Raw genomic sequence first — 124922 nt, 5'->3', positions numbered from 1 at the left:
GAGCAGGCAGCTCCCTCGAAAATGTGATCTCATCTCATCAAAGGCACTTCAGCTCTCCCAGTAGTCCTGAGCGAGGACATAGTACGTCTCGATCTGATAATGATGTTTATGGAAATAATATCAGTGATGATTATCATTGGACACACAGAGCAGCGAGATGGAGACATCAATCATGTAATGATGACCCATAAATTGATTCCTTATCAGCGCGTGCAAATGGATGCTAGAAGAGATTCAGTGCATTGGCTTATTAGACAACTCACAGAAAACTCATATTTATTTTTCCCCTCTGGGAAGCTCTCCCACTACCCAACACTGTTTTGTTTCATAAGTTATTTTTTCATAAAGTGTTTGGAGTGCAGAGGAGAGGCGAGCTGCAAAGCTCACCCGTAGCTTTTAATAACACGATGGCCACCATCCAGCTTCAGACGAGTGCTGGGATTGGCTGATCCCTTCACACCCTGGCACCTGGAGCAGCCAGAAGTGTGTGTGTGTATGTATATGTGTGTGGGTGAGGGAGAGAGGGAGAGGGCAAGAGAGGCTGTTATTGGTGGCTGCACTATTGGAGGCGTGACATGTCGAGAATCAAAGGCCCTCACCTGCAACCAAGTGAGAAGAAAAATCATTAAAATGGTTTCAGGCCAAAAGCCTTTGCATAAAATCCAGAAACTTTTAGTTTAACAAAAACATTTTCTCCTGGTGTTAAATTCAAAGTTCAAAGTACATTCAAGGAAATTCTTGGCTTGGGTTTTTGGTATTTGCAGCAGGTGTGTGAGGAAATATGTGAGGAGGAAAAAAACCTTGCCGTTTAAAATGTGCAGAATTCATATGAGACACACAAAGCTGCATTGATGCTCACCCCTCGCCATGGTGACCCACGTATTTGCCTGTGATTAGCAGCCCCTGCTGAAAACGGCTGTGCAAATATGATATGTACATTTGCATGTTTGTTGTCATTCATTTGACCATTAATCCATAATCCAAATTAAACTGGTGGTAAACAGCATTGTGTGGATGTGTGTTTGATTGTTCAGCTGTGGTTTGTAGGATCATCCAGTAGGTTGATTCGCACAAAAAGGTGCTCTGATGAAGCTGCATCGATAAGGGTGAATTCAAGAAATTTTGCTGTTTCTTGGCACATAGAAATGAACTATTCCGATCTCTAGATGAAGTTGGTGCTGTCTGTGGGGCTCTTGCACTGGCTTATCCAGTGCGGATGTGACCTTTCTGAGTCATTGAAAATGCAGAGTAGCAACACACAAACTAACCTGCAGAGGAATTAGCCGCTGCTCCTTTCGTCTCCTGCAAACCCAACAGCTTGAACACGCCTGGGCGCTGCCTCACAAAGGCGCGCTACAGAGGAGGCCTATTAATCTTCCCAAAGCCTCAAAAAGGAGAGGAGCCAGCATGGGCCCCTGAGTCTGGTGCCTGGGGTCCGCAGACAGGGGCCCTTGGCAGGCTCTGCGGGGTCACTCTTGGCCCCCGATCAAATAGGTGGGGGCGGGACAAGGGCACAGGACGGCATACCTGTGCCCTTTAGCAGATGCCAGGCTGAGGCGTGCTCCGGGGAGAGGTGAGAGGATCAGTCCTGGTGCTGCTGGCCTTCACCAACATCAATCAGGATGGAGCTGCTGTTTCTCCATCATTAAAGAGGAGATAGATGGAAGGTAATCTGAAAGCAGCGCAGCTTTTCTCTCTGGTGTTCAAGGCCTGATGTGGTACTCGAGTCAATAAGCACTCGAGTGAATACGCAACACCTGTGGCGCCACTTTTGCCTTGACGGCTGTCTTTGTTGTTCAAATTATCATGTACAGACATATTTTCTCTACCAGTTTGATCTCTTGATAAATGAAGTGACAGTACCTGACAGCACTACACATACACTGTTGGTGTTTGCTTATGTTACTAAATGAGTAAATACTGAATAAACACGACCCAATACAAGAATGCATTACATTTCAGACACAAAATGCGTTAAAATCACGTGCTGGGAACTTGACACTATGCCAGTGCAACGTCTGTGACAAATATTGCAGTTTTGTTGTGAAACAGTTGCAGTTTAGTTGGCGTTTAAGGAAAGAAAAACACTTGATTAAGTTTAGGAAAAGATAGAGTATGGACAGGAGAGACATTTACCTTTTGCGGCACAAAGGTTCGACAGAACTTATCCAAACAAACACATCAATAAGCCACACTGCCACAGCATGTTCCTTTATTATAATGAACACGAGCACTGTAGTTTATTTTTTGATCCAACACACAGCAGTCTGCTGCAGTAAACACTCACAAGAACACCACATGTGTATCAATCTGCAGCTGAAAATAGTCCCTCTCCTAACTGAGTCAAGTTTGCTAAAAACTACAATGCCCAGCTGTTTTAGGAGATTACTGAGCCTTTTTAAAAATAAAATACAGTATACATTTATGAGCCTTTAAAAAAACATAATACATATTTTGTAGGAATCAGTAGGTCAGAGTAAGGGACCAAAGAAATATTTAGAATTTCAGGTCTTTTCATGGGTTTTGTTGAAGTAAGAATAGTGTAGAAAAATACCAACCTTATTCTTAAGTTATATAAGATTTTACAGCCTTTTATGAAATCCTTAATTCATAATATTATCACTAACAGGAGCAGGTGGATTTTGACTATCACTAGACTGTATAAATACAATGAGTTTGTCCAACAGCAGTCAACAATAAATGACACTGTCTGTTTCCAACACCGACACACAACATAATGTCCTCAACATGTCCAATCTCTAGCAGAGGAACATTTTTATGCTCTGCGAAAAGTACAGCAACGCCATCTGGACGCTACTCATACGGAATGCACAGAACCTCAAAATTATTGGAGGCTCCAGGAAAGCAGAGGCTTAATTCTAATACTGCTTAATCATTTATTTCATTTATGCAATGATATTAATACGTATGCATTCTTCAAAATGTCTACTTAAAAAAATGCAATTCATCACATAATAGGCTTTTTGTTTAATAATGAGCAACATAATACTTATGTGATTATTTCCTTAGCACTGACAGGCTTTCTTATGAGCTGTCTTCGAGTAACACCAGTTTCCTACCAGTCCCAAGGGTGCGGTTTTGAATCCAACACTGACCTTTAACCTTTCTGTAGGAGGCGACGGGAAACCAGAGTTTCACCTCGCAGATCAAAAAAGACTCATAGTTAATATTATCTACATCCGTTAACCATTTCAAAGCAAAGTGTGTGAAACGGAGTCACTGTTTGAAAATATAGGCAAGGTGCTGCCCTCCTTGAGAGGGATCTCCAAACTCTCTGCATAAATCAGAATTAAAAGACAAGAGAAGACTGCAACATGGTGCTCTCAAGTCATTTATCAACAAAAAAAAACCTTTACATAAAGGATGTGAACAGTTTCGTTCATTCGGGGGCCAGATTTCGAGTTTTGCTTCTATATTTCTTGTCAATTAAGTTTTTCAGGTGTTGTATTTAAAGTTTGTTTCCTGACATTGTTATTCAAAATCCAAAACAATAACCATGTTTCCTCAACTGTTAATGCTCAAACAGGAAACATTCCATTTGACTCGATTACCTTCACACCGTTCAGAAAGCAAAAACCATAAAATTATCCTGTTATCTTGTTAAAGCTTCAGCATCCTTCTGCTGGCTCCATCGCCTCTTAAACAAACAGACCTTGCTTGGGCTTTTCAGTGTGTGTAAGGACTTGTCAGAATAGATGTACCCTGCTGTGGCTGCTGCTCTTTTCACCCCACAGCCTGCGAGGACCGAACAGAGCTCTACTGTGCCTCGGCGGACATTGAAATTCCCCCGACGTTTGTACAGTGAATTCCATTTCCTTGCCTTTTGATTCATACTTTTTTTTCTCCCTCCTCTTCTCCTTTTTTTGCTGTGAAGTACCTTTTTGTCCCCTGTTTGAACTTTGGTGAAGAATTACTCTGCAAATGGAGGTTGGGGTCAGACAAAATGGGTGAAGTGAATGACTTGAAAAGGGGGAAAACTATGAAGAATAATGGTATGCAATGACTAAGGAAAGGCATTAAATCAAGTCTCTACAAACGAGGGCTACTCTTGTCAAGGTTGCTACGGGGAGTGGGCTGTTTATGTAAGTGCAAATGGGAATTCACACTTCTTAAAGTGGTTTGAAAAATTATTTGAATGTGCAACAATGAATGATAAGTCTTGAAATTTGTTTTTAATTGACATTTAATGGAATCTCAGAAACCATAGTTTGCTAAAACACTATTTTTTCTTATTGCACTCTTGCATTAGCTTTAATCACTGCTTGCAAGACTGTTGGTCGACACATAATCATCTAATTAGTGGCTAAAAAGGAAGTGAAGGTCAATATGCAGCACTAGACCGGACACTACTTTCCTGCACCCTACAGTCCAGCCGCTCAATGTCTCTATAGCCAATCGAAGGTGTCCACATTGACCAGTGGGGTCAGCTCAGAACAGCTTGTTCTCGTCGCAGTGAGCCTCATCTATACTGTATGCGGGGTGTGGATTAGGGGATGAAAGAATGCCACTGACTGTGAAATTGCCTGATTTTTATCGGGGATGTTGGGGAGCAGCTGTGCACAATCCTCTGCCCTAATCCTGGGGTCGGAGAGAGGACCGAGCAAAGGAGGGGAGGTGTGTACGTGTGTTTGTGCCTCCCTGTGTGTGTTGCGCGCATGCCAAAGTGTATAATGGACTAGTTCTGAATGGTTGTGTTTATGCATGCTCCTTCAGTGGACTAGTTATCCCTGATAAGTTATCCCAGTGTTTGTACTCTCATGAGTGTTTATGCAGCAGTGTGGAACCGGCGGCGGTGCCGGGATGCAGGGAGGATTCAGCAGATGAGTGAGGCGACAGCTTGGCTTTTCATGTTTCAATTGGTAGAGGCCATCGCCAGTTAAGAACTGTGTCATAACAATATTATTGATGCGTTGACTGTATAATCCTGTCTCTCCACTGTCTGACCAAGCCTGCTGCTGGAATAGAGAGCAAGAGGAAATCCAACTGGGAAGTTTTGGGAAAGATTTGTTACCACATTTTCAATTCATGCTGCATGCCTATAATAGTGAATACATTAAACTATCTTCCATTCACTACTCAACCTTAAGGGGAACCTTAAAGCTGCACTTGTCCATCTTTTTCATTAACGGTGGGTCACATGACTATGTATAATGTGAAAGGGGTTGTTATAGTGACAATTATTACCCAACTCTGCAGTTACGCTCAGATCTATGGAACATTTTAGCGTCTTTCAGCCAAGTGTTTTGGTTTTAGCGGCCTTGAACTCAATTTAACGTTGTTGACAGACATTGCAGCCAGCAATTTTCATCAAAAAAAGCTCAATAAACACACTTTAGACTAACTGTCCTGCACCAAACAGCAGACAGACGGTTAGTAACCAGCTAGTGAACATAGTTGAGTATTTAGCAAGGGACAGATTATCAAACAATAGGTCACTGGATGCAGATATGTAAAAGGCCCCCGTACCTCTACTACATAGGAGCAAGACACACACACACATCGTTGTGTAGCCTCTTTTTGTGTCATTGTTTTGCATTTCTTTGTAATCCTAATGCATCTTTTTGTGGTTTTGTGTCTCTTTTTTGTTCGTTTTGTGTCTCTTTTTGGACGTTTGGCCCCTTTTTATAGTTATTTAGAATCTCTGCAATTCCTTGGCATCTCTCTGTGGTAATTTTGAATCTCTACCTGGTCACTTTCCTGTTAGTTTGAGTGTCATTTTACAGGTGAGGGCCAGGGGTCCTTTCTCTTGCACTTGGGGCCCCTCGGCCCGTGCCCAGTCGGCCCGTTCAATAATTCCTTCATACATTCAGCTGCTAGAAAGCCAAATATTATAATGCATATGAATATTGCTGGTAAAAAGAAACACTCAAAAATAAAATAAAGATGCTTATATAGCATTGTGATCTCTGCATATGTAAATGGCCAACTCCTCACTAACATGTTTAGGTTATAGAAGGTGATATAATGTGTCAATATTTTGTATATGGTTTGTTCTGCTGCCTCCTAGTGGCCAAAAAGTCAATAAACACTGCTTCAAAGAATGTGTTTGAAGCAAGGTTAGATTCAATAGCTGATTTATTCAACATTAAATTGAGTCATCCACACAGATTCATATACTGCAGACAGTAGAAAGTATTAAACGTGTTTTACTTAAGATAAAGTTGCAATATCGCATATACTTTTAAAAGTAAAATCCAGCATTCAAATAAAATAAAATAAAATAAACCTTTTTCATAACCTATTTCCATGACACTATGATTTATTAGTTGTAAAATGCTATAACGTATCGATGTGGACTCACAAAATAAGAAATAAAACAGATTGCTATAATCTAAAAGTGTACTTTAACATTGTATTTGAGTTAATGCACTTTTTTTTTACCTGTCACTGCTGAATAGAGGCATTAAAAACTAATTTGCAGGATACAAGCAGTCAGTTTGGTCAACCAAATAATATCATAATTAGAGTTTGGATGTGAATATGCAGTAGAGGTTTTTGGAAAACAGTGAATCTTTGATCCCTTGTCTTTGATGTAGCGCTGCCCACATACTGAAGCATGTTCGGTGTGGGCGACACATGCCACTGAAGCTCTCTATCTACTTGTCTCTCCGCGACTAGGGAATCGTTCCTTGTGGCAGCGCTGAGATGTTTGTATACACGATGATTCTGGGCCTATCTCGGTGGCCATGCCCGATGCACGGACTGAAATATACTCAGCAGGTGACAGGCAAACATATGCCTCAAATGCCATGGGGTCCTGAAGCCGGATCATCTCCAAAGGCTAACTGGCAGGTCTAAGTAGGGACGGCATTAATACATATTATTCACAAAGAGCATGATTGAACAGAAAAATGTGCCCGGCGTGTACCCAGCTGCTTTGTTGGCACACAGCTCAGCCTCTGCCTGGGTTTCAAGACTGAGCTTGGATTTAGCCATGCATTCACTGAATTCCCCATGCAGCTCTTATTCATTCATTCAGGCACAGGCTGGGCTGTACCAACAAACTGGTATCTGTGTGTGTGTGTGTGTGTGTGTGTATGTTTATGTGTGTGAGACACACTATTTGTGCCAATTCCTGAATAGTTTTGTAAATCACAGCAAATTCACATTTTTGACAAGTATACCCGGGAAATGTTTATTATTCAGAAATCCAATGGATGTGATTTGAAAGGCCTCTTTAAGCCTTATTTAATAGGTTATTGTAAAGCTGTTTGTCACACACAGATGGCTGAACCGTGGAAGCTGAACAGAACTAGTTTCCCAAGAAAATTAAGCCTTTGACCTTTAATTTTACACTTTTTCACTTGTTGTGACAGCACCCCTCTGTGGACATTTCTATTCATCCCAGTGAGCTGAATTATATTATTTTTACAGTTTTCACTTTATTTCAATAGTTTGTAATTTGTAGATTCATTTTGACACTTCTTGACTAATGCAGTACAAGATTAAACACACGTTCCCTGTTTGCAACACAGACACAGTTGGAAGCACTGCATTCATGTTCTCACCTGCTGTATATGAGTATTTTTACATTCCATTTAAATTCTCTGACATGTATGGATACTTTCTTTTTTTTTACCATAGCTTCCAGCCATCAGGAGGTCAGCAGGTGCTTCTGGGCTTGCCAGATGTCTTTGGTTGCTTCCAGCGCTGCAGCTTCACACGGTGAGTGTGATGGATATATTTAGAGATACAGCACCCTCTAGAGGCAAAGATATAAAGGGCCAATGCTTGCTGGGATATTGATTTAACTCCCCCCTTTATTAAACATGCAATTTTCACCTTTTTAGATACATTTTCAATCAAAATTTTTATTTTGTGATAGTAGCATGAACACATTTTTTAAATAATAATTTACTAAGGAAACTCTTAGCATGGAAAACTTTAATATGAAAAAAATAAGATAAAATGATACTGAAGATGTACATCCACAAGTAAAATTACGCGTACATTTTGATTGCGATACCTCTTTACTTAAACCAGAACTTACTTCATTAAAAAGAGCAGTAAAAGCTAAATAAGCAACTGGAAATACATTTTTAAAATCGGTCATTCCACTTCTTATAATTTTGGTTTACAAAATATTGTGAATAACACAATTAAAATCATGGGCATAGGTTTTATTTCAACATTGGGGATAGTTATTGTGCATCAAACACTTAATTTCTTGCATTCTGAAAAATTTTAATGCACCAATTTCTGCATCAATTTGTGCTGTAAATGTCTGTAATTTTGTCACAATAAAAGTCCTCTGCTACTGTGCAGATCCATCCTGCCGAAATCTACACCCATCATTAACATAACAGATTATGTATTAATACAGAATAAACCTCATATAATTGGTGGAAGAATAGAGTTTCCATTGTGAGATGGAGCCTGTAAATATGAAAAATTGATTAAATTAAGTACATCTACAAAAAATAAATACATTTCAGTATAAATTATTTAAAGAAAACTTGTGAATTGTTTTCAATCTTACCTTCATCGTTTGTTACCTTTTGAGAAGAAACTTAACTGCAAAACATTTCAGAGAGATATTGTTACTGGTTTGTTTGGCCTGTTTGATTGTTTACTGTAACTCTGTCTCTGTATGTCTGTTTCAACTTGATAGTAATATACAGTATCATGTAAACTTCACATTAATACATTCATGTCAACTTCTGCCAAGCTTTACTTTGGCAAGTAACTCACATGCTGTCCTTTGAGTGGCTTGCTGTAAAAATCCACTGCTTGGCTTCCTCTTCGACTTTCACTCACTGTAACACCTGGAGGGAAATCATCCAATATGCACAGCCGAACAGAGAATTGTTCAGTAAAAGAAAATAAAAGACTCCTGTTTAGTGCAAGTGAAACTCACTCGATCAAAACGTAACACAGGGGATTTGATTAAATAACACTTCCCCGAGGATTAATTCCCCACCACTGCAACTGGGACTGAAGAAACTACAAAGGCATGCAAACACAGGTTTTCTCTAAGTGCACAGAGATAAGTTTTTAAAGACTCACTTGGCGTGTGATGAACGATGTTGATTTTATCTGGGGGGCAGAGAAGAGTTTCTAAGCCATTTACAGTATGCAGTTTAATACAGTTGTTAGTAAGGTGGCTACTTGTTCCAACTTTAACTGCACTGCACGTTATTTATTTTCATGTTGGAGTTCCAGGAAAGCTGAGCTCTGTGGAGCGTCGCTGTGATGACAGCAAAGTTTAACCCTCATATCCAGGATGGAGGAATATTTACCATAGACACTGTCATCATCCACTCTGTTGTTGACAATAGTGGCTCTCAGCTGACTCGACTTCGCCTGCACAGACAAAGATCACTTCTTTGATATAAGACCGATGCACACAAAACATTTATCCACAAATAATTAGATTTCTGTAAAGTACCTGTTTTGTGTTTCAAGCAGAGACAGGAAATAGATTGAAGTTTTGATAATATAGTAAAAACCTCCTGAGGGTCTGGATCGTAAGTTATCAGAGAAAACACATGCAGGCGTTGTCAGAGACAGGACTAACGGCCTGTCTCTGACACACCAAACAGCACTGGAAAAACATTGAATTGTAATGTGAAACTGCTTTTTTGGCATTTTTACTGGTTTAAATCACCCAGTCTGTTTGTTTTGGAGAGGAGTAGACATCTATCAATAATCCGGCTCCCAGCATAAACTTAAGTTATCAGACAGAGAAGGTGAGCACTCATTAGCAGGCGATGGGCTCGCAGCCATTCTGCGATGAACCAAACAGCGGCAGAGAAACACTGATCTGTAATATGAAGAGACCTCTTTGGATATTTTGCCTCCTGTTAAAAACCTCCTGAACAATAAACACTGAAGGAATCCTAACCAGAAGTTTATGCTTGGCACATGACAGAAACTTCAGCAGGTTGTAATGCTTGATCCTCAATACTAAATGACACGAAATCAAACGAATTCTACTGCTCCTTTAAGGATTTTAATGTAAGTGTTTTATTTCTAAACATGTCCAACTGGTAGGAGGCCCGAGGGCAGCACCAGAACACACTGGAGGGATTATATATAGCCTGCTGCCCCTTTGACCCTGCCTCGGGTAAGCGGATGAATATGGATGTGTGGATTTTTATTTGTAATGATGAGGGTTAGTATAAACATAAACATAACATAAACAAACATATAAGACTTCTTCTACACAAGGATTCACAACCTCAGTCATGATACGTTTGATAAGCCTTGTGCCGCTGAAAATTTTGACTTGTTATGGGAGAAAAACCCAGGTGGTACTAAAAACGCGTAGAAGTCAGTCATCATTCATTCGCTTTCATTATTTTTTCTGCAATTTGGCATATTTATCAGTTTGAAAAACAACTGTAGTTCCCTCCCCATCCAGCAGATGTCCTCACTTCCTTCCCTCCATCCCTGAACCACCTTATTGTCACATGACTGCACACCTGTCCCTCATTCCCCTAATTAGCTACTTGATACATGCACTGTCCTGCCTTCACTTTGGGCTTGTCTTTAGACCAGTGGCCAAGAAAACCATTAAATCTTATCTCCTCTTTCCCTGTCTCGAATTTCACACCCAGTTTTATCTACAAAGCATGTTCAAAAATACATATGTCAATTTCAGTGTTAATGTATTTTTCTTCCAACACCCTTTTTCAAAATCTTAAAGACATTTCTCCCTGCCTTTTCTCACTTGTCCAATTGCTTTTACTGTAAAACAGAAGTTTGAAACAGTACCACCCACACCTGCAATCACATTTTTCCTTCTTGTATTGTGAAAATAATGTGTGCAAGACAAACAGTGGCCCTTTTAATAATAGCCATTTTCTTTACAAGATGGTTTCTTGTGCAGTCCTGCTCTACTGTAAGTGTATTGTTCTGCAGCTTGGCATAGCCTGAGCAACAGATGGTTCTAGTTTTATTAGGGTTTGCTCCTGCATGCTTGTTGAAGTCCAGTATGAGTACGATCACAGTGTGCGATAGTCCTACCTGCTGGACGGGATCCATGCCCTTCTGATCCCGCTGCAAGTCGCTGAAGCGCTCCAGGGCTCCGTCCACAGTGAGTGAACCGGCCTTCACCCTCTGCTGGAGCTCGATGAGCTGCTGAAGCCCGTTTATCTGGTTTGGCACAAAGGTGTCATAGGTGGAAGAGATGCTGTCTTCTCGCCCGCGTGCTGCAACGAACAACAACTCAATAAAAATATCTGTAAGAAAATATAAGAAAATCTGACCAAATATGTGGAAAAAACAAATGAATCAGCACATGTATGTGGACGTTATTTCAAACGTAACATCATAAATCAGACTGTTCATTTCTGTGACAGGAGTAAGGCAAGACAGGATTTAAAGCCACTCCAGATGGCATTCATAGAGGGGATTGGTTGGTAATTTGATTTTGCTCAGCACATCTGCAATGTCAGTGAGTCATGTGGATGGTAAGTAATTTTCTGGGTGACTGTGATGATCTATGGACCTGTCACTCAGTGTCACCAACAGTACAGCAAAACAGAAAAATGGCTTTGTATCTCTGTGGGTGCTCAATAGCAGCAGCAGCTCTTTCACACTTTGATTTTCTTCTCATCATCTTGGCACCCAAATGTGTTGAAATGTGTTACCTTCTCTTTTTATTGCTTTTTTTTTTCCCCATGGTGATCACTACCGTTTCAATTCATTTAACAAAGCACCACAAATTATCTAATGAATATCAACATTAACTGACACCACCCAACAGTTAATCAGTCATAAGAGAAAAGTCAGCAAAAAATTATTGGCACAGTAAAAATCCTGCTGTTGGTAAAAAGATCTCAAAGTCATAATACAAATTCTGTCCAGGAAGAGGAAATAAAGGCACATTTTTGGAGACAGTGCAAGCAGAAATAAATGGCATATACCTACTCTAACTGAAGGGGCCAGACTGTACCTCACATTATGTTATTTTTGTCCAAAATTGATGGCCGCAACAGTCTTTGTGAATGAATAATGAAGCCAGACCCCCCAACTTGAGCAGAGAGTGATGATTAATGCTTTGCTGTAATTTTACACAGATGGAAACACTCAAGTCCAAGAACATAGGGCGATTCTAGTTGTAAAGACAAACACCATATTGTCCAAAACATTCTCACTACCAACTTGTCAAATAATGATTCTTGGTCAGTAGCCCTCAAAATATGATGCACTAGGTGCCTGTCCTGTGTCAGTTTTGGATGTTATAGCCATTGTCTCTTTTCAAGGTAAATGTTTTTGCAGGAAATGTTAAGTTTCTGCTTGTCAAATTCATACAGTTCAGTTTCAGCAGCAAAAGTACATGTTTAAAAAAAACAATCATCATCATTTGGCTTAAAATAAGTTTGTTACTGACATAATATAATGTCACATGACCATCATGCATGGATGTTTACATAGCAGGGGAGTTTTGACAAAAGAAAAATGTAGGGTCTCTTTATTGCCTTCGTTGCAGAGTAGCTGGAGAGTGACAGGAAAGGGTGAAGAAAGAGAAGAGATTACACACAGCAAAAGGTCACAGGCTGAAATCTAACCCAGGGCGCTGCTGAGGATTCATCCGACATGGGACTCACGCACTACCAGGTGAGCTAATCTTCCAGATTGCATTTTTTTTTTCAAGATAATTTTTTGGCTTTTTGCCTTCAATTGACAGGACAGTTACAGCGTGAAAGAGACTAAAAGTCAAGCTGTGTCGGCCTCTGCTGCTTTGACACTGATCATTTATGTAATCTGAATCTTGATTAAACAGATGGAGTGACGTGTTAAGTTTGCAATAAATTGAGTCCCACTTCACGTGACACTGACCTTGTTTATTGGTAGTCGATATGAATGAATACAGATCAGCCTCACTGTGTGTTGTCTTCTTCTTCTGGAACACTGTAAACACAGAACAGCTTATGATAATATATATTTTAACATTTACTTAGTCAGCTTTATCTTAAATTTCTACTTTTTTTCTTTCAAGCTTTTTTAGAGTGACCACGCTCTCAATGAAAACATCAAGCCAGAGTTGATGCTACAGATTTCTACTCAAGGTAAGTGCTCCTGCATTTTCACAATTCTTCCACAAGATGGTGCCATCAACCTAAATTTATAAACATCATATTGACTATAGAAAGCTAAACATGCATAGCCAACAGGAAAAAAAACCCATCATATTCATGTTCCAGAAAACTATAATTGAATCTAAATATCTGTGAAATAGAAGGTATCCTGGTTTGTTTCTCTGGAGCTTCAACCCGTGTTTCTCTCAGAGAAAGACATTTACATGCTGAGCTCTGGATTGAATTAAACGGCATGAATGATGCTTTTGGTTTGGTAGTGAGCACTCAGAATGAAAGGCTACACTGTTTAGCTGTCAGAGGCGGTGGAGCTGCGGCTGTGTGACCAACGCTGGATTGAAATTCAGCATCCACACCCTGCAAGATAATCCCACCTCTGACTACTTCCTCCATGACAGCGTCTCTCTTTTCCACTTCATGTTCAAACACAGCGTGCTCATAACACAAGCCCGGCTTTATGACTTAATTCAGAATGAAATTGTCAGTGGAGAGGGGTAGATCCACATGACTGCAGCTTTGCTTTTCGACATTACTCTCTATGTAGTTTACATAGTAATTCTATTCACATTTCAGCATTTCAGTCTCATTGAGCTCGTGATGCCGCCGCTAACAAAAGAAAAACTCCTCATTATTTCCACTTGTGCAGTGGACTCCAATAGCTGGCTTCTCGCCTAATCCTCCACCAAGCCTCATCTCTCCTCTCACATCTCTCACTGCAGCAGTGGGAGTGAGGAGCAAAATGTGATCCTTGTGTGGTTTTGAAGCTCCACTGTCTCAATAGATGGAAACCTCAAAATCCCTCTCCTTTCTCTCGTGCGCTCTGGGGACAAGGACGATGGAAAACATGTGTAATGACTTATTCTGGCTGACTTGGCCTTGGTCTGGCCAAGATTGGTTGCAGATGGCAGCCCGGTAGTTCCCTCTCTGTTACTGAGGGGATGGTTGGGATGCAGAGAGTTCAGTGGTGCACTCAATTTTTTCTTTGCTTTGTGGGTCCCATCGGGCGGAGAGTTAGCTTACTGGATACGAGGGAGCTCAATAAAAAGCTGCATAATGGAGATAGAGCGCCTGTTGCACACTCAAAATCATTTCTGTGTATTTTGAAGTGTTGGTTAGAGGGTTTAATATTATCTGTGGGAATAACAATTAATAGCGGGTGCATTTGTGCATGTTTGCATTTGCAAGTTGAAAAAGAAAGCCGTTTTTAATGATTTATAAGCCTTAATAATACCAGTCACTTTTAGATGTTTCATCTTCATGAAATATTCATGCTGCTGAAAATGAACAGTTAGGGACTGTGGGCTCTGGATGCAGGCAAATGGGGCTTTCTCCTTCCTCGCTTTTGTTTGTTTTCGCAGCGGAGGGAGCGACCCTGTTCTTGTAGTTTGTGGGATCAAAACAAACTGCATCGCACTCTATTCAGTTGTACTCCTCCGACAATGCCGAGGCACATTCCAGGCACTTCCTCCCTCCCACATGATCTCTCAAACTCCCCTTTGCATACTGTGCATAACTCTGTTGTTTTTGCTCCAAATCAGCTCAATCATGTCTGTGATTTGGAAAAAAAGGATGCAACAAATGAGACATTTTAAGTTACCTTGCGTAATGTAGGGGGTTCTGGACTCCTTCACATGGGTACTCTCAGGCCGGGGTGTGGGTGCTGGTGGGCGATTGGCAATAACTGCGTTTGTTGACTTCAGGATGGTGTCATATTCGTCACTCACCCCCAGTGGTGCGTAGATGTCCTCATCCTCCCTCTTTTCATCCTCTCCTCGTTGCTCTTTCAGCACATTTTTGGCGGAAGCAGTCCCTAATGCACAAAGTGTTTACTGCACTATTGCTTGCACTTGAGTGTCATCATGAGGTTACTGCGATCTAACAGCAATCGGAAGCAACGCTACACACGCTGTGCTCATCAGCTAGGGGAAAATATTCAGTGGTCGGAAATGAACAGCAACTCAGCATAATGATGTGCTGGGGTGGGGGATAGAAAAAAAAACTCTAAACAAAACAAAACAATTCCATTACAGGCGTCCTTTTGTCCTCCTTCCACCTCCCATCGGTCGTTCACTCACCTGCAGTGCACATCATTTCGTACACACTGGCATCACCATTGTCTTTGTCTGAGTTGAACATATTCTGCAACAAGAGAGCATGAAGAGAAGGTGTTTTATGCCTCATGCAAATCAGAAAGAAGTGGCTCAATAAGGGTAATTTAGAATTCAAGGAAAGAAATGTCTAATCTGTTATGTTTAAACCTTTGCTATGAAAAAGTGGATTTTTTTTCTCAAAGTTTGATGCAATGAAGGCTAATTTTTGTAAGAATCTATCCTTGGCCGGCTAACTGCATCCTTCCTGTCAGCTCATTTTCTCACCTGTCTCCTCCATCCAAGGCACAAAAATGAAACCTAAAAAGGGAAGATGAAGCTCTGTCACACTATAGGCTCCAATCTGCCTCCATTCTGTGCTTTAATATTCAGTGTTTTTCATGTCTAATGTGACAAATGTCCACATTATTGATTGCGGTTTCTCGCCGCATGTTTTAGGACTTCACTTGTGAAAAAGCAATTTCAGGGCTGTAGCGGGAGGTGTGCTGCTGTAACCGTGCCTGCTGCTGGCTAACAGAAAGCAGTTTTCCCTCCTGACGGCAACGCTGCTGCAGAGTCGGCCTATTTGCTAATAGCACGTTGAGGGACAGACAGGGGTATGATCAGGGTAATTATGAAATCAGACAATCTTCCCCTTTCAGTCTAAACATATCATTTAGTGAGCAATTCAAGACCCTTGGCTTGATGTTTAGACTGCATCCGCAATTAGATGGAGATACGGATATTAATTTACCGCCATATTTCAACTTCTGATAGAGATGGGAAGAACTGAGGAGTCACATCATTAATTCTGAGATAACTTGCAGTGAAAAGCTGCTTTCTTAGAGTGTTTATTTTGACATAAAAACACAAAAGGAAGAAGCAAATTAAGCTGTTTGTTGACAAGATTTTTCTTTTCAGATTTGACCTAACCACTATACATTTTAAATCAAAGAAATTGTATTCACCATGCACTAAAAGAGCTGCTGAGCTGCATTGTATATTGTTCTTCTTATGGCAACAGAAGACTCTTTCATAATACATATTATCATGCATGTCTGACATATTTTGAAATAAATAACAAATAATCCCAGTCAGTTATATAAATCTTTGCAGAACATATGAGCTACAGCTCACTTTGATCAAGATATCCTCAGTGTAACCCGCCATGCTCTGTGTGCAGTTTCCAAGCAACACAGCCACTCATGACTCAATTACAATATTACACTGTTCCTAGTACTGCAAATTACTTATTGGTTGCCATGAATGCATTACTCAACAGTGGTGGTTCATAACAGGCCCAACAGGTAGAAAGGACGGGTTAATTACCACCGCAGCGTGAACATTGAATTATAATAGTTGGATGCTGTGCTTAAGCACAGTGTGGTATTTTCAGAGGTAATTTCTGGACATGGGAGGGGGAATTTATTTACTAACCGCCAATGCTAAATCATTTTTACAGATGTCTGAAACTGCAGGAGCCCCGGGCATTCCAGACACATTCAGTTTCACGGCTGCAAGCCAAGCAGCAGCGCTTCAGACAAAAAACAGCAGGCATGATTTTGTTAGAGGGAGAGCAAATCTCAAGTGAATCTGGGAGAAGATAAGGAGTGTAAATCTGTTTGCAGCGGCTGAAATGGTCAATTCACGGGCAGGGCTGTTCCTACGCTCTCATCACCAGCACGCTGGCTGTCTTTTGACATAGTGCTTTCAGGATAAGAGTGTTCAATGCATGGCAGATTGCAGAGTGTAAACACTGAACCTATCACTTAAGTGCTGTGCAGACGAAATTTGTCCATCCAATTTCTGTGCCATAGAAGTGGTCAGCTCAGGGGGCAAAGAAACACTTCTGTAAAACTAGAATTACTCTGTAAAGTCTCATCTTTATAGTTTTCTTTTAAACCAAATATGAAGGCTATCACAGTAATAAAATTACATTGATTTGCACTGGAATTTTTTCTACTTTGAATATAAATTAGATGCCAGAGTGCATAGAAAAAGCATGTGATTAGCTTGCTTATTTAAAGAAAACAAAGGTGCCAGTAGTGGATTTCCAGTGCCAGTATGCTGACAATTGTAATGCTAACATGCTGATGTTTAGCAGATATAATGGCACCAATGCAGACTAAACATTTTGCATGTTAGCATGCTCACATCTGCTAATTTATGTATTTATTTTTTTAAATGACAAAGGCACAGACGCTTCCCGTCACCTCAGTGATGACATATTTTACTGTATAAGCAAAAATGTTGCTCAGCTGGCATCATGGGTGGATCATGAGATAATGGGCCCCTGGGCACAGACATGCAGAAGGCCCCACCACCTCTCCTATATAAGAGAGGTGGTGTTATGCATCTCCTTGTGCTTTTGTGTCTGCTTTTATGTCTCTTTGAGGTCAGTTTGTATCATTTTTGATCAGTTTGTGTCTCTTTGTGGTTGTTATGCATGTTTCTTTTTATTTTTTTTTCATTTTGTGGATCTTTGCAGTCCTTTTGCATCTCTTTGTTATAATTTTGAGTCTACTTGGTGGTTACATGTTAATTTGAGTGACATTTTGCCGGTAACAGCCAGGGGGGACTTATAGTAATAATGATAATAATAAGACTTGAAACTTTAGTAATCTCCATGGATGGTACTAGATGAGAAATGTTGGGATCACTGAAGTCAGTCATTTTTTAGTGAACATGAATACAACATTTTAATTGCAATCCATCCAATAGTTGCTGAGATATTTCAGTCTGAAACTGAAACGTGTTTGGATAAATGTAGCACTTTTCATCACTCTTTGCAAAACAAACGCATATGTGTCCTTTTCAGCATGAGGATGACCGTATCATTCAAATGATAAACAAATCACCGGACTTCGCCGGTAATGATTTGTACAGTTGTACTGAGCAAACATAACATGCAAAATACGGTCACTGGAATCAACAAATCCCTGATTAGAGTGTCACCTAATTTGTCTCTCCTGCATTTGGATAGCACTGCACTGTACACAAACACAGCATGCAGCTTATAAATAGCTCTTTGTAGTCATTGGAGGACCATACAGTTGCGAGCTAATTTGTATTTATTGAGCCCGGCTCTACATCTGAGAGCACACAGTGGAATCTTGGTTTGGGAGAGCAGAGTCCATCTTAATGCCAAGTGACACTCGGCCAAATTTGTGACCCGGCATTAAAATATTAAACAAAGACAATGTGTGTTTGTGTTAGTAATTACTATGAGCAGGCACAATATTGCCATCTGAGGACATAAACATCTTAGCGGAGCATTTTCTATATTTGTATTCTCGTTATACTCTCCCTGAATAATTCAGCTTTCCCCTCTGGAGCAGTTCACAGCTAATTAACAAAGAAGTGTGGTGCCAGGGCAGACTAGTGGATCTGACGCAGGCCCTGTGAGTGATTCAGCCTGTGTATGAAGCAGGGGACTGATCCATCTAGGATTTATTGACAGAGCGCTGCTACACTGACGCCCAAATCACTGATGCATCATAGGTTGATTAATTGGAGGTAGGGGAAACACTGCAGATGAGTTAATGAAACTGCTGTGCAAAAAAAAAAAAAAATAAAGAGCAAGCACAAAACCCCACCCCACACTTCCTCTCTTATACTTCCTCTAGTGCACCACACGAGCATAGTACACATTTCAGCTGTTAAGATGAATTTTAATTACCCTCCAAGAAAACTACAAATGTCAGTTGCTTGAATCTGCCTGTTATGTTACATCTACAGGCCTGTCCCTGTGGGGGGACCTCTGTTTGACTCTACCGCTCCCCTGTCAGCTCAGCCGACTCGCTGCAGACTCACAGCAAGCACTTCGACTCACTAGAGCAATCTGATCAAACCTTGCTCCATCTGCAGTCACTCTCAATTAGCAGTGTTGCTAGGGGGATAAATACATTTGCAACAGCTGTTGGAGTGTCTAAATTTCCCTCGAGGGGGAATTCTCCATAGGTCGATCTGAGCCATCAGAGAAAGTTAAAAGTTGTCAGTATTATAAGGGGAAAGTGGGGAGATAAGAGCAGAGATTTTCATATGAATGAATGAGCATTGTGCTGCTGTCTATTGCAAATTGGCACATTGGGGATTCGACTGCCGATACAAGCTTTAAAAGATTACCCCAATACAATGGAGGTGACTGGAATTTTGTTTGTGCTCAGAGCATTGAAAGATTACATTACAAAAATCTGACAGCAATTTTTTTTCTTAGAATCATTATCCAGTGTAAAGTAAGTAATACTTGAGTGCAATTTCTAGGTACTTGTACCTGAATATTTGAAGTGAATTACAGTTCAGAGGTACTTTTAAGCCCACAATCTTTTCATGATATATATAATTACCAGTTACATTGCAGAATCAAATTTTACGTACAAAACATATGATTAACTTTTAAATATGACTCAGTTCTATCAATGAAGAGATTAACTCCACATTTCAAGAGTGGAAACAGGGAGTCAGCTAGCCTTGCTTTGTCCAAAGATGATAAAATCTACCAGCAGCACTTTTAAAGCTTACTAAATAACATGTTATATTTTGTTTGTTTTATATGTACAGAAACCAGCGTTTAAAAACAAAAATTCGACGTGTTAAGTGCCGAATCAGTAATTTCATGGAGTTTCTCCTGATTGAATGACAACCTCACAGTGATGACGAAATGCTATGAAGTGAAGAAATAGTCTGGCACGTAACCTCCCGTAAGATGTTATTTTTATCATCTCCGACAACGTGTTGACAGCTGGTATTGTTTTCAATCTGTGAATCACTGCGTATATGTCATCATAGCAAGATGTGGCCCTGGAGATACCTACTGTAGCAGCAACTACCATAGAAGCCATTTTGACTATTTTGGCAGGTGTTTTTATGTATGTCTGTGGACAGTCTTTTTTTTAACTGTGCAAGATGCAGTCATGAAACTTTACTTGTGTGTAGTTGAGATCAAAATGAAGGCAGAACTTGAAGATGGGTGTGGGCCAGAAAACTGGGGGTAGAAAGTAGTGCCACTCTACACCCCTGGCCCACAGATGTTGTATGTGGCAGATCACTGAATAGCAGCTAGTGTAATCCTTTCTCAAGATGGTCTCTGTTTACACTCTGTTTTCATACAAATTAAACAAGACATAAGACAAGCTGCAGTCACGAAACTTTACAGATGTGTAGACAAGACAAAAGAAAGGGCAAATGTGAAGATGGGTTTAGTCTGAGCAAGGGGGCCTGAAGTAAAGGGGCATGTAGGGAAGGGGCCATTGCCCCCCATTTTTTTTTTAAAGTCATGGATTGCTGTATTGCAGCTGGAGGGATCCCGTTAGAAAATGATCTTGAGTAACACTTTGTTTAAACGAGATGTACTTTTTATTTTAAGAGTGAGCTTTAGAGGCTTGTTAGTAGGTGAATTTTTATTATGAGCTGCAACAAAGTTGCCACAGTTGGTATTGTTTTTACCTCATCAGTCTGTATTTGTATGTCATAATGTTCGGCACTTATTGTAACGGCAACTACCACAGAAGCCATTGTGAATATTTTAGGTGTTTGTACATCTGCCTGCTTGCCTTTTTATCCATGGACAGATTTCGTAAAAACAATGGCGTCGCAACCATGCAAGATACAAATGAGATACATGACGAAACTCCACAGGTGTGTAGTTGAGATTACAGTGTGAGTGTGGTTTGCACAAGGGCACTTGAAGCAGGGCTGCAGGAAAGGGAACGGTCCTTTGCTCCTCTGACTTATACCCCTGTCCCACATTTCATTTTAAGTTGCAGATCGCTGTATCGCTGCTGGAGTGATCCCATGGCAAGGTGGTCTCTAGTATTTCTCTATATATCTTTAGAATTTTTTTCACTTTAGACTAAACCAGGTTAGCTGCATTAGCTCCCAGAATATTCAAATACATACAGGCAGGATCTGAGGGACTGTAACCAATGTTTTTTTTCCATAAAAAAGGATCCTGCTTGAGGGGAAATGTTCATTTGCTTCTCTTGCACTGTGTGCATCTGTAATATTCAGTTAAGTATTTGCAGGACACATCAGAAATGGTGTGGTGTTTTCAGCCTGCCTTCTTGGCTTCACCACTGGGTGCATCATGTGTTTCTTTTAATGATAATGTCCTCACTGCCTAATGAAATTTGCATTGGAAAAAACATCATGTTCCCAGTGTCCTCCAGATTTATCAAATAAAGAGATGTGCATGCATGCAAGGGATCTATTAAATTTGGATTGCAGGAAAATGTGCTGCTCTTGTGTTTCTGTGTACGCAGTAAAATGAGAGGTTGAGTAATAAGAGGCTCTTTATATTAAGATGGGCAAAATGGCAGCCATTATGCAAGAAAATCTCGACATTAGTGGCTGCATTAATTGTCTGAATGTATGCAGACGACCTATGTTCTGAGCCACTGTGCATGCATGAACAAACACAGCCTCTCTAGTCTTTGTGGGGGTGTACATATTCAGGATGAGAGGAGAGGGGGTTCACCATTAATCCGCTAACTGTGCCGTGAGCTGGATGCAAAGACACTAGTTAGGAGGGAGTGAGGTTGGCCCTGACATACAGGTCACTCTTCCCGCTCTCCACCTTTCCATCCTCTCCATTCTGTTCATTATTGATAAAGCATCACTCTCTCATTCTCCTAACGCTTTATTGGTGTTAGTAAGAGCGTTCCTGAGTGCTGCACTGCATCCGCTGGCTGTCAGAAGGTGCATAGCGTTATTTTCCTCGGCTGTCAGCAGGTAACTGAAAACTATGGAATTCCATTGAGTAGAAATTGCATCCAGCCAGCTCTGGATAGACAAATAATGTCATCGGGAGGCTTTAATGAGCTCACAAATCAGTGGACATGAGACGCTGTCATCAGATATCGGTATTTTGAGAAATGTCTTCATTGTATGGAGGGTCAATAAAGCTAATATGATATTTTATAGCATGTTGCAAGGACGAATAACGACTGGAGCAAAATGAACATTACCAACAGATGAAAAAAACACTCTTTGAGAACTGCAAATATGGAAGTAGTTACCAGTGCTTCCTTCAATAAGACATGAAGCTCAGTATGGCTGTGACTCTTGGCAATCTCAGCAGGAGTCTGTCCGTGGCGATTGGCCGTGCGCAGTGCTCGTTCAGTACCTGGACATTGCAAGAGCAGGCTGGAGAGGTTCTTGAGTCCATACTGGGCAGCAAAGTGGAGGAGTGATGGGGCATCTGCATGGTGGAGCTCTGATGTGGATTTTTGATTAGGCAGAGGGAAATAATTTTTTAAAATCGACAGCAGTAACAACTCCAGATAGGCCTAAATATGAGCAGTTGCACACACACTATCCCCCCAGCAAAGATTTCCTCACTTATATTACTTCCTTTACAGGTGATGAATTGAAGTTGGCCTGATGTGAGCAATCAAACACAATAAGGAGTTGAAGAAAGACAGCTCGGAGGCACTTATTGACCTGTTTGTCATGGAAACATTTCCCTGTGCCCTTTATAGCAGAGTTAAGGATCAATCTCAGGAGCTGATGAAGCCATCAATCTGCCACATAATGAGCCAAGAAATAATGGAGGGCTTTCTTTTCATAGTGGATACTGTGCATCATGCAACAGGAATGCATTCCACCTGTGAGACTTATGTTGAGTCCACATTGTTGCATAAACATGTGCTCAGGGGCATGGGCGGATTGCAAGACAAATGGGCCCCAGGGCACAAGATGTACAAAAGTCCCCCACAAACTCTGGTACATGGGAGCAAAACACAGACTTTAGGGTGGTTTTGCCTCTTTTTTTGTTCGTTTTGCATCTCTTTGTAGTTGTTATGCATCTTTTTTGTGGTTTTGTGTCTCTTGGTGTACATTTGGTATCACTTTGAGGTCATAGTTATTTTAAGACTGCAGTTCCTCTGCATCTCTTTGTGTGCCTTCTGAGTCTTTTGTGGTATTTTGAATCTCCTCCTGGTCAATACATGCTAATTTTGAGTGATATTTTGCTGATGAAGGCCAAGGGGGGCTTTTGGGCCCCTAGGCCTGTGCCTGTTTGGCTTGTTCAGTAGTCCATCCATGCTCAGAGGGAAAGGAGTGAATCATGGATATTCTGCTGCACTTACATAAATGCTGCTGATGTCTTGTATGGCATCATTTCAATTAATTATCACTTTTTACAACATGGGTCACAGCGCGCTTTCCGAGCAGCAGTAGAATCTGTGTATTTTTTAAGGGGAAGCAGACAAAGAAGGGTTGGACCACAGAGTGCAAGCTGACCGAGCGACAGCTGTGGGATCAGTGCCAGTGTTGTGCCAAAGACAGTTTCTCCCCACCTGAACCTGAACGAAACCCTTAGCCCTAACCCTAACCACCAAGGGGGATACTACGCATTAACAGGAGGAAAAACACTATTTAACAGGAAACACATTTAAATACAACACGGAACAGCAAGGCCACAGGTTGGCCCACATTCCTTACCTTTAGCGTAGCAGCTGAATGCTCACTCAGTAATATATGTACAGGCAGCTAAGAACTGGAAGCCCAAGATGAGTGTTTGCCCTAAGTAACAGTATCAAGAGCCCAGAGTTGTGTTTGCTGTCACACATATAACATTGGTATATTATGTGTAGATCTGCAGTAACTGTGTGGAAAAGTGTTTTCCACACAATATGAAAGTATGTAACCACTGTGTTTGGGGATATCCAGTCATACTGAAATTAAAAATTTACCAGAACTCCTGTCAAAAACATGTAATTTGTGATGAAATATACTGGTGGCAAATCATTTGAGATCTTTTCATATGTATCCCTTAAATTTTCATTTAAATTTAGAGACTGTTGGACCACATTGTTTTTTTTTCATTTTGATTACTCAGCAGATTTAAAAAAAATTTTAAGGTTATTTTTTGGCATTTTAGCCTTCATCAGACAGGACAGATCAGTAGCGTGAAAGGGGGAGAGAGAGTGGGGAGGACATGCAGCAAAGGGCCCCGAGCGGGAGCTGAAGCCGAGGCTGCCGCGGCAAGGACACCGCCCCTATCCATGTGGCGCCTGCTTCATCCACTCAGCCACCGACACCCCACTCAGCAGATTTTTAATGAAAAGTTGTGAGTAAGCTATCCCAAAAATACTGTACCTCTTTCAGGTGTGTTTTCACACTGCAGTCCCCAAAATCCTCCGGTGGGCATACGCTCCAACAACATGGAGGACAACTTCTGATCTAGCTTCTCCACAGAAGGCTCCTGTAGAGCCTGAAATTCAAAGAGAACACAGTTCACAAGCACGTTTTGAAAAAAATGTGAAGGCAAGGCAGGTCAGCACAAGCTAAATTAAAGTTGAATTTGATGTGGAATCAAAGACATATAAGAACAGTGGATTTTACAGTGAATACAGTCTGCAGAGGAATAATAAAGAAACAATTTTACTATAACCACAGGCATCAGAGTCTCCGTCGTGCCAGTCCAGACTTTTACTTTGAAATTCTCTTGGCAAATTCCTCTTTTGGCATTGCTTAAGTTTGCCTCTTCAGCAAAAGAGACCTAATCAAATTAAGTGTTCATGGCAGAAAGAAGGCTGAAACCTGCCGTGTCTTCATTTCCAGAGAGGAGACGGTAAACAGTGGCGCACATAAACATCACAAGAAATATGCTGATTCTAATGGCTTCAAGTGGATCGATTATAAGCAGGATTTTGGAGTGGCGATTGACTAATTTCTAGTTACATAAAGATGAGTCACTAAGAAACATAACACATTCAAGTGCCTCCGACGAATTGCCTTTATTGAGGAGGAATGAAAACGGCTTTCAAATGTGTTTCCTACATTACTAAATCAATGATTGATGGAGTTATTTGAATATATTTGCAAGTGTTAGACGTTTAAAGTTTGATGTGTGCTCACTGCTTGCTCTACAGATTAATACTATGATGTTACATTTACATTATTTTTACCAAAAGTAACATTAGATAAGGAAGTTTAGAGACTTTATTACAGTGTTGCTTCTCCATATAGACTACATGTTCATACACAAAATAAAATAAAATCCCTACTACGATCTACCTAATAGAGTGGCCTTTAGTTTAGTATTGTAGTAGTAGTATAGTCTAGCATTTCCATAAAGTTGTGGGGCTGACAACAAATAGTTTAAAAGAAGAATGATGGAAACCAAAGGAGCAAAGACCCAAAACAAAAGGAAAGGAGCAAAATATCCTAACTTTTTGACCATTGTATGGCTAAAGCTCAAAAACCACTAATCCTGCATTTCCATGAATTTAAAGTATTCAATTGTTTGAACCTTGCTTCTTGGTACAAACCCCTCTTGTAGCTTGCTGCTGTTAGTGTGTTAGTTTTAGTTTGTTTGTGTGGATAGGACATCTAGATAAATGCCACCATTTAAAAATATCCAAGCCAAAATAACCCTGATGACATAATCAAGGGTAGTTTTTCAGACAGCTCCTTTAGAACCACAGTAGATATTTTACAAACTGTGAAATTTCCCAGTTGATTATAAAACTCAGACAAGGTACAACAATTTAAGTAAAAAAGGCCATTAATGTCTTTACCTCACACATGAAATCCACAGGGTGCGCTGCCTGCGCTAAAAGGCCGGTTATTTCCTCCATGTTGCTGTAATACTGCATCTGTGCCTTGCTCAGTGGCACTCCATTGTGATATATGGTCACTCTTACGTTCCCTGCTGGAAAATCTGCAATATAAAACATACAAAAACTGAACACAGGCAGGGTTAAAGAAAACTTTTTAGATCATACATTCAGTATTTTATTATTTCATTCACCTGGAGCATTGACACATAGAATGCGCTCATTCCAGCAGACAGGCTTCACTCTCAGCGTCTGAGTCTCACCAGTGAACTCAACCTCGGAGTCGCTGCCGACCGACTCATTTTTTAAAAGAATGAACAATTCCATAGACGTCTGCCAAAGAGACAGTGCAGTTAACTGTAGTGCAGTCAATTTTAGGGATGCTTTATGAAAAAAAAAAAAAAATACTGACTGAGTTTCTCACCCTGCATGGAACTCTGGAAGGAACAACCACAATCGATCTGACGCTTTGGGCTCCGGTTGACTGCGTTTGTTCCACCTTTTGCTCTGATGCTGATACTTTTTGTGTCAAGGTGTTGACATTTGCTGCTGAGGCTAAGGCACCTACAAAAGATGGGACATTGAATCTCTTACTGAGTTATGCAGCAGTTATGTCTTGCAAAATGGGTTTCAGTTACCGTAAGCTTTCCAGGTGCATTTTTAGGTATACTGCTGCGTTAACTTTGCTAGCATGGCTTTAATGCCGAAAATGGCAATGGAAAACTGCAGTGTCCGCCATGAGCTGTGGCCATTTATTTTCGGGCGAAGTGCACCCAAAATAAAAGTTGGGGATGGTTTGACTTTGAAAGCAACAAATTGTGGCCAGAGCATACCCGCAGCCAATCAGTAGTAGTGTCCTGTGATTCCTGTGACATATTGACCTATATTGCAAAGAATTTCGTCCTGTCTGAAGCACATGAACATGCCTCCAAGTTGTGGAAAAATGGAATTTGTTGTGAGCCGTGCTTTCCCACTGCTTGGTGTATTTTTGGCATAAGGATGAAAATGTTGGTCAGTTGGTCCCCCACTAAAATGGTTCTTATTCTCTTCTTCTCTGAAAAAAGTTCTCATTTATTGTTTTGACTAAAATGTCTCAACAGCGGCTATAAAATTGCTATAAAATGTGGTGCACACATTCAGATTCCTCTCATCACTTGGCAATTCCTTAACTATTCATCTAGCATCATTGTTAGGTTAAAATTTCAATGGTTTCTGATTAAATAGCTGCAAAACTAATGCTATTCCCAACAGCCTCTACTTTACTTACTGTGATTAGGGACAATTAGCAAATGTTAGCATGCTAACAAAATAAAGTAGGTGTTGATTTAGCTTTTCTCGCAGTTATGAGAGAAACCAGTCTTGCAGTGCGCTTTCCTCACCTGTTTACACTGAACCTCATCAGACGCCCACATGTCTGTTGCATGTGGTAACAAACAAACAGCCGCATCCTGTATGAATAGCGGAGGTACTTCAGGGTTAAAATATAACTGTCCGTGGGATCCGAGCCTGAAGCACTTCACTGTATCAGTGCAATGAAGTGATACAAAGTGCACTTGAATTTGCATGGCTCACGGAGAGCAGTCAGTGGTGGCCAAAGAGGAAAGACTGGACTATTTGCATGAGATGTACCTCCTGCACGCACACACACCTGTTTAAATAAGAGCCCCCCTCCTCCGCTTTATGATCTTATACAAATAGCGCAATTAGGAAAAACAGGGAAGGGAGGCAGGGGGCAAATTGGCAGGACAGACAAGGATATGCTGGAGATATACACAGTTTTTTCGCCAAAGAAGTCTCTGCAGCTGGTGCTCAAAAAATATTGGATGTCAATCTTCGGCAAACACAATTCGCTGGAAAAAAAGTCAGTAAACAGGTTTCCAAGCTGCTGCTCAGGCACTCTCACAAATAATGAGCATTCTTTTCCCCTCGCATTCATGGCAGGGAAACGGCAAAGCCATGTGAAATGTTTCCTCAAGGAAGGGCTACAGAAGAGGGTGATTGTGCTCTGGGTTTGCAAGACTGGGATGCACACTGACTAAACTGCAGTCTGTTGTGCTGTCATGCATTAGAGTATATCAGAATTCATGAATAAACGTCATTATAATGAAATTTATTAGAGTTTCAGTGGATATTTAACATATAGGATTAAAATCAGGTTTGAAACTGAGTGTTTTCCGATTGGAATAACACCTCACAGATTTAAATATATTAATTATAAGCAAAAAATATCAGATATTAGAGTTGTGGGGAAACTGGGATTTCATATCTCACTGGTTTCATTAATAAGGTCAGGGACCTTCAGGGGTCTGTAAGGGCATCCTTGGAGGTCCCGGGCAAATTATACAAATAATTGAATTTCACAATTAATTATTTCTGCAGAAGCTGGTAGAAGTGGAATAATGTGAAAGAGCATTTATCAGTTTTACCCACTTTTCTGTAGGATTAGGGTTAGGCAGCCAATACCAAATCCTATCGAAGGCCGAAATCGTCTCACATGGGATTCGAGACAAAATGTTGTTAACAGGTGGCTTGTCATATTTGGGGATCCACAAAAAAAAAGAAAAAAAGAAGAACTTTTACGGAGCCAAAGCCCTACCTTTTTTCACAATATCCATCACCGTGGACAGATACTCCTGAGCATCTTGTTCACTGGAGACCTGCAGGCATTCATCACCGTTCAGGGGCACCAGCTTCAGCAGAGGGCTCAGACTCTCCACCCCACACAGCAGCACCACCACTTGAGCCGCAGGACGCAACATACGGGCCAGGAAGAAGCGCCGCTTCTGGCACAGACCCTCCAGCATGCCCTTAGAAAGAATCAGAAACTTGCAGGTATACCGGGCCAGCCTGAGGAGGTCGTCCTGCGGGCTGGACACCGCAGCGATGTCATAGCAGCAGATTCCAGCCTCTGAGATTGGACCAGTGAAGACTGAATGCAGATAGGTGGCCCATTGCTCTGCCTCTGTCTCATAGATGATCAACAGCACCTCAGCTACAAGAAAAGGACAAAATGTGGAAAAAAGTCACCATAAATTTCGTTTTTTTTCAGTATCCAACATCTGTAAATCATCATATTCCCTTACCTTAACTATGCATTTAGGCTGATTAACATATATATTCATGCAAAAGACTCAGACTTTTCTGCAACTAACTCATATAGTGGAAAATAATCTGTGTTGTCACTCCCAGTGCAACATAAAAATCCACTGCAATGAAATGGCTTAACTATCACCACAAATCTTGCTGCTAATGTTGCTTTTACATTGACATTGACATATACAAAAACAACCAAAACTTAGACATTTTACTTTTATATCAATATTGTTCCAAGATGTATTGTGCCAATATTAATCAAGATGTTGCTCTGAGCATTGCAAACAATCATAAATAAGCAAGACTCGTATATTAGAGCAATTAATCATTTTCATAACACCAGTAAAAATGTTATGAATGAATGAATAAATAATGCAAAAGGCACAGCTTACCTGTCTGGCTCATGGCGACAGTGCTGTCTGTCTGCAGGTCTTTACTTCTCAGTGACATGGAAAACAGCACGGCTATTGTCAGGAGGAGCTCAGATAAGAGGGAGTTTCCTGCTACGCCAAAATGAACAAAAAAATAGGACCAGTTTTTAAAGTGAATATAAAGTCTGGTCTCAATTTTATTGCGGTGGAAAATTCCCAAAATTGATACTGTTGTTTGGACCACACAAGCTTGTTATCTGAATTTAGTTTTGCTGTCGACATTTAACAGTTACACAAAATGGGTAGTTATAAATGTGTAATCATAAAAAATTACGTTTATTAACTGAAGAGGATGGCACAGTAAGATGAGACAGGTTGCTTTGTATGATCATTTTCAGTGTGAAAAAAAAAAACAGTTTGATGTAGAGTTTCTGATTAATTACAGTTTTTCTTTCTAACTTTATTTATTTTTACGAAATAAAAACGACTAAAGCCACAGTGGGAGTGGGCTAAATTGAAACTGTAATAGAAACAACAAAAAAAAAACCCACACATAAAATTAGAGCTTTCTATTGTATGGCAGGCCATTAAAAAGACAGAGGAGGAAGTCTGTATGTGAGCAGAACAGCAAATAATAAACACAAAGGTCGCTGTCAGGCAGACAACAGGTGATCACAGAGAGAAAAAAACTTGAGTCGCAGACTTGACCAGAGTTTAATTAAGTCTGCAGATCCATGGGTGCAGAACAGAGCAGTAGAACCTGAGGCGTGTTAAACTAATGATCTGGTGTGAATGTCTCCACTACAGGCAGAGATAAAAGGGCCGTGGGATGTTCTGGCCTATAAGCGCACACACATATACACACATATACACAGAGTCTCTCATTGAAAGAAATGTTAAACTTAGGGCTTCATTAACCGCTTCCACCTGCCAAATAACTGACTCATACCACATCAGCGTTGCACTAATAGCAATTTGCCACCATTTATTTCCTTTGAGCAGCAGTAGGGTAAGTGAAATGCACAATTATTGCTAAAATGAGCAGGTGAAAGCTTAGGTCTCCTTCAGGCAAATCACCGCTACCTGATGACTCACCAATGACAGATCATTCTGTTCCCATGCATGCAGATCCACACACTTCCACGCACTCACATCTCCTTTGTGCCTATTCTCAACAAACCACAAAGATGGGACGTTGACTCCTCTTCTGGATTTCAGTGAGTCCTCTGTAGCAGAGAGCAAAGCTATCAAAGCCAGTTACTTTTCCATAACCAGTGGCATGGAGACATATAAAATGACAGGGTGACCGTGACCTCAATAAGATAGTTTATCACAAGTGTAAACAAACAAGACTGAAGTGGCAAATCTTGTCCTGAGGGTGGCACTAGAGGAAAAGTATTTAACAATCAAAAACAGAAAAATCCCTGAAACTATCAGGATTCATCCTCAGGAAACAATGAAAGTACAGGGCAAATTCAGTGGAAATGTGGCCTTTGGTTGAGATTAAGATATATTTCTACTGTTAAAAAAATTATATGGATGATTATTTTTTGATTGTTCTTGATATACAGGAGCAGATTTTAGCTAGTCAAAAAAAATGATGAAACTGTAGTCATGATGATAAAAAGTGTGCTTTCTATCTCATGATTGTTTTTTTATTTCAAAATTGGCTTACGTACATCGTTACTCATTCCAAGAATGACCGTGACCATTGCTCTATGCTGTACAACGAATACAAATTAAAGAAAAATTTAAGCACAAAAATGTTTTTACTTACCAACTCATAATGTAAGATTTATTATCTCAGAATTTTGACTTTTCACTTGTGTGAAAATAGTGTTTTTAATAGTGTTTTTATATCACTATTTCATTATTTTGAATTTTCATCTAATAATCTTCTACTTAGCCTGTTATCTAGAAATACAGAATTTTCATAATTTGTGACTTAGCTACTATCTCATAATTTTGACTATATCTTATAAACTTTGTAAGTCAAGACTTTTTTTGCTGTTTGTTGGTTTTACAACTCACCAATGAACTGCACTTGAATATGAAGGACTGACACTGGCAAATTTACAGAAATGGTATTTCTTAATGTATTTGTATATATAAAGAAAGAAAGAATTTAAACTAAGACTTACTATGCACATTTTTAGCTTTTGTTTTATTTTTTGCTTTTCTTTTTTTCTGGTGGATATAGGCTTTCATAGTCAGGATGTATATAATGTGTATCTATATACATTTTCAATAGATATATATATATATATTTGTTAGCTAAACTTACTGTTTTATCTGTTGTAAATTGGTAAGAAAATTGATATTTTTCATGTCTGTCCATTCAAGTACTTATACATTTTTATAAGTTTTTCATACCACTTATTCTTTCTAGGCCAGATTGACACAGAAACAGCCCTTTGATTAAAGTGAATGTACTGGCATAGCGGCCTGCTGCTCTCCACCAATAGGAAGAGGCAGTGTGAGATGGGGGCGGGTCCTGTGGGTTCAGCACGTTTGACTGCACACTGCGCTCAGACAACTTGATATAGAGTAACAGTAAATCAGACAGAGCAGCTCCTACAGCACCAGCAGTGAAATTGTAACCCTGTTGCAAGTATTTTTGGCCGCTGATAGGACCGAGTGAGATCACTGCGGTCTCTTTTCTCGGATAGACTCAAGAGTTGTTCGGCAGGAGCAACGCAGGGACCGTTTTCAGTCTCATTTCTTCTATATCTAAATATTATATCACACTGGAAATGTCCGAAAACAAGCCGAATGATGAACCGAAGTTATCTACGACGGACAGGGTGGTGAAATGTAAGTGTAATTTTTCGTGCCACGCTTTGAAACGAGACGCTACCACAGCTCTGCCTCTGACCAGCAGAAGCAGACTTGGGAAGAATTCACGGTCGTAGCAGCAGCAGCAAATGTAGACGAAAATTGTTTGCTGGCTATGGAGGAAGAAGGGTGTTAGCCGAGCTATGACAGCAGCAGTAAACTAGGAAGTGAGGGTAACTCCAGTTAGTAGACTAGAGCAAAATTTTTTCTAGAAATGTGTCACATTCTGTCTGTGAGGCGTCATATATCCTGTCTGTACTTGCACTGTTTTCATTAGCAACGCCAGCAGTGTGCCAGATGCATGATCATTTGCTTCATATACACAGCTTTACAGTATGCATGCAGATATTGCACAACCATTGCATTCAACCCAAGGGCATTTTTTTCTAATTTTGCATGCATCACCAAGCATAGTTTTTTCAAGGCTCCTTTTTATCACCATTGCATAATACTGCTTGATGTCGCCTGTGTTTTGTAATCTCTCATGTGTAGGGTGTTCATCGTGTGCTTTAGTGTGCATGCCATATGGGGTGGTTCTTCCTGCCTTCTGTGTTTACAGGTTTGACATTCCACCTTTGCAGTCTGGCATAAGAATGCAATAAAGATCATAATCAAGTCGACCTACCTCTTGAACACAGAGTGGGAGCAGTGTAGCCTGCCTAGTTTCATGTATGTTGACTTAACGGCAGCACTCTGCATGAGTTGCAGTATTAAAGCCGATTTCGGTCAGAATATGAGCACTTTATGTCATTCTCAGTCATTATGTTGGGTGCCTTTTCTCAGAAGTATGATGACAGAGTGTCCTTATTTGTGCTGGGCTGGTTGTGAGCCAGCACTAGTTGCAGCCATTCTCCTCTCTAGCTCACTACATCACAACAGGCATTTGCAGCGATCACAGTGTGCACAAGCACAGGAGGGAATCACTGAGTAATTTTATTCAGGCTTAGTTGTAAAGGGTTCAAGTAGTTGAAATGATTAGATCATCGGTGACCATTAAACATGAAGATTTTGATGAGAAAGGAGCACAGCTACAGTGTTCATAACACCATGACTGGAATCATTGAGTATATTAAAGGCTATCCTGGCTCACTATCGCAAATATAGTTCTACTTCATTGCTTTTTCTCAGGCTTAGCTTGTGTCATTTGAAATGTGAAAAAACGTTCAACAAAATGACAATTGCAACGGTAGCAAATACAGAGCCAACCTCTTGTGTTATGGCTGCGTTTTGCTCAGAAAAAAATGGGGTTCAGTGTTAAAAGAGAGTCGCAGCATGTCTTGGGTGCTTTTTGTGATGAATATTTCAAGAGATCATCCCCCTACAGTCTCCACCAACTTGAAGGGTAATGAAAAATAGATATGACAAGTATGGGTTTTGAAGAGATTTAACATTATCACTGGGAGACTTGGCCCGTCGTGTCATACAGATCTACTTTTCCCTTTGTCACGCTGTGGAGATGCCATACACAACCCTGTATTTGCAGTTCTCTGCTTATATGGTCTTAAATAGGTTAAAATTTATTGATTAGTCATTGGATAGGCTGTCAGGGAATCTGAGAGGCCCATTTCAAGGGCTCACTCTTGGATGTCGAGATCAGCAAAGTAATTTAAGTCATTATTCATTCAAGTTTGCAGAAGTCAGTGTTTTGGTAATGCATCAGTATTATGACAACACAGACGCAGGCTGTGTACAAAGCACCTCTCCAAAATAACTGCAGGCTATAGGTGTGGAGTAATTTGTTTTCAGCTGCTGAGTTTGCCCCGCTACAAGGTGTCAGTCCAACTTATCATAAGTGCTTTGCATCCACCTGTTTTCAAAATGCATTATCATAATGCTCCTGAAAGCCACTGCTGCATAGTAATTACTCATAAGAGTTTAATCGACTGAGGCAGGAGAAGTTGCGTAATTTTCAGCATATTTTCATCCCAAGCAAAAAGAAATTGAAATATATGTGCAATTTTAAGCATGTAATCATTTCACCTACTGAGCTCCATTGATTGTATGGTAGTCAGTTGTTTTTTTATATTTTTGTTGTATAGAATTCCAGCTCATTGGTCGAGGGTTTTAGCTGCATTAATTTTTTAAAGGCTTACCTCTTAATCATTATGTTGTGACTCAAATGATAATCCTGATTATTTAGTCAGATATTGTAGTCATGATTATTTTATAACAATTATCATCCAAATAACGACTAATGCTCATTATAAGTAGATTGATTTGCAGATTGAGCTTTGGTCCTTAAAATGTCAGAAAATAGTTTAAAAAAAAAATGCTTAAAAAAATTTCTACAACCCAAATTTACATAGTCATATTCCTTATTTTTTTCTGGCCGACAGTTCAAAACCCAAAGATATATAGTTTAACAACATAGAAGATTAGAAAAAAACCCAACTGTAAATGCTCACATTAGACAAGCTGAAACCAGTGATTTTTTAAAATTTTAGCTTAAAAAAACAGCTTTTTTTCCAGCTCAAATTATCTGTTATTATGCATTATTTACTGAAATTGCATTTAAAACTAACATCAGTCTGCTGCTGCTACAGTCTTTTATGTAATTATTGCCAATTAACTATTTCTACTATTTAATGATGCAAACTCTTGCTCTACAATTGTTTACTGACTGATAGTTTGCTCCAGAGCTCCCCGCAGTTAGAAATAAAATAACTGAACAGTTAGAAATAAAACAACTAAACAGTTAGTAATAAGGTCGTTACAGTGCAATCATGACAACCACCATACTCAGCAGAACAAGCTCAGTAATGGTGTTTTTCCGTCACCAGCTAAGAAGCAGGGCCTCTGAGCCCCCGATGGTGGGTCCCTCTCTATGAGTGGGGATGGATAACATCTGACATTTGACTTTTGAGGAGGGGCCCCCATGCTCAGACATGCGTGGGTTGGAGAGATGGTGGTGGTGACAGCGGCGCAATGCCAGCCACTGATCCCAGCTGGATAGCCGAGTCATTTATAGAACAGAACATTAAGTAATGCCACATACTTGATCCTTGCCTTACATGTGATCACCTGCACACTGCTTCATGTTCATAATTCGACATGTGTGCTGTCATAGTGCTTCTTTCTTATCAGGTGCAAACACAGTGTAATACAGAGGTCTAAAATAACCATTTATCAGGAATTTCCTTCAGGGTGATGTCCTTCTGAGTAATATTTCTTAGTTATCATACATAAACGTCGTCATTAGCTTTATTTGCAAGGCGATGAGATTACTATGGGAAAGTTAAGCGATTTATATCAACTGCTGTGGCTGTTTGTAATTTTATTCCAGTGTGCTCTGTCTATAATTTGTAAAGTTAAAATTTCTACAGAATTAGTCTGCCATATTTTGGTGAACTCAGAAGTCCTTTGATGTTACTAACTACATCCTTAGTTTGTTTTTGCTGCATAATTTCTTATTTTGCTAGACTGTCAATTTTAATAGAGTGAATAAAGATGTATGTGTGCTGCTCTGTGGGAAGGAAACAAAGTACAGAAGATGACAAAGTGTCTGTATGCATTTGGCTTTCCAGTATTCCTGGGTGGTTGCAGTGTAATTTGACTGGCTGCCCCAAAATATAAGCATTTATTGTGAGGAGACAAAGATACTGATCATTGCAACACATTGTTTTCACTCTATTAGTTTGTTTTCCTCTGATGGATTGAATCGATCTCCTCTGTGAGAGTTGTCTAAGAATTTGATTCATTCATGGTGGATGCTTGGCATTTCTTGACTTACTCTCTAGACAGTGTGAATGAAAAAGGGACTCATTGAGTGCAGCCTCTTATGGTTAGTGTGATTATGGCATTATGGTTAATATGGTTAATTCCAAATTTGAACATTTCCAATTATGAATTCATCTTTAGGAACAAAGTTGATTTATTTTACCAGAAAATAATGCTAGAGCTGAAATAACAGAAATGTATCCACAACTATTTTATTTCATTATCGTCCACAAATTTTCAAGCACAAATGTCAAAAATTTTCCCTAGTTTCGGCTTCTAAATTGCATTGATTTCATGCATTTCTTTGTCTCGTGGTTTAGATTGTGAGTTTAGGTAAAAGAAGCAATTTAAAAATGGCCTGTTTAGCATTAGGAAATAGTGATTGGCATTATTTGACATTTTATAAACAGAAGGACTTATTACTCAGTGTTTTGTTTTTTGTTTTTTTCCAGATGTTTTTTGGGGCTTTTCATTGCCTTTATTACAGTGTAGGTAGAGAGTGACAGGAAAGGGGGAGAGACAATGGGGATGACATGCAGAAAAAGGCTGGAATTGAATCCCTGGGCTGCTGCAAAGGACTCAGCCTACCTGCTGAGCTAGAGGCTGACCCACTCATTAATTAATTAAAACAAGCACAAATTTGCAACAGCTGTGACCATGTACACGCATGCTTCTATACCCCTTTTTGCCAGTTTGCACGCACAAAATCTTGGGCAAGTCTGTGAATCTATTTGGAACTTATACACTTTTCGTGATAGGAAGATATAAAGGTAACAGTAACAGTAGATGGCATTGCCATGCAAAGTGAAAATATTTTAACTTACATAAAGTAAATAACACAATTTTTCCCCTTTAGATTGTTATCGTATACTTAAACTTTTCATATCATGCATATTGGACAACTTGTAAGCCGATACCAATAAATCTATGATGGGCCAATATTGGCCGATAAAATTGGCTGATGAATATATCGGTCTGGCCCTATTCCTGAACAATTGATGATAAAAATAATCATGAGTTGAAGCCCTCCAATATATTAATACTGCAAATAAAAAAAACCATGCTAGCACACCAGGCATAGAGATAAAAGCATGAAAACAAATATGCTGGCAGCCACCTCTTTGTTAATGAGGTAAAATGGTTAATCAGAGCTTGTGATTAGTCAAACAGTTGACCTGTGAACAGAGAGTGCTTGATCTGCTGCCCCAGAGCAGGCGTCTAAGTAGCAAAACATCAATATCATATCTAATCAAATTTAATTGTTTGCAGATGGAGAAATCATTAACACAATTATCATTAATTGTGCATCATAGTTTGCTTTCAGCTGCTCAATCGATTTTCAGTGTTTTCTTTCCAGGCTTCAGCCTTGTCATAAACAAAGGGCCCACGCGATTTAGGTTGGGTGTGTGAGACAGTTGCTCTCTGGTTGTTTTAAACTTTTCTGAGCGAGTAAAAGTTGGTTATAGTAAGTCAGTTTTGGAGCGCCCAGTAGCTCAGCTGGCGCCTCCTGTACAGGGGCCGAATCCTTACTGCAGTGGCGTTGGGTTCAATTCTGGCCTTGGCCCTTTGCTGCGTGTCATCCCCTCTCTCTCCCCCTTTCACACGTCTACTGTCTTGTCCATTAAAGGCTAAAAGCCCCCAAAATAATATTTAAAAAATAAAAAAAGAGTAAGTCAGTCTTCAGGGATGCCCCCTCCCTGCTTGCTGTCATGTCTCCTTGGCATGTGAAGAAGCCTGGGTGCTGGTGGCTGGCGGGCCGGCCACCTCCTCCTCAGCATCTTTTGACAGCAGTCCACTCACACAGCTCGACCTGGAAATGTCGCCCACAGCAGAGACTGTAAGTGACAAGTCGATCTCCAAACAAGCGATCAAAGCCTGTCAAGTATCTGCTTGCTTAGTCTGCTGTGATGCAAAAGATTATTTTTGCGGTTTTCGATAACAATACATTACATCATGGTGTAGTAGGGAAAAACTGAACTACCGCTATTGGGATGTGATGCTCAGATACACAGTCTGTGGTATTCTGAACCTGCGTAAGTGCACCTTTACTGCTCATTAGATTAAAGAGGAATTAGGCTCTGTTGTGGATTTAGGGCACAGCAAAGCGGCGGATTTGGGCAGATTAAGCTCCATATAGAGGGATAAAGGCGGCTCTGCTCAGAGGTTGTAATCTGACTCCATGCATTAGCTGCTGCTCTTGCTAATTCATGTGAACAAATGGATGTTGGGTCTTGATAAAGCAATAGGGGGAGAAAAACTGTTTACCTACCTTGGCACTTTTAGATTGTTGCTAAGCCTATGAGTACAGTTCAGGGATTTGCAAGCCTTTAAACTCACTGTTGGTACATTTGAACCAGTACATTTTTTTCTGCAGCAATTTTGTGACTTATATGTCAGGAGTTTTACTGCAGCTCTGCACTACTGTGGCTCATCATAGGTTATCTTTACATATGGCACATTTTTCTCTTCAACCACCATGGTACCATTTTGCAGAGCACCAAACATAAAAATTCCCCTCTCGATTGCCTGCACCCACAGTGACATTCATGGGCCATAGATCATAATGTTGCAAAATCCAAATACGTCAAAATTGTATTTGGTAAAAAAAAAGCCTCGGTATAAATAAACCGACAGCATTTCCCATTACATGGCTGGTAGACACCAACATGGTGCTTTTGTCAGCTACAGTAGCTAACAAAAGCAGTTTGGAACAGGGACAGGAGTCGTGTGTCATTAGATCCCTCTCTGGGGCTGGGCACAGCACAAATCAATCAATACAGTGTCTACAACACAGTAACTACATGTTGGGCACCCAGTGTGGGGGAGGAGAGACTAACCCAGTGAACTGGGAGCAACTGGGTTGCTGGGTTTTAAAGGCCAGTAGAGTAGTAAATCTGCCTTCACCTGCAAAGAATTGGATTTTGAGGGTGTAGAGTGTAAAAATTCATGTACACATGCACATTAACTACAACATGGGTCACTTTTAGTTAATTTAGGCAGTGGATTTTCTTCAGAATTCAGATATAGAAAACCATCTGTCACAGGACTGTTGCCAAATGCTGTTTTGCAAAAAAAACTGAGAGCAAATGCTTTGTCAAGGGCTGTGAATCATTGGCTTAACAGAGACTCAATTCAATTAACAACTCAGCTGATGATGATTTGGTTCAGGAGCAATTTGTTTTGTTTACAGGATTTAATTTTGTAAATTGCAGTCTGATTTGGCGACATAGCTAAAATCAGCAACAGGCGCACAGTTAAACATTTAGAGCTGTGGTTGTTGTTTTGCAAGGTGAATTATAAAGATAAATCAGACATACATTTGAAGCAGGAGGAAAAAAAAGGTGTTTCAATTAGTTGGCAATTTTTTAACAGTTTACAGAGCACTGAGAATTTGAGCTGAGTTTTCCCTTTAAACTGTGTCAAGCGGAAAAACTCCTTTTAAAAATCTAAAATCTAAAGCCTTTATTTCTTTTGTACTGTGAAATAAACAAATTAATTAATTTGGCACGTTTTGGAAAAAAAGATTTATGAAATTAGTCCACTCTGTGTCCACTTGCATTTTCATCTCAACAGCACTAATAATGTTGTAATAGTAACACGAGTAGTGGTTGTGACAGGGCCGATTTCAACTTATTAGTGCTAGTTAGGAGAGGGATTGTGTATGGGGGTGAGCAGGTTGGTGAGTGAAAGCAAGCACTTGTGGCTGGAGGCTGTGGATGAGCAAGTGGATATGAAGCATGGACTGTATACAAAGTGATGAACATGGCTACTGTGACGTCACCCATTTGTTTGTTTACTCCCGTTTTGAGGCACTGAGTTTGCCATTTTGGCCAGTGCAATTGTGTTGTTATTTTTTAATTAGAAGTGACCATATTTGGAAGAGAGGATTAAATGCCATCTTGAGTCTGATAGTTATTATTATACATCTACAGGATTGACTGGATCTTGGAGTCAGCCTCAAGTGGCCATTTGTGGAACTGCAGGTTTTGGCACTTCAGTGTTGCCTTCATTTTTCATCCCTGGAGGTTGCTGCTTTGGTTGATGGCGGATTTTAGACAGATTACCACTGCTGCAAACTCAGAGGTTTGCCAGTAGAAATACTGTGTCACCTTTACAGATAAAGTTGCATAATTATTTAGTATTCTGAGAGCACTTTATTACTTTTGTAAAATTTACAGATTAAGTTTAATTCATTTTAAGAGACAGGAAAGTGAAGGATCTCTAACTTCAGGGATCTCTTGGTTGCTCTGTTGATCTGCAGTACTTGTAAGTGAAATACAGTGATTATTAATGATTAGATGTGATGATGTGATAACACCCAGGAAGAAGAGACATTGAATGTATCCTTGCTTAAAGTCACATTGATTCATCCTTTTTTTCTTTCAGCAGATTGATGCAGTTAAGGCTGCATAATTTAAAATCAATGCATCAGAGTAATGAAGGAATCATTACAGCTTGTAGCTTTATCATAAGAAAAGAACTGCAGTTTACATTTTAAATTGCCTGAACATTTATTTAACCCTAGCCCACAGGTATGCACGCACTTAGCCACCTCAAACCTCATGCTAAATGAGAAACCATTTTAGCAACACTGAATAATGCTCTGTGCCTCAGAATAAAACAGTAATGTTTTTATCGAAGACAAGCCTCTCCAGTTTAAACATGCACAATATTTTGGCCTCAGTTTTCCTGCCGTAACCGTCTCTGTTTTAGAGGAGTAGTTTCCTTGTGGTAAAAAACATACCTGTATGCTAAATCGGAGACTTGTCTTCGTGGACTGGGACAAGCCCCTGCATGCTGTTGTGTGACAGGTGCAAACATAGACACACACTCCTGTGTTGTGCCAGGCGGTGGTTTGTATTTAAATATGGGTAAAATGAGTAAAGCCATCTGCGGGCAGCCTGTAAATGGTAGATTAGTAAGCAGAGAAAAGTCACCGCAGCGGGAGGGATGTTGTAACTCTTGTGTCGGCTCATCGACTCAGTGCATGTATAGGGGGAGGGGGGCTGACATGGGAAGGGTGTGCAATATCTCATGGTAACTGTCTAGTCGAGATTGCCTCTTCTCTGCTATCATGTAGGCATTGGTACTTGTTGACACCCACACACACACACATCGAAGCTGATGCAAATGCGACCTGTTCCTATGAAGAACTGATGAATATGCAGATTTCTTTCATTTTCAGGATGGAGAGGGAATGTGTGTGAGGGAATAAACCACAGGCAATATACAACCTGTACACTTTATCTGACATTAAAGCTGGACAGGTAAAGTCAAACCTTAGCTATGAGGGAGTTTGTTATGATGACCTTACTGTGCCTTTTCATTACCACAACCCGAGCACAGACAAGAATGCTGGATTCCAGAAAACACATTTGCTGTGAGAACCATTGCAGCGAATCTTGGGAATGACAGCCAGTTAGACCTAATTTTCTCATTTCAGCCAACACTGTCCAATCATTACCATGGATTTTTTTGTTTTTTCATGGAGTGTTTGAACAGAACAGATTTCTCACAGTTTTCTTCAGGTAGTAGTGCTTTATTTTGGCAAAAGATTTGGTTTGGCCGATCGCTGAAGCATAGGCACAGAGAACATCAGCCAACATGGCATCAGCGCTGTGAATTCAGACAATTTGCCCAGTGGTTTCTGGCCAGTAATGGGCTCTAGGCTTTCAAATGCAGTTTGACATTTTTCAGGACATTTTCAGCACTGGTGCCTTTTTACTATAAACCAGGAGACCTTTTGAAAGGAAGTATGTGTGGGACGTATAGTGAATGTCATGTGTGCCAGCTTGTAGGTTGTTTGCTGCACTATGAAAGAATGCAGCGGAGGGTTAACCCCCCCTTCCCCACTCTTTTATAGGGAGTGATCCAGGGATGATGTTTTTCTTTAGGCTGAAGTGGAAGTTAGCATCGCCCTGGTTCCCTTGTCAAAAAGTGTATTGGATTTTTCCATTGGATTTTGGACTATTGCAAAAAAATAAGCTCTGTGGGAAACAACTGTTTATAATACCTTATTGGCTTGGGTGGTATCAATGTATTATGGGGCACCAGGGTATTGAAAAATACAGACGGCATGATTTTCAACATTATCAAAAACACATTGTATGTTGTAACTTGTTGTGTGTAGTACACCGCACGCACCACCAGAGGTCCATCTCCAGTCTCTACTGGTGGAACACGCAGCTAGTGGTGGTGGTGGGGATAACCTTACAAGATTGTAAAAAACAAGCAGAGACAGTACTCATGGAAAACAGATTATTTTTACCTCCAAGGGTTTATTCAGACCAAACTGAGGTAACAGCATTGCACACAACTATTTTCCTTTACCATATAGCCCAATAAAATTTCAGTATGTTATGAAAGTATTAAAAATTAGATACCCCCCAAGTCTAATACCTACATGTTTTCTTCAGTAAGAGAATCTTCACATATGAATTTTATCAATTTTTGAGGCATAAATGCAGTTGCCAGAGGAAGCTAACATTAGGCTACAAACACACTGCAACTTGGTCACATGACGTACCATTCCTACCATAGTGAGTCTGTAAAGCTGTGTTTAGTGAGATGACGTTGTGTAGTCTCATTTAGCCACTTGTAAGCAACCACCTTTTTTTTAAGACATATAAAAGATTCAAAATTCTCGAGTGGAATACTTACTGGAGTATTTTATGTTGTAGAACAAAACGTGAAAGTCTCTTAAGCTTGTTTTAACAACAGACCTTATGTTATACATCTAACTAATTTGCAGGTTTTAGGATGAAAGGGGGACCGTGTTATATAGGCATTTCCTTTTAATTATCAGACCAATCAATACTTTAAATCAAGTGTTATGGATATACTAAATTTAATTCTCAAGTAACAATGGACGCCAGAAAAAGAGACACCTTTTTTGGCTGTCTTTCAGTTTCTGCTTTGACCTGAAGACTATTCTCAGGTTCTGCATGGAGCCTTTTAACATTAAGGATTTTTTTTTATTTCTCAGCTCCATTAAGCAAATGAACAAAAATTAGCTCAATTGAGGAAAGCCCTAATTACAGATGGGTAAATAAGGGCAATATATGCTAAGTTTTTTTTTCCTCTTTTCATTCACTGTTGATCCTGCTGCATTAAAAAAAAAGGACAACCCTTGGGGTACTTTTCATTTCTTTCAGGTGTTGTTAGCTAAAGTACCCAGTGTGTGGACGAGGGAGAAACTCCAGCTATACAAATACAGCTGGAGGTGAGTCGAGGCCTCAAGGTTTATTTACACTCATTCACACGCGTTAATTATAGACCACCTGGCTGAAAATTAACCCTCTTATTCCACGTGGTGGTGAAGTTGGTGTCTGCTTGTCTTAGCTGAGGACAACACATCTTTCATTGTATGTCAGCTGGTTTTATAATTGACCTGACAGGATGTTGTTTCATGAGATTGGCGATGTGTAACTAGACAAGACAGCACTCCCTGATGTTGCCTTCTCGTCTTTATATTTATTTATTTTCAGAATTTTCAAAACTTGTGACCTCATTTAGAAATTTGTACTTGCCGGTTTATGATCTATGAATTATCTTTTGTTTGTTTATTGCTGTTTTTTTGGACCGTGGCTTTTGGATCTCTAAAAATGTGTCATGAGACAACCAGGCAAACAGGGGTTAAGCTGATGATGGCAGGCCTCTCAGTCTCTCCCACCCACATGGAGAGAAGAGGGAGGAGGACCACTGCCTAGCCCACTCACTCAAAACACACTCTGCAGAGGCTGACCACAGTCAGAGTCGTGACTAATGTGTGTGTGTTGGTGTGGAGGTAGGGGGATGGACCTACTATAGAGGTGGCATGTATTTGTTACTGTCTCCTTGCTGTTAAATCGGGGCCCCCAGGGTCAGCTTGAAAAGGACCACAAGGTGACACCTTTTTGCCCTTAGCAAATTTCTCTTGGGATAGTCTGCAAGTTAAATTTATCTTGTTAGATTTAATTTACATCAGAGTTTGTCCACAGTCACAGACTATCACAACCCCATTGTAATAACTCGGCCTCCCCAGTTGCCAGGCCAAGGCGACCGCGATGATAGTGCAAACTGATATCCCATCAGTCTGAGCTCACAGTGTGCCTCTGTTAGCCAGATTGTGGAGAGGTTAGTGTGCCCCTGGGCTCTGATTGATTTTGTGCCCGTCCAAACCACACTGGGGAGCCATACATTACAATGACCAATCATTTGAGCTTTAATGCTGCCCCGCTCCCCATCGGACCATTAGGAGGAAAGTGAGGGCTCGTGGACTCCTATTGTATCTTTTTGCTGTCAAGCGTGCCTGCTGCTTATGAGCGCTTGTGTTCTGCTTTATTGATTGCATGCAGAGAGATCCTGTTTCTCAGTAGACTGTGGTAGCTGTCATTGTTGTGCATGTTCATACATGCATGTTTTCATACGATGACTCTAAAGAATGTCAAAGTAGTCGGAGCCTCCCATTCCACTGATTCGATTTTTGTTTGTGTGAAACTTACTGAATCATGGGAGACATGTTGTTTCAACAAGCTAATCTCCACTCCGTGTTAACTCCTTAAGTCTAAGATGTGGGCCCATTGTTGGTAATTAATGCAGTTGTCACACCCGAGTCCTACACACACGTACTGACACACACACACGCTCGCTAGCTGTCATATTTTTTGGCAGCTTGTTTGTTGCTTTGCAATATCATGCAAGCCTTTAATAGTGGCCCAGCCCCCACAAAAAAACTGGCAAGGTTGAGGAGTGACACATACTGGTGCTCAGTTACTGCTGTGAACACAAGTACGGAGTATGTCCATGACACACAGTCTCAAGAAGACTAAAAAGTACCATGTCTCTGACAGCTTTTCTACCGAGGCCCGACAGCTACTTACAGTCTTTTTTTTCCGTCCTGTAAAAATGTGAGACATACCCTACAAGACAGATTATTTTCCTTTTTCACAGGCTCAAGTTTTTTCTGTCTCTCTGTCATGTATTCCTGCCACCTTCCGACAACATGTTTCTTGTCTTTTCCCTCTGTTTAGTTTTAGCTGCAGCTCTGCCATCCTCGCTTTGACTACAATGCTTCCTCTAGGCCGTCGTCTGCCATTCATTCAGCATTTTCTTTTCATTCCCTTTTTGCACACTCGCTTGCTCATGCTGCTGCTCAGCTGTGCCAGACCCATGTTGGAAGACCCAAACACCCATAATGCTTCAGGCCCCGTCTCCCTGTATAGAACGTAATCCGATCCCCCTGGAGGAATGTGGCAAGCCTTGGGGAAGGCCAAATCGAGGTACAAATCTGCCGGTCAGCCGGCAGATAGTATATCTCCAAGTGATTTTAAGCAAGCGCTTCGGCAGCAATTGGCACGAGTCAAATCAGTTTAGCATTCCCCCTCCACCAGTCCAAATTCATGTTGTTGTTTTTTCAAACACTTCACGATAGTAACGTTGGCAGACAGTAAACTGCGTCAAACATTTGTTAGTACTGCTTGTTTTGTAGACTGCAGTAAAGAGGGCAGGGACTTCAGCCTAACAGATGGTGTATATAGTACAGAGAAATGCACTTCCACAGTATAAGGCTGCAATGCTGCATGGGATGTCTTTAGAAAGCGTATTTGCTTTTGATGAAAATAAATATAGTGTGTGCTTAAGAATCTGTCAGGATACATGGCAGCATATGCTTTGGTGTCCCTGTTTGCATTTAGTGAAGGAAATGGTTATAAATACTTGTAAGTTTAGATGAAATACAGTTCAATTCAGTTTAACTCATCCCGCTTTTTTAGTCATGTCAATAACTGTAATATAATGGTTATAAATAAGAAGCACCTACTGAGGCTCAGGATAGCTCTGCAGAGGAACATCACAAGTTGGAATGTCTTTGACAGTTTACAGAAGTAAAGACAGATGTAAATGTAAAAAGAGTATATATGTACAGCGAGGGCAATGCCTTTGACCACAGCAGAGGAGAGTCTGGGAGTAGAGACTCCCTTCAGGCAGTCAAGCTGTCAGATGTCCCTTTCTGAGTCCTGAACGTACGCACTGACCCGATGCTCAAGGACACATGACCCCTGTAGCAGGCCTGTTTGGCCCAAAGGGACCAGGGTTATGACCTAGGCAGTCCACTACTGTTTGACCCACGCTACCCAGCACTGCCTCGAGTTTTACAGAGGCCCCGACCCTTACTTACACCTCTTATCTTTGACTGGATGCTGACTGCAGAGATGGCTTTCTAATGTGATGCTTTAACTGCCTTTAATCTCACGGCTGCTAGTAAAGCCTGCACAGATGGTGCCTTCAGCATAATACTCCGCTAGTGAATTTTTTTGAAAATGCTTTCTCTGCAGTATGGAGGTCAGGCTGGCAGCAGAGAAGGATGATTTACTTTACAGTCACTTTTAGCCCAGAAGGGTTGCATAATAGCAGCTACTTCAGGAGCTCCGTCACTGCTTCTCCTGATATATAGCGCTCCTCCGGGGGGGTTGGGAATGGCTAGACAAGGAGTGTGTGTGTAGTTGGAGTTATATCCCTTGCTGACTCAGAATTCCTTTGGTCTTTAGTGAAGTAATTCCTTTGTTGCCCTCCCTCCTTCTATCCCGGCCTGTGTTTTGTTTTGTTTTTTTGCTTTTCTTTCTTGGCAGTCAGGTGCCCCTGCTGGCAGGAGAACCCACCACACCCGCGCAGTCATGGCCTAGTTACAGAGATGGGCTTGAGAGGTGGGCGTAGGCAAGGGGGAAAAGGAAGCGATGGTAAAGGAAGGGGACTCTTAGGGGCCTTGTTGTCTTGGCAAGAGGTGGGAGGAGGTGACTGGCTGCGCCATCCCATTGCCTCACCACCTGTCCCTCAGAAAAACCACAGTCAGTCTGCCAGAAATGAGAACTCAACCATGGATCGCTTGGACACAAACACTTGATGCCAGAAATATGCTTTTAACAATATTAGATGTGTTCTATTGTACTTAAACCCTTTAGTATGTTTTCAAATTAGACATTTTGGCTTTATTCGTGTATGAGATTTTTGTTTGCCATGCCTGACCCTCCCTTGTATTTTTGACGCAGCATAGAGGAATGCCATTTCACATATGCGATGGGGCTATTCTAGTATGGTTGGGAGTGTTTGACCCAGTTCACAGATCAGTGCGATAGTAGCAGTGAGGTATTCACTTTCATGTAAAGCAGGTAACCTCCCCAACTGAGAGGAGTAAGGGAGAGAGGGGTTAATTAATGATGAGGAATGTTATCTACAGTTCAGGCACTGTTTTATTTGGGTCAGCCTCAAGTCTTGTATGCTCCGTTTACCGAGTGTGGGTGCAAATATAGACTGGCCTCATCCCCTCTGTATGCGTCTAGTAATTGCATTCTGGAAATGCCAACATCTCGGCTGCCAACGAGCCCTCCTTGGGAGGTGCGATCACGCCTGTTGAGGCATATTATCTCAGAGGCAAGCTGTGAATGAGTACAGAAAACACTGAAGTCAGTTGGAGTTTCTGCAACGTAACAACATTTCTTTATTGAATTGCATACCATATTGTATTGTGTTAGATCATTTAGTATTGAATTAGATTGTGTCAGGAGTCGTTTTGTTCTCATCTGTGTACATTTCTAATCTATGAGTTGAGATGTTACCTTAAAACATGTGTAGGGTTTCCCACATTCATTTATTTGTGGGAGCCTGCCACCATTAAAGCATGTGCTGCCACATATTAATTTCATATTTTTAGAGCTGGACTGTTTGTTAGGAGCGCTATTGAAAATAAAAAAAAATCCTTCAGTAGGGCTGCCCCTTTAAAGTTGGATTATTGAAACATCAGTCAGACATAATACATCCATGCTCAGTCAACTGAGATTGCTTCCAGTTAGGCAGTCATTTTTTGTCTGTGTAGTGTACTACTGGGGATTTTCTGGTTTACAGTTCCCCATTGTTGTTATATATTTAGACCTGTTGTTAACGGTGTTAGCCTGTTTACTATATTAAGTGAATGCTGCTGTCACACTGAACGTCCTGTGGAGTCTGTTCGAACTTTAAAACTTTGTATGGAAAACAAAATGAATCATCAAATATTTGTATTCACCAGCCAAATTTAATTAGACTGACATAATTCTGAGTCCGGTACAGCCTTATCTTTGGGTTATTCATGCACCACCCTCTCGGAGCGCAGAGCGTACTCTGGGCACAGACAGAGCAGCAGAACGCCAGACCCAGGAAAAGTGAAAATGAACCATTCATCGCGTTGGGTCTAAAAGTTTGCTTTCACTCCTCCTCGCATCCATCAATCTGATCCGATCTTACCAGGTCAACACGTCAGTTATCAGCCACATGAGTCAGAGTCCAAAAACATCAACAACAAGTTAGATTAAAAAAAGGAAGTTTGTGACAGCTACCACTACACACAGATTCTAATTCTGTGGGAAACTTTGGTGGGTCAGAATTTTACATCCCCCAGATAGTCATAAAGTTAAAAGAATCAAATGTCATCGCCATCCTATATGATTTTTTTAGAGTTCAGTTTTGTAGTCCATGAACAAGACATAATAAGCCTTGAAACTTGCAGTAAATGTTTTCTGCCAGCTGAAATGTCTTTTTAGTGTTATCTGCAGAGGCTTGACCTGTAGATTGAAATATTTAAAAGGGGCTGGAAACGAAAGAGCCACAATATGGCTCTTGACAGTTGACTGTAGAAGGCATCAAAATAGATAAAAACATTCAGTAGCAACACGAAAAAGCCCCCCAGGTGCAAAATGTAGAACTAATTCACTTACAGAGCCGACAGTTTTATGACCAACCAACATTTTAAAGAACTTCTGCAAAAGTTGCTGCAAAGCTGTCCAGTTTAATTGCGGTAGCATACTGCAATATATTTTTTACTCCTCTGTCATAGTATGATTATAGTATTGAGTTTCACATGTTTGACTTAGTAGTGCAGCTTTTGAAGTCAGCATTTGGTTTTGTGACAACTGCAACCCCAGCTGAACTGCACACAGCCCATCTGTACAGTGTCCAGCCACCCGTCTGCGTGTCACTACACACTCAAAGAACAAGCCACCAACAAGAACGCTTTGTAAAGTGGCTGCCCGCGCTCTGGTGGCGCTCTCCAGGGTTAGTGGGGACATATGTTCTCGATAGACCTGTGTCGTCAGTCCTTCCCAATACAAGCGCCAGTTGACAGCATGATGGAGAGGGGTGGAGGGCTCATACAAAGGTGGTTCTGTGCATGTGCAGGGCCAGGTTTTTGTCCAGACCGGAATCCAAATACGCCCTCCGATCCCTCCTTAGCTGCCTGACCTTTACTGTTTACAATGTCAAGGAAAGGTTGAAATTGTAGCCTTGAAGCCGTGCGGAAAGATGCCTTGTGACAAAGACCAGATACATCATAGCTCAGAGCTTATGGACAGCCTGACATACTTTTATTTGATTTATGAATCAAAGAGTTGTGATAAGTCGTCTCTGTTTGCTTTTTGTTTTTTTTGCTTCTTTTATCAATGACAGAGTAAATTCTTGATCCCACTTTGTGCTGTTCAACAGAACAAAGACTAAAGCCAACAGCCAATTTTTAATTTTTTTTTTATTAATACCGGCAGAAATCAGCATGTTGGCCGATTCTGACATTTCATTTTAAAGCCAATATCTGCTGATACCGATAACATGCTGATATTATCATGCATCCCTAGTTTGGTTTTGTGTAAAAGTACCAAGGTGGCATAAAGAAAGGACTTCGTAGTGGCCATATAGTGCCATCTCTGTGTAAAAACAGCTAGTGTTACCTCGGGGCCTGGATAAATCATACTAAATATGAAGATCACAGATTCACTGTTCCAAATAGTTAAATAGATTTTCCTCTGATTGTCTGCAGTATGCCATTAAGGGTGTGCAACTGCAAGAATAGATGACTTTGGTCACCCTTAAAATGCTCAATGGCAACTCAGTATAGTCTTAGAGCTGCGTGTTTTGTCACGGCCCAAAAGTGACAAGTGAAGCAATTAGCATGTTGCCTTGCTGCTGTGTTTGTCATTATAGCAGTCTTTTAGGCATCATACATAACACCAGGGAATATGCAGATAAGTGTGGCTATGAAAATGTTTTGTGCCACAGGTCCCATTTGTGGGAGTAGCTTGCATACAGCCGAGCATGCACCCATAGCACCCCGTCTTCCAGATCCTTTCAGCCTCCTCCATTGTTCCGTCTCTGCTATGCTCCAAAGCTGATTACAGCGCCTTCTCTAATGAAAGCTAATCCTGTGTCACGGCATTGTGGAGGAGGAGGAGGGGGGCAGGCCTCAGCACGGCAAAGCTAGCAGGGAATGTCTTCTTCAGGGGCTGTCAGAGTGGCTTTCAGAGGAAATGCCAGAGAGTGTTAAAGTCTGCGCAAACCTGGAAATCTGCAAAGTGTTTTACATTAAGATTGAGCTTTTTTTTGTGCTGGTCTGTCGGCCCTGAACACCTTACTCACAGCACTGCCTAAGCTCATTATGGCCTGCAATAATTCACTTAAACTATGTTCAGTCCAGCCATTCATCAAAGTTTCGTAGTAGCTGGAACTGACATGTCTAAATTACTTCAGTGATGGTACCTAGAATGTGCTTTTCTGTTACACTTTAGGTCTCTCTGACCTGTGTCGCACCTTTACCTTTGCTGAAATTGACCATCTTTCCTTCTAACGCTTTCTATGTACCTAATTACACAGAAATATGGTATAAATATAATGGCTGTAACATCAGAGTAAGCGTCACACTTGTCAGGAAAGCCTGCACAGAAAGTTACACCAATCACACTTCCTAGCTGTAGATCCCTTGCACTTTTGTTTCCATGATGTAAAGTGAATTCCCATCATTTTTTCATTCATTTGAAATAGCCATACTCTTCAAATGTCTTTGGTGAATTAGTGTAGAGCTTGTTTTAAAGTTTTGATGTACAGTATGTGGAAGCTTGTGTAGAAATTGTGGTTGTAAAGACTTTATAAAGGTAAAAACTGCATGACAGAATTAAAAGCTGGATGCGCCAAGAAGGTTTTAGAGATGCACCAATCCACCTTATTACCTCCCAAGCCAATATCTACATTTAAAGATGAATGTTGAATACATATTGAATAAATATTTATGTATGAAAAATATATGAATATGCAGAAATGGGCCGCAGTGACTTTTAAGTGAATAAAGCTTGTTTGTTAGAGAGTGTTCAGCTCTTTAGCTAGTCCTAGGGCTGTCTGATTCCTCTTGATGAAACTTTGTTTTAAAAAACAATAAAAAGGTGATTTGTTCATGTATGGCTAATATGCAGAAAGAGTCACAGACAGAAAATGGCTATATGAAAAAATTTCAAATATTCTAATAGTTTTTCTACATTTAGAGGAAGTAGAAATTCTAGCTCTTTCATTGTGTCAGTATTTAATTTAACTTTCTAGACAGTGGACTGACTTAACTGTCTGTCGTAGGGGCATGGCTCATAATTTGCTGTAGACTATAAATTGTGTGAGAATGGTAAATCTGCAGGGACATCCCATCAGTGGACTGGGAGCCAGGGAGTGGATCGTTTTTGAGAGATTGACAGGTGCACCTTCCCTGGCACAGTTATTTTTTCTGCAATATATCTTGACTCCTGATGCATTTTTATTTCGTTGACTCTCCCTGACTCATGCACTTCCCCCACTCCAGCTCCAAATCACTGTAGTCATTTGCCAGCCGTGATCCAGGTCCCTACTGGCCTCTCACTGTGTCATTGATCGGCTGTTACATTGATGGCTCGCCACACGCCCCACCAACCCAGACAGAAAGTGCAGGGACATCCCTTAGAAAATGCCCATCCACCCCCTCTACAACATCCGCCGCCTACTCCTGTCCATCCATCCTTACATACATTTATCCATCCCTTCATTCACCCACGCCAGCCCTCCCACACATCAGCCCTAACCTCACTAATTAATCAGGGACTTAGTCAGAGTGCCGTCTGAGCAGCGGTGCATTTTGATCACCTGATGCTGCTAACACTTTCTACATCTCTCATCTAAAATCTGTTGAGCCAGCAGCAGGATTAACGTTTGCTTGTCACTCACTCTCACTCTGCTGTCGCCCGGGTCTCCAAAACTCTGCTACGGGCTATTTCCTGTCAGAGCTTGATGGTCTATGATAACCCTGACAGCCATGGCAGAATGGATGCAGGTCTTGGGTGTATTGTTGGCTTGTTTAGTAAACGACCTGTCTATCTTAATAATGAGGATCCCTCAATAACTGTCATTGATGGCAACCTCTGTGGAGCCTGCCACACATGTTTTTGAAGTGAACAGCTGAAATATCACACTCTTTTCATATGTGTTCTGCTAACTTATATTTTTTTAGCAGTGGAATATGTACGATAAGGCTTCTGCAGCCTTGGATCACGTCGGTGCAGAATCTGACATGCTGCCGGCGACTCATTTTTAAGCCAATATTTTGATGGATGAAAGATTAAGACTGAGACTCTACAGTGCTGTTTCCCTGGCAACCCCTTTTACTCACTTGTATCTAATATCTCTCCTGTTTGTTGATGCGATGTAAAAGCTTATACTGCTGCAGCAGATGATGACGGTCAGCAACTCTTAAAAGTGCAGTAATAGTCCACTGGCAGCATTTAGTGAAAGTTTCGTTTATTACAGCGACAATTAGTTATGACTTTGACCACAAGCTGTTGACCGAAGTAGTAAAAATATGCATTAGTGATATTAGATATATGATTTTAAAGCTTGCAAAAAGCATGTGCAAGTAAAATGTTTCTTATTTACGAAATAGTGAGTAATGCAGGTTAAAAAGATGTTAAATATAATCAGAATAGCTTTGTTTTTGCAATCACAGTAGATATTGGGTTAAATTTTGATCATTTGCGCACATACACAGTCTAACTGGCTTCAAATTGAGAATTTGTGAACATGAATTCACAGAGCAGACATTTTTTGTTATTCTGTTATTTTTAGGCGACAATGATAACAGTGTAGTGCCCAAACCTGAAATATACCTTATATATGTATATACACATTTATGGGGTGTAAATCACAAATTTCATCATGATACAATGTTGTAAAGATTCTTTGGACAACGATACGATATTTGCTGATAACGTCTACCACAATACGAATTTCACTGGATTCAGCTCAGGCACCTGTGATTGTGATGACACAATAGAGACGTATATGCCTGGCTCTTGGCCACTAGCACTGTCTGAATGTATAGGAAAGAGGTGTGTTTGGTTGGAAAGTTCCACCATTTCAAAATAATGGTCTAATTATGGAAATTTTAAAATAAAGGCAGATCTTAAAAATGACCATATTTATCACTGTTTTTACTTTGCATCAGTGATGTTGGCTTGTTGATCATTGAATCCAGATCTATAAATTGGAATTAAACTCTCCAACCCAGTTGGGCCATATAATTTGTAATGTTTAATTTTCAGTGCATTACACAGGGGCATTTGTGCTCCATGTCATTAAAGCTGACCAGCATAAGTACAAGGAGTGCTGAAACCCCATCCAATGTAGCTCCACAATTTTAGAGGCAGTGTGCTATTAATTTTAAGAAATTAATTGAGTAATGTGAAGGCTCAATTTTGTAATTTTAGGGCATGAATTATTAAATACAGGCAGCAAATTAAGTAGTGCAAGGGTACAAATTATTAATTCGAGGGAACGATTGATAATTTGTGCGTACAAATGATTAAATATGTTATCCTTATAATACCTGCTGGGCTCTGTAGCAATACTTATCTTCGTGGCATGATATCTTTGATAAAGCCCCCCTGAGTCTTTGTTGACAGTTCTGCTCAGTCCCTTTTTGCATTTTTATTTCCTCTGATGCAGCCAGGGTGTCTTTTTCCCTCTGTCTTCTTCTTTTCTTTCTTTCTGTCTGAATGTCTTTGGGAAAATAAGTGCCATTGGCTCTGTTCTCCTTCCTGCCTCAACCACAGAGGTAACCACTCCATTCCCATACTGCGCAGATATATTCGGCTGACTCAAAAGCAATGAGCTTCAAAGCTGAGCTCTGCTAAGCGTTTTCTTTCAGGGACAGACTCTATCCCTGCTAATGCATGGTAAAGAGGTTCACGCCAATTCATAAGTGACCTTTTCACCGTTAGACCTAAAGCCTGCCGGCCTTTTAAATCTCTGGTGTGTACTCAGTGACCAGATGGAAGGCTTATATGCTCTATAGGTTGACTTACATTTTAAAACTTCTTCATATAACATGATGTCTTTGCTGTACTGACTCACATTGCAAATACTAGGCGTTTGAATTCAGCCATGCTGTTGCATTACTCATTGATGGAATTCAGCCTGTTAACTCTTGCTTTTCAGGCGGCGACATTAATGCTTGCCCGGGGAAAGTAATCTTTGTGTTTGGGCAAGTGGAATGTCTCATGTGTTGTCCGATTGGGCAAGAGAAAAATAAATGTGATGTCTAATGTAACTCCATCCTAAAAGAAACTGCGCACTTTCCCTCCTAAGAGAAGGTATTCTAGCTGAGCTGTATGCTCGGGTCCGTCTCACCACCAAGGGTTGAAGGACTGTTGAGGGAAAGTCGGACACACTGGACACTACAGAGGTTTACTCTGGGATTGCTATATGTGTTGTATATGACATAACGTTACTAACTTTCAAATTCTCTGTAATGCTGCACGCAAGACGCTTGTAATTGTATCACTTTCAGAAGCTCTAAAATTCAGCCTTGAACTGCTCAATCTTTTTAGTATTATTAGGGTTTCCCAAACATACATTTATTTGTGGCAGCTCACCATGATTAAAACACCGCTCATCAATATTTTTACTGTTCGGTTATTCATTGCATCCCTCTCTTAAAGCACAGACCGTACTGTGGGCACAGATGGAGCAGCAGAACGCCTGACGCAGTGAAACTGTTGATTTCAGTGGGTTTCAGAGTTTTTATTTTCTCCCGTCTGCAGCAGCTGCTTCTCTCATTCATCAGTCTGATCTGGTCAGCTGTGATTGGATTGACTGATCAATTATCCACCTTACAACTCAAACTCCACAAACTGCTGCTGAGTAAAAAGATCTTATGATGAATTCAACCTGTGCTGTGTTCACAGACCCGCAAAACATACAAAATTAGGGCTGGGACGCAAAAGGGACACACACATGTGACACAACTAAAAGGAACGTTTTCTGTTCCTCCAACAACCCAAAACCACATTTTCAATTTTGGACAGTAAGTTTGGCTATCAGGCAAGTAAAACTTCTCAGCCAGTTGCCTTAGGGGCAGTTTAGAATATTTTTTTTAAAGGGCAACCTGAATCACCAAATTTCTCCTTCCATCTTCATGTGCAATTCTTTTACCATCTATTCAGGAACATCACCATACACTAAACAAATACTGGTAAAATATACAAGTAGCTAGAAGCTTTGCTTCACTCATAAGCCAAAAAAACAATAGTAATCTGTTGAGTATCTGGTAAAATCAGGACATTCACCTGTCACTTGGCAGGATGACAAAAAAAAGTCAGTTTTGCATCTTTTCTGAAACATACTAAATGTGGAAAATGATGTATTCTGTGCAGACGCAGAGCAGTTTTGTTTATAGTAGAATATTATTAAAAGAAAGAGGGTTTTTTTTATTTCTGTTTTATGATTTCTTTGCTCATGAATCATCTCCTAATTAGGATGGCAGCCTCTTAAATATAGATTTAATCCCTTAGATATTGTAATACACCATTTCGAGTGTTGACTGTGGGCGTCATTCTGCAGCTGGAATTTATATTGTGTTAATTGTATGTAAGGAGCGGCTTATTTCTATGAACTTATGAATTATTGATTGACAGGCTTTCTAGATAGGCTGGTGAGGGAGGTGGAGTTGTTGAAATACTAAGGCGCCAATTTCAGACCTGACATATAGACATCATGCTGATGTATCCGGTGTGTGAGGTAGACCATATTGCAAATAATTTATCACCTCATGACTAGAATGCGTTATATGGTTCAGCTGCTGCAGTTCTTTGTTGTCAGCAAAGATGGCCATATCTTTTGCATTATGCATGTCAGGTAATCAGCTTCCAAATGGACTGTGTGGTGGTGTAATAATGAAGCAGTGAAACTGCTGCCAGATGACATTTGAAGTTGAGATGCTTTCTGGTGTACAGTATGTCCTTTGTTTCCTACTGCCTACAGAAGCTCATGCATTCTGTTCATCCTGGACTCCTAAACATATCCCGCTCTAACTGAATGTCGTTGCATAATTAAATTAACAAACCCTGGCTATCAGTGGAGAGTGACTTGCACACTCTCGGTGCCCTATTCAGCACTTGGCAGCCATCCTCTGTGCATACACTGCACACAGTGGATGCTTCATCACTTAAAGGCTTCCAACTGGAAAAAAAGTCCAAGTGTGATAGAATTTTTTCATTTTTGCACTGTCAATAGCAGATTCATTGCATCATATAGTGCGGCTCTATTATACTGTTATTCTGAAGCATTATCCCACATTTGTCAGAGTGCCAGTGGGTGTTTTTATTCTTTTTGTGTGTTGCCTATTGGAAACAAATACTGCTGCATGCCACTTCACTTTGGTTGTGCTGTCTTACCCATAGATGGATTACTGAACGGGTCTACAGAGCACAGGCTCAGGGACCCCTATTCTTGCAGAATGTTCCCGAAAAGTATATAAATAATCAAAAGGGACACAAAATGACCACAAAGAGACACAAAACAACAACAAAAAAGATGCAAAATGACCCTAAAGAGACACAAAATGTCTTCAAAGAGATACAATGTGACTGAAAAGAGACATAAAACAACCACAAAGAGACAAAGAACGACTAAACAGAGACACAGAATGACCACAAATGACATGGCTGTTTGGTTTCTCATTGCTTTGTGTCTCTCTCAGACTGGGTGTCTTGCTTGTGTGCAGTAGCATTTACAAAGAGATGCAAAATGACCACAAAGAGATAAAAAAATCTACAAGATACAAAACAACCTGAAAAAGTCACAAAAAACAAAAAGACCACAGAGATGCAAAACAACCACAAAAACACACAAAACAACCACAAAGAGATACAAAATGACCATAAAGATATGCAACACAATCACAGAGAGACATAAAACAACCACAAAGAGACGCAAAACATTGACAAAGAGACACAAAATATTGACAGAGGTGCAAAATGTCCACAAAAAGATGCAAAGCAACCACAAAGGGACACGTTACCACAAAGACATGGAAATTTCTTTAAAGAGGTGCACAGAATGACTACAAATGACACGGTTGCGTGGTTTGTCGTTGCTTTGTGTCTCCGTCAGACTTTGTGTCTTGCTTCCGTGCAGGAGTTGTGGGGGGGCTATTACATGTCTGTTTCTGTGTTTCTGGGCCCAACATAATCTGTCTTACCTGGCTCAGGTATTTACGTACCATATGATCAGATAGTGAGTCTCCACTCGATTCATTACACAGAGATCTTGCTGCTGCCAGCCTCTTACCTTGCCTGAGGATAAAGAGTACTGCACCGTCATTTAATAAGGCAAAAGGATCAAATGGGGAATAGTGGCTGCTGTTTTGTGCAAGTAAGGAAGTAAAATGATAGATCAGTATCACCCTTTGGATCAGACACTATGCTGCCTTTGCATAATAACATCTGACCATGCAGTCAAATTACTTCTGGTATTCTATGCTTATATGAAGTGACCTTTGTTGCACTGGCACATAGTTCCAGAGTCTTTGTTCTGCCTCAGATCCCTGTCGGTCATGCTGAGATTTCCACTGGTCATGCTGAGTCTTTGGGGAGCAAAATTGCTGGTGTGGTAGCTTGTCTGGCGGAAGGGGGCGGAGGGTTTGACGTGGGCAGTGACAACCCAAGTCTCGCCCACGCTCCGCGAGGACTCCCGCTGCATCGTATGCCGTCAGCATTTTCTTGGGGGTCAATTCAACATCTGACAGAAAGATGCTGTGCATCGCAGGATTTAGGTTTCTGGCCCTGGAATTGTAAGAATTTCTCTTAAGTTGTTGCTTTTCTCGCCAAGCAGTCTGCTGTATCTGTACAGTTTTAAAGGAATTTGTTTTATCAATGCCCACTCATTGGCCACAATCCCAACACAACTTGGGCCGTGCTGACTTAATACTTATTAGCTTGCTCTTCACGACCATGCTCTTCTCGTCCTCTAAATTCCAAAAATCTCTGCTGGATATCAGTGAATGTGTTGGGGTTTTTTTGGGGTTTTTTTTATAATGTAAGGTGTAGCATACGGAAATTTTAGACATCTGACAAGTCCAAGACAAAGGATGATATACAGGAATTGTAGACATCTGGGCTGCCAGTTCAGGCAATCACAGTTGCACTCTGTGTTCTTCACTAAATGAAGCCAGGGGCTGCTCGGTGAGCTCTGCAACAGTCTGTCTCACTTTCTCCAATTAGGCTGATCTATCCAGCACCATATAACTGTGCACCTCCCGCTGTCTCATTCCTCAGAGAGATCGCATTAGCTCTGAACTACACCAACCTGAACATTTGAAGCTGCCCGTTTCCCCACTGCTTCTCAGCAGTTGCAGATGCACTGTGCCTGTGTGATTCTGATTTCTCAAGATTCACACCTGAATGTCTGCTATACTCTGGGATAATTATCCTAGTCACGCATGTTGCATGAACAAAGGTTGCTGTTGGGGGTGATGATCTAAAGCTTTGTGAGTTCAAAATCTAAGACTTGGCGCTAATCTACTCAAAAAGGAAATGCTAAAATGTTGCTATAAACCTTGCTGACCAAACCAAGATTGTATACTTTTATTAGATAAACTTTAATGTTTATTTAGCATGCAGACATTCAGAGGTTTAGTGGTCTACTACTCCTTAAAGCTAATGGATGGCTTTAATTTATGTGTTGGAAATTACAGTGCTAATCTGAGAGAAATTATCACGTAAACCTAAATCAGACTGCAGATTTATTTATTTTTTCATCCTCTCGGACCCTCTCTCTCTCTCTCTCTCTCTCCCTCTCTCACTCTCTCTCTCTCTCTCTCCCTCTCCCTCTCTCTCTCTCTCTCTCTCTCTCTCTCTCTCTCTCTCTCCCTCTCTCACTCTCTCTCTCTCTCTTTTGTTATTTCTCTCCCATGCAAGATTTGAGACTGCAGTGCAATTTGCTGTTACATAAGAGAAGGGAACAGAGAAATGGTAAAATTAATGAAGGCAAAAGCGACCAGCTAATGGAGACCATTTTTGAGTCATACTTAGGTTTCAGGCAAATAGCCTCGGGTCAGTCTATGCTCCCACTGCTCTAAAGCTCTGTATGAAAAGATAGACGCGACAATTGCTGTGTGGGAACGTTCTGATGTTGATGTTAGGGAGGAAAATGGTTGAGATTTTGCCATTTTTGTTCTCTTTTGACCATAAGCAGCTCGTGTTTGAATTGTTAATTACTGCAGTGGCTGAAAAGGTGTGTTTTTAATGCAGTATTTCACATTGTCATTTATTTTCTTGTTCAAATAACTGAACTCAGCCAAAGTGTTTTGCTTTTTCTTCCTTGACTTTAGTTTTTAAGGGTGCTTTTTCCTCAGCTCAGGACTTTTAATTTTTGTCATGGGGGTGACGCATTTTTCTTCAGAGCGTAGAACCTACCATTACAATGTGTCATGTAATGTTTTGGCAGAGGTGGGTGTTAGACCTTTTTAATAAGAGGGCTGTTAAAAATTCCACAGGGGGAAAGTTCAGTGTTTCCATTGTCATGACTGGAGGAAATGGTAGGATGATGTGCTGAAAGGATGCCAGTGCGCCAACAACCACAGCGTTCTCTTAGGTTACTTCTATTCAAGAATAATGTTATTTTTAAGTGTCTGAATTTTAGGATGTGTTATGTTTTGTCACTTAGGGCTGTCGCTGTTAGAATTTCTTCTGGTTTAGGGTGACTCAACAGCATTACATGCTGTATTACCGCCATTTGTTATTTTTTGCAAATTTCTTAATTAACCCTGATTTTAGTACAACACAGATGAGCTTCACTTTTAGTAGGTGTTTTTATGCATTTTAATGGACAAAAATGACAGTTTTTAAACAAAGATAAATATTTGTTCAGTATTAAATGAAGAACAAAGAAAGGTGATTAGGCACAATAAGGGGCTCATCGTTTTGGTTGCATCTGGTTGATACGGAATATCTGTGGAAGTAAGTGTCAGCACAAGGTAGAGCACTTGCTCTGAATGAAGGGAAGCCTGAAGAACGAAAGGTCTTTGTGGGTTCAGTATTGACTTCTCCGTTGTTCAGCGATATTGTGGTTGGCCCAGTTTGTCCCGTCCCTACTCTACAGTGATGGCTGGGCAACAGATTCAACAGTTATGAGCGGTCACAGTGTTTTACCCAAAGTTGAAAGTTTTCTACACTCCCCATGACCAGGAAAAAACAGCAAACGCAGAGTGTAATTTGCCGCCTTTCCATAATATAAAGAAAAACGTGATCATTGCAGTTGTGGTAGTTTCCTGCAATTCCCTGTGGTTTGCTTTTCGATAATTGCAGACATCATGACTGCCCTGCTTCGACGGGAGCAGCTACTCCACCAAACTTCGACAAAATTGTTACAAACTCAACTCACAGGTTGACATTGTGTTTACAGAATATTCAGTATAGCTATGGAGATATTTGAACAGTTTGAATGGAGTGATTGTTTTTCATTCCTTTGTGTATCTCTGGATATATTTCCAAATCTATTACGAGTATGTCAAGAGTTATCGTATTCCTGCAGTTTGCTATATTTTGTCACAACTTAAGTTCATTACCGTAGAATTAGTTGTTTATATGAAACAGGAAGAAGTTTCAGCTGTGCAACACTAGTGCTAGGTGTCACTAAGTCTTACACACTGGACCTTTAAGGTGTATGGCATTTATTCAACCAAGGCCAATGCTCTATCTTGCAATGCTAGGGAAAAATAAAAGAATATATATTTTTACAGAGAAAGTTGAAAATAACTTAGTTTAGTCTCTTAAAGTTCAGATTCAAGAGCAGCATGTGGTTGTGGTAGACTGCCTTGGAAGTTCACCTGTCATTGCAGTAATGCTTAATTGGCTAACATGTGGGCTAAGGAAAATACTTTAAGCACTGTACCCTCTGCTCTTATCTGACAGTTAGACACATGGAGCTTAATATGACAGCCAACTAAAATCAAAACCCATAATATTCAGCCATTCATAGTGTTCTCAATCGTCCGAGTGACATTGGTGACATAATAATGTTGCAAATTCTTGACCCAGATTGTCACGTCATTCAGGTCAGGTGGAACGGTTTCATAATAGTTCACACAAATGTTCACACTGTATGGCTGCAGCATCTCATGGGCCAGTTTGATGTAGTCGCTCAAGTCAAAAGCCCCAAGGCCCTGGCCTCGGGCTAGAGTTGCACAGCAGGTGCTCAGGGGAGGCCAACCTGGGGCCTTGGGTAATTCTATCTCCGTATTTCTGAATGCCCCAGTTAACGCCTGGAGACATTGGTACTGATATTGTTATAAGAGATTGTTTTAGGCACATTGAGTATTTATTTGGCTTGAACATAGTTTGTGTTAGGAGCCTATTTTGATCATTTTGGTGTTAAGTGTGCAGATGGCGGTTGCAGGAAAGAGGGAAAATGGCTCACCAGCATTATAATGTTGACTTTCAGATATCAGAAATAGGTTTCCACTTCATTTGTTGGCTTTAGGCAGTGTTAGAACTTTATCTAAGTGGATTGAGCAAGTTAAAACAAGTGTAAAGAAGTCCTCATCGGTCACATAGACCTTTAATACTGACACTGTCAAAGACTGGAAACATTCAGGGTACAAATCTTTAAGTCCAATAAATCTGCAATTTCAACATACACCTGCTATTAAGCTTTAAATACTGCAGTCCAGATCCCAAATATCGTCTGTCACTAAGCACAGTGTGACACAGATAAAATGCAGGTCTGATTACCACTGATGTCACCTTTGGGAAGGATGGATGTTAAGTGAAACACTCACATGCACATAGCCACCAACTTAACAGTATTTGCCACTGGCTTAGTGCATTAGTCACACCCGTGTGCTATGTGCAAAGTCTGCAAGTGGACGTTTATTAAGCCCATGTCTTATTTTTTAGCAGCTGAATTGGAAAGTCCACAGGATATGGTCTTTATAGTGTCCTTTTTGTACCTTTGCTGTCAGTAAGTAATATGCTCATCAGGGGGTGTAAAAGGAAATATTAACACAGTGGGCTTTTGTTTCGGTGGAGGCAACAAAAAGTTCCTGTCCGCTGTTGAAATGGCATTGACATAAAGGCCATTATGAAGAACTGCATTGTGGGGTTTCTGTTCTTTTGTTACAAGACCATGATTTCCATTTAACTACTGTCTAAAGACACATTGTGCGATTTGCATAGAAAATGTGCACCGTCTCCTTTTTTCTGCTGTGATTAGATTGGAGAGTTCAGTTTTAAATGAAAATGCATGCAAACAGGACTCAGGCCTTTGAATGCATCTGTTGTATCCAGAATTGCCAGACAGCACACTGAACTGTTGTGAAAAGCTATCCCTTTATAAGCCACTAATTAAACTGACAGTAACAGAGATTTGTTGTGGTTTCAGTAGTCTAATTTTCACGATGCCTTCAAGACCCTCAGAAATAAGCATAATTTTACTCTTTTAAATAATTGTGACTGACAAATAACTAAATGCACATCAGACTGGAGGTCCTCTAATCATACACATAAACAGAGCATGTTTGAATATAGAAATGGTTACATATTCAACACTGCAAGATAATGCTCATATAAAAAGGCTTTTTACATTAATAAAAAAACATTTTTGTTCTGTGCTTCATTTTCAAAGTGTAATCTCTTTTGCTATGAATATTGCCAAGCAAACTAGAAATTGTGTGGGTCTGTTATAAATATTGAAAACTGAATGACTCACAGATCATAGCTGCAATCTGGTAAATTGTCTCAGAGGGTGGGCTAGAAGCATGGGAGTGAACACCAACTCCCTCTCCTGAGGGGAGTAGATTCCCTGGAAGGTACAAAGTACCTGCTAATCAAACAGCTTAAATGCCTTTTGCTCAGTGATGTGGAATTAACTGCGTATCCTTGTAAGCCTTTTGTCAATGACAAGTATATTAAAGCACTGTAAATATGTTATGAAAGCAGTCATAATGATGCTTTTCTTTTTTTTTTTTCTTTTTTTTTTTTTTAACCCTCGCAGCTGTCCCGTTCCCCCCCAGTCACCGGCTGACGGCTAAAGAGGTGTTTGACAGCGATGGGAAGCCCAAAGTGGACGTGCTGAAAGCTCACCTAACTAAGGAAGGCCGCGTGGAGGAATCGGTGGCTCTGAGGCTCATAGGAGAGGGCGCAGCAATCTTGCGTGCAGAGAAGAACCTGCTTGACATCGAGGCCCCTGTGACAGGTTAGCAGTCGCCTTTCACACATTGTGTTTGTCAGCAGAGTAGAGGTTAATGGGTAAGTTTGGTATTTCTTTATTCTGGGCTCTATTTTCCCATGTTTTTGTTTCTAGGTGACAAATGGGGATTGCATTGAATGGGGGTGGCATTTTTTAAAATTGTTCCAGCTTAAGTGAGACATTAGCAAAACAGACTGCAATATAACCACTTGGATCATGTTTGAACTGTGTGAAAGCACTATGGAGAGGACCCCTATAGAGTAAGACCTTCTTGTAAAAGAGTAAGATCCTTTTTGTTTAGCTAGGAACAACCCCAAAATCGCTATCGCCAAACCCACCAGACTCCATATAAATAATCAGTAATTTCATTATTGTAAAACACACTTCATTTAAAGTCAACAGAAACCTAATAAAAGACGTCTTGATTCGTCTTCCCACTGTTCCAACAATCACCAACTGGGGTTTGTTTTAAATAAGCCCTTAATTCACTCAGTTAGAGGTAAAATTATGCAGGCTTTATACATGAAATTAAATTACTGTCTACTATAATAGAGTCTGGTGGGTTTAGTGATGCCATTTTCAGGCTGTTTCTGGTTACACAAAAAGGTTCTTACTCCTCACTGAGAAGGTCTTTCTCTGTAGGGCTACCTTCCATAAGGAGTCAGACACTTAAAATAACAATCTGAGCCTGTCAGTGGCAAAAACAAGCACTTGTAGTGGGCGAAAGTGCAAACATACACCTAGTGGTTACATTGCAGCCTGTTTTTCATATGGCCAGCTGCAGCCCCTTTTCATTAAATACTTGACAACTTTTCAATGGTCAGTTGTTGCCCCCATTAGTCCCTTTGACATAAAAATGTGGGTAAAAGGATCCAGGTTGAAAAACCCTAAACTTACCCTTTAAACAATAAATTGGTTGACATAATTAATCAGTAACTATTTTAGCAATTATGTCTTTAACTCTGGCAGCACAAAATGTCATTTGGTTGTGTTTTTTTTGCATCATAACAATGTCTTCTTGCAAGCTAAACACATAACAAAAGACTGCAATATTTTACTTCGAATACATTAACAGCATACTTTGTTTGTAGGCGCTGACAGGGGGCCATGCAAACATGAATGTGTTTTGGTTTTGTACTGCTTTAATAGATGGAGAAATTTGAAGATGTCATCCTGTGCTTAGGAAATTTTGACAGAATATTTAAGTAAGCGATAATTAAAATATTTGGTAGTTTGGCAGTTAGAGCCTTCCACCAACAAATAAGTATTTCTCCAAGAGGGGACGCTGGAATGTGAGGCCGTTGTGCACTTTAAAAACTGTAAAATTTGTTGTATGTGCTTTGGTTATTGCAATTCTGATACTATAAATTATACTAAAATTATGATCATCCTGATTATTTTGCTGGATTTCTATCATTTTTAAGCATTATTACAGTTTTTACATATTGTTCCTTTGTACTGTTTTTGTTCCAAGGTCTTCTGGCTGACTTACTAACCAAAATCAAAACTTCAGGACTGTTTAACAGCTTTAAAAGAAAACCGTTTGTGCTTGTTTTAAATCAATTACCTTAACAAATGAGTGACAATGATTCATAGACAAAAATGGTGCTTGCATGCACACATGGCAGGAAAAGCAAATTATTCTCCTATTCCCGGCTACCTAGCCAATTTCTTTCATGTTTGTCACTGTTGTTATAGAGTCAGCCATTATTAGGACTGCCACGGTGGGCACTGACAGTACTTGAGTCCAAATCACAATCCGAATCTCACTATATGTTAACCCTAAAATAACCAATGCAGCCCTAACTTACAGACAACTTGCAGAAACGTGTGTGTTAGATTTGAAACACACTCTCTTGGCTCTTTTGAAGAGAGGACTGCAGGCTTACATTCATATCAAAACTTAATTTTCTTAATTAAGTGAGTCATTGTGCCTCCAGGCCACACGTGGGCCACGCAGCTGGCCATAGCAGTGTGTTTTATTTTAGGAAACACACAAGTTTAGTTCATCCAAGTTGCCAAAGCTAAAAAGCTTTTTTGACACGCTCATTTGGCTGCTTCATATATTAAAACACAGTTGTAACACAGAAAAGTTCAACAGACTGATATTCAGCTTACTATAAAAAAAACACCTGCTACCCTTGGAAAAAAGTAATTTCTAATGCCTAATTTCTCTCTTTTTTCAGATAGATTAACTATAAAGGTAGCATGAAGCGCTGAGCATTTTTGTGACTACTAATTTTTCACAAGATTTATTAATTTATTTCTACAGTTGAGCAATTATTCAGACTGAAAAGCGCCCTGCAGCTGAAGTTCAGCTCATTCATGCCTGCCTCAGTGAAGAAAGACACTCGCTGATGCATATGCACAGATCCAGAGCATCAATTGTTGTCTTTCTTCCTGGTCAAGTGCCCCGTTCCTCCATTAGACTTTCTGATGAGGCTTCTTTGATGTTGTTGTAATCAGAGGCATGGACCTCCTCAAAGGATCTATGGCAACCCATCATTTCCTAGTACAAGATCATTCTTAAAACAAAATGCAGTGGAGAGAGGCCTGTGCTCATATTTGGAAAGTGTCGCACTTACTTAAATTCATGAATGCATGGCTGTTTTTAAACAAAAGTGTTGGTCTCATAGGTTTACTGAGGCCATTTAAATAATAGAATATCTTGTCTGGTTGCTCAAGAGAGTGGGGGAAAAAAAAGATGCAAACAGGCTAGACAATCACAAGCCTCATTTAGTGCCTCTGTCTTTGTGTTGTCAGGAACGTATGCAAAATTTTTGATTATTTAGCTGTGTATAACTTACTTTCATTAAGGATTTTTATGACAAAGTACCACTGTGGATTCAGTCTAGAGGGGTGAAAGGAAAAATCTGTATTCTCAGCTCTGTATGCCAGTGTATGCAGTCGAATTCAATTTTAACTCAGACTGAACATCAACCAAATTGTATTGATCTACCATTTTAAAGTAAACACCATTAAATAAGTTCATTTCCACAATGAAACAGTAGGCTACTTATATAACTGAAACACATATGCACAAGAAGGAAAAGCTGTGATCTTTCTTACTATGCTGAAGGGGAAAAAAGTCTCTTAAAATGCTAGTGTTATTCACTAAAAATATGGCATTATTGGTTTGAAAAAATAGCAGTGGGTATGAGTTCATCAGATATGTTAAGTATAGTATTATTTTCTGCTTTAACCCTTTGAAACCTGTATTGACATCACTTTTCTTGTGCTGTGTTCAGATGAAGTATTCTAAATTGGTGTGATTTTTTGATTTTCCTTGGAAAACATAGGGAAAAAAGGCAATGAGCAACCTTGCAAGAACTGTCCCGCAAATTGCAAGAAATTAATAGATTCACAAAATTATTTATAAAAAAGCAAGGGTGAAATTTCCAGAAAACTTAAATTCTAATTAATTTCTTATAAAAAATGATAATTTGTTTGTTTTGTGTTGTTTAGGTAATTTCCTGTTGATGTTTTGTAAACTTTCCCCTTTCTTATTGTTTTTTGTTTTTTGGTTGGTTTGTTTTTTGTATGTATGTAATGTTCAGGTAATTTCTTTTTTAATTTCTTAGTATTACTTTTAACTAATTTCTTGCCAGTTTTGCCCAGGTTTCAAAGGTTTAACTTGAATACAGTCTGGTTTCTTCTGTGTAAATAAGCTCTAACGCTGACCTTTCGGTGTGGTCAGATAGTCATTTCAAATCTGAGAAGCTCTGTCACAAGCTAACATATCTTAATTTTAGATTTCAGAGCGGTTTAGATTCGACCAATAAACATCCTTCCTTTGTTGTGCTACATAGAAACAGCGAGCAGCTCCTGTTCAGTGTGCAGGCCCAGAATCCTGAGGAGCTCTGCGTGTGCGTGTGTGTGTGCGCGCGCGTATGCTTGTATGCATGCACGAGCACTGCAATGAAGCATTTCTTTCCCTCCCACTCAACACCCCTGTCTCAACCCTTCTCCCACTCAGTAGTCCTTTTCAACAAGGATTTCTCTGTTGCGCGTGCTCGTGATCCTGCTGTGTTTCCCTCTCGTGCATGCTCTGAAACTCACACACCATTCTCTGTAAACATTTCTTTGTTTCTCTGTGTACTCCTCTTTCCTCTGTCTGCCATGTTTTTATTCCTCTGTGTCATGCTCAGGGACTGGCTCTTTCTCTCTCTCTGTACCCCCCCACCCCCAAATAAGCAGTTTACAACTCCAACATGACACACGTTTGGCAAATTAGTAAGTAAATATTTATCATAGATGTAAAGCACCCTGATATGTCATCTATCTTACTCTTTCTGCTTCTTGCATTCACACAGTCACTTCCTGGTTGGACCAGATGGCAGGTGGGGTTTTTCGTGGAGGGAGGGATGCGTGTGACGAACAGAGCTGGCTTAGGCCACTGTGTACAAGCTGCTCCCATGGCCTTCGTACACCCGTCAATAGAGCTCCTACAGCCACATCACCAGGCAACAGGGAGCTTTTACGCTGTTCATACACCTGTTTGCAGTGTGGGTGCTCAACCCTGATGGAGATTGGTTTCTAACATGTTTGAAAGAGATGTTAAAGTGATCAGTATAATCTGAAATGCTTCCAAGGTTCTGTCTTTATTAGCCTTAGCTGTATGCATTTTGTTGAATGTTTCTCATGAAAACGATTTATTCTTTGTGAGGAAATGTTCAGACCTTGGATGTGGAATATCCTGTAAAAAGGTTTCACTAAGACCTTGATTAGGATGGCAGTGTGAAGTGTGCTTTTTCTGTGCAGCATTGCAAGGTCACTAAACCTTTCCAATATGTTGTTACACAAGTCATTCAACAAAAAATACACTTATCATGTGAATTTTAGAGCGAGGGAGAGTTGGCAAGCCCCCTCCATAATAGCTGCATATATTTACTAGATGGCCTCTTTCACGTCCTAGTAGGTTGCCAGGTTTCTGCATACTGCATTAGAAATAGCCCCGCCGTGTTTCAAAATCAAAATGTTACATCTCAATATCTTAAAAATGTAAATATATTACCAAAAATATATATTAACAATAAAAAATCAAGCCTCTAAAGTCATCTGTCTCAAGTCTAAGTCAAGTCGCAAGTCATGAATACAAGTCTAGACTATACAAAAAAATCGGCTGTGGCAATATTAGCTAGGTGCAGATTTAGTGGTGTTAATCATTTGGTATCAGCCTCACAAATTCAGCATTGTTTGGGCTACAATGTATATTTTCACCACAATTTACACCAGTGGTTCCAAACCTGATAGTCAGGACCCTCTTAAGGTCTTGCAAGATAATTCCAAGGAGATTGCAAAATGATAGGTGAGAAGAAAAATGTTTCTGCTGCACAAAATAATGTGTATTTTCTATTTCTTTTCTTCATTTTTTGTTTAAGTTAAATACTGAAAAATGTATACTCTTCATGCCTCTGACAATGGAACTGCTCCAAGCTCATAAACACATATTATACACAAGCAATGACAAACACCATAAAAGGTCACAATTTTGTGAAGGGTTGGGTAACACAGTAATTTAAAGTTGGTTGAGCTCTTTAAAGTCCACCACTCAAGCAGAACATTTATTGTTGCTGCTGTACTGGTGATAGCAGCTTGTTAAGCATCACATGCAATCTGATGTTCATAACAGATTGCAAGCTCCACCAACGCCTTTGCATAAATGCATGCTCTGCAAGATGTAAGCTCTCAGAGAGTGCCATCAGAAAACCTGGGGGTATATTGTTATCATGCAGTCTCAATCAAAACATGATCTGGCACAGTCTGCCTCACCGTGGATTTCTCTGGCTCAATGAGCCCGGCCTTTGGAGTGGCCTGTGTAGGTTCTGAAGCCAGGTTGTGTAATGTCCACCACCCACTCAATAGCTGCTGCCCGCTGATATGCTGCTACTCAGGGAGATCACTTTAGCGCGCAAGCTGGAGATGGCCAGAACCAATTGTTTCTCACTCCAGATAATGTACTCCCACCTGCTCTTCTTATGTGGGTTCTGGTTCTCACCTCGTTTTTGTGTGTTGTGTGACAAGAGGGAGGGAGGCAAAGCATGTCTGTAGGTGTACTGGAGCAGAGCGATGGATGGATTGTGTGTTTGCTGTGATAAAGCAGCTCCCCGAGCTGGAGGAGTGAGCCATTGTATCGCTTCTGTTTGTTTTTCATCGACCAGCATCGTCCGCGCTCGCACAGATGAGATGACTACAATTTACAGTGACCATCACGTTGGGTCTTTTTGACCAATGATTAAACTCTCACCACAGCCGTGTATCCCTGCTGTTTTCTTTGCTGGCAAGTGACAGCTTTTCAAAAGGTCAGCTGGAGGTCCAGCCCTCCCACACACAGCGTGTTTGACGTGTGCTTCAGGTGAAATTGCAGTGTCTGACTCCTTCGCCGGACTCCCTCCTGCAGAGCTGGCTTCTAAAAACATTTTAAAAAATGGTTAATTTCCCTGTGAACACTGTGAGCATTACACTTTCGTAATAATTGCTCTCTTGGTGGTCATCCCTTCAGACAGTATTGTTCTCTGGGGCACAGGGTAATGTGTTTTTTAGACAATTGCTTTACAGAGGAGATGGTTGCCTCTTGCATCCATCTGTATGTGTCTGCAGAATGGATACATTGCAGTGTTACCCCTGGTGATACTCGTAGAGGTTCTTTATCAGGTCAGCAGCAGCTTAGATTTGTTTGTTGTTGTTTTTTCTCAGTGCTATAAGCTGCCATTGTTGATCGGATTTGATGATTCGTTTCCATAGCAATCACACACCTTCTGGATAAAGCAGGATGAATCACTTGGACTGCCTTGTCATCTTGTCCCTTTTATCAAATATAGTCACATGTTATGGCATCTTGACTAGGGCTGCAACTAACGGTTATATACACAGTCTATTTATTTGTTGATAATTTTCTTGAATAATTAATTAGCGTTTAATCTCAAAATGTCTTATTTTGTGCACAACCCAAAGATATTGTGTTTACAGTCATAAGAAACAAGAAAATATTCACTTTTAAGAAGCTGAAAACAGAAAACTTTGACCTTTTTTCTTAGGATATTACTCAAATTAAACTGATCAATTATCAAATTAGTTGATGATTGATTTAGTATTCACAGCTTGGGGTCCAAGGGTATGAGATTTCATGGTACGATAACTGTCTCAGCAGATATCGCATTTTCACAGGATCATGATATTACAGAATTGTTATTATTATTAGTTACTATGACCCGTAAAGAAATGACAAGCAAAACTTTTACATTTGGTTGAACTATAATTGAAACATTAAGCCATTTTTTTATGGAATGATGTGTAAAATGTCTCCTGTTTTAAAATAACTTAAATAAAGATGATGTACTATTTTTAACACTGTTGAAAAGCAAACTTACACAGTATGATTACAGTCAGTTTTTTTATCACGGTATACCTTTAAGCTGGTATACCACCATGACTTTATGGACTGATCGGTTAATCATTGCAGCTCCAAACTTGACATTGAGTAGTACATTACCCTTAACGTGAAGCCTTAAAGGGGAACTACGTCCTTTTTCAAAATTCATACATCATACTTATGATCTAAGACTGTCCAAAAGTATCAGCAAACATGAGCAACTCTCCCAAAATCTCCCAAATCCAAAAGTTAGAGTGCTCAAACTTAAATATGTGATACTTAAATATGTATCGGGTGTAGTATGGAGCTGCTCTACAATAGACTAAAGCTTATTGGGGTATGAAAAAAGAAATCAATGGAGCAACTCCATACTTTATATCCTTTGACATCATAAGTTTGAGACTTACTTATCTGCTCTGGGAATGACAGAGGAATTCTTAACTTAGGGGATGTTCCCCTTTAATGGTGGCCAAGACGCCAAAAAATAGGGATGTTACAGAAAATATCAAAGAGTTGCCTTTTAATGTTTTTCTTTTTTTAATTTCTTTTCGGAATAGAGAAAATCACTTTCTTGCTCTAATTGCTGTTTGTTTTTATAGTTCTTTAAGGTTTTAATGGGCTTTAAGGATCCATGCAGGTCTTTAATTTCCTTCATCAAGTGTCAGACAAATACAGTGTTTACCCCAATTAAAACTTAATAGAACTTACATGTACTTTTTACCTCATCGCCCAAGTAAATCAGGTATTCAAAACACAAATTAAATAAATGCATGCAAATTATTAGGTTCGTCATTCGATTTTTTCCAACAACTCCTGTCAATTTACCTGTCATTAACCAAAAAATGGCATCATCAACGTCAAAAGATGAAGCATAACCATGCACTTATTGGACGGCTTTACTGTAGAACATAAATTAAAAGAAAAACAATCAGTGCTCTGAAAACAAGGCCAAACCTTTTCTTTATCACCGAAAAAGACAAATGTCTCAGTTAAGTAGGGAAAAAAAACAAGGGGCTATGTTGATCTTCTGACTTTAACTGATTTTTATCATTTACTTCTAATACATGAATTTATGAAGTATTTTTTTTCTAGTGCATACAGTTAATGAGTTAAAAATAAAATTAATAAAGTTTGTTTAAGTATTGTTTGAGTCACCTTTGTTCAAATAAATCAGTTTTTTGGGATGCTTACAGCCAATCTAAAATTAACCAGTGCTACATGTTTGTACTGTAGTATTGTTGGCTTGAGGGAGTAAGGACATCTTTGGAAATTGGACACAAATAAAAGGCTCTTTTTTTGAAGTTGGTCCCCACTGTGAATTTAAACAGTTGCGCTGTGGGTTTAATAAAAGACAAATGGTAGAGCGAAGGTTTACGATACAGTCAAGGAGAGCTGATTCTCGGAGCTGTCTCACGAGGCTCGTAACTTGAGATAATTGCTCTCCAACGTTGTCCTCCAGCTCCAGCTAATTGGGTATCTCTCTGAAAGACTTTTTTTCACAGGCTCTTATTGTAATTCCTCCTGCTAGATACAGTTAATAAAGCGACAAACAGCCTTGCGAAAAAGAAAGTCTGTGTCCTTTTTCATATAAGATTACAATCTATTCACCCTGTTGTTAATTACTCAATTAGCCAATTCCTTGAAGAATAGATGAGTTGCAGCACTTTGGCATCAAACATGGACACCACGCTTATCACTGCTGCCGCCAAGATAGCGTTGGCCTTTAAATTACTGATTGTTGTCTTTGGATTGTTTGTTTATCACAACTCTCAGGTGTAGAAAGTGCAGAATGGTTTAATGAAGTGGAAAGACTTTAAGACAACCAAGTCTGTAAGTGTTAATTAACTGTGTTGATCATACCAGCTGTATAGATTTATTTTTGTAATTTATATGTCTTTGCATTTGTTGCCCACAGTGCCTGTGGATTTGACGTCAGCCTTATTAGTTTAGACACCACTTTAACACTGAAATCAAATAAGAAGTGCAGCAACAAGAAAATACAATTTGGGGGGGGGGTTCTGGGGTAAGCTAGATTCTCCTAAGGGAAAGACCGCTACAGTAAGGTTGAATGCGAGGAATTTACAAACATCTGCTCTCATTTCATAGGAAAAATATCTGCAGATATAATACCTAGGATTTTTAGTGTGTGTGTGTGTGTGTGTGTGTGTGTGTGTGTGTGTGTGTGTGTGTGTGTGTGTGTGTGTGTGTGTGTGTGTGTGTGTGTGGCTGTGTACTGAAGACTGTGTTCTGAAACAAAGACACCCTCTATAAACCTCATTAACGCTACCACATATTTATGGTGATATAACTGGATCTATTCTTCGGCTGGCAGCTTGCAGACCAGCTGTGTGGTTAAATATTTTTCAGGATCTACAGTTGAGCTTTCAGGTACTTTCTCGTGTTTCCCAAACAAAGGGTCTTGCCAAATGAGAGAAGGGGGGGTAGATGCATTTGCTTTTTTATATCAATAATATGATCAATATTTCCTGATCTGTAGGAGGTGATCTGAATGGATAATTAATAGATGTCGTAACAATGCAGGCATTTGGCCATCCGCCTCATAACTGTGTTGAAGTTTTTGGCATCCGACCGGGACCATTTTTTTTTTTATCCGACCAGTGTTTGCTATAAAACCGCGTAGTTGAATAAATATTATTATAATAATGTTATTATGTTATACATTATTATTATATTAATATAATGTCAATTTTATTGTATGCTTTTTGAATATTTTGTGGTTAAAATCAAATTTTATTCATGTTGAGAAATCCCAGAATGGACTCGTCCAGAAGTGGACACACCAGTTAGGAACCACCACAAATGTGAAGAATCGAACAACCTTCTACAAATCTACAAATTGACCATAGACCCTTAAAACAGAAGACCTCACATGCACCTTGTCAGTCAAAGGCAGCTAAGCAGCAAATCTAAGCTGGCCTCTGCTCCCCTTGTTTCCCCAGAGAGTAATTTAGTATAAGGTCACACAGGGTGATAGGAAACCAATCCAGATTGAGTGATTTGCGGTTTTTGATTTCTGACGTGGATGGGTTCGTCCCAGAATGCTCCCTTGACACTATTTAACAGCTGCCTGCAATGTGTTAGTATCCGTACAGAATGGATATGACTCTAGTGATATTGTGGATTTAACTGTGCTGAATATACTGGACTTCCTGAGAATACCAGCAGAGTAACAGACTGTCAGTGCTATTAGGATGAAGTGAATGTGTTCACAGCGATTATCTGTTTGTAATCGCTACAACAAGCCAGATTTGTGATCCTAGTTAACAGTACGTGTTTTAGAAATGGATATAACTGAAAGCTTTGCAGTTGTTTCAGCCAATGAACTTTTAGTGTGTTTGGCAAGGATAGGTGTATTCAAATTACGAGCCAGTCGAGACACCTCAAGGTTATAAAGAGGCTGAAAAAGGATGTGGTGGAAAAGCGAGGCATGAAAATGCAATACCGAAGCCAGTTCTTGTGATTCAGTTCCATATTGGACTTTATAATGAAATTAGTGTGCACTCAAGTTATCACAGTTAATGATAGCTGAGCTTGTAGGAAGATGGCAAAAACGCTAAGAAGTTTGACGTATTTGTGATGTGATTTGTGACATGCATCTGCTGCCAAGGGACTCATGGTAAATTACTTTAGGTATTTCGTTGCTGGAAAGATGGTCTTTTCATAAAACTGGATCGTCTATACAGTAGAAAAGTGAAAAATCTTTTGAAATTGGTGCAACGTCACCAGAGAAAAGAGAGGAAAAAGTACTTTGGCATTTGTTTTTGCTAAAGAGGTAGAAAGCCTAAAACTATCAGAATGCACCGTACAGACCAATAAACACTCCTGCTGGTAGGTGATGTAATACGAAGTTGTTGTTTGACAGCTATTTGTTTAATAGGCTATAGACTGCTTTTCCATTGCCAGTATAGCAGAGCTGTGTACACGGCTCTGCAGCAGACGAGTATCCCTTTTTTTGTGTGTGTGTGTGGTTTATGGGTTTTTTATTGAGTGTGCCAAATTCGACATCAAGGGCAGTAGAGCAGCATTGACTGAGTTCTGTGAGAACTTTATGATGGTTCCTTCTCTTTATGTATCTTGTACTCAGTCTCATTCAAACTCAGTGCGGACTGATTTGAATTGATGTTTTAGCACTGCTTAGGAAGAGACACAGGGTAATCCGTAGTGGCATGTCATTGCATCTCAATGACAGGAACTAAATTTAGTGCATTCACCTGGGTGTTGTGTTACTGTCAATGCCGATCAGAGCCAGAGTTCATAAATACCCATGACTTCTGCAGAGTCATTTGACCCGGATGTGAATGCAGATTGTACACTTGCTGTAGTACACGCCAGATGTTATCGGTGTTAGCTAGTTTTCTGTGCAATGCAAATGAGGCTGCAGTTATACAGGTTTTACCAGTATGTCTCTCACTTCTTGTTCACAAACTCTCACTATTACAGCTAACATGACACTAAAATGTGTTTCTGAAAACATATTAAAAGAAAAAATTGGGCGACTCAGTAGCAGAACCTGAGTTTATATTTGTTTAGTGCTTAGTTTTACTGTTTGAGCTCTGATTTTTCAGCCTCTGTTTTCACTGTGCAGAGAACTCCATGGCGCCCACTTGCTGTGGACAAACCTTAGCTATTATAGCTAAACGCGGCACTAAAATATGCTCCTTACGATTTAGGTGAGAAATAGGCAGTGCAGTAATTTATTCAGATTTGATCAGCACTGCCTTGTCTTACCGTTTTATTGGATTTTGGTCTGAGTTTGAGAGACAGAGATTGGCGAATCTGTCTCTTGATCTGCTTCTATACTCTTCCGAGTTGACAGCATCGGTGGCAGGCAGTATGGAAAAAGTTGAACTATGGAGTTCAGGGCCAGCAAAACTCAATTGATATTTTGCATCATCCTGTGGAGTTTCGTTGAGAGGCGGGGGGCTTGACACTGGTTAGATGGAGGAACGTTTACCACAGTTCATCTACACTCAATACTCACATTGTTATGATACAATGCTGGTTCAAAATCGGTGAAGTACCCTTTTAATACAGGCTGATTTTCAATCCTGGTTCTGTTATCCTTTGAATGGAATGGATTCAGATTAAATGGACTCAGCTTAGTGAACACTGAGTGAGGAAAAACTCCTGTTATTCGTCCTATTTGGTACTAAGACAGCATTGTTTTTATGTTGTTTTTGATTCTATTCTTTGCATAACTTCTTGCAGTAAGCGTGGGCTGTGGAGCTGACAGGGAACAGTGGTCTGTCTATAATGAGGACTTTTTCAGTTACAAATGAGCAGTTTATATGAATAAATTTCACATTATTTCATGAAATAAACTGATTAGAGGTGATATAGTAAACTGCCCGATAGAATGTTGTCTCTGTAGTTATGAATATCAGCTGAAGTAGGTTTAAGATATGTAAGATATGTATGGTGTCCTCTGTGGTCCTATATTAAAGATTTACTGGGCTATCATATGCTATCTGAGCTCTTCTCATCTGACAGAAAATATGGAAATAAGCAAATAGCCTCTCGCAGTGTTATATAGGCTTTCATTTGTTGTGTCTCAGCTGTAAAAATAGCAGTTATCCTGATGTGCCTTTGTTCCCTCTTTCTGCCTCATTCCAGTGTGCGGAGACATCCATGGGCAGTTCTTTGACCTGATGAAGCTGTTTGAAGTCGGAGGATCACCAGCATCCACACGCTACCTTTTCCTGGGGGACTACGTTGACAGAGGGTATTTCAGTATTGAAGTAAGTCCGCGTATTTGTTTTAGTCCTCACGAGGGGCCTAATCAAGTGCGACACACTGTGTTTATTAATAGCTTTCTTTGAGCGGAGATCAAATCAGGCTGCAAATATTGGAGTTGCAGTAGGCTTTTGTAATAACTTCAAATGGAGCCTGGATAGCAAATGTCACGGTGGATCTTAGGGTTATGTGGAGAGGGATTTTTAATATGAAGCAAAATACATGTATTTAATCTGGGACTGGAGGTTGAAATTTACTTATATATATTTTTCTTGCCATCTCATCGCCTGAACATTTTATTAATAAAATATATTGTAATGGAGCGTGCCGTGCCTGGTCCTCTGATGGCTTCTCTAAAGGATTGTCATCTCTTCCTCATGAATGTTTCTTTATAAGCAGAACTGCTTGTATTATGTCACTCTGTGACAAAGTCTGACTTGATAGTTTCATGTTGTGTTATTTAAAGATGATGAGCTAACTGTTCCTCTATCCTTTTTGTGCTTCTTTGTTTCAGTGTGTGCTGTACTTGTGGGCCTTAAAGATCCTTTACCCCAAAACACTGTTTTTGCTGCGTGGGAATCATGAATGTAGACATTTAACAGAGTATTTCACATTTAAGCAGGAATGTAAGTAATGCTTTGTCACTTTATTTTCCTTAACCTTTGATCTAAATTGAGTCTTAGCAGTCTGGTCTGTGATTCTCTGTGCAGAGTGGAAGGAGAATTGAGTTATTCTTTCTAAAAACTGTTTATTATGCATCCAGTTCAGCCGTCGACCTCAAACGCTCACTTAAAAGTGCCCTCTGGCCTGGTGCAGGATCCAGTCGGATTTTTGCCCTTCTCGATATTTACACATGTCAGAAGTATTTCTGTTGGACTCGGACAGAGAAGGGAAAAAAACCACAAAAGCACTGTGAAATTGTGCTGTTTTGAAAATGTGTTTGGGAAGTTTTTTGGCACTTTCAAGAGCCTTTTCCGTCCCAGTCTAGCACACTGCCCCAATGTATGAGAGCCATGTTGTTTGACTTGGCATGACTCCTCTCCCTGCCCTGTTTCCCCCCATGACAGGTAGAATTAAGTATTCAGAGAGGGTGTATGACGCATGTATGGACGCCTTCGACTGCCTTCCCCTGGCTGCACTTATGAACCAGCAGTTCCTGTGTGTACACGGAGGACTGTCTCCAGAAATCACAAATCTTGACGACATCAGGAAAGTATGTGTCTGATTCGAGACCATTTTCTCTATAATTTCATAAAGCTGCAGTTTGTGTGTGTTTTTAACAGCAGGTGGCCGTTAATGGCTTTAAAAATACAATTGAAACTCTCTGTCTGCCTCATGTATTTCCTGCATTCATTCAGAGTTAATGAGGACAAAACTGTATTCATTTTAGCATGATGTGCTGTGAAAATAACAACCTTAATTGCCATGCATGAAGCGATTCTCCCAGATGTGTCTCAAATACTGCTCAGGACCTGGACATGAGGGAACGTAAGCACCGGGGTCTGGTCCCCGCTGTGATTTAAAAAAACAAAAACAATGAAGAGTCAGATCCTGCTTTCATACTAATTCAATAATTCCAAATGGATTCTGTGGCTGCAATCAGAGGGCATGCATAATAGAATTTTCTCTATTGAAGTGTCCATCATGCTACCCATCCAGTAATCCACAAGCTTTTGTTCGAGAAAGAGCTATCCTTGGCTGAAAGCAAAGTCATTTATGTTCATTGCTCCAAAAGAATGGCTGCCATTGAGCTTTTTCATGTATTTCCAAAAAAAGCCTTCTAGGTAGTAGAAGATGAGACTCTGACACATCATCCATACTGTATATACTAATTATTCCACTCCTTTCTACCTCGCATAGAATTAAAAAATCACTTCAGTGAGGGGCTAGGGGTATATCGATTATATCCAATATACACAAATATCATTTTATGTGCAATATGGCAGATGACCTCATTGTCATATCAAGAAATTTTCTGCACATTTTAGTAATTCATTTATACATCACACATAAAGACACCCCAAACCGATGAACCAGAGCCACCAGTTTAATTGTCAATAACTGAGTTCACGTCATTTTCAAATTGACCAAGATCCCAGAGCATGTCTGTCCTATCCTCTGCAAAAAATGTCACCAAAAAATGCTTTTACTTAAAACACCACTCAGTGCAGAACATTGCAGTCAAGCCAGCTAGTGCATGTAAGTACTAGGCATTATGGTAAAGGCATGAAAGAACTGACTTTAAATGAAAGCAGCCATCTGTTTAAAGTCATTTCATTAATTGAATCTATTTATTCAATAATTGAGTCACTCTGTCAATGATAATAAATACATGAAGAAAACATACTTAATTAAACTAGAAAGGCACACTTAGAGTGCAGATCTCCAGGCTAAACCTTCTATTTTGCAAAAAATAATTTGTGTATGCGCCCTGTGGTTCTGATCCAAAAATTAATAGGTTCTTCCTTAGCCCATGCCGCTCTTTTCCACCAGGTTTAATAGAAACTGTCGCAGTAGTTCTTTTCTGTAATCCTTCCGACAGTCAGATTTAAAAAAAACAAAACAAAACAACAACCCCCCCCTTTAGCAGAGGTAATAAAGTAAAAGTAATAAATAATACAAAAAATAATAACTGCTGCCTCCAAACTGTATTTCAGAGAAAATTTGTATTTCAGTTGTGAATAATTAGTCAAAAAACAATATACCATGTCAGAGTGTCGCTCAGGCAATATTAAGATGTTTGGATGTGGAATTTCTAAATAAAAGCCCTCTAAAACATCAGTAACGAGCTGTATTCCCTCTAAATTAATATAAGTTCACTAGAATGATCAGGTTCAGGTTACTTTATTTGTACCTGTAGGTAGATTTGTTTTGCAGTTACACAGGTAGGATCATACTTATCAAAGGCTTAAATAAAACAATTATGTAATTTTAGAAAATGTCAGAATCCATCGATTCATCCATTCATTCTGGACAGGTTGCCAGAGATACATGTTGTATATTGCAGCATAGCCTGAAAATATCAATTATTTATCAGCCATATCGCTCAACTTACATAGTACTTGGAGTCGGAATTTAATTATGATCATGACAGCAGCAGCTAACATGCCTCTCACAGAGGGAACAAAAATGTTTTTTTTCTGCAGCAGTATGCACACTCTATGTGCCATTTCTCCAGTCAAACAGGCTGACAAGAGTCCTGACATTTTCCTCCACAGCTAGACAGATTCAAAGAGCCCCCGGCATACGGACCAATGTGCGACCTGCTGTGGTCCGACCCCCTGGAGGACTTTGGGAACGAGAAAAGCCAAGAGCATTTCACACACAACACAGTGCGAGGCTGTTCCTACTTCTACAGGTGAGTATTGTAGAGAGGAATCTGATGTTTTCAAACATTTCTGTGTTGGAATTTTTTTTATTTTTTTTTTTACTATTTTTGAAAAATGCATAAAGGATTCTAGCTGGCAAGATTACAGCTTTTATTCACTACTAGCATCAAATAGCAACTGCAAGGTTTGTCTATATGACTTATTTTAAGCCAATGTTTTGTTTTATATTGGATTGTGGAATTAAAAACATGATCTTGGTAACAGTATTTCAAAAAAGCTTGTATTCTAATTCAGTGCTCTGACTACTTTTAGGAAAAATAAATAATCTACTGATTCGCTTTGGCTGTACTTACAATGGAAATTTAATTGCCAAAGAGATTTTCAATATAATGAGCATTTTCCAAGACAGAATATTTGAACATAAAGACAGGTATGGAGGTCGCTGAGGAACAAATGTTTTAAAACACAAATGGAAAAAGAAAATAATCATCTTGTCAAAGAGTTGATAAATCAAGAAGTCTTGCTGCCAAATTTCCATTCTTCATCTCTTTATTTTCTTACCCCTGCAAGTCCTCAACTGTAAGCAGGAGACCAACAGTTGTTAGGACATGGCGTGCATTAAAGTAGTCCCTAAATCTCCTCCTCAGACGGTCGCCAGTGTTTATGTAACCCACATTACCTTCAATTGAGCTGAGTAACTGAACAAACAGAGGAAATGCTCGGAGCAGGCAGCTCACACTGTCACAAAATGTAATGAACTGGCACATTACCACAAGGCACAGTCCTGTCTCTAAATGCGTTCGGCGCTCCCTCCGCTCATTATGGCCTAAGCAATGCTTGCTTGGCCCCGGCGTGCCTCAGGCAAGCCAGCAGAAGTACTCAGAAATGTCCTGAGGCTCCTGATTTGCATTTTCCCTTTTCTTTTTTTAATAACAGGTGTTTCATAACTACTGACTTAATAGTATTTTAATGTCCATGCTTGGAAATGGACTCCCAGCACTGCTGCTGTTGTGGATTTGTGAGGGCATTTCCTGATCTTCTTGACGTCTTTATGTGAGCTGATGCACTGCAGATCCGCAACACTAATGCCAATTTACTGCAGAGAGACCCAACAGAAATGTTATGAAATGCTAGGTATGTGGCCTTTTCACCTCAAGCAACATGATTTGACTGTGTTGCACCAGTATCCCGGTCAGCCCTCTGCCATTTAGTCCAAATTCCTCCGCAGTCTTGTTTTCATCAGTGTCCCTCACTTCATCTGCCCAGGGTATGGTCGCTAATTGGCATCACACTAGCATTCAGGATTTATGAGACAGTTTAAGCCAGACCGAGAGAGAGCCATTCCTCAACACCCCTCCCCAAAAAACCATCAGCCTCTTTGTTGCTTCTGTCTTGCAGCAACCAATAATTTCCCTCAGCGCCGTAGGCCCGCTCGTAACTCTTTTACAAACGCAATTCAGGCATGAAATTGCACATGTTTGGAGTATGGTCGCTTTCATTTTAGCCTCCGCTCAGCAGCGTAGAGGAACCAGCCTAAAGTGATTTTCCTTACATCTTTTTTTCATTGCTGTTAATCCTAGCTATTGATATTTAACCAAGTTTAAAAGCTTTAATTTTAACATGCAAAGTGCCACTTAGATTGCACGCGATGAAGTCATTTCTTGCACAACTCCTCATGTCGTCCAAGGAGCTCATCAACATCTGTGCCCTGTTGTCGGACAGATGGGAGACGCTCTAAACCTCAAAATGCAAAACTGCGAAAAAACAAACTAGGCCAAAATGTATCTTGTCTACCGAATGGCTCCATATGGCACAGATCTACATCTGCTGCAAGAAATCAAGTGAGAAATAAAACATTTATTCCTAATTTCTTCCCCCTTCCCCCACAAAAAAACCGCATTGCATTTTAATTCCCTATCGGCAACTGCTGCCTCCTCTTCACATCCCTCCCAGCAGATGTTTGTTGTGATTGTCAGGAATGCGTGTGTTCTCGTGTCGACATGAACCAAGATTGTTAATGAACCTTTTCTAACTCCTTCAATTTCAGTCTCCCATGATGGGCTTCCACACAATTTAGATTCGGACTAATTCACCTCTGCACCAATATCGGATACCATGCATACAAAAACAGTCAAATTAAATGTAGTTATATAACTCTTTATTACAACCCTGCCCCAAAGGACTTTGCATAAAGGGATGTTATAAAGCTGCAATAATGGTGTACTCTGTCAATCAAACTTGGCCAAAACACCACAACAGTTAGCACAGTTATGATGAAACCTCTGCAGTGTATTGTGTCGATTATAAAGACAGAATCCTGTCTGAAAGGCAATTTCAAAACAGCTGGTTTTGTTGTGCAGCACTTACTGAAGAAAAGAAAATCTCTCAGTACTTTTCCCGAGAGGTCGGGAGCCGCAATGTATAGTTTGATTTTGATTGCTGCATGTGGGTGTTGTTCATTGCTGTGCTGTGATTTTGCAGGGGCGTTTAGCTAGGATTACAGAACTTAATACAAAATCATAACCTTTTTTTATTTTGAGCACACACAATATACCTCCTCATCGAACCACAAAGGTTTTGGTGTTTGGGGAATGTTTATGGAGTCTAATCGTACTTCTTTCAGTTTATTTTTAACTGGGCAGAATTACAGCTGATGGAAATAATCAAAAGACTGATATTACACACTGAAATAGAGATGCACCAAAAAGTCATCCCTACACTCTCAGAAATAAAGCTTATATCTAGAACCATATAGGTTGCTTTTGCTTGTCCTCGTAGGAGAACCCTATTTAGTTCCTAGAAAAATCTTATATGAAGGTTCCACCTGGAATCCTTTCAGGGGATCCTGTCTAAAACCAACCATAAAGGGTTATACCTAGAACCATCTGTGACAGATTTCATCTAGAACCCCCCTATGATTCTACATTCTACAGAGAACCCTTTCTATGTTGTAATGGTTCCACCTATCCAGAACCTCTCCATCAGATACCTATTTTCCACTAAATTAGCTCTGGCTCTTGAACCTTGAGGAACTTTCATCTGTTGCATTAAGTGAGGTCTTCATGGCATTCAAACAACCCTTTCTTCAAAAAGGAAGTTCTTTGCTTCGTATGAAAAGCATTCTTAATAGAAACCTTAGACTTACACTTGAAGAACCCTTTCTTAAAAACAAGGGTTCTTTGAATTGAAAGAGTCTTACAAAGAACCTCTGAAAAATTATTTCTTCCAAAAATAGAAACCTTAGACTTACAATGACGCTTTGAAGAACCCTTTCTTCAAAAAGGGTTCTTAATAAGCAAATGTTTCTGGGTAGAATGTCAACCCTTCAGGAAGAACGCTTTTGGAACCCTTATTTCTAAGAGCTGCTATTTCAGATATTGCTGGAGAAGCTTGTAAGTGACTTTTATGTTAATCAGTCAAAAATTCTAGCGATAAAACCACAAAAACAACTTTAATTTAGCCCCTATTATAGTTGAAAAAATCCTCCCACATTCACTAAGTGTTTCAGATGTAATGCAAAGGTGTCGCTCATTCATCGTGAGCCGTCACTCACTTTGTTCATTACACAGCATCCCACGATTCAAAAATCCTGGCATCCACTAGAGGTTTTTAATCATGTTTGTTAGAAGAAACACTCCCAAGTGCTGTGGCGATGCTGTTTTAATAACAACTTGTTTTCACATCAAGAGATTTTAGTTGAGAAAAGCCGTTTGCCAGCGACTAGTCCTCTGCCTTTTTCATTGTGTGCAAAGGAAATTTCCAGAGGAAGGTGGTGCTGAGGAATGAAAGGTTGTAGCATGGAAAACTCTGAAACCATACTGTAGTTTTGATAGTTGGCAGCAAGGTTTTTGGTCTCTCTGCTCACACACTGAATAGATCAGCATGAGCATAAAACATGCTTTAACACTCCCCAGCGATCGCCTTTTTTCTTGAAGAAACAGTCTGCTATGAATCATGTGTCATGCTTGACATTTTTTGAGGTTTATTTAAAAAAAAAAAAAGAAATCCAGCATTTGAGAACAATCACACCTGCTTTTCAGACAGTATGAAAGCTTGTTTAAAAGTTAAGGATATTACAGGTTTTTATTTAGATTTTGAGTCATCATACCTTTGCTGGCAAAGTGTTTTGGACACGAAAGGGCAAAGCTAAGCATTGATATGAAAGTCTTCACTTACAGCTAACCTTTCAAGGCAGTATACCTCTCTAAGCCACAGTTGGTTTTAGAACAAAATTAGCTTGAACCCAGTGTTGTATATCCACTGTTTTCTCTAAGCACATCAATAATACCCATGACTTATTTAGTTATTTCTATTGATCGGTCTTCTTGATCTTACTGGGATTTTTCTTGATGTATGACTAAACCAAATGTTTGTCTCCTTTATTCAACAGCTACCCTGCAGTCTGTGACTTTCTACAACACAATAACTTATTATCTATCATCCGGGCCCATGAAGCGCAGGATGCTGGGTAAGTGTTGTGGCATTTGGTCTTCTCCCATCACACCGTCACACAGCAGAGTGAGTCAGACCAGGGTATTAAATGAAAAGCTTTTCCGGTGCTCTGGGGTTTTTTCTCAAGCTCTGATAGTAGTCGCGTTAATCTGAGAAAAGAAAATGAATCCAGCATGAGGAGTTAGTTGGCCAGATGTGAGGTGACAAGTCTGATTCATGCAGACCTTGTCGAGAACTGTGTTTTTAAAAGTTTGTAAAGTTTTGTCATTATATATTGTTTATTTCACATTCAGGCACATACAGTGCAGAACAGTGTGACCAGCCAGCTCGTCTATTATTCATCAGTCCACCCTGGATTTCTAACAAAGCCTGTGGAAAGCCTTTTTTGAAGAGTTAGGTTCTTAAAATGGGCAGGTGGGTGGATGTGTCGAGCTGATTTCCCTCTAAGCGAGGTGAAGGTGGTGGGATGCACAGCACACAGTTGTTTACCATTGCACTCCCACAGTGTGGTCACATGGGACGACTCACCACATCTCAGGTGGCCCCAGGCTGCCTGAGCACATACATGTAATAATGTTATTGAGTCCCATCTATGTTTTCTTTGCACCTTTTTCTAAATCTCTGTAAATAGTTGCTGCAAGGTGTGTTGAAGCAAATAAATCATCTGAGTTTTTTGTTTACTTAAAGCTCAATTCCATTCCAAGTAGCCAAACCAGCAAACATGGCACAGATGCTCTCTGGGAGATCAGAGTAGGTGGGTTTGAATGCAGAGATGGTTCAGTGCGATGACTACCTAAGGGCATGTTTAACCCGTAACACAGGGAGTTACTCTCCCGAGGCTATGCCGTGTTGCCCCCCTTGCTGATGCATCAGCTTACAAGACCAACACAGCCACGGTGAAAACAAGAGGCCATAAAACCTGTCGCTGCTAATCATATCCCCAGGGTCCAACACCAATGATTAATCCATGAGAAAAACTTTATGTTTCCTCTTGCTTACCTTTACCTCTCCTTTTTACCAGATATCGCATGTACAGAAAGAGTCAGACCACCGGCTTCCCATCACTTATCACCATCTTCTCTGCACCCAACTACCTAGATGTCTACAACAACAAAGGTAAGAAGAAAGAATTGATCTTCTGTGACTCGAATACAAGAATACCTCAGTGTCATATTTATGAGTTGCCTCAGGGTGAAACATCACATTTACAAACAGATGGTTTCAGGTTGGAGAATCTCTGTTTGTATCAACGTTGTGCATTTAATAGCAGCGTTGGACATTCCTAAATGCTTTTTCATGCCATTTTGACATCACAGCAGGAAGTAATTAAAAATATGAATGGCTTTGCTCCGTTAAAGAGTTTCAGTTTCAGCATGTTTGTGCTGGCTGACATTGATAACTAGGATGCTTCAGTAGAATGGGGCTTTCATCGATGTTTATCAGTAACACATATGCTGGTTGTGCAAGTGAAAATATGTGTTGCAAAAAAGCCCACCTGTTTTAGATCAAGTTTAGCCCACTTACTCCTGAGAAAAATGTCCCTGGGTCTTTGTTTTGTTAGTTTAAGTCTCATCACTCTCTTAATTTGAATCTTCATCCTTTTGCACTGGGCAAGCAGCATCCAATTGAGTATACTGAGACTTGCTGGAGTTGCTTTTTAAGCATAATAAATAAAAAATATTTATTTTTACTAAATTCTTGCAAATTTTTGGGTCATTTCTGTTTTTTTGTTGCTCTTTGCCTACTTCCCATGTATTTTAAAGAAATCCAGCCATTTTGCTCAGGTTTTAAAGGGTTAACGGAGCTTTAAAAAGCTTACCTTGCCTTTATTGGAGGAATACACGGCATTATAATTTTGGGCTATTTCAACAGCGTGCCTAGGGACAACAGTTGAAAATTAGCCTTTTTGCTAACATTGGCACATTAACAGTGATGTTGATAAATGAGCATTACCCCTTAGGAAATTTGATAAATACATTCTTTTATTGCTATAATTTAAGAAAAGTTAATAATAATGCTATAAATCTCCACTTTGGGGCTATTTTATATTTAATCCACTATGTTATTAAAAAGGTCTTTTAGAGTTTGCAGCTATTGTACACACCATTTTGATTACAATGTTTTACTTTTTCACTGACAAAAATCTCTGCAACACTGATTCTGGTTTGGCCAATTCATGGACGAAGCTTGCGAGAAATGAAATGGCCTGGTGCCGGTTGACTTGGCTCCTGGTGGCGCCCTACCCTGTGCTACGGTGCCCACGCAGCAAGAGAGGCTTGCCTTTGTGCTGTGAGTCAGCACTTTTCCCCCGGAGAACAGACAGTATCTGCTTTGGCTGTGGGGGCATTTTTGGAATGGGGGTGGCGGTGGGCAAACCACAGGAAATGGAAATGGGAAGGAAAGAGTGATGGTGCTGGTGCACGCTGTTTTTGCAACACCTCTCATGATGGAATGCCATAACAGAGCTTTATGCTGCAGTGCTGCTAGTGTGAGTTTATTTCGCAAGGGAGCGAGGGCTGTCCTTTTTCTGTGTTTCTCTGATCTGAGATTAGTTCGCATTTGTTTCCTCGTTTCCCCATGAGCTACCTCCGTGGCTCCTTTCCTGCACAATAAGGATAGTGAAGAAACGGCGTGGCACTTTGCCTGTCTGGATTGTTGTTTATTATTAGGACCCCATTTGTTCCATGCCAACTAATCTTCCTAGGGCTCACAGTCAACACAACACAGTACAAACAAACAAGAAAAGCGATGTCAAGCACATGTTGTTTTTAGTTTTGGCTGCCAATTGCCTGGCAAATCATTTGCACCTCTCGAGCTCAATATGAAACAGTCAAAAGTATCTAAAATGATTTGGGCTGCAACCTGTTCTTTGCTACAACTGGCTGACCTTCAGTTATTAACAATGTAAGAGTTAATCTTACTTAAAATATTCTTGGAAACAGATTGTAAGTAAATATAGCTATTAATCTTAATTTATGTTTACTTTGTATCTAAGCGTTAATTTTACTTCAAATTTAGCCATATTTACCTAATTTTACTTAAAACTAATAGTTATATTAACTTGCATTTTTCAAGGCATCGGTTTCCTAGATTTTCTTCAAGAGCAGAGCAAGAGTGGTTATCAGAAAGAAAAAGATTACTCTGTGCTTGTTTTTAGAACTGCCTTCATTTAAGCACACCGATACATCTTACCTGGCAGGACTGCATGTTCCTTATTTCTCTCATTATTCACTGTCTGCTTGAAAATGAGACACTTTTCTCTTGAGCTCAATATGTCATAAAGCTGCGAGATCTTTGGCTAAAAAGGCAAATATAAGAGCAGAGAAAGAGAGAAACTCCCAAGCAAAAAAAGATCCCTCAAGCTAAAGATCTTGCCAGAGATTTTATGTTAAATCTCTTAAAACGTCAACAAGTCTCAGTCATGTAATTACTTGTTTCCCAATTCACTTTATCAATCATCTGCTTGATGTATTTTCCCCCACAGATCTGTGGAACAGGCACAGCTAACCAATACAGCCCTATCAGTCCTGTTGATGCTCTTCTAATCAGTCATGTGGGTGGGGTTCACTGTTAGAACCAAAGCCTCCGTAATGAATTGGTCGCTCTTAGCTTCTTGTCGGAGCTGGGAGCCCACTGAGCATGTCCCGTGATTGATGGCCAATCGAGTGGGCATATAAATCTTAAAGGGGAGGGAGGAGGCATCAGCAGGTCCCATCAATATAGCGCTGGGAGTTGGCCAGATTAACCAACGAGACCTCTCTGTGTGGGGAGGGGGAAAGTAGCAAGAAGCACCCCTCCCATCCGAGAGGAGGAGGCGGATATATATGAGGCACCACTAACAGGAAAGGAAAAACTCCTCCGCTAGAAGTAAATTGAACTCATAGCTGAGTCAGGGTAATCAACACATGAATGATGCTCAGGATGCGATTCTGTAAAAGTCCAGCTTCAGGGTCGCCCACCCTTCCCCGTTCTCTCCCCTTTCAAGTCAAACTGTCGGCTTTGCAGTAAGTGTCCGGCGCTGACCGGCTGTCCATCGTGGCTCTGACCCCTCCATGCTGCACCCCTCGAGCTGGCAGGGGAGCTGTGTTAAATGAAAACACAGCAGCGGTGATTTAGCAGTTTTCACTGTTTGAGCTTTTGAGTCCTGAAGTGACTGCAGTGGAGAGAGGGAGGCGGAGAGGAAGGAGGGGGGTGTAGTTGGCAGTTGCACACTTTGGAGATTGCTTGCGGTTTTGTATTAATGGAATGTTTTCTGCTGCATCATTATTGACTGGTCCCGAAAGCCAACGACTGAATCCTAATGGTTATGGTGCTTGGATGGAATAAAAAGCTAAATGACAGTGATGTTGCCAATGCCGTTTTTTTTTTTTAAGCTCGGAGACAGTGAAGGATTGCTTGGGTTAGATCCATCTCACACCTGTTAAACCTTACATAACCAAATAAATGTCGCGTTCCTCTCTTGTGTTATTGTTTAATGATGAGGTGGAAACAGGAGTGGACTGATGGAGTGGAAACTGCATTTTCTTTTAAAGAAAAGAGGAATGTGCTGTTGCCAAGAGAATGGGTCACTCTGGTTCACTAGCAGGTCAAACTGGAGTTTCGTTTCCTCCCCCCGCTGTCATGTGCTGATCGGTGGGTAGCAGAGATGGGCAATGTGAAAAGAAAGGAAATGGAGTGGCATGATTGGCTTCTGGCCTTGCCACTGGAATAAATAGCAGGATGGAAGCTAGGGCAGCGATGACGCCAGCACAGCAGGGAATTCATTTTTCCCCTTCGTCACGAGTGCCAGCGAGGAGAGTATCCCTGGCTGCAGATGCCCACCCATCTGTTATCACTCTGGTCGTTACTGGGCTTCCCTTCAGTTTCCTGTAAACATGGTTCGGTTACAAAACTTTTCATGCTGCGTCAAACAAGAAAAATTAACGGCATAATGTTGTGCAGGACAGGCTCCTCTTGTTCCAAACCAACTGGGATCTAAACCTCGTTTCAGTATATTATATGCCCAGTTAGGGGTTATTGGTGAGAGTGTCCAAGTGTAGGGTGGGAAGTTGTTGAGGTTTTATTAATTCTGAATGCCATTGTGCTTATTGTTAACAATCATGGTTGTCATCATATTTTTAAGTCAGTAAACTTACTGACATACTTAACAGGCTTCAACGTTAATGTTTTTCTTCACTTGCCTGGTTGCTGCGAGAGGGTCATAAATCTGCTTGCCTAAATTCAGATTTACTTGCCCCTATACAAATTACTTTATTAGTGGTTATCACATAGCAGCAAAAACTGAAGTTTAGTGAAGCACGATAATATCAGCACGTCAACAGTATCATCCTATACTGGCTTTAAAATGATATTTGAGTATGGGCCAACATGCTGATATCTGCCAGTATCAGAGACCAATATTTATTTGAAGTTTATTTGTCTATTTGAACTTTAAAGTTTACAAATATAGTATTATTAGTAGTATTTTTATTATTTTGCACAAGGAATAAATATCACATACGTTGTTATATATCAGCCTATTGGCAAAAAAATTGATATTGTGCATCCCCACTGAAATTAATTGTCATGTTTACTTGACATGCCTTTTAAAAATGACCCTGTTTTATCTGCTTCTGAAACTTTCAGCAAACTGTGCAATACATACTGTAGTTGGAGCTTCACCCACCTCCTCAAACACCACTCAACTAAACGTCTTTTTCCAATATAATTGAAATACTCACTTGTGCTTCACTTTGTCTTTACCCACTGCCATTTTCTTGCGAGTGCCCGCTCAGTACTGCACATGTGCAACTATCAACAGAGAGAGAGGGAAGCGAAATGGCTCACCACTTAGCCATGTTCATCATCAGCTCCAGAAACAATGTTTTTAACCCTTTGAAACCTGGAATGACATTTTGTGCTGCATTCCAATGCCTTTTTTTTGCATTCACACCTTTGAAAGATGTTCCACAAGTTGCACGAAATTAGGAAAAGAAAATAACCTGAAAATTAGCTGTAATAAAGGGAGAGAGAGAGAGAGATTATTAGAAGATAATACTAAAAAAAGAAAGAAATAGCCAGAACAAAATAGATTTATAATTCTTATTACAATTATTATTATCTATTATATCTATATATTTATTCTTTTGTTTTGATTTTTTCTTTTCTTCTTTTTCTTCTGTTTTTGTGCTAAATTTTAGATAATTTCATTGTAACTTGTAACTCGTAACTTCTTCCCATGCATTTGAAAGGAAACAAACCAATTTGCTGAGGGTTAATGCTTTGTGCATTGCTATATTTACTAGCCCCATGTGGCATTTTAAATGCCCAGCACAATCGGGCAATCTTTATTATTGAGCCCTACTATATTTTGAGATATATCCATGACAGCTGAGCAAATCATGTCCACTGAGGAATACCATGAAATACTGTTTAAAGCTTAAGAAAAAAGCTATTAAGTGGACCTTGAGTTCAGATCATCATAATTTTAAAATTAAAAACAACCCTTAAGATATATTTATTTTTAAACTAAACAATTTTGAAATCAAAAGCTTTATTAATGCACTGAGGAAGACCATGGGATGCAGTTGAAAGCTTCACAAAAACCTATTAAATGGACGTTCAGATCATCACAATTTTGTAATTGAAAACAACCTTCAAGATATTTTTATTTTTAAACTAAATATGTAAAAATCAAAAGAAGGACATGAAATGCAATTAAAAGATTAAAAAAAAAGCTATTAACTAGACATTTAGTTTTAGATTTTTTACTTTCAAACCAAAATCATTTTTTAAAAAAAACCTTCCTGTTCGCAGCTGGTAGTTTTTCACATCACTATGTGCACACAGGAGCTGCCGTTTTCTGTGCATCTGCAGATGGGCTCATTGATTTATTAACTGAACATGAATTAGAAACCGTTCATGCATTGTTCAGCTGTACACGGACTACATTCAGTCGCTACCATCCACATGTCTGACATCAAATGGAAGAAGAGCACCAAGCGTAATGGACCAAGAAGGTCTGAACGTCTGGCCTGGAATACTAATCCAGTGGAACTTGATACAAGAGGCCTCAGAGAGAGATCTGCAGTCAGCATAAGCGTCAGGGCAGGACAGTGGGAATCTCCCCCTGATCTCAAAGTAGATTTAACAGCCCTCGTTACCGGGGAAACCGACTCAAGGCACTCCCTTATGAATCTTTAATGAGCGGGCGTCACCTTGCAATATCTGTGTTACCGTGGCAGCAGGCTTGGCCTCAGCTACCCTGCTAACCACCACCAAGAGCGGCGGAGACATCTAGTGGCTGTCACGCAGTGTGAAACTCAGAGCTCACAGCTGGTCGCCACAAAGGCACTGCCCTCCTGCTGTACGAGAAATAACTTTGCATATAATTGTGCATTTGTAGCAAAGCATGTTCTGATAATGGGGAGGCGGCAAAGTGCTGCTCTCATCACCCTTATCTGCATGTTTAATGCAATATGCCACAGAAAGAAAATGGGCTTTGACCTGACGCACTCGGGGCTCGCCGAACATGTTTGTTTGGCACAGAGGAGGTTGCCGGGTGTGTCTGTTCCTTTAAAGGGAATCCGATTTGAAGGAGGGACGGCAGGGGAGCTGACCTTCTCCCCCGCTCTGCCTTTTTCCCTCCAGGCTTCCATGGCTGTATGCAATCAAGTGCCTCGACCATGTATATGCAGTATGTGATGTTTATGCAACGCCTGCCCACGCATGCGACTGCTTTCATGCACACCGACGCACACGCATAAACACCCACTGCCCCATCTGAGTGGAGTGTGTCAGAGTAATGCTTTACTTATTGGATAATGTTTTGCTGGTATTAGTAATAACAGTATAATAAGTACACAGTATATAGATGTTCCCCTGTTGTTTGGAGTGTGTGTGTGTGTGTGTGTGTGTGTGTGTGTGTGTGTTCATTTGTGCAGCCTGGGATGAAGAGGTGACAGCAGTGGAATGTAATGCTTTGCAATACATAAGGGACGACTCTGATTGCATTGTTACTGCGCTATATATGCATTACCGTGCCTCATTGATTCCACACACACACTGAGGCAAACCCCAGCCTAGCAGGATGTCTTTTGACCCCATTTGTGTTGCGGCTGAGGTTATAGCTGCTTGGGATGCCAGGTTTGATGACTTGCTATTCCCGACCGGAGAGGGGCCGAGGCAGGAAAGTCCCCCATGGTGATCCAGCCGCGGTGTCCGCTTTCCTTAGATCTGGGCCACCAGACTGGCCTTGTGTATGTAAGAGGCTGCGGGTCTCTAAATACAGCATGGATATATTTATGTTGGGTGGCTCTCATGTTTTCCTCAGCACCCAAGTTCACACCATGCCTTAATCATGGGTGAGGTCACGCGGGCCGGGGCATGGTGTGGTCAGTGTTTGGGAGGTGGTTTCTATGTCAGCAGGACACAGAGATCATGTGATGATGATTAGGCATTTTGTTAAATTTACTGATATTTTGAATACAGCAGAAGTACTTAATATACAAGCTTCTTCATGCTTTTTTTCATTTTGTTTTGCTGCTTTTAATGTGCTTCCCTTTCAGCAGCCGTACTGTGAAGTACAACCTTACCACACCCACTGAAGTCTCCACTGTTGCATGATTAATATGACTGTATGAATAATTTAAAGCCACTATGTGTAGACTTTTTTTCATGATTGTAACTTTTTTTAGCTGTTCTAATGGGATTACTTTTAGTTTGTAACTACAATTAAAACAAAATTAGTGTTTAAAAATAGTTAACATTTCAGAAACTACTTCATGGCTTTCTAACACAGAGTGAGATGGAAACATTGATCTTCTCATCTCATTCTCTCTCAGCGCCGCAAGAAAGCAAATAAGTGCATTTTACAGCTATTAAAATATTTCTGAAAAGCACAGTAGTAGTCATATAAGTTCTAGAAATGATGCAGCACATATATCTACATTGCATATGCTGTTTAGATGACCCATGAAAATTGTCATATTTCATGTAAGTGCACCTATTGTTCCCTGTCAAATCGTACTGAAAATGATAACCATACAATGTTCATGCTTTCATGATCATTATCTTGGCTTCCTGTCTATGGCTACTCCCTGCTTTCCTTCTTTCCAGAAATTGATGGTTTTCCGTTAACTAATGAAAAGTGCTCTGCCTATAGAGCCCAAATGCTGAGCCATGTGTTTCTGTGGTGTTATTCATGAATCCAATCCCGAGAATGACATACATGCTTCAGCAACTGGAGGCAGTAATCAATATGCAGAAGAAATGTTCTAGAGCAGGGAAAAGGGACATTGATTTTTTTTTTCTTTTTTTTTCTTTAACCCCAAACCCTGGTTACCTTCACTTTGGTGCTTGAGCAGATTTAGAGCCTCAATTTACACAGCTTGCATTTCTGCATATATATTAGTCCTTCTGTCAGAGTGAGAGATTGACAAATGCTGCTGTTACATCACCTTAAAATATCTCTGTGTAGGAAGTTTTGTACCACATCCCTTTATTCACTGTCAGCACCCAGAGGTTGACTGACAGCATCTGACAAAATCTTGAGTGACATCCAGGCTTTGGTTCAGTCTTGGTGTTGATGACAGTATTCTGGCCACTTTCAGCAATTGTTTTTTAGCCAACGGAGCTCTGTAGCAAGTGGTGATTTTGTTTAGTCACGGGTCTGCACAGCACCTCCAGATAAGTAATCATTAACCAGGAAAGGTAAACAACAAAAACAGCCAAGAACTTTTCACATTTAATTTTTGTGGCATTGTTCTATTTAAAGTGGAAATAAACATATTTTTGCCAGGATCAGTATAAGTTCTTTGCAGTTCCTATCCCCAGTCGCGGAAATGGTGGAATGGTGGAACAACCAAAGTAACTATGGAAATTGTGGTAGTTGATCTAGTAGTCATCCTGACAGCAACATCAACAATAACACCATTTGGAAACGCTAGGGGGTGAAAAGTTGTTTGTTTCCACTTTAAGAAGAAGAAATACTTCAGCCTCTTATGGAAATGGCTCAACAAACCACATAAAGAAACAAAATGCCAATTTATTAAAAAAAATATTTACAAGTACAGAATATCTTCTTTCTCCTGCTCAAACTTTTATTTCCAGAACAGTCCATGTAACCCTTCATTAGACATTTCCATTTAATGTTCATCCTTTTAGCTCTTACTGGTGATATTTTCCAACAACCACCCTTGCTTCTTGGTACTTTAGGTTTAGTACTTTTGTGGGTAACTCTGTGGGAGCTAATAGCATGTTTGACCAAGAGAGGAACAAATGTACCTTGGTATGTGAAGTTGCTAAGATCACACAGTGGGTCTCATTCATGAAATGTTGGCAGAACAATTTTGTGTGTGAAGTGTTAGCTGGATGAAATTTACGTGTATTCTGGCATTTATTAGTTATTTTGTAGCTCCAGTCTTTTTGTAGGTGCTAACATAATTTACACCTACCTCTGACCTCTCGTAGATTTTGTGTAAATAAGGAATATTGGTTGTCGTCGTAAGAAATCGTAATTTTAATTTTATTTTGCTCTGTTATGTACACAATATACACAGACGTCTTTGAAAAGTAAATTAAACATGACAAAAGCGCAGAAATGTAACATTTAGATAATTAGTTGGCAATTAGGAAATTCAGTGGAAAAAAAGAAAAAATCAGCTGCTCGCTCTGCTTCTCTACCTGCCTGCAAGGCGAGAAGGAGAGGGTGCTGCTGTCTGCTGCTGATATGGGAGATAGTATCAGTCAATTAATAAATCAATCAGTCAATCTAGCCTATAATATCTCTATGTCCATAATATATGTTAGAATTTTAGATAAGTAATGAGTATCAAATGATTTACTGTCACACCACTAGGCTACTAACAGAAGAAAAGAAAATATATTTCTCAGCTCCACTTGATGTTGTTGTTCGCAGGTAGAGATGCACCCATCCAAAATCATTTTCACCTCCTGATTAGGCTATTCATTGGCAGGGACGTATGCACATTGCTGAGCAGCAGGAACGTGCTGTCAAATTACGATTGATTGGTATTCATGAACTACACACGTGCCTGCAATCAAATTAGAGTTCATGAATTTGGTGTAGGTTTTTAGTGTCAAGGTGTTTTATGTGCAAATCTACTCACAGATTTACTGATGTTTCATGAATGAGACCCAGTGTTTCTAAGTGGTGGTTGGGAACAGGATGGAGGCTGGTAATGGACCTGGACCTCAATCAGATGCTTTCTCTTGGTCTGTTGGAGTGTGGACTCGAGTATTGATTTCAGTCTGCTCTGCACTATCTGAGACTTTAGAAGAAGAAAAGAAAGATGTCAGGTGCAAAATGTATTGTTATATCTACATATTACAATAATCAGAATGACTTAAAAATATATAGCTTTCGTCACCATTATTTATCCTGTGTTGTCAGGGACCGGAAAGAAGGCAGAATTTTATTTAATCTAACACATTTGGACATATTTTAACAGCCACTTTTCTTTGTTGTCTCTTTCCCTCCCCAGCGGCAGTGCTGAAGTATGAGAACAACGTGATGAACATCCGACAGTTCAACTGCTCACCTCATCCTTACTGGCTGCCCAACTTCATGGACGTCTTCACCTGGTCCCTGCCCTTTGTCGGGGAGAAGGGTGAGCACACATACACACATACGGTCTCAGTACACTTCCAAATATTACTTCTGTAATATACATCAAATGAGAACATTGAGTGAAAGCGGTTTTGCCAAATGTTGTTTATCATTGAGTTGTAATGCACATTGAGTTTCCTGCGTCAGTAATGAAAATGACTCTGCCTCAGGAAATGGATATTCAGTGGGGGAAAGTCAATTATAGTTCATAAATACAACACTTCATGCACATAATACATGAGCCAGGAACATGCTCACATGCAAAAATGCAAAATTAGTTTAATACGGAAAATTAGCATCAAGTACAAGTTTAAAAATGAGGTTTGTGTTGTCTCGCTGCCTTGCAACTGAAAAATCATTCATACAAGCCACCACAACAACAATAGTAGTTGTTGAAAAGCAACCAAACATAACGAAAGAAGGGAAGAAAACAAAGTAACAACACAAAAGACACTCATAAAAAAAACAAACAAACAAAAAAACAACTAACAAATGTAAAAAAAAAAAACAAAAAACAAACAAATATCATCAACAAAAAATAAACGAAAATAAAAATTAAATAAATAGATAAACAGTCAAATAATAAGTGGGGCAAATAAAAACTAAAAAGTAAATAAAAGCTATAAAAAATATTTTTGATTATAACAAAATTCCACTTTGTTTAAGCAGAAGGAAACCTTTCATGGTGTATTGGCTTACATTACCTTTTAGATTAGTTTGTGCAGATTTATTATAAAATCCAAGAAATTATATCACAATAAGCAAAAATACCAGTGTAAGCACTGGCGAAACATTTCTGTTGAAGACTTCAAAGGGTAAAAGGCTAAAGTGAAAACATTGGGTTTTAGCTCTCCTGTAAAGAATACTCAGCGAGCTGGCTTCCCTAATATTTTTTGGTAGTTTGTTCCATAGCTTCAGGACGTGATTGACAAAGGCTGCATCCTTGATTTTCTTTCTGCTGTTGCTTGGACCTCCAATAAACCAGCAGCAGATGGTGTCAGTGCTTTTGAAAGCAAATAGTGAACAAGGCAATGAATCACATGTAACCATGACTGATGCACTCAGTCCAGGAAGCCTTTTTTGGGTGTGACCCTTCCGCACAGGGCCATTCCTAGCAATGTTGCAAGGTCACTGATGGACATTGCTCACTGGGTGTGTGTGTGTGTGTTTAGGGGTCACTTGGGTGAATCTTTGTTTGTCTAACAAGTATCACATGACTTGTTGTGGCTGAACACCTTCCTATGACATACTTACCAGGAGAAACACATGCACAGAAATGAAGATGACTAATAAGACGGTGTGATAAAGAATAGGTGCCATGTTGTAAAAATCCATGTTTTTCTAATTTCTTTACAGTGACTGAGATGCTAGTGAACGTTTTAAGCATCTGCTCCAATGATGAGCTGACGACTGATGAGGAGCTGGATGGTAAGCACATCAGACAAGACAGCAGTTCTCACAGCAGTTTGCCGCAGCTCCACTAGAGGGAGTCATCTCTTATAGGAGCACCACACACGCGCTCATTCAAAATCTCATACACACACATTCCTTGTGTTTTTGCACCTACCGTGGCTGCTATGCCCTGTTTTCAGTACATTCTGTTTACATATATCAGTTTCAGACATTCTTAAGCATTACTGCCAAAAACGAGACAATTTAGAAACGATTTGACACATGACACAGTCAAATCAATAAATTATTGTTGTATCGCCCTCAGCAGCTTGAAAATACTTCCTTTAGATTTCCAGGGTATCAGCAAATCCTTAGAAAGCCTGAAAAGAAAAAAAAACAGGCTTTAAAAGTGTTGAAATGCCGTAAATGAAATAGTCTGAGGTGTTTTGTTGTACAAACTAGATCACGCTTCAGTGCTCGTCCTCATGGGTTCAAACAGCCAGTTAGTCATACAGCAGTCACACTTTTTATCATCAGATAATAGTGGCAAGTTGGAGTCAGCTGTTTGATCCCATGGCACAGCTTATCTACAATGAGATGACTAGTTTCCCTCGGCCTGCCCCACCTCTTACTGCCAAACAGGAAATGATCTCACCAGTCCTTCCCGCTTCTCCTCCCTCTCTTTCTGTTTCTCTCTTCATGTTTACTAATGCACACAATTTGAGTCTGTAAACAGCACCCAAGGGTGGAGTGTCAGGATGTTGCCAGATGTAAACATATTTCAAACCTATGAATGCAACAATCTATTGAAATTGGGCTGAGATGATTGGCTAATGGACATTTGGGTAATATATATGTAAAGTATAGCAAAAAGAAAAAGGATCCAGATATTTATTGTGTTAAAGTTGCACCAATAGCAAAACTGATTTGAATAATGTCTTCTGAATATGAATGCTATGAATTCATATTATTTGTGCATTTAGTTTTGTTTTGTTTTTCTCAAAATATTTTTTTTATTTCAAAAAAATAACTCTTATGGTAGAAGAGGTTGTAATACTACTAATCCTCTATCATTTAGGGCTGGGAAATATATTGATATTATATTAATATTTTCATAATATTTTGATTTTGGATATTGTAATATCCTAAGTTTTTTCTCCTGGTCTTAAAGGCTGCATTACAGTAAAGTAATGTCATTTATCTGAACTTATCAGACTGTTTAAGCTGCTCTATTTACTTGGCCTTATCCACATAGTCATTATATCCACATAACTGATGATTATTCATCAGGAATTTGGTTAAAAATGTTGTGATATTTGATATTTTATGTATCCCACAGCCCAACTACCATTGTTGTAACATCTGGGTCCATAGGAGTGTCGGTCAATTGCAGATAAAGTTCTAATATTAAATACATAATTCCGATTTTTTGGAACTTGGTTCAAATATATATTGATTTGGACAGTGGCACAACTCACATGCACATCTCATCATTTTACACCAACTCATACACTCTGTGCTTTTAGTAAATCCACTATTTTTCTTGCTCTCATTTCCTCTTGTTGTTTTCTCTCTTTTGACATTGGGATTGTTCTTTCCTTTGTCTTCCTCACTCATGATCTTGTTTTCTGTGCCTGTATAATCCTTTTGTTGCGTTGCTGTTTATCTGCTTTTGTTTCCATGGTTTCCAATTGCCATATGTTGATATTTCAAACCTCACCACTTTTTCTTTCTTTCTTTTTCTTTTTACATATTTCTTTTGCATTCTTTTTTTCTCATGCTGTGATGTTGTCACTACCTTGGTTTACCTCATCAAATTTCTCTTTTCTATGTTTTCCAGAGTTTTTGTGTTCAAGGCATCGCTTTTCTTTACACTCGTGCTTTCTTGCCTCTTTATTTCACCGTCAGCCACCTCCTCCTTTCATTCTACAGCCATCCACTGATCTCTCTGTCCTTTCTCTTGTCTTCTCTTCTGGGGGTGTTTCATGAGAAGGACAGCTAATATATCCCCCCAAAAAAGGTACAAACATTAGCCGTTATGGTGTGTGCAGAGGTAGATAGACTTTTGTCCAGTGCTTGCAGTCTGTCAACTAACGGCACTGTTTACAGCACCTTCTAACAATACTACTGAGTCTTTTTATTGATACCTTTTTAATTGTTTTTCCATGAGGATGTGTCAGTAATGTTACAGTTACTTGCTTCTGCGTCAGCTAAGGCCAAATCTGAAAGGAAGGTCATTCTCATTTGCTAAAGTATTTGTTATACAAATTGAAATAATCAGAGCTACTACAGGGAATTGATCCTATGCAGAAGCATATTTTGAAATAATTATGGTTTATTCAACAGACGATGAGAGGAAGGGTCTTAAACTAGACATGACACTGTCAGCTCTTTCCTTTACCCAGCCTGTCACCACACATCAGCTTCATTTCCATCCCTCATACTTCATGCATTTTCCAAGCGCACTCCCTGGGGCCTTGAAACTGTTATTCTATAATAAAGGTCTCTTTAAACAAAGTTTTGTTTTCCAGTCCAGGAAAATTCCTTTTTGAGTCTCCGCAAACCAAAACACAGCACAGGAAAATTCATACAGAGTGTGCTCATCGGACATGCTGAAAAGACATGTTTGGACAAGGGCCACATTTACACATGGTGTAACGCAGTTTAGTGCTACCGGGGGAAAATAGCATGTAGGAGGTAAAGGGTTGTGGAACAATATAGACAAGCAGCATGAGTGCACTGAAACCTAGTTGTTGTGATGTGTGGATGGATTCAAACTATTTCTTAAAAACTGAACTTCAGGCTTCAATAACCACACTGTGTTTGCATCGTGTTCATCTGATGCACTTCTGGATAAAACTAATAGTCCAAAGACTGAGTCTGACTTAGCAGATTTACTAAATATTATGGAACACACAAAACACAGACAATGAAGTTTAAATTACACTTCCTCAGGACATGGTTTAGCCTTCATGAATCAGTTTGTGTGACTGTATCTGACCTCTGACCCCTCCAGGTGCCACAGCTTCTGCCCGCAAGGAAGTCATCCGCAACAAGATCCGTGCTATTGGCAAGATGGCCAGGGTATTTTCCGTCCTCAGGTATGCAAAAAACTCCCTTGTGTATGTTCTGCCATTGTCTTGTTATTTTTAATACTATTCCATTACAAGAGATTGAAATAAAAAAACGAAGTGTAAGATTTAGGGGGATTTAGTGCCATCTAGTAGTGAGGATTGTAGATTGCTGAAATTTCTCCCGATTATATTTCCCTCAGTGTTCATTGTTCAGAAGGTTTTTATTAGGATCCAAATTATCCGCAGAGGTCTCTTCCTCTCCAAAACAAATGAACCAGGTGATTTAAAGCAGTAAAGACACAGAGTAAAGCAGTTTAGTGTTAAAAAAAAGTTTTGTGAAGCTCTACTGTGGCTGATGTGAAAATGTTACAGGTCCTATTTAGAGCCAGTGTTTGGTTTGTCCACTCTGAGCTACTGTTGAAACATGGTGGAGCAACATGGCGATCACTGACGACGAGAACCCACTCCCTAATTAGATAAAAACAGCTAATTTTAAGGTAGCAAAAACACAACAAGGCCTTCTAGAAGGGTGTAAGGAAACTTAAAAGAAAATTAATGGAGAAGAAAATTCTGAAGTGGTTGACAAGTGAAGCCTTTAAAGTACAAATGACTGCTTAAAATTAAAATAATATTAATAATGTATTAGCAGTAGAAAAGTTATCTCTAATTTAGTGCTTAGTATTTAGAAATAATCTGCTCAAAATTGATCCAAATTGCTCATTTAACCCAAACTTCTCCAGTTGTTGCAATCATTATTTGGATTAATTGTGCACTTTATCAGTTGTTATGTATACTGTCATTGTTATGCATTTAATATAATATAAATTATCCAAAAAGCATGTCCCTTAGTCAGGGGTAGTTGGTACACAGTAATAAAAAGAGGTCCCTTAAGTGAAAGGGCTGACACGACTGATTTAGACGACATTAGATTGTACAAAACAAACAAATTTTTGATTGTTTCATAATAAAATGAGCTCCAAGGAAGTAATACCCAGTAGATAATGTGTATATTTCTGTGTTTATATTTCAGAGAGGAGAGTGAGAGCGTGCTGACACTGAAGGGACTGACCCCAACAGGCATGCTACCAAGCGGAGTGCTGTCCGGTGGCAAAGAAAAGCTGCAGAATGGTAAGACTGTCACCAAGTACCCCGAGACCCCCAGCTTTGGCCCCCAGAACGGATTCTCACACACACATAATAAATGCGCTTACACAGCAATACTCTGAATAAAATGCTAGCTCAGTGTTTAGGGAATACTGTATTTACAGACCCCTTTCCTTTTCCCTCAGTGATGGTCAAGGAATTTGAAATTGCTGCCTTAAAGTAATGCTTTAAGTGTAGTTACATGTTTGGTAGCTTTACTTAGTATCCTTTCTATACTGTATGTTTTAGTGAAATACTTCCAAACAACAACAGCTGCTCTATGGAGCTTTTATTTCAACTGCAGTTCAGTGTAGTATTTTCTCCTGGATAAAAAGTGATATAATATTAAGTTACACTTCCTATAGATAGTCTCCTCTTTACAAACAATGCCAGATAAATTCAGCAGATTTCTTTTGTCCCTTTGTCTTCTCTAATGTGTCTCCCTCCTGATGTCTCGCATTAATACCCTGTCTCCCCGTCTCTTTCTGTATTCCACTGGTTTTATCTCAAATATTACCTGTATCTTTTTCTTTCTCCTTTCTTTCTAGAAACTGCAGGTATAATCGGTTGTGCAAGTATTCTGTTGTGTTATTTTTTTCCTTTATTTTTTTTTTTTTTCTTGTGAGACAAGTTTAGAGTTCAGTCCACCCTCTTATGTTGAATTCCAAATACTCCCTAAATGAGTTTGACAAGCTGCTGCAACAAGGCGTTCTGGAAACATTTTTTACAAACACTTCAAATTTACTTGGGACATCTGATAGAAATGGTCACTTTATTGTCCAAATTTGAGGACTAGTTGTGGATCTCAGCAGTGCTCCGTCGGGATAGACGCGGGACTCTCTGCGATTCAGAGGATGAATTGGAATTGACACAAGCAACTGTGAATGAAAGGGGGATACCTGCTGTCTGCCTTTCCTTTACAAAATAAAGCAGAAATCCAGACAACTTCCCTCTCCTCTCACAGGTTCTCACGCATCAGCTAGCACTTTCCAAAATTCACACAGTTGCTTTGCAATGAAATATGATATAAAGCAATCTTTTTTACATTAAAAAGCAATATTTCTTATCTTTATAAGAATAAGTATCTCTTCATGTAAAATTTACTGAATAGCAACCATTGAAACAAATAACAATCAGAGAACGATGGTAGAAGTCGAAATCAAAATCTGAGTTTGTGACACTATACACTGGAGTCACTACTCATTTAAACTGACATTAGAAGCTAAAAACAAAGTAACACGATAGCAAAACTGATTTAATGGAATTCAGCAAGTGTGTTTTGTCTCGATGAAGATAACTTCTTATTTTTAAAATGAGAGAATGTGCCATTTTTCATTTCATAATTTCCGTGGACTAACTTTAAAAGACAACAGCACTCAGTTTAAGCTTTAACATATATCACTAACATTATTTTTGGAAGATATTGGGACTAGATAGAATGATGCAAACAGCAGAAGAGCAAACCAAAAATTTGAAACTTTTCTGGAAATCATGCTACAGAATATTGTTCAGTACGCAGTGCGCAGATTCTGCCCGTTTAAAACTGCATTGTGAGTTTTGATTTGTGACCTCGGGTGTGAGGAGAAGTGACCAAAGTGGAACAAAATAACATCTGGACAAAGTTGGCAATTCTGCGTATCTCTATTAGGGAGAATAAGATGCTCTATTATAAAGCTCCGCTGATTCGTGACAGGGCTTCTTTTGCAGTCTTTGCAGGGATACATTAAAAGTGGATTTATATGAGGTACTTATCCATAGTCAGTTTATACCCTACAGCAGGTGATAGTCAGCGTGCCCCAAGTTTGTAGGAATAGGAGTGCCTCCACAGAGGCTAAGTAATGTACTGCTGTGAATGGGGGCCAGCAACAAAACAACCTTTAGCCACAGAAAAAAAAATAATAATTTGAGTGTATGCTGTATTTAGAGTATTTTCACTGCTTTACATTAAAGCAGGCATGTCAAACTGGTCCACAGGGGGGCCGGTGTGGCTGCAGGTTTTGTTTCCAACCAAGTAGCAGCACACCAGACTTGACTCATTTAATCAACTGATCTCCGTCTTCAGACAGTTGATTGGTCAAACTGTGTGCTCTTGGTTGGTTGGCACAAAAACCTGCAGCCACACCGGCCCCCCTGTGGACCAGTTTGACATGCCTGCATTAAAGCGTTAAAATTACTGTTTTTTCAATGGGGTCTGGCTTTAAAGTTACACTTTCATTTCAGTTCCACTCTGGAAAGGGCTTCTAATCATAAGGTAGAGAAGATAAATTATTTTAAAGATAGCGTACACTTAGTTAGGTATGTCATACAGCCCCTCTTAAAAATATGATCTGTTTATTTTTTAGAGTTCTGTATTAGGTTTAACACCACTTAACACACTAGCACCTCTTGAACTGTGTTTCTGCTGATGGCCTACATAATAATTGTGGTCCTGAGGATCAACACATATGTTTGTGGAAGTTAAAGGGTATTTGTTTTAGCCTTTTGGAAGCAGCTGACATTAAAGAGAACCCCAGTGAAGGTAGAGTGATGTTCAGAGATTCCTGTTGCAACATTGGTAGAATCACATTGCTCCCCTTCTTTAAAGCAGACACCAGTGTGCTTCTACTGTAATGTTGACTTCATCAACCATTTCTGTTTGTTGCTCTTGTGCCTTTTTGTAAATTTTTTCTCATCCTCATAGTAGTGTGTCCCGTAGTCTTTAGTACCGTATAGCTGTTACTTTGCTGTCACCTCCTGCCTCATCCCTGTCTTTGTGTAAAGCTGATTTTACACACTTGTACTGTATGTTAATTTTAATCTTAAGGGCGACTAAGAAATTGGTAAGTGGTTTTTTAAACACCAAAGGTTGTTTTTTCCTCCCCTTGCACTTCACAAAAAGTAAGCCAGCATTTTTGATATATCATATCAAAAGATGCTGATCCTGCAGTTCCAGATGCCGCTTCATGTCGCACACAACACAGCAGTAACACCGCTCCATGTGTCCACAGCGCTTCGATCTTACATTAACAATGAAGCCATTAAAATCCACAAACACACATACCACCTTATCCCTGTTTTCCATTCGTCCTATTTCCTTCTCCATGTATGCTCTTATTTGCGTAACAGTAAAAAACGAATATACTCAAGCTTTAACGTGTAGTATTTGGTATCAGTGTTCGTCCTTGCAGTATTGTTTTTTTTTCTATCACTACATTGATTCTTTTGTCAAACTTTACCTCAAAGATGCAATCCTCTCCATGAGGTCGTTCGCTGCCACAAACATGTGTCACCTTCCCTTTACAGATCTGGAACTCATCAAAAAGCTAAGGCTCATCCCTCTTCCTCCTTCTCTCACCCTTTCCACTAACATCCATGTGTCCTTTGTCATAAAATGTGGAGATGACGTTAACCTCTGTTGTCGGCATTGGCTGTCTTTGCTGCTCATTGACTTGTTCCTAGGACAAAATGAACTCCTCTGCTCACTTCTCTCATTCGTTTTGCAACCCCCCTCTTCTTCTCTTCAGCTACTATTGAAGCTATTGAGGCTGACGAAGGTAAATGGGTCTGGCTGCCCTCTTCTGTTGCTCTTCATGGCAATAGACTGGGGGTCTCCGCTGGGTTTTCATCCATTTCGCTGGTGCTTGAATAGAGTGTGTTGGGTGTTTGGGCTAACAAAATGTGGCATAGTATTAACAGAGAAAAAAGAAGTAAGTAATTAGGAAATCCTGTGGTCACACATGTTTTAAAGGGGAATGTATTTCATAGCACAGATTTCAAAAATCCCACTGTGATTTGGAGTGAGTGCAAAGCAAATACTTTATGTCGAGAACACTATAGCTATACTTTGCTTTGTAATTCAGAAGTTTAAATATCACTTTTTATGTGTCTTTCATGGAAAATGATCAGACAATCTAGGTCCAGGACAGATATTTCACTGAAGGAAGCACATTCACACTCACATAATGTGGGAGGTGTAAATAAATGGGCATCATCAGGTCGTCTGGCAGCTGTAATGAGCTTTTTACCAGATACAGAGGCACCAGCTGGACCAACATACTGCATCCAGCAGGGCTAGACTATAGACACTAGGAGATATTGTCTAGCACCCATTCTTGAGAACTGGGACAAATCATGTCCTACCAAAAAAAAAACCTAACCTAACCACATTAAGTAGTTATGAAATAAATGTGATTATAAAATAGTTTATTTTCTGCTTTCATTTTTGTATCGTCAAAACCTGCCCTGTGCCAGAAAACACCGTGAAGTGTTCACAACAAGAGTTCTCAACTTCCCACTATTACAAAATGTTTTAAAAGCCTTTAAAATCTAAAACTAACAGCACGCACTGATAACACCACTGTAAAAAATGCACTTTTAAAGTCATCTTGGTTTTAAAATATATATTTTTTATGAATTTTTTTTTTATTTTATTTTTTTTTTATTTAATCAGGCATAAAAGGAGTAAGTTATGTCACAATTTCCAAATGCGAAGGTATGCTCCTCCAGTACTGGTAAGTTCTATTTTTTGATAAATTGATTAAATGATATTGTTATCGGGCATGTCTTAACCATAACATATCATCTCCGTAGCCCGTCTATATCAAAACTAAGTAAGACTTATGGTTTAAAATGGTTAGCATTGAGAGAATTTTTAGCAATTTTGAAAAGAAAAAACAAAATACCGACTTCCTGACTATGCTAATATTTAATAAATATATACATTGTTGTCAATCCTGTTGAAAAATGAAATCACTGGAACGTTGGCCCATTGACCATTGACCGTTGACCATTTTAATAGTCAAGACTTTGATATTTTTTTAAAAATATCTTTTCCTGGCCTAATTATGAGTAAAAGTTGAAAAATAAATAAAAAAGGTTTTGTCCCAGTTCTTAAGAAAAACTGCTAGAAGCATAATTTTTGATGACACATCTTGTGGTACATAACCCTAACATCTTGTAGAATGCAGACACAGAAGGAATCAGTGGATTTGTGTGAAATAATAAAGTTTCCGACTACTCAGTCGTGTGGCAGGTTGCACTTGTCCTTTTATCTCAAGCTGTGTTAAGTTTGTCAGAGGGAGGGAGTCCCTTAAACAAACAAGTATTTAATTAAAATTACTCAACACAGTAATTTTACTGTGATTATGATAGTGTGCCCCCTGCTCTGCGCTCACACAATCCAGTGAAGTCTTGCTATGAAAGCTTATAATGGTGTTTCCCCTTTGAAACGACTGAAGCAGTTGTGCATTGTTGTTGCTTTTGTAATCATGAAATAATACTGCAGTTTTCCATAGATCTGAATTAATAGAGTCAAATGCTCCACAGGAGGCTTTGGAATCCAAATTGGATTCTCTCCAAAAAAAATGTATTTACATCGCCTTTGGCGCAAGAACAACCTCAACTGCAAGCTAAATAGTAGTTTGTCAGCTGCTATTTACGTTGGAATTGTCCAGTACTTCCTCTTTAGCTCCATTAGAGGACAGTCCATTGTAGTGTCGAGACACTTCTCTGCTTCTCTCTCCATGTGGATCCTCTGTGGCCCTGCTGTGTCGTGTTCTTTCCTGTGAGCTGCTAATAACCTGTGTCTGACCTGTGCTATGCAGCAACACAACTACGCTACCCATCTTGCCCCTCTCCACACTCCCCAATTTGTCGTCTAAAATGGCATTTTAGAAAAGGGTCATCTTCTTTGCAATCATAGTTATTACCATGACCTTTATGAAAGGTGGAAGTCACAACATTTTGTAAGTTCTGGAGTTAAAATGAGCTGAAAGGAAACTCGATCAAGCTGAATATTGGAATAACAAGGAAATATTTCTGAATCCCATTGAAGTGAATAAAACAGCGTTAAGTTGAAAAATGCATTGCCATTTTATCAGCTTAGTTGTATTCATCTCAGTGGTAATTTCAGAAACCAGCTGCTATTCTTTCTTCTAATTCCAATATTCAGTTCAATTGCATCTAGTTTTTCTGTAACTCCAGTCTATTGTGACCTCCACCCCTCATAATAACCAGTAATCCCTTAATTGCTGCATGCTCCAAGCAGACTAAACAAGTCGTTAGCACCCCAAGTACCTCTGTAGTGTCTTTGTACGTGAGCTCAGTCTCAACGTGGTTCTATTTTGTGGAAGTGAATGTCTCAGTGGGCTCCACTCTAGTGTTTATTTTTCCCCTCCCCTCGTTCTTTTTTTTTTTTTGTCTTTTGATCATTCTCCTTCTTCCCTTTTTGTCGTTTTTTAAATCTGTGACGTGACGGGGTGATCTGGATGTTTGGGGTCCTCAGGTGTTCTGGGATGTGCCCAAGTCAAGATATTCCAGCTATATTTTAGTGCGCATACGGTTTGTTTAAGATTTAAAAAGTAGCAGTAGAAGACGGCCATTAGATTGTTCAGTTTTAGTGATCAAAGCTCAGATTGACAGCACAGTGAAAACCTGTTGACCCTGATGCCAGAGGTGCCCTCTGTAGATTTAGAAGGATTATGTAATCCTTTTGTCTGTGCAGTTATATCATTTTGAAACTATGATAAATGGTGTTAATGTGTTGTCATTTCACAAAAATGAGTCATATCCTTTTTTATAGTAATCATTCATCTGTTATCAAACACCAAACATTCAAAATGATGAATATGTAAAAATGATGTGCAATACATGCTGTTTGTTCATGAAAAAAACAAACCATAACACATTTATACAACCACATCAACGGTTCAATAGTGCAGATTTGTGTCACATCATGCACACTTGTATGTCCACATGGAGGAATTGATGGATATTTTGGGAAATATGCAATTTAATTCACTTCCTTGTGCAGAATTAGATAAGAAGATTGCTACCTTTCTCATAAACATCTGTTCAATGTAAGGCCACAGTCAGGGACGGTTAGCTTAGCTTTGCTAACTTACAGTGGTCAAAAATACTTTTTATGATCTGCAAGGAAAAAGTAAAACATTTAATATCACAAATTTAGTTTTAATGTGGAGTAAACAGTGTAATTTAAAATTTTAATTGCTGAGCTTTTTTCTATAGGCAGATTTTGTTAGCTTCAGACAGAGCCAGGCTAGCTCCTTTCCTCTTTTCAATATTAATGCTAAATATCATGAATAGATCTTCTCTTGAAACTCCATTCTAAGAAGCATATTTTTTAAAATGATGAACTATTCCTGTAATGTAAGGTCTTTAGGGCCCTGACACACCAAGCCATAGGTCAACTATCGATTGATGCTGGGCCGTTACCCTAGTTTTCACCGTGTGTCAAACCGTTGGCACTAGTCAGCCATTTTTACGCCGATTTAGCATGTGGAATCGGCCGCAGAGCCCGTCATTAAGAGAAATCGTTCTGGCAGTTCAGCTCAGTGCATGAGAAGAGAAAAAGGGAGTGAAAAAAGCAAACAGACGACTTAAGTCAAGAAGATAGAGATGAGATCAAAACAACCTTGTTATATCAGGTAAGAAGTTTTTATTTAGCCATTAAGTTCTTAAGCAGAAACAGTTTGTTATTGTGTGTTATTGTTAGGAGTGCACAGTAAATATCTTTTGTCCTCATGAAATTGGGTTTTGTGCTAAATGCTAACTAGTATCTTGAATCCGTCATGACAGATATTCCATTTCCATTTTTAAACGATGAATACAGACTAACGCTAACTGCTGGTAGGGGCGGGTATTTCCTCTCACAGAGGTGCAGAACGTACATGGTAGTTGGCCGTTGCCTGTAGTCTTTGCAGTGTGTTCAAGCACAAGTTATTGGCCAAGACGCAGGCAACGTGTTGCAACACATCGGTCAGCCTTTGTCACAGCTAGTTCTTAGATGTCTGTCTGGTGTGTCAGGGCCTTTAGGATCAACATGAGGCAGTTATTAGTAGTGTTAACAGGCCCTTCAGTTACTCATATTGAAGGATGACTTGCAGTTAAATTAGCCAGCAGATATGTCTAAATGTTGCAGTTTTGTCAGTTAAACAAATTTTGGTCATAACAATTCCATGACCCAAACCAAAGCTAAGCCAAATCTGGTGATGTGTGGGTGAATGTGAGCAAGTGTGACCCCCCATTCTTGTAATCATTTAATCTCTCCCCTCTTAAACCGCTCCTGATTTCTCCCCTATTTTCCTTTTTTTCTTGCATCTCAACAGCCATCAAAGGCTTCTCACCTCAACACAAGATCACCAGCTTCGAAGAGGCAAAGGGGCTGGATCGCATCAACGAGAGGATGCCTCCACGGCGAGACGCCTTGCCCTCGGACGCCAGCCTCAACTCCCTCAACAAGGCCCTGTCCTCGGAGACCAACGGCACAGACGCCAAGGGAAGCACCAGCAGTGGCAGCAACATCCAGTGAAGGCCAGCAGCCGGAGTCACCTTGGCCAACGGGGCTGCGTCGCCCCCAGCCTCATCACGGCCTGCTACCACAGAAAAGGGGCAAAGGGTGAAAGAGTAGAAAGGAGGGGGAGAGTTAGAGAGTGGAGGGGGGGAGGCATCTATGGCTCACACTGGGGGGACATCTCACTTTCTAGTCTTTGGATATGCCTTCGAAATATTAGTTCATAGTCAAATCTGCTAAGTTATTGCCGGGTCACATTTCTGAGCAGTCAGGCCTTTATTGCGCTTGATTCTCCACCACACCGCAGTATGTCAGAGAGAGAGAGAGACAGAGCGATAGCAAGATCTTAAAGGTGATTCATTTTTCTTTTATTTCTTGAAAGACCCTTGCTCATTTACACCGAAACGGAAAGTCGTGTAACTTCTTACTAACTATTGTACGTTTACAAAAATACAGCACTAAAAAGGACAGAACATGAGATAATGTTTTTAACATATAAGGGTGTACAAACTAAATAAGGACTATTTATTGATAACTTTTTGTTTTGCTACTCTTATAAAATAGCTCTGAAATTAATTAGGCAGTCTTAAAAAGAATGTTGCAATGTTGTCGAAATGCCAAATAATGGAACGTTTTATGGTTTTGTACATATTATGCTTACCTCAGGTTCTTTTGGTGTGTGCTTTGACCTGATTTTTCTGTATAATGGCTAAATAACTCGGTAATGAATACCTATTTTCTTGAGTTTCATAACTGGAATTTACATTTACCTATCTATCATTTGCAAATATGTTTATTTTTTGTCTCTTTTTGGAAGGGGTGGGGGGGTAGATTTATCGTGGCTTGCTGGAATTGAGTGTTAATTTTTCTCTTTTTAAGTATTGCGAACAAAGTAAAAATAGAGAAACCTATATTGTGTAAAAAAAAAAAAGAATACAATAAAGTGTCTGCCTATGCATGTTTTATAAAAATCAAACAAAGGAAATAGAAAATCTGAATACCTTGGCTGTGGAGGCCTGTTTTGAAATATATTGCGCTTTAGTGAACATATACTGGAAATGTATACCTGCATACTTTCAATTAACACCATGATGCTCTATGCCTTCAACTTCTTTTTGTAATTGAAGCATTTAATTATCTAAGATGGATGAGAAATCATATTTTTAACCTGCGCTTGTAAGTGCACACAGTCCAATTATTACGCATGTTTGACAATTCTTGTGAGGTGTGTGGTTACACGTGTAACTCAAAAATGCATGATTAGCTGTTTGTGTCATATAACAGGTAAAATCGGTTTTGTTCTGTTTTGTAAATGTGCCACAGAAAAGTGTAATTTGATTATTATAACTATTATTATTTGGAACTCTGCTTTGTATATCAGTTACAGGTTTGATACTGCTCAATACTTTAAGATGAAACAAGAAAAAAAAATACTTCGATCTTTTTTAAGAACTGCTTAAGTGCCCAAGTAATTCACTACACGACATGAAGCCTTGCTTTTGTAATTTAACTTCAAAACCGTTGGCAGATGAGGCATGCACTTGCAACTATGAAAAGTATTTTATATAACTGTTCAATAAAAATGTGCATGAATTTCAACTTGAAATGCTTCTCCTGTATGTGTGTGTGAGTGTGTGTGACTCAGGCTGTCCTACAGTCCTCTGCTAAATGAATATGCAACCATGTAAAATAAAATCAAGTACACAATACACATAGTCCTTTGGGGCTTTTTTTTTGTTTTGCATCGTGGGTGTGTAAAGCTGTATTATTTGGCTACGTGATGGTTTGTATTTTCCAGCAAGATTACAGGAAATGCATTCAACATCAGCCTTAATTCAAATTTGCAAGGAAATCAGGCACTGACAATGGAGTCACAATATTTAACCAACACCTCAGAGGTCAACAAGGGGTTAGATGTTTGAAACGGGAACTTTAAGATCTCTCCACATACTATATTCCATATAGAGCTATCATCCTTACACTGCAATGACTTCAGTCTCTGTAATCGAGTCTTGGTGTTTTTCTCCGCTGTGTCCGGTCCCTTTCAAGAATTTGGCATTGACCGGTCAGTAAGTAGATGGGGAAATTGCTCCTTGGCAGTTTGGCAACAAAGGTGTTTCCTCTTCATCAACCTTAGTGACTTCTTTGATTAAACTACAGAGACTAAGCCAAAGATTGTGCAAGCATACTTGAGTACACAGGAGACAAATATTTGCAGGCTTTCTCTGCTAAGATCAAATTCTGCATTTTTTACATTAGATTTTATTTATAACACAGACAAATATATGTCTAGGCAGTTCTGCCCCCTAGAAATGTACAAAATCAAACTCCCAATCTTTAAATATGAGTGGATAATCAATCAGGCTACCAGAGAAAAAAACATGTGACCTAGTTGTCAAAATAAATAAATCACTCTGACATATATATGGCTGTAATTTGATTAAGCAGCCAACATTTTCTTCTCCTTGGTTCCCTAAGTGTCTCTCTTTAGTCCCTTCAGCTGAAATCAAACACAATGCTCAAATGAAAGGAAGTAAACTCTGGCATCCTGTTTTTTTACCGGAGGGCCAAAAAACAGGAGCTAGATTTTGTGGCCTCAGAGGGATAATCTGAAGACCGTCTTAGACAAAAACATTGTCAGATAAAAAAATTAAGGGGAACACCACCTAAATTAATAATGCCATGACGTGTCCATGGCCTAGCAATTATTCCCATATTTTTGAAAGATATCAAACCAAATTTCTCGGGAAGGTTTCGGAGGTTTAAATGCATGTGAAAGGTGTCTGATTGCTGAAAACTGAAGATTGGTAGCATATGTCTTATGTTTAGTGGTAAAAAAAAATCCTCTTCCTGGTGTTGTGTCCATAAATTAGATCTATAGTCATGATAATTGTGCATGTCATGAAATTACACAATATTTTGGTTACCCTATCAGCATAACTGATGAACAGAAAGTTCAAGTCTGCACAGTGACCCATCTAAGGTCATCTCCATGCTTTCTGGAGGCACTGTAGCATAAACAATGAAGAATAGCAAAAACGTCATGGCTGGTATTTGAGCAGCTCCCCTGGGCTGTCAAAGCTCGGCTCTTTCCATCTGTTCCAATCATTATTTAAGAAAACATGCAGCCATTTTGTTATTGTGTTTTGTGTTTGTTTGTTGATGCATGCAGTTATTTTAAATCGAAGATGTATGGCAGTGTGTGTGTGCATGTGATGCGAGTGATCTCTGCTTCTGAATCTCTTATTCCACAGCACTTTACCTCTGTTTATTCTTACCATGTGATTACTTACACACAGGTCTTGGATACCATATCGTTTATTTAAAGCTTGCTAACACTCTTCACCTGAGTGATCGTAAATGAAATTGTTTTTGTACCAGTAGGTCCCAGTCTCCTCCCAGTTGCTCAAGTGGTGCCATAGCAGGAAAAAAATAAGAGACTGGAGTTGAGCAATGCAGTCAAACACATTACTCCAAACTGAGATTCCAGTTCAATGGATGTAGGTGCACCCACTGGCCTGCCTTGCACTGGTCTCCGCAACCACCCACTTTAACGTCAGGGAGGGAAGCCAGTGAATTTCCTCCCCTATCTAAAGGAAGTGCCAAAATAAGCATCAGCAGCAGAGCGCCCCGAGCACCTATTCCACTGGCCACTCAGTTGGAGTCCGAGGAAGAAGTCGGAGGAGTTTACGGCCGCAGAATCACCATGAAGACCATCAGGGTTCTTGTCCTCCTCGTGCTAGCATCTGTCCATGTCTGCATATCAGGTGAGGGAACCATTCAGTCTACTTTTGGCTTAAATTTCGTGGAATCCTCAGATGTCCTCAGCTCTCTTTAAGTAACAAATTTCAACCTTGTTTTGGTGCATTGTAAGTGCAGAGAGGGTTAAAACTTCCCTTCTTCACTGATGCGTGATGTCATACATAATCAGGGTCTCCTATAAACTTGATTTACAGCAAAAATTGTGCAAAAATCAAAACACTTATTCTGATTGTTCTCATTGATCCTTTCATACGTTTTCTTTTACGAAGTCTGACGCAATCTAGTTTTGATTTGGTATGTGCAAAGATAAAGATCCCACTGTTGTTCAAAAGACACACTTTGAACTGTACCTCAGAGACATCCCATCAAAGAGTGCATTTCCGTTAATTCAGGCTGAGATAAGCTCTGTGTGTGTGTGTGTGAGTGTGTGTGTGTGTGTGTGTCTGTCTGTCTGTCTGTCCTTGTCCTCTACACTAACAAGTAAGAAGAACTATTACTGTGCCATATGAAGGTGCCAAATGTTTTTATTATGAGCATAAGATATCAAACGTGGAAAAGAAAAGTGGCAAAGTTACGCACGAGTGTGTCTTGGTTGAAGGAAAGGAAAAAGAGGGTGGTTCTTGATGTGTTTGTTTTCCTTTTGCGGAGCCAAAAGAACTTTTATCTGTCCTGCGCTGGGCAGATAGGTGATCTAACAGCAGATAGCCAGTGGGAACCAAACTGCCCTCTCTCTCACATGGACAACTGATCATTGTCCTGAGACCTAAACGTCCCAGCTGGCAACAAATCTACTTCCAGCGTTTAGCAGTAAACATCTGGAGGAAACACCCTCGCCCTGGCTACTCCTCACCCTGCAGAGGCATTTTTACTCATCTTTATGAGCTTTTCTTTCCCTCCAAAACACATAGAGAAAAGCAAAAAGGAGAAATTTAACAAACATTTCTCTTAAGACTGACCTCCCAACAATGACTTGAAACTGGACTTGCCCTAAAGGACTTAAGACATGACTTAAGGCTTTACTCAAAGGATCTGAGACTTTGATTTACACTTGTGCTAACATACTTGAGACTTCAGTTGACCTGAACTTGTTTTGAAAGACTTTTCTAACTTGAGATTTGCATCAAGACTTCACTATCAAATCATTTATAAGACTTGAGTCTTGACTTATCATTTGCTCCTAAATACTTGGAGACTTGGCTTGAATGATTTATAGGACTTGGGACTTGACTTGAGACATGCTCCTACATACCAAAGACTTGACTTGGACTTGTTTCCACTAAAATAGAACTTGAGACTCAACTCAGATGAGTTTTCCAATTAATTAGGAATTGTGACTTGACTCGCTTGCTCTGAAATACCTAAAATTTGTCTTAAAAGACTTGTCTCGAATGATTTGTAGGACTTGAGACTTAACTTGGACTCATCTCCAATAAAAATGGGACCAGTGGCTTGACTGGTGACTTTTTCTAAGATACTTGAAGCTTGGCTTAAAGACTTGTCTCGAATAGTCCAAAGGACTAGACACTTGATTTGGACTTACTTCCAGCGAGTTATAAGATTTGTGACTTGCTCCGAAATCTTTAAGCTTGGCTAAGAGTCGTCTCGGATGATTTATAGAATGTGAGACTTGACTTTGACTTGTTTTCAATGAATTATAGGACTTTTGACATGATTTGTAACTTGTACGCAATTACTTAAAGAAGGCGTGTCTTGAATGTAGGATTTGAGACTTGACTTGGACTTGTGACTTGATCTGACATACTTAGGACTAAGTTTTTATATGTCCGTAATGACATAGGGCCTTAGACCTGAAAATTGGTCTAATGACTTGCAACCTGACATGGCCTTAGATTAAATAACTTAAAGAACTTGTAATTTACTCAGATTCGTCCCGAATTACGTAAATTTAGATTCAAAAAGACGCCAAAATAAAAGCCAGATAAAGCTGCATGTGGTCGGATTTTCAGCGGCTGCTCCGGGAAGAAATATGTTGAATGGGATCATAACTGACAGCAGTGAAGACAGGATGCTTGGCTGCTTAGGTCAGGGGACAACAATAGTGTGTCTGGGACAGGATGCAGCTTCACACTGCCGCAGCTCTTCAAGCAGAGGATATCCACCTCAACACGCCATGACCTCCACCACTATCTTGACTTCTCATCCCTAGTCTGACATTTGGAGCGAGGGCACGCCCCTTGTCTCAGTCGCTGAGCTTTAAAGTCGTGCCAAACAGGAATGATGCAAATATGCAACTGTGAATCTAAAATAGACTGTCTGCAGGAAATGTTTTACGTCGACAAACTGATCCAAATAGCACTTTAGTTTTCAATATTGTGCTCTGACGTCGGTAGCAGTTTAGTGATCGCAGTGACTGTGACCACAAAGCTTCTGGTTACTTATTTTACCTGTCACCAAAAACATCTCTCAAATATATGTGTCTGCTTTACAGATGCATCAGATGAGTCAACCCCGACAGCTGAAATAAAAAAACAACCGACATCAGCATCACCAGACAAAAAATTGCCGGGTAAGTATACAGCAATAGTTCTACATTTTGGGAAATGTTTTTCTTTTTTGTACCTCTGATGAAGAGTATGATGAGAAGATAAAAAGCATTCTGATGTGTACAAGTTAAATATAATATAAGGCTACAGTCAGTAGCTGGTTATCTTAGCATAGCAGAAAGGTTAGAAACGGGGAAAACACTGGCTTGACTCATACTGCCAAAGAAAAAAAACTCACCAACCAGCACCTCTTGTTTAATTCCCACAAAAGAACTCAATGTGAAAGTTGTTTTGTTTAGGTTTAGGAAAAAATAAGACTTATTACTTAAGGTCCTTACATTTAAATGCATATTGCACTGTTGGTAAGGCTATCATTCATTCATTCATTCTTCTTATGTAACTCTCTGCCAGAAAGTAAGTCATTTTGATACAGCAGAAAGCTGCACTTTAAGGGTCAAAGTGTTGAGTTGAGATTTTACATTCCTGCATCTCTTCTTTCTTTGTTACATATACACACCTCTGTTACTATTCCAGTGATTTTCACCGGAATAGTAACGTTGGATTCCATTGAAACATGACCAGAGTTGAGTTCTGGTTTTCATATTTTTGACAGAACTCATGCAAACATTTATACGTCAGTGCCTCATTTTCTTGTATATCAGAAGCACCAGCAACCTCAAAAGCAGAACCAACAGCACCCCCAATTGCAGCATCAACACCAGCGCCACCACAACCAGCAACGCAACGTCATGTAGCTTCCACTGCCTCTCCTGGTGCCACCAGCAAAACCCCCGACAACAGTGAGTGCACCTTTGGGTTGACAGATAAATTAGAGCTCCTTACTCATAGTCTCTTGACATATTTGACCATATTCCTGATTCCTGATATTTTTTCTCCCTAGAAGAAACACCAGCGGTTTCAACACCAGCACCTAAGACCATTTCATCTCCACCAGCAACTGAAGACCCCAAGATTACGATCACTCCACCTCTTGTTCAGAAGGACAATGAGTGTTAGACTTTCTTTGAAATCATTTTACAAATTTTATTGACTCAGCAATGATCTCCAGCAATATATCACAGTTTTAACACTGTTTTGAGGATTGCCAATTATGATGTAAATGAGCAGTTTAATTGAATATTTTTATGTCCAAACAACTATGCTTTTACAACACTGGCCTGATGAGGCATGTCAAAATGTGCACCATTGGGTCCATGCTTGGGAAATTAGTTCATCCAACATTGGTTACTTAAGAATTATAGCTTACACCCTGTTTACAGGGTGTAAGCTATAATAATAGCAAATAATAACAAATTACTGCTTGAAAATTGTGATACTCACATGACATTTTTTTCTTTTGTCATAGCAACAGCGAATGACACTGTTCAACCAAAATCTACTCAAACACATGTCGACCCTGACCCAAACTCCTCTGAGACAATATTGACACCAGGTAAAAAGAAATTTGGTATAAGTATTATGGGAATAAAGGAAGCTTTTGTACTTTGTAAATCAAAGAGATTATTAAGATTTGTAAAACATAAATGATGTATTTTTCTGGCATGAGAGCGAAGCATAACCATGCTGGATGGAACCTTTTTTTTTTAAATGACAACTATATTTTGAGCCATATTAATGTATTTTGAATTTTGGCAGGACCCGATGACACCATTCAAAAAACAGACACAGGCAAAGGTAAGTAATGCAGTAACATCAGTTGCCTATTATCATGATTTTCTGAAGACCTTTCAGGTTATTAAAAAAGTTAAAGAAATTTTATTTAGACAAGTAGTCCAAGTTTGACATAAATCACTGTTAATCTTTTCACAGTAATTTTACAGTAATTAACTGGCAGCATCACCACCAACAAAATACTGTTTGCTTGTTTGCTTATTTACTGTATTTTAGAATTACGGTGTTTTACTACAGCTAAATATATTATCTTTATTCCCTTCAGGTACAGCTACCACTGCCTCAGGTACAGTATATCATTTGTACACTTCTTCCTCTTTGTACTTCTTTATATTTATGTATTGACATTCATCATGAAAATGTAATGCCAAATGACATAAAATCACAAAGCAACATCTCTTTAGTTGATACAATTCACACTCTGATGATATCTATATATGTGGATAGTAGTTGGAAAACCACCAGATTTACAATCTTTGTCATGTTGTTTTTGGCTTTAATCAGTTAAGACGATGATCATTTTGTTATGACAGCATCGCATGGAACCATTGCACCTCAAGAGATGCCAGAAAATCAGGAAGAAAAGGATAAAGAAAAAGGTTCTGGTAAGTAAAACTGTACTACCTTGTTGTGTCTGCTTATGCTGCATATGAAGACATGAATGAGTGAACTCAAACCATAAACCATAAACTATTTTAATACTATTCAGTAACAAGGGGCAGGATGCGAATTAAAAAATGAATTGTTTTGAAAGGTTGTCAGACCGGCACTGATGAGGAGGTACCTCCCAAAAAAGCTAATTTACTTAAGTCACTGAACTTCCCTCCATCCATCAATCAATTTTCATCTGCTTATCTTGGGCCGGGCCTCTGGGGCAGCAGGCTGAGCAAAGTACTCCAGAAGTCCCTCTCCACAGCAAGGGAAAAGGAAGTCACTTAACATGTCAGCCATAACCCACAAACTATAACATTATACTAACTGGTGATTGGTGATTGAGAGACAGAGTAGGCAAACAAAGCACTTATTTGACAATATTTTAGATATTAAACCTGTAGGGATGGCAGCATTTTGGCAATTCAGAAATGAAACATGACATTATTTGGCTTGAAATTGAAATGGTCATTTAGGGTCCACCCACCAACACAAAAAGATTGTATTATAAAAAAGCAAACACAAGGGAGTGTAGTGAGAGAAAATGAAGAGGCAAAAGCCATCCAGGGAGGAAAAGGAAAAGAAGTCAAAATTTTCAAATTTGCACCAGATGGATTGTTTCATAGTATGTTTTCTATTTTTATTGATTGTTAGCCACATTTTTTTATTTTTGTGTATTTCTCATTAGCTCCTGTCATTTTTCATTATAAATATAAAAGATAATTAATTATAGAAATATAAATAATATTTATAATCATACTGATAATAACACAACAGCACTGGTCTGCTATTTGGTTTAACATTAATCTTTCAGATGCGAGTCAGACTGCGTTGATGTTGACGACTGTTTCTTAAAATGTGACCCTCAGACAAAAGGCTGTGGTGGATTCTGTTGCCGATCTTCCTGGTCGGAGCTGCTGTGGCCATTGTCCTCAAATTCAAATGCAAGAAGATCCACGATCACACAGGTACTTATCACACAGTGCATCTGTATACTGTCAACTGTGAGCTGGCATATTGTTTGATTTTGACTTAAGAAAACAGGGATTCAAGTGTTTTTGCCCACATCCTGATCTGAGTCATTTGAAACTGAGTATCTGCTGACCTGAATAATACAGCTGCACAATGCACACTTCAAGTACTTTAAAGTGATTAAAATTAATCCAGTGTATACAACTGCTCTGCAGTGCAATGCAAGAAAAAAATGTCTACATCAAAACAGTTCCTAATGTTTTTTTATTTTACTTTTACAAAATGACAAAGTAAATAATCTAAAACTATATTTTGATAGCTCTGACCACAACTCCATTTAGTGCAGCATTTTTCAACAAAATAACAAAGTGGACAGTAGTTTAAAGTAGTTTAAAACAGTAGTTTTATAGCTGAACTTCCCAGTCACAACAAATAAAAACTGGCCGCAGTTCTGCTTACTATTAGGCATTATAGTGAGGCTAGTTCAAAAATTGAACAACAAAAATTTCAGTTGCACTTCAAGTGGTGTAGCAGCTTAAATTGAACATGAGAAAATCAGTTTCTACGTATTGGAGTAGCGGCATTACAATAAACCAGGAATATTTGCTACACATAGTGATCTCTGTTTACAACACCTGTCTGATGGCGGATGTAAACAAAGGATGGGGCGGGGCACATGCTCAGAATAACCAATCCTGTTCAGTTAAAAAAATGTGTTGATGGGGCCCGATATCGATTATTCTGATCTTATCGGGACATCCCTAGAAGATGCATATTTTTGACATTGAATGAGATCAGTACAGTTTGTGTTTGCTGATGCTAACTTTTGTCTCCTCTTCAACAGAAGCCATTGACACCGGAACTGAGAAGTAAGTTTGACCTTTGCTGTTGTGAGATGTATTTAAAAAGGTGTGCAAACAGCTAAAGCATTCATCCCTTTGTCTCTCTAACTCTCCACAGCGCATCTTTCCAGAGCAGACCTGAAAGCACCAAAGACGGTGTCATGCTCCTCGGAGTGAAGTCATCAGGCGGAGAAGAAAACGGTGAGCTGCCCTTCCAGCTTCATTCTGTTTGTGCATTCTTCCATCACTTGGTAAAGCTGTTCCTCCCAGACACAGACTCGCTATGATTCCAGGGAAGTTGCAGGCTTTTAATATCTCATTGTACTGTACAGGCTTTTGGGCCTTTGCTGGGCAACAGAAGGTGTTTCCTGTGATTTCGCCACCTCCACCCTCAAACAAGCAGCAGGGCTTGAAAGATAGGGACTTCCTAACATAAACACGATTATTTTGGACAGAAGCTATTGTGCAGTCAGTAAATGTCAGCGTGGCTCAGACACTGTGCATGTTTGTTGGGGGGGGGGGGCAAATGCATGTGCACATCCACTGGGGTGCGCATGTCTTTTGCGTGGTTTGTACACAGACTTCACCCCACCCATTTAAAAAAAAAAAAATCTGGGCACTAAATGTCCTACCTTCCTTCCCTAACACAATCAGGCTGATATGACTTGGCTGCGAGCGTCAGAGGGAAGTGGAGTCATGCTTTAGGAATTCTGCTGAGGAAGAACGTGTTTATGTTGTTACCGACTACTGGATTTCTTTGGATAGTAGATTTATAAATTTTTATCTGACTGCAAAACTTGCAAGTCATATATAACACATTTCACCTGGACAAGAACACATAATCCCACACTCAAAGCTCATTAACAAAAAATGATCCTTTATACTGACTTAGTGAACTTAAAAAGTCAACATCAGCAAGTACCAACAAAAAAAAGACCCCTCCAGACAGCCCCAAATTTAAAATAATGTAATGATTTGGTGTTAGCAAAGTGTACAACTCAGAAAGCTTTTGGATTAGAGAATGAGAATGAGAATAGTGGTGGATTATAGCTCTACTTAAAGGGACAGTTCACCCCAAAATCAAAGCTACGTTTCTCTTCTTAGGGCCTGTGTCCACATAGCATTTTTATTCTCAGCGTCAGCGTCTTTTTGAAAAATGTATTTCTTTATGTATTTTAATTGTTCCCTGTAAAGAACGGGCATTTACGGCTGTCTAAAAAGAAAAGGCTGCACATGGAAAACTCTGAACTTTTCCGAAAGATGCTGGTGATGTCACTGTCGCTTTTAGCCAGATCGGCTGGTGGACACTGGATGTTGCTCATGTGTGCGTTGTGCTTTAATTACTGTACTATTGTAAGCTGCAGAAGGAGGAAACAATAGGTATCACCTCCTAATCATGCTTCCAAAATATTATTAAAAATGATTTCCTGTGCTGCATGTAGTCAATGCAGCACTGCCGTCTAGTGTTGCCTTGACAAAAAAGCACAAAGGAGCTTCTCAAAAAACAATTCAGAGCTTTATCTGGATCGTTTTTCTGGCTGGATGGAAGTGTCATTTTTTTATCACATAGATGTGGTTGTGGTTTCATCACTTGCCTCTGTTGTTATGTATGTTTCAGCTGCTGCCAGATAAAAAGAAGGACATTAAGATCGGCCAATGGATGAGTCACACCTGTCTCCCACACACTGATGGTCTGGAGAAACTGTTTAGATGTTTGATTTTTTAAAATATTTTTGTGAAACATTTTGTGAAGCAGAAGAGTATGTATGATTCTGTAAAGCTGAAAGCAGTTTGACAAAGCAGGGTTTGCGACTGTGATCATAAATCTCAGAGTGAGTAAAGTTATTTTCAACTATAGCAGGCTTACTTATAGCTGCTTAGCTCATTTTTGTCTACATGTTGGGCCACAAAACACATTTTCTGCATAGTGCACTGACCTCAGATCCACATTTGATGTGATGAATCACTTCATAGTTTTATAATAATCCTTTGGGTGAGTTGTTACTCAGCATTTATGTGCCTTGAACTATTTTGTGGATTATGATATTTTGGTCATTTTTGTTTTTGTCTTGTTTTCATTTTTTGCGCATCATTCATCTTCACCAAAAGATGGTATGAAAACAGGCTCTTTTGAGGTGTACTTCATTTGTACTTGTTATCTATCTCAGTTAAGTATTGTTTTTGACAGGTTGTTCAATATTTCACCAGGAGTCTCCACTGAAAAACATTTTTACGTTAACAACCTTGCCCTGCAAGACAGTTACTATACATTCACCAGTGCATGTATGTAGTTAAATGAGGATTTGCTGTAATGGTGGTTTTAAAATTGTGTTTTTGTTAGTAATATAACATTTAAGCACAGGGAATAAGTAAAGCAGGTGCAGGGGATTGCTTTTAAAGACACTGGAACTGTTTCATGGCTGAAATGTGTTGTTTTTAACGTCATTTTTTTCAATAAATCACTAGAAAATGATTTGATCACACAACTTCAGTTAATCAAATCAAATCTTATTTTAAACTTATTTTTGGTTAGGGACTGTTCTTTATTTATCAGAGGAGGGGGTGGCTGGGGTATTACTTTGTTTTTAAAATGAAGTGATTTTGATGAATTTTTTAAGCTCATATTTGATAATTTTGACGATTCGTAAAGAAAAAAGGGTTTCAGAGGGCATGTTTCTTAAAAAATCAGCAGAATTAAATACAACAGCCATTTAAAGTCATATGCCCCTTCACAAAGCCAAATTAAAAAACACAAGTCTCTCCTCCTTAAAAAATATTTGACATACATCTCATAAATAACAAACAGTCCCTTAAATGTTTGTCTGATTGAAATATTACAAATACTTGAAATACCTCTTTCAGTATTGAAAGCTTTGCTCTATGAGGTATTTATAGTAAACCTTTTTAAAAACTGACATTGGTCTTCAAAATCACCAGAAGCTATTTCTAGCCCCTGTATTTATTTTTAGTATTATGGGGACCCATTAAATCCAGTGTTTCTGCCAGATTAGACTGAGAAAAATCAGCCATTTTTTCAGTGCATTGCTTATAACAGAGGTGTGTTGTACCCAGAGTAACAGTAGATCTCCACCAACACTGTCAGTTTTACCACTAGAGGGAGCAAACAGTCAACACAAGACAAGTGAAGCGACCATGTTTCTGCTCCCGGTTCATGAGCTGGTGTTTATTGCCGAGAGGTTTCATGAGTTTGTTGACAGTGGAGTGAGAAGTAGCCCACCGGTGTTAAAATCACACTCTTCTTATCTTCATAACAAAACACAGAGCTGCACAGATGCACTCATAACCAAGATTTTAATAGTGTTTTTGTGAAGCTAATTTTATAGCATGAATTCAAGTGACTTTCACTGTTATGCAGCCCAATCTCCATTTTGAATTGATTCCCACACAGCAGGGTCAGCAGGACCAGCTCTATCTGTGGCTCGTGTAAGCTGAGACCGTCGGCACGTCTCCCTCAAAGAGACAGCAGATTGACACAAGGCCCATCACAGACGACTAAAGTGCCAGCTGTGGCATGATGGGCTAGTTACATTCAGGATGTCAGGCCAGGCCTTTTTCCTTCAGCGTCACTCAACAGCTCATAGTGGTAAGTCTCCCTCTTTAGGCCAGATATCTTACTCATCTTCATTTTTACCTTCAGAGTGGGTCTGTGACAGAGAAAATCAATACAATTGTCGCCCTTTGAATTAAATTCACCAGAGTGCCTTTTCCTCCTGTCACACTATGGAGCCTTGCTGAATATTTTTTTGTCAGGCAGCTGTCTCTGCTGTCTCTAAAGAATGTTTTCTTTATAGTGTTATCACCTGAAAATAAGAATTGCTGTGTTTTTGTTACCATAGAGTGAGGTGTTTATATCTACATAGGGAGTGGGTCCTCTTCCACAAAGGTCGCCATGTGGTTTCTACAGTAGCCCAGAACAGAACATTTCTATTTCTCACATTTTTGTGTGTCGGCCATTGTTGTTCTCCTCGATGCTTGGTAAACTGTAAAAGTTTCAGTTCTGCAATCTCACTTCTAGATGTCACTTAATCCCACACACTGGACCTTTAAAGTGCTAAATGTGTAATGTCAACGTTAAGTGTTTCTCTGGGGAAAAGCATAAGTTAGTTAAAGCTGAAAAAGAATGTTTTAGTGTAGTTATTGTCATGGGTGTGTTAACAAATGGGACAACAGGGCCCAGATCCAGGGACCCAAGGGCACAGGGGGCCCCTAAGCCAGAGCTTCTGGGTAAAGTTGCTGCAAAAAATTATTGAAAGATATTTATGTGTTCAGGCTCAAGGACCATTTGTATCATAATCTGCCCATTCCTACTGCATATTCCTCATTTACCTTTTTTTAATTATTTTTTTTTAAATCAGAGACCATTTTTAAATGCATTATAATTGAAGAGAGAAGTCTTTTGGCTTTAGGTGGCCTTTGTTGTATTATTTTGTCTCTTTCTGCTCCCGTTTGCCAAAACTACCAGCAGTTAAAAGTAACTAAGTACATTTGCTCAAGTATTGTTCTTAAATACCATTTTGAAGTAGGCCTTTTACCATTTTGGAGGCACATATTGTACTTTTTACTACATTGATTTTAAAGCTTTAGTTACGTGTATGCAAAATATAAATAAACTAATAGATTATGATGTAGTATTACACATTAAGCTACCTAGCATCTAGCATATAAAGTAATCACAATAGGACCCACATTAATCAGCTTACACATTGATGTATCAATAATTATAATATGGTAGCCTAATATAATAAATTTGATACAACTAATAACTAATTTGAATAACACGGGCCATTCTGCATTATTAGCACTTTTAATTTGTGAACTTTAACTTTATTTTATTGCTAATTTACTTGAAATTTTAAATGCAGGACTTTTATGTGTAACAGAGTATTTCTACACAGCAGAACTGGTTTTAACTGGTTTTACTTAAAAGAGCTGAGTACTTCTTCCACCACTGAAAGCTTTCTTAGTTACCCATGTAGGAATGTCAAAGTCAAATTATTCCAATTGTAAGAGACCATTATAACAAAGCTGC

General features: G+C 39.7%; 3 protein-coding genes across 7 annotated transcripts; 2 read left to right on the top strand and 1 right to left on the bottom strand.

Moving 5' to 3' along the window:
* Window positions 1-6371: 6371 nt before the first annotated feature.
* Window positions 6372-29311, bottom strand: LOC121962413 (B-cell scaffold protein with ankyrin repeats-like). The gene is made up of 16 exons (XM_088073935.1): window positions 29199-29311; window positions 28310-28705; window positions 26138-26277; window positions 25908-26046; window positions 25675-25817; window positions 24251-24365; window positions 22168-22364; window positions 15140-15203; window positions 14662-14874; window positions 12808-12879; window positions 10990-11174; window positions 9261-9324; window positions 9028-9057; window positions 8713-8786; window positions 8501-8535; window positions 6372-8397 (listed from the first exon to the last, which is right to left on the bottom strand). Exons 1-15 carry the CDS (start codon window positions 29254-29256, stop codon window positions 8503-8505), a joined length of 1923 nt encoding a protein of 640 aa, XP_087930061.1. The 5' UTR covers window positions 29257-29311; the 3' UTR covers window positions 6372-8397; window positions 8501-8502.
* A 2398-nt stretch (window positions 29312-31709) lies between these two features.
* LOC121961815 (protein phosphatase 3 catalytic subunit alpha) lies at window positions 31710-111158 on the top strand. Of its 5 annotated transcripts, XM_088074010.1 has the most exons (15): window positions 31710-31991; window positions 62841-63041; window positions 76042-76166; window positions 76676-76787; window positions 77229-77374; window positions 79380-79519; window positions 83881-83958; window positions 84964-85058; window positions 95426-95551; window positions 96907-96978; window positions 98936-98962; window positions 99959-100043; window positions 101047-101144; window positions 104663-104692; window positions 109265-111158. In XM_088074010.1, exons 1-15 carry the CDS (start codon window positions 31931-31933, stop codon window positions 109465-109467), a joined length of 1599 nt encoding a protein of 532 aa, XP_087930136.1. In that variant the 5' UTR covers window positions 31710-31930; the 3' UTR covers window positions 109468-111158. The 5 variants fall into 5 exon arrangements, with proteins under 5 accessions (XP_087930136.1, XP_087930139.1, XP_042367790.1 ...); XM_088074013.1 differs by lacking the exons at window positions 104663-104692; window positions 109265-111158 and adding an exon at window positions 101708-103127; XM_042511856.2 differs by lacking the exon at window positions 98936-98962 and having other exon boundaries at window positions 31711-31991.
* Window positions 111159-113039: 1881 nt separating this feature from the next.
* On the top strand, window positions 113040-122345 carry LOC121961805 (uncharacterized). Its single transcript, XM_042511838.2, has 12 exons — window positions 113040-113216; window positions 115661-115738; window positions 116378-116515; window positions 116617-116727; window positions 117082-117168; window positions 117372-117410; window positions 117673-117693; window positions 117941-118012; window positions 118928-119026; window positions 119875-119899; window positions 119991-120073; window positions 121491-122345. The coding sequence occupies exons 1-12, from the start codon at window positions 113156-113158 to the stop codon at window positions 121502-121504; spliced, it is 828 nt and encodes a 275-aa protein (XP_042367772.2). The 5' UTR covers window positions 113040-113155; the 3' UTR covers window positions 121505-122345.
* The last annotated feature ends 2577 nt before the right edge of the window (window positions 122346-124922 follow it).

This window comes from Plectropomus leopardus, chromosome 23, assembly GCF_026936395.1.
Source record: "Plectropomus leopardus strain MGB_pleo_1.0 chromosome 23, ASM2693639v1, whole genome shotgun sequence".
NCBI lineage: Eukaryota > Metazoa > Chordata > Actinopteri > Perciformes > Serranidae > Plectropomus > Plectropomus leopardus.
The sequence above is the reverse complement of the archived record's forward strand: the minus strand, read 5'-3'. Positions and strand labels throughout refer to the sequence as shown.

Coding starts and splice junctions, on each gene's coding strand:
- LOC121962413 (XM_088073935.1), bottom strand. CDS start 29,256: ATGTCACTGAGAAGTAAAGACCTGCAGACAGACAGCACTGTCGCCATG. Junction 28,706..29,198: donor TGTCGCCATGAGCCAGACAG/GTAAGCTGTGCC, acceptor CTTTTCTTGTAG/CTGAGGTGCTGTTGATCATC. Junction 8,787..9,027: donor CATCGTTCATCACACGCCAA/GTGAGTCTTTAA, acceptor ATTTCCCTCCAG/GTGTTACAGTGAGTGAAAGT.
- LOC121961815 (XM_088074010.1), top strand. CDS start 31,931: ATGTCCGAAAACAAGCCGAATGATGAACCGAAGTTATCTACGACGGAC. Junction 77,375..79,379: donor ATCTTGACGACATCAGGAAA/GTATGTGTCTGA, acceptor TTTCCTCCACAG/CTAGACAGATTCAAAGAGCC. Junction 100,044..101,046: donor AGGGTATTTTCCGTCCTCAG/GTATGCAAAAAA, acceptor TTTATATTTCAG/AGAGGAGAGTGAGAGCGTGC.
- LOC121961805 (XM_042511838.2), top strand. CDS start 113,156: ATGAAGACCATCAGGGTTCTTGTCCTCCTCGTGCTAGCATCTGTCCAT. Junction 113,217..115,660: donor TGTCCATGTCTGCATATCAG/GTGAGGGAACCA, acceptor TCTGCTTTACAG/ATGCATCAGATGAGTCAACC. Junction 119,027..119,874: donor GAAGATCCACGATCACACAG/GTACTTATCACA, acceptor CCTCTTCAACAG/AAGCCATTGACACCGGAACT.